Here is a 141,898-nt window from a genome sequence, read left to right on the forward strand (position 1 = left end):
GTTCGTTGTACTATGACGCTTTGTTGTGCGCTTATAAGCATGCATATTCTTGATCATATCGCTGATCGATGTATTGTTGTTGGTTGTGTAGCTGTGATGAAAGACGGTGCGTCGGTGCAGGAGGAGCCCAGCAGGCCGGAGCAGGTGACGGCGGTGGTGGCCAACGCAACGAATTTGGTGTGCCGGAAATGTAGTTGTTGCGAAGCCTGGGGCACGGACCCGGAGGTCTGCTATAAGAGTTGTTGCTACGAGAAGTCACGATTGGCCACCTGTGGATGTGCCAACTGTAGGGGTAAGTAACCCTGCTGGGAGAAAATATTGCTTAAGTATATATATATGAACTTCTTCTCTTCTGGCGGATGAAAGGAAGGCTACAAAAGAGTGGCGCTTGTAGTACAAATCAGGAGAAAATACCAAGGTTATATGCCTACACATATACTTAGCATACAGCGTGCATAGCATGAAACCACGTTATCTTCGACGATACATTCACAAGGTATTTTCCCTTCATTTGGCCCGGTCGTCACTTAAACATCGCCGGGCGGGCAGCCCTTGTTGGAACCCTACAAACTGAAACTTAGATCACCAAGAAAACATCCATCCAAAGCATGATCACAACAGTGCAACGGAGAACAAAGGACTGCATGATCACAAGTCTTCTTTGAAACTGATGCACAACAGAGAAACCTGAAAGTGGCAATACCAGGATCAGAAATAGTATCTTTGGGATGCATGTATGCAGCAAGTACAGAAGAGAAAGAACACAACATGACGTACCCTTTTAATCTCTCTGGATTTATGGCAGGGTAACAAAGTGATGCTAGTTCACTAGTCAGCAGCAGCGGACACTTCATGGCCATCAATCCATAATAAGATGCTGCCACGATCTGCAATCCCCTCATTCCTACAAGACCGTGCAAGCAGAGGGCAATTGTTAATGCTCACGACCTGCACTGAGCTAGGCAAGCCTCTATTTGGCAGGGACTGAACAGAACCACAGTCTGAAATCTCTAGCCTTATTAACGAACAAAGACCAATCATCTCCGGGAGGTAAGTAATCTGCTCACAAGCAACAATCTCCATGTCTTCCAATGCTTGCAAGCGTTCTATGCCCCATGGCAGTTCACGAAGTTGGGGGCAATACCTTACAGAGAAGTGAGTCAGATTGCATGGTGGCCAATCCTCAGGTATGTACTGCAGTTGCTCGCAGTGACTGATCTCAAGGCGTTGCAAAGATGTATGGAACAGTCCAAGCCCTGAGGGTAGGCGTACTGTCGGCAATTTGCAAAGGGTGATGGATATAGGAGAAAAAAGGGAAGGCCATGATCTCAAAATCCACTCACCACTTGCATTTACACTCAAGTACTTTAGAGATGGGAAGCTCCAAAGGCCTTGGAAACTTGGTGACCCTTCCACGGTTAGCTTTGCCAGTGAAGGGAGATAGTGAGTGACTTGTTCCAGCTTGCAGCAATTCTCGATAACAAGCTCAAGAAGACTAGGGAAAGCACATTTCTCTTCCCCATCCCAGATCTCTAATATCTCCATCCTCTCCAAATGTAGCTTCTTCAGAGATTGGAAACTAGCCATACTTCTACAACAAAATCTGCTGCAAGCTATGGAAACCAAGCTTTGCCAACCTTTCAGATGGAGGTTTTCTAAAAGAGGCAACATGCCAAGGGAAGGGAGAACACTGCAACTCTTAAAATCATAGAGGCACACGGTGAGGAGATTTGTGTACTCTGCAGAACCAAGCCAGCTAGGGCATGCCATGCTGGTGTAACCAGAAATGGTAAGCTCCTTAATCTTGGTGGGTGGCTTTAGGTTCTCTAGAATTTCATCAGCTTTTTTGTTATTGTTTCCCCATGACAGCTCCAGCTTTTGAAGGAACTGCTTGGAAGCCAAATTCGCCAGGGCAGCATCTTGCGCACCTTCAACATGGTGCAGATTTGAAATGAGAAGTTTCCCACGGAGATTATTCAAATTGGCCAACTCCCCTATACCACCTTTGTGAGTGTAGACCCCAAGAGAGGTCTTGCTTATGACAAATCTTGAGAGTGTTTGAAGATCAGACAACAACCCTATATCCTTGGGCATAGATCTCAAGCTGCAGAAATTGCGCCAGGGATCACGAGTCATTGCCAGATCAATATGCCTTAGCTTGCGAAGATTCTTTAATTCATGTGGCAACTCTTCCAGATCATAACAGTTTCTGAGGCCCAATGTTTGAAGATTGTAGAGTTCACAAATTAACCGGGGTAAGCATTTGATCTTGGTGCCTTGAAGCTGGAGGCACCGAAGATGTTTCAATTTTCCAATCGATTTAGGCAGATTAGTCACACCAAAATTACTAAAATCCAAAGTGCGTAGCCTTGTAAATCTCTTACCAATGTCATCAGGGATTTTTAGTTCCAAATCCTCAGAGCCACCCAAAACTATAAATGTGTGCAAGAACTCACCACAGGAAATCACATCAAACATGTCTTGACTGGCAACCTTATTGAACACTACTGTTAAATGCCTGACTTTTGCTGGAAGGTTGTAAGGTTCTCCCATCATATAACATTTACAGTCCGCACCCGAGACTTGTGAAGCAAGATTGTGCATCATTTCAGAAAAGCTGTAACTGTGTTCTTCTCCAGAGCAGCCAACGTGTGCTCTCTGAAAAAAGGATTGGTTAACTAAAGATCTGAAGTAAGATCGTCCAGTGTCCTCAATTGTTTCCCTGGAGTCACGATTCTTATCAGGTATAATGAAGTCTTGAGCCATCCAATGCTGGATAAGCCATTCCTTCTCAAACTGGAACTTTCGTGGAATAATAGAACTGTACGCAAAACAAGGCTTGAGATGGGAGTCCAACTGTGCATAACTCAATCGGTGGGCTTTATTGAAATGACTGGTGCTAGAATCCCATTCCTTCCGCAAAATGTCTACCCACTTGCTTCTGTCATTCTCCTGGTGCTGGAAAATGCTATATCCTAAACTTGCTGCTATGAAAGGTACACCCTTGCACTTCTGTAAAACTTCATCCTTCAATCTGCAAAACAAACATTGTCATAACTCATGACATCTGAAGCATAATGTTGCACACGATTTAGAAAATGATTGAGGTTGAAAGAAAAAAAATATTGATCATTCCATTCTTTTTTATTTGTCATTTTACCTTGTTAAAAGTCCATATTACTCCCCTCAAGTATCGTCAAAGTCCGGATAACCGCCTCAACTATTTCTTAGTCCAATTTACCCCTTAATAAGATTTATCTATTTTGGGAGAAACTTGGTTTTGATGCAAGATGGGTAAGGGCCATGATCAGCCTTACGGTAAGGCTGATCATGGGTGTGTTTCTTCAGTTAAGTATTCGGACAGATTTAACTCCATGGAGACTGAATCCTTTACTCCTACCAGAGGTATTCGACAAGGGGACCCACTATTCCCTTACCTCTTTTTGATGGTTGCGGAAGGTTTATCCCGCCTGATACAGAAGGCTGAGCAGAGAGGAGAATTAGATGGGATAAAAGTTTGTTGAGGAGCTCGACAGTATCCCATTTATTATTTGTAGATGACTCACTAATTCTTATGAAAGCTGATAAACAAAATGCAGACTGCCTAAGGAGCATACTTGATAGGTACTGCCAAAATTCTGGGCAATTATTAAGTGATAATAAATCAAGCATATTTTTTTTTCTGAGAATACAACACTGGATGTGAAAGCTGAGGTGAGCTCAGTTCTGAATATTACAAATGAATCTTTAAATGATAAGTATTTGGGTTTGCCAGCGTTGCTTGGGGTGGACAGGAGTGATTGCTTCCGGCATCTCATTGACAGGATAAGCCTGAGAGTAAATGGCTGGAAGGAGAAAATATTGAGCTCAGGAGGTAAGGAGGACCTAATCAAATCTATTGCTCGGGCCGTGCCAACATATGCGATGATGGTGTTTAGAATCCCGAAGAAAATATGTAAAGGGATGAAAGACATAATGTTGCAGTATTGGTGGGGTGATGATGATGGAAAGAGAAGGATCCACTGGCAGGCTTGGTGGAAATTGTGTTTACCAAAGGCCAAAGGGGGGGGGGGGAGTATGGGGTTTAGAGATTTTCAGAGTTTCAACCTAGCATTGCTTGCAAAACAGGTGTGGAGGCTACTCAGCGAGCCGGACTCGCTATGTGCAAGAATGTTGAGGGTGAAGTATTATCCTGACGGGAAACTTCTCCAAGCGAAAAGGAGCTCATACACGTGGCAAAGCGTGCTGGCAGGGCTCGAATGCTTCAAACAAGGTTATATTTGGCGTGCTGGCAATGGATCACAAATTAATATTTGGAACATGAAGGTTCTCACACCCAGAGGCAATATTCTGGTGTCCACGGTCGACGAGATAATTAGCCCACTTGATGGACATTGGGATTTACAGATAATCTGCTCGTTATTTTGGCCGACAGACGTTCACCGTATCCTCCAAATCCCTATCCGCAATGGTCGCGAGGATGTGGTAGCTTGGCTCCATAATTGGAATGGGTTATTTACAGTTAAATCGGCCTATCACTGCCAATGGAACCAGAGGTACTGTGCTAGAAATAATGCCGATGCTGCAGGTGGTACAAGCTCAAGTTCAGTATGGAAAGGGCTATGGAAACTGTCAGGACCGAGCAAGATCAAAACATTTGCTTGGCGAGTGCTTGATGCATGTATACCGTGCTTGGTGATTTTGGCCAATAAGCATATATCAAAATATCAAATACTGGAACCTGTCCTATACTCCTATGTGCCAATCGGGTGCAGAGGATATAGAGTTTGTTGGTCAGGTCCTATACTCCAAGGTCTCCAGTAGGGTGTAGAGTTTGTTGGTCAGGTCCTGCAGTGATCTTTTTGTGTAATAGCTGGTGGTGTTTTTTTTCCCAACTCCACTCTAGTCCAAGGTGGTTTTGGGGGTTTATGTAATTGGACTACCTCTTCTTCTTAATACAAAGATACACGGCTCTCCTGCGTGTTCGAAAAAAAAATTGTACTAAGAGATTTGCACTTTTACTTTATTAAAAATGATCATTTTTTGTTGACATTATGGTTTTCTAAAAGGTTACATATAGAAGTGTTTTCCAATAAAGAGAAAAGTCCATTTGACCCCCTGAACTTGTCAAGAGTTTTTTTTTAAAAAAAATCCTCCAACTCCAAACCGGATATTATACACCCTCATCTCCTCAAAACTGTTACTAACCTTGGAGGATTGAGAAGATGGGATGTCAATCAGTAGAGAAGGCCATGTATTATATAGAGCCATTTAGGAATATCAAGAGTCTCTTAGGAATATAGAGAGACTCATAGGAATATAAAGAGCCTTAATAAAAACTAGGCAAATGACTCTCACATGTGGTCCCCACCTATCATCACCTACCTCTCCTCTCTTCCTCTCCACCATGGCAAGGGCAACGAGCCCTGCCGCCGTGTGCAGGCGAGAGCCACAAGCTCCCCCGCCACGCTCGGGGCCACCGAGCTCCACCGCGGCCTCGCGGGCGACAGGCCGCGAGCTCCGTCGCCGCCGCACATGCGGGAGCCATGCTGGCTGGAAAGAACGAGTAGGGGGCAAAGAACAAGAAGGCTGAGGTGAACTCGTAGATGCCCGTGATGGTGGCGACTTGTGCCGGCGTGGCTTGAGGCGTCCTGAATCGCGCGGCGCGAACAGACGGAACACGAGGTGAGGTGCTCGGCTCGGCCATGGCGGAGAGGGAGAGGAAGAGATGAGAGGTAGGTGATGATAGGTGAGAACCACATATAAGTGAGAGGGGGGAAGCCATGTCAGCAAAAACCGCCCTCAGAAGTGCAGGGGGTGGTTTGCTTGGTTTTGAGGAGATGAGGGTGTATAATATCCGGTTTTGGAGTTAGAGGGGTATTTTTAAACTCGGTGAAAAGTTCACGGGGTCAAATGAACTTTTCTTTTCAATAAAAGGCTGCCTTTTTGAAAAACATAAACAAAGGTTCACCAGCTTACACTATTTCACTAAAAGGTGTCTAGTCCAAGTGCCCTAGGTTTTCAACCTTGAAGTGTTAATATTTTAAAGGAGTTCAATCTGAGTACTGTAACTTTAAAGGTGATGTGGTCTAACATGGAGTCTAAGTTAGGAGTCAAGTTCAGAGTAAAAGACGAATTGACCTTCGATGGCCTCTCCTCAATAGGATTGGCGAATTCATGTTAAAGAGCAGTAATATTTTTTTGGATGGAAAAAAGATCAGTAATGGAGCAAAACCTTCAAATAACTCGGTAATGTTTCACTTCTACTGTTGCAACAATCAGCCAACACTTTGGTAAAGTTGCCCGAAATTTTGCACTTCTACTTTTTATCTTCAAAAACACATTTCTGTTTTTCTGCTCAAATCAACAAGTTAAGTTGTAGAAAGGATTCAAAAAGTACCTTCTGTCTAGGTTATCTCCATAATTATGCACATGACTTCCTGTGCCCTGGGCACACTGGCAGAATAATAACCAGCAGTCCTTTTCTTGCAGATGTTGCAACACATATGGAGCATTACCTAGAACTCGAGCAACTTGTCTACTCCTAGTTGTCACAATTATCTTGCCTCCCCCAACGCCACTGATATATAATGAACGTTTGAGCTTATCCCAGTCCTCCCAGTTCTCACTCCAGTAATCATCCAGAACAAGGAGATACCTTCTTCCTCGTAGCAGCTTTTCCAGGCGCATTTGGAGGGTATTCAGGCTGTAAGAATGAGATGGAAAGCCTTGTATGGATTCTACGATAGATGAAGTGATCCTTTCTATATTGAACTCATGTGACACATGAACCCACAGCTTCAGTTCAAAGTGCATAGATACACGCTCATCGTTGAGGACTAGCTGAGCCACAGTTGTCTTCCCAACATAAGCGTCCCCCACTATTGGCAAGACTTCATCATTGGGCTTCAGATTAGGCTGGAGAAGAATACCAACAATCTTTTCCTGATCATTATCTCTACCACAAACCACAGTTGGAGGAAGCAAGGTGGTTGGATCGAGCCCACCACCTTCATAGTGCTGGCTTCCATGGCCATGGGCATCTGCTTGAAAGGCCAAATGCATTTCTTTTATTTCTTTGATACAATCAATTGTCCTAGCAAAATCCTTAATCTTCTTTTCCATATCATGCCTAAACTTCATACGTAAAGGATTCAAATCAGAATATGGACGGCTATTACGCAAATTGGCAAAATGGATCACCTGGCGGCGTTGAACTTCATAGAAGTACTCATCCAATACCTCCATCCCATGGTAGCTAGCATCTTTCAGGCTGGCAAACAATAATTTCTGTGACTCGGAAAGCCATGTCTTCTTCTCAGCTCCTTTAAGAATAGCCTGAATCATGTCCACATTAGAAATCAAACTTTTCCTCTCTTCATCAAGATGACATTCAGATTGCAGCTCCTTCTTCAAAAATTCTGCGATGGACTGAAAAAGGACTTGCAGAAAGGCTGAGAGTACAGCATCACCCATTGAGAGGATTGAGTTCCTGAGGTAGTTCACGAGCAAGTGAAGAATGCCCACTGGTCAAGAGAAGAAGGCCTCTCATGCATAGGCGCCTTATAAATATGATAGCGTTGAAGAAAATGATAAGCCGATTAATAACCAGTAGGAGACTTGGAACTTGTCAAAGTCAACTGCAATTAACAGTCTAACAACTGGCATCGACATCTATACGACTGGTCCAGCTTTTGAATGGGATGGTGGAGATCGATGCTTATTGCACTTTTTAGAAGGAAATGATATTAGTAGTTACTCCCTCCGTCCATAAGTCTCCATCGTATTAGCCTTCGGTGTAATGATCAGTCTGCAGTGCTGAAAGAACCTCATCCGGTCATTCATCTTAGACAAAGCTTCAAAAGCATACAATTCAGATCAGTCTCTAAGTCATTTTATTATAGCTGGCATACTTATGCAGTTAGGCTAAGCAATTAACATTAGTCAGGGACACAGGGAGCTACATGCCTACATCTTATAGTGGTCAGTCTCATCAAAGAACATCAACTGCGACAGTGTTTCAAAGGCATCACCTAGGGCGCCTTTTTTATTTTTGCATTTTTCAAAAAAAAAATTTACAGAAATATATTTTTGGATTTAGGTTTTACAAATCTATACCCCTACCGCCCGGCAGGGGGGCGGCAGGGGGCCTACCGCCCGGCAGGTGGGCGGTAGGGACCTATATGTAAATAAAAATAAATTTTTTTTGCGCAGAGGTCCTTGGAGGGAGCCTGCCGCCCTCCTGCCGGGCGGCAGGCCCCCTGCCGCCAACTGGTGGGGCGGCAGGGGGCCTGCCGCCCGGCAGGGGGGCGGCAGGCTCCCTCCTCAAATATAAAACTCCAACCCTTCCCTCTGCGATCTTATTTTCTGCCCACGAGATCCAGAGAGGGGAGAAGGAGAGTGGAGGGGTGAGGGAGGTAAAAAAACCGGCGAAGCCCTGCAGGATTTTTGATCCGAACCGCAGGTAACCAATATTTCTCAACTATTATGGACTTGTTTCTAAAATAATCATGAATTAGAATAGATTTAGATTTTGGATAGTGAAATATAGAATAGTAAACTTAGTATGACAGTACCTTACTGTTATTGCAGCATAAGGCAATGTCTGCCTCCAATTCTGTTGGATTTTCATGGATCGAAGAAAAATCCAGTATATTTCTTGAGATCATGACACGTCTTGTAATCAGTAAGATGTTGGATCCATTAGCGGATAGTACGATAGAGATGGTGTTGTCCAAATTAGTTGAGTTTAAATATTTGACATTGTTTCGAGGTATTACAATGCAAGATTTAAAGGAATACCTGCTAGAACATAGGAAGATATACATGAGGGTATGTGAACTAGCGAATCATCAACATGTTATTGGATTCTTACAAACTACTTGTAAGATATGGATGCGGCCAGAGGTGTATGAGATGCACATTAAGGTAACTCTTATTCAGTTCTAATCACGTCCGTTATTTGTAATCCATATTTACGAAATAGTAAAATTATTGTGTAATTATATGCTAGGATTACCCCGAGGACACGGAGTTGATTAACAAATCGATACCAAATTTCAAAAAATTGGTATGTATCTTCGGTGGAGTTATGCCGCAAACTAGACGAAGGAGGTGGAAAAGATCTTCGGGTCATAGTTCTCGGCCTCCGCAAGAACACGTGATCGGAGGTTCGTCAAGTCGTGCTGCACCACCTCGAGCACCTAGTTGTGTAAACTGGGATGACGATATGGATGACTTTATGCCCCCCAAATCGTGGCCTCGAACACCTGATGTTCCTCCCCCTGTACATGAAAGTAGAACCATAAAAGAGAGAAAGGGAAAGTCAAGAGGTTCGTCAAGTCAAACTGCACCACCTCCAGCACCAAGTTCTGTTAACTGGGATCACGACTTAGATGATTTCATGCCCCCCAAACCATGACCTCCAAGAGATGATGTTCCTCCCCCTGTGCGTGACTACCTAGATGATTTCATGAAATAATGTGTAACATATATTGTTCATCGGTCTAGATTGTGAAGCAAACTGTACTGAAATAATTTGGATTCTTCAGTATCATGGATGTGTACTCATTTAGCTATCTTCTATGTGTCACATTATGTGTCCAAGCATTTGGGGCTAGCCAATTTGATACAATGAACGATATATAAATATAACGTTAAACAAGATACCACATAAGATATTACATTAAAGGTTACGTTCATTACAACCAAATTCTATAGAAATACGCACTGCCAACTAGTTAAACAAGACATTTAGACATAGTACATACACAATATACTTAATTTCGTACACACAAATAAATGCACAACTAGATGCGGCGAATTCTTGTAGGTGGAGCCGATCCATCCGTCGGATTCCCGGAAGGTCCAGCCTCGGCAGCAGCATTGGGTACTGATAGCTCTGGGCACTTCTTGTAAGTGTGACCGTCCGCTCCACACAAGTTGCAATGTTTTTTCTTCTTTCCAGCCTCGGCCTCGTCCATTCCGTTCCGGATACGACGTGTCTGCCTTCGGCCTATGCCCCGCTTCGTAGCTGCATCAGGGATGAGAATTGGATGCAGATTTTTTTGAGTGAATGGGCCTAGACTACCAATGTCGTATATCTCATGACACCAAGTCTGTGCTGCGGCTTCTTTTGTGAAATATTGAGAAACATATGACGCAGCATCTAACCCAGATACAGAACAAGCCGCGATGACATGGGAGCATGGTAAGTGATGCACCTTTGGCTTCTGACATCGGCAGAACACCCTCCCGTCAATGGTTATCAAAACTTCTTGAATTACCCTTTGTCTGCGGACACCCTGTCCGGTCCTGTCCCTGCATGATACCTCAAATCTTTGCTCCTTTGTGCCCATCGATATGACTGAGTGAAATCGAGCCTTTTCAACTTTTTTCTCCATGTACTCATTGACCCTTCTGCAAAAATGCACTCCTAGATCATTAAGTAAGGGAGCGGCTGATGTGTATCGCTCCCGAAAATACCTTATGCATCCATACATGATGAACTCAACAATGCCAACAAGAGGAAATCCACGAACACGACGCATTACCATATTGTAACATTCAGCATGGTTGGTCGTCTCGCTCCCATAACATCTCCCATCTGTGTCATACATAAGTGACCACTTCTCTTTAGGTGCACCATCAATCCACTGTGAAAATGGCTTAGCATGTCCAACTAATGAATCTGTAGAACGTCTCCTGCTGGATGATGAGGCCTGGCTCTTAAGCAATTCAGCACTCATGTCATCAATTATAACCCACAAAGCATCAAACTTCCTCTGTTGATTCTGAGTGCACAATCGCTTGAACAAATTCATCAGATCCTTATTCTTGAACCGCTCATAAAAGTTAGCAGCCATATGCCTCACACACCACCTATTGACAACATCTGGCCATATAGGAGGTGAAAATTGACTACCTTCTTGGAGCTGTCTTATAGCTGCAAGTAGACCTGCATGCCTATCACTGATAAGGCAAACATTAGGCCTTCCAGCAACAACGTGAATCTTCAGACGTTCAAGAAACCAGTACCAGCTTTCTGTGTTCTCATTCTCAACAAAGGCAAAGGCGATGGGAACTATCTGCTTGTTGCAATCAATTCCGATTGCCGTCAGTATTGTTCCCTTATATTTCCCTGTCAGGAAAGTGCCGTCAATACACAGAACAGGAAGGCAGTAAATGAATGCCCTCACACATGCTCCAATGCAGAAGAAAGCTCGCAGCAGAATGCTTGGCCCCCCTGACAAGCACGGTAAACTGTATGTATCAAAAGCACTTCCAGGATTTCTTTGCACAATTGCTTCAAGCATACGAGGTAGGTTGTCATATGATGCTTCATAAGTGCCAAACCTCATCTCAAATACTTTTTGTTTAGCCCGCCTAGCCTTTGCATAGCTGATCACATACTGGAAATTCTGTTCGATGTCCCTAATTATCAATGCAGGCTCATAATCCATTTTGTCAAGAATCACCCCATACATCTTCTTAGCCACGAAAGTTGATGTGATATTACGATGATGTCCCACTACACCTGTCATTCTACAAGTATGTGGTGTAACAATTGAACATTCCCAGTGTGTCTTGAACTTTCCCTTATATGCATGCACTCGCCATGTACAGTCTCTATCTGCACACCTCACCTCGTATTCTTTGCTGCTAGACTTCAGTACTCTGAATTCCTTCCTCAGAGATACAGCCCAGAGCTTCACAGCATCCTTCACATCCTCAATGGTACGATACTTTGTCCCTTGTATGACCTCATTCACTCTGTATTCAAACTCCGGACATCTAATATCTTGTACCACTGGATTACCAAAACCCTCTTTACGCCATTCACCTAGCACTGGGAAGCGCTCATCGTCCTCATCGTCCGATGAGTCCCCACATTGCTCTATTATTTGTGCATCTTGGTCTTCTTTCTCCATATCCTCCACAATTCCAGGTATCCGCTCGCCTTCATCTGCTAAACCTTGTGGTTCTGGTTCTGGTTCTGGAGCTTGCACGTTCTCTTCTTCTTTATCCTCTTCCATCTCTTCATTGCAGTCAGATGTTGTGTGTGTTGACCCTTCACCTAAATCACCGGTCTTCTGGTGATTCTGAATTACCATTGCGAGAGGCCACCCACTTTCAAGAGCTGCGTGCATGTAATGTTGCCATTCTTCCGTACTATTTATATGCGTCAACTCTCAGAAATCCCCATTAGCTTCCCAGGAAGTCAAGGTATGAACCGTAAGCAAATGGGTCTTTGAATTCACATTGAACATCTTGTGAAGACATTTCTGTATGGACTCAAAACTCCTCTCTAGGGGTTTGTCTAGACTGCACTGTCTTCTTTCCAATGCTGATAGATTTACTCCATAGGAATCATGAGTAATTCTATAGAATTCACCGTAATGAACTTGAAATGCCACTTTGCTCGACATATCTGGAAGTGCAAAGACTTCATTTTAATTAATCTAATATCTACAAATATACTATGCCTTCAATTATAACCACTAATCCGAACCCTAAGTGCTTACAACAATAAAAAATACTAATCATAAAATTAAATATAAAAAAATCTGGAATGACAAAGTTGAGAAATATTGGTTACCTGCGGTTCGGATCAAAAATCCTGCAGGGCTTCGCCGGTTTTTTTACCTCCCTCACCCCTCCTCTCCCCTCTCTGGATCTCGTGGGCAGAAAATAAGGTCGCAGAGGGAAGGGTTGGAGTTTTATATTTGAGGAGGGAGCCTGCCGCCCCCCTGCCGGGCGGCAGGCCCCCTGCCGCCCCACCAGTTGGCGGCAGGGGGCCTGCCGCCCGGCAGGCGGGCGGCAGGCTCCCTCCAAGGACCTCTGCGCAAAAAAAAATTATTTTTATTTATATATAGGTCCCTACCGCCCACCTGCCGAGCGGTAGGCCCCCTGCCGCCCCCCTGTCGGGCGGTAGGGGTATAAATTTGTAAAACCTGAATCCAAAAAAATATTTCTGTAAATTTTTTTTTTGAAAAATGCAAAAAAAAAAAAGGCGCTCACCTAGGTGGAGACGCTCGTTCATGGGCCGGTGGGCTCTCCAGCATTGGGGTCGCCTGCTTTCGGTCGCGGACATGGACTTCCTTTGGGCCAGCAATCGTCTGGCTTGGCTGCCCGGCCCGTACTTTTGAATTCAAACGTGTGCAGCCCGGTCGACCGCGCCACGCTTCCCGCCTCGGAGGCGGACCCTGTGGTTCAGGCACCTCCCAGCTCTCCGGTGCCTGATCGGGTCGCTCGGGTCCCCACTGATTCGATCGTGCTCGAGACGGTACGCTTCTCGGATTCCGAACCACCTGTGTCGCCTTTGCAATCCTCTCCTGTTGATCAACAAAATGTTTCCACCGCTCGTGGTTCTTTGGGCACTGTACCACTTCATTTGCTGTCAGACACGGATGACTCGCTCCGTGCCATGGTCGCTGACTTTGCAACTTCTGTGTGCAGTACCCCTCCGCAACCCCTCCTGGTCGTTTCACCACCAAGACGACAGTCGCAGCCGGTGCCTCCAGAGCACACCTTTCGCCGGAGCGAACGGCTTGCCCAGAAGTCCAGGAGCCGGGCCACAAAACCTGTGGTGCAAGCGCAAAATGTCTTGATGAAGAAACTGGGCATCACCTCCGAGCAGCAAGCCCCGGATGCTACATCCTTCCAGCAGTATACAGCTACTTTCTCCTCCAACCTTACTGATTCACATTGTAAGGCGTTAGACGAGCTTCTACCCTCCGGTTTGGGCTCGTTTCAGGTGTTGGACTTTGCGTCTTAGGCATTGCTCCTGCCGGTCGTTGATCTTGGTCGCATAATTGGGCTCCATGTTAAGTGAAAATTGTCTAGTTTGGAATGTACGTGGCCTTAATGCGAGGGCACGCAGAAATGTGGTTCGTGAACTTGTCGCGCAGGAGAATTTATCTCTGTTGTCACTGCAAGAAACAAAACTTTCTGACTGCACCCCACAGTTGCTTTTGGAGATGTGCGGCCCGGCCTTTGATTTCTTTCACAAACCGGCGACCAACACGTCTGGGGCATTCTTGTCGCTTGGAAAACAGATACTTGGTCGATTTCTAACCTGTTAATCCACGCCAATAGTATCACGGTCAAAGTGACTATTAAGAAATAATGAGCAATGGTGGCTCACGAGTGTTTATGGTCCACAACAAGATCAGGACAAGGTTCGTTTTCTTGACGAACTTCGGCAAGTACGTGCTTCCTTCCCTGGTACTTGGGTCATTTGTGGAGATTTTAACTTGATTTATCAGGCGGAAGACAAAAATAATGGTCGTTTAAACTGACGCATGATGAATGCCTTTCGTAGTTTTATCAACGGTACTGAGATCCAGGAACTACACTTGCGTGGTCGCAAATTTACGTGGTCGAACGAGCGGGACAGACCCACTCTGGCAAGGCTAGACCGGGTGTGGTCTCTGAGGATTGGCTTCTCGCCTTTCGTTACCATGATCTGTCCACTCTCTCGTCTGAATGTTCTGATCATGCGCCACTCTTGCTCAAAACAGATGGTTCCTTGCCACACTTTAAGCGTTTTCGTTTTGAGAACTTCTGGCCTCAGTGTTCGGGTTATGCCCAGGTTGTCGAAGAGGCATGGTTGGGCGCGGGGTTGGACAGTCAGGTAGATGCCCTGAGGAGTCTCGACTCCAAGTTTTGTCTGACAGCTCAGGCTCTAAAGCGCTGGAGCACTACTCACATTGGCTCCATCCGGTTACAGCTCGCCATTGCAAAGGAGATTGTTTACAGACTTGACTTGGCACAAGAACTTCGTCCATTGACTGCTTGCGAACTAGCTCTGCGTCGGAAAGCCAAGCTGTGCTCCCTGGGCCTTGCATCTTTCCAGAGAACTATTCTACGGCAACGATCTCGTATCTCTTTTCTGGCTGAGGGGGACGCAAATACCAAGTTTTTCCATCTATAGGCTTGCCATAGGAGCCGGAAAAATGTTATCAACAAACTCAAGGTGGATGACAACTTTCTCTTGCAAGATGAACAAATGGCTGCTGAAGTGTTCCATCACTTCTCTGATGTCATTGGCACTCCGGGAGCACAACAATGCCATTTGAACCTCATGGAGCTTGGCCTTCCCTCCATCCTCTCCGCCTCGCTGGATACTTGTTTTACTGAAGAGGAGGTGTGGCAAGCTATCCAAGACATGCCGATTGACAAGGCGCCGGGTCCCGACAGTTTCACTGGACTCTTCTACAGAACTGCTTGGCCGATCATCAAGTCTGATATCTTGCAGGCTTTTCATGCTTTGTGGTCGTTAGATGGTCGCAATTTACATCTACTGAATCAGGCCTACATGGTTCTTCTCAAGAATAAATCTGATGCAGAGGTTATTGGGGATTACCGGCCAATTAGTCTTATTCACAGCTTTGCGAAATTGTTCACCAAGGTCTTAGCGAGGAGATTGGCACCCCACATGCAGAAATTGGTCAAGATGAACCAGAGCGTGTTCATACAAACAAGATTGATCCACGAAAACTACAAGGCTGTTAACTGCACTGGGAAGTTCTTGCATCGACAAAAGGTACCTTGTGCCCTTCTGAAACTGGATATTGCCAAAGCTTTTGACACGGTGAACTGGCAATTCCTCCTGTGTGTGCTTGCACAGCTTGGATTTTCTCGGTGTTGGATAAATTGGATTTCCATGATTCTTTCATCTGCGAGTACCAAAGTGATCTTGAATGGAGCTCCGGGAAGGAGGATCTGCCATGCCCGTGGCCTACGCCAGGGAAACCCATTGTCACCGTTGCTTTTCGCACTGGTCATGGAAACCTTGAATCACTTATTCAGATTGGCCGATCTCAGAGGCTATCTGCAACCGTTGCACGGTCAGATCAGAGAAAGGGTCTTGATCTATGCTGACGATGTGGTTCTTTTCACTCTGCCCACTCAACGTGATCTGGTGTTCATCAAACTAATTCTTGAGCTCTTTGCTAATGCCACCGGGCTCAGAACGAACCTGGAAAAATGCAGAATCTCTCCCATACAGTGCGACCTACAATCCACGATCACACTCCTGACTCACTTCCCGGCCAAGATTGACCCCTTCCCTATCTCTTACCTAGGTATACCTCTGGGAATTAAGAAGCTGAAGAAGAATGACATGCAGCCCCTGATTGATAAGGTCGCTAAATGGTTATCTTCATGGAAGGCCAATTTCCTCAACAAAGCCGGCCGTACAGTGCTAATCAAGGCCACTCTATCAGCAATTCCCACACATACTACTTTGGCAGTGAGAATCTCCCCTTGGGCAATCCAATGCATTGACAAAATTCGCAAAGGTTTTCTATGGTCGGGGGCAGCCTCTACAAAAAATGGCCACTGCTTACTGGCCTGGCCGCGAGTGTGTCGACCACCTGACCTGGGTGGTCTGGGTATCTTGGACTTGGAACGCTTTGGCTATGCTTTGCGTTTGCGATGGCTTTGGCTTCGTAAGACCGATCCCTCCAGGCCTTGGTTGCATTTGAATGACGAGCGTGAGCCAATGGTCAAAGCAATGTTCCAGGCCTCGGTGTATCTGGAAATAGGAGATGGTGCCACAACTTTGTTTTGGTCTGATCGATGGTTGCAGGGGGCCTCGCTCCAGGAACTGGCACCGTGTCTCTGCAAGGCCGTCTCTTCACGGGTTCGGGCACAACGCACCGTGGCACATGCCCTCTCCAATAGGCAATGGATCAAGGATATATCAAGAGCTCTGAAGTGCATCTAGGCCCATAGATGTTAATGGTAAGTTTCGGTGATTAATGACAACCATATGCGACTAACGTGTGTTTTGAAGGAAAAATTAATGATTGATTTAGTCCCATATGAAATGTGAAAAGAGACCCCTCAATTCGTTACAATCACGCGTGCCAATGACTCAATTTCAAAGATTAAGGACATTTCTAATCTCAAGTGTCACAAGGAGATGAAGGACACTTGATTTAAGATAGGGTTTATAGTTTTTAGTTCTTGACCGTACTATTAAGAGGGGTTCATGAGTTAGTAGCTTGATCAAACTTGAGTTGGCCTTAGAAAATCTTGCACACTCGCTCAAAAACAGCTCAAGATAAGTTAATAGAAGTTAACACAACACTTGGAAGAAGAAACAATCAAAGTTACATTGAAATCCAAGTCAATTCAGCTGAAAACCAGGAAAAACAGCAGCACCGATTGAACCGGTGCCCTAGCGTCGGAGCATCCGATGCTTGGCGGAAGGACCGATGCCCTGTCGGTCTATCTTCTCTGGATGAAGGCTGAAATCAAGTATAGCACCGGTTGAACCGATGGTCAGAAAAGTAAGCACCGGTGCAATGAAAGTTCTTTGTTCCAGAGAGCATGTTTTGGTGGACTTCAACTTCTCTTCAGCACCGGTTGAACCGACGCTTCGGAATCAAAGCACCGGTGCATTGAGCGTCCTATGTTCCAGAGAGCTTGTTTGAATTGATCAGTGAACCTCTTCAGCACCGGTTGAACCGATGCCCCTACGGAGCATGCACCGGTGCATTGAAGCAAGCCTGGACACTGTGTCAGAACTCCAATGGCTACAATTGGGACACAGAGAGACCGGTTGAACCGACGCCTCAAAACAGACACCCATCGGTTCTTCCGGTGCTCACGGTTTTTCTGCAGTGGACTTCCAACGGCTATGTAACTCCTTCCACTCTATATAAGGGCACCCCATGGCTCATTTCAGTTGCCTTTGACACCCTGAATACTTGAGGCCACCTTTGAGAAGAAGAGAAAGTGCTTTGAACATACAAGAGAAGATCTCGCATTTTGTTTGTGCTTCAACCTTGAAGAATCCATCCTTTGCAAGTGTAGCAAGTGTGCTTGAGCTAGGGCCAACTGAGTGTAGGTCAAGTGAAGGCTTAGGAGCTTGTTACTCTTGGTGTTTGACGGCACCTAGCCGGTCTTGGTGATCGGGAGGTTCTTGGTGAGGTCTTGGTGTTTGTGGGAGCCCCAAGATAAGAAGATTGTATACGGTGTGAAGCTCGCCGTTCCGGAGATGGAGAAAGAGCATTCTTAGTGATCACTTGCTTCTTGGTGGAGCAAGGGAGCTATACCCTTGTGTGGGTGCTCCAACGTGGATTAGGGGGGAGCGTCAACTCCTCGATACCACGGGAAAAAAATCCGGTTGTCTCGTGTCCTTTACTTTTACTTCAAGCATTTAATTCCGTTTGTTGCTTTTCTTGCTTGTAGTTTGACTAGGACAACTTGCTTGGTAGCGTGAGCTCTTACTTAGGATTTGATCTTGCTAGTGTGCATCCATCTAGGCAATATGATCATGATAGTGTGTTTACCGACCTAAGGACCCTTTGCTAGCATGCTCTAGTAACTAGGTTTCGAATTTATAGATTGGGCAATACTAGTTTAAGTTAAGGACTTGTTAGAAATTCGAAAAAGTCCCAATTCAACCCCTCCTTCTTGGGCCACGATCCTTTCAATTGGTATCAAAGCAAGGGCTCTCTTTGTAGGCTTAAAATCCTAGAGAATGGCCGGGGGAAGTGGTGGTCCACCCAAGCTCGATGGGAGAAACTATGCTTATTGGAAAGCTCGCATGGCGGGTTACCTTGAGGCTATAAATCCCATAGCTTGGGCGGTCACGGAAAAACCTATTGTTGGTCCATGGAATGAGGATCAAGTCAAATATGGTGCTAGAGCTAAGAATGCTTTATTTGATGCTCTTAGTGAGGAGATCTTTGCTCGTGTTCATAGCAAGAAGACCTCTCATGAAATTTGAGAAGCACTTGAAGCTATCTATGTTGGTTCTAAAAAGCTTCGTGAAGAAAAATATCAAGTGCTTAAGGAAAAACTTAATGAATTCAAAATGCTTCCAAATGAGTTGGTTGAACAAATGTTTGCTCGATTAAATGTGCTTATTGAGGACATTAACGCTCTTGAAATTTCTCCTTTGTCTAACAGTGACATCATACGGAAGATCCTACATTGTCTACACAAGCCCAAGTACAACATCGTCACCTCATTGCTCTATGAGAAGGATCTTGAAACACTTGAAGTGAGTGATGTTGTTGGGAAGATTCGATCTCATGAGATGTTCCTCTTGGGAGAAGTTGATCCACCGCAAGACAAGAGAGATCTTGCACTCAAAGCTAAGAGTGATCACAAGTCCAAGAAAAAAAACAAGTGCAAAGTTCCATCACCAAGCTCAAGCGAAGATGAAGCTAACGAAGATTCAAGTGATGAAGATGGTGATGTTGAGCTAGCACTTCTCATTAGAAAGACCTCCAAGATGATGTCAAGGTTGAACAAGAGAGGGTACAACTATGACCCCAAGAAAAACAAGTTTCGTACCCGGAAGAGCAAAGACAATGTCAAGAAATTTTGTTACAATTGTGGCAAATATGGTCATCTCTCATAATGGCTAGGGAATTTGAGATGTCCATGATCGGTGAGCTCAACTTCTTCCTTGGGTTTCAAATCAAGCAATTAAAGGAAGGGACTTTCATCCATCAAGAAAAGTATACAAAGGATATTCACAAGAAATTCAAGATGGATGATTGCAAGCTGATCAAGACTCCAATGCCAACTAATGGACATCTTGACTTGGATGAGGGAGGTAAATCGGTTGACCAAACTCTCTATCGTTCTATGATTGGGTCACTTCTTTACCTAACCGCATCTAGGCCCGATATCATGTTTAGCGTATGCATGTGTGCCCGTTTTCAAGCTAATCCTAAGGAATCACACATTAGTGCCGTTAAGAGGATCATTAGATATCTCAAGCATACGCCTAGCATAGGCTTGTGGTACCCCAAAGGCGCTAGTTTTACACTTTTGGGATACTCGGATTCGGACTTTGCCGGATGCCGTGTGGATCGCAAGAGTACATCCGGTGGGTGCCACTTGCTAGGGCGTTCCTTAGTCTCTTGGTCGTCAAAGAAACAAAATTCCGTGGCCTTGTCAACCGCGGAGGCGGAATATATTGCCGCCGGGGCTTGTTGTGCTCAAATCCTCTACATGAAGCAAAGCCTCTTGGACTATGGTGTAGTATTAGATAGGATCCCGCTCCTTTGTGATAACGAGAGTGCCGTTAAAATTGCTAATAACCCGGTTCAACACTCTCGCACCAAGCACATAGATATTCGCCATCACTTTCTAAGAGATCATGTGGCAAGGAGTGATATACTACTTTGTGGTGTTCGTTCCGAAGATCAATTGGCGGATATCTTCACCAAACCTCTAGACGAGAGTACTTTTGTTAGGCTAAGAAGTGAGCTTAACATTCTAGATGCTTCTAACGTCATATAATTGCCCTGTCATATAGATGCATTTCATATGTACATGTGCTAGGGGCTTGTCTAACCTTGTCAAGATAGTGATGAACATGGGTCTTGCATGAGCCGGTGGTCTTGGTTTCGCTCATGGCATGAAGAATGGTTCATCATGAAGAAGCTTGATGAGGGTTCAAACTTGACAAGATAGATTTAAATGTTGCAATGCATGTGCTTGTCATATAGAATGCATCCATGTTTAATTTCTCGCTTTGCATTGGCATTGCATCACGTTAGTAGCATCACAAGGGAGCAAATCACACTTCGAGAAAGATATTCATGCTAAATATGATATATCATCTCCACAAGAGTGATAAGATCAATTTTGTGCTTTCATGCCTATTGAGTCACGTCCTATCGAACTTAAAGTTTCAATCTCTAAGTTCATAGGCAAAGTGGCTCATACATTTGGTTTTTATGTTTAAACCTCGCTTGGATCTTAATTTGCTTATGTCTATGTAAAAGCTTGCGAGCACTTAGTATGAGTGCTTGAGGGGTGAGATTGTCTCTCGAAAATGGTCCAAATTGAGTGTTTAAGGCCTTGGTTTTGAAAATTTGGATCAGAAGTAGAGTCTGTAGTTCAGCAGAAATTTTTTCCTTAACCACCGGTTAAACCGACGCCTGGTTTTTCTCTACATCGGTTCAACCGGTGCTTAAAGTCTTCGTGGCTCGGTTTCTGCATTACCTCTGGAACAATCTCCTACTTTTACACCGATGGCCACCGGTGCTTCCGATGCATGGCGGATGAACCGGCGCTTCAGCATCGGTTCAACCGGTGCTACTGTGTGGAGTAAAAGGCCCTTGCGTTGCCTCTGGACCTTACTCCTGCCGATGCACCGACGCCCGTCGGATGTTCCGGTGACTTAGTGGCGGATCTTCCGGTGCCCCTGTTGACCACGTTTCAATTTCGTTCAGATCCGGTCAACGTTGCTTCGATGGTTACACCGACGCTATTTCTCAGAACCATCGGACCTTCCGGTGCTTCGGGTTGGCGGGCCCGCTCGTTCTGTTTTCTCTTAACTCTTCCGCGGGCCCCACGCGTCAGTTTCACACAACAGTTTTCGTCTTCCTCGCGAACCGTCGCCCCCGCACCGCCGCTGCTCCTCGCCCGTACGCCGCCGCTCAGCCGCCGCTCGCGCACAACTCCACCGCGTACTCCGCCGTTGCCCTGCTCTGCCACCGCCCGCGCGCTGCAACGCCGCGCCTGCGCCGCGCCCGCGCCGTGCTGGTGTCACCTGTGCGCCGCTGACCACGCGCCGCCGCCATCCAAGTCCAGCGTCGCCGCCTGCAGAGCCAGCACGCCTTCTCCGCGCGCCGTGCACCTCCATCCTCCTCTGAATCTCCTCACGCGCAGGGAACCGAGCTCACCGTGCCCCTCCCACCTTGTGCTCATCTGCACTCAAGGTGTTCGACAGTTTGCCTCTAAGACAACTTGTGTCGTTTTTGTCGGTTTTTCCTCATTTGATCTATCAGGGTATGATCTTAACCTCCTCGACATGTGTCGTGTCTCTGTTTCACTTCAGTTACACACATGCTCACATATATCACTTACCTTGCACAAATTACACTCTTGCTCAAACACTTCAAGATCTCTATTAGTGTGTTCTTTCAGAGGATATCCACTAGAATTCATGTTTTAGGCTCATATCCTACCATACTACTTCTATGACAGATGGCAGGAGACAAGAAGGGCAAGGGAAAGATGGTTGTGCAGAAGAAGAAGAAGCGCACCCTTGAGGACCGTGAGCGAGAGCAAGCTGAGGCAGTTGCAGATGCAGCCGATAGGCAGGGATCGCTTAGGATCAGGGATCCTCAGGTTCAGAGGGAGCCACAGCAGCAGTTACGTCGCTCAGGACGTACTCAGACGGCTCAGGCCACACCTAAGTCCCGCTCACGTCCACGGACTCGAGGTGGTGGCACACAGAGGGGAGCAGGTCATGCACCGCAGCAGCACACCGTCAGTCAGACTCAGTCAGGAGGTCATGACAGTGGTGAGGAGCTGCCCGAGGTTGAGTTGTTCGATCTCAGGGGTATTCCAGGACCTAGGGTCAAGAGACTGCGTTATGTGACCCCGGAGCAGTGGTTTCCCGAGCAGAGGGATGTTGGAGTTGATCGCCGCTTTTACACTCTGCTTCAGGAGTCTTTTTACCATACCTACTGCCAGTTGGAAATCAAGATCAGTGAGCACAAGATGCTCCACTGGGTAGCTATGCGTGTAGCAGCAGGTGGGACTCCAGTGCTTCCTCTCTTTGAGAGATATGTTGGATTGCCTGCTCTACTCAGTGAGAGGTCCAGGTACATTCGAGAGTGGGTTCGAGTTTTCTACGCCACTCTGTTTATTGAGGAGGACCGGCAGTTTATAGACTTCATGTTCCAGGAGAGGCACTATCGTTTGACCCGAGCACGACTGGCTACCTTTCTTGGAGTTCAGATTGCCGAGGAGCCACACTTCATACACTATCAGGTTTATGGCAGCACGGTACCTCCTCGACGTCCTCATGAGTCTCACGTTCCATCTGACGAGGAGATTAGTGTTCTCTTTCAGCAGCCCTTCCTGCCTGGCACACCGAGGACTCCGGACAGGCTGACTCCCATGGCGCACTCTATCCACCTAGCTCTTAGGAAGAGTATGTTGTTCCGGATTGGATACAACAAGGGGATTACAGCTCTGCAGCAGTGGCTCTTATTGTATATCATGACAGGACGAGACTTTGACCTCGTTGACTTCTTTGTCTGCGAGCTTGAGGACGTGATTCTAGATGGAATGACAGTTCACCGTCGTCATCCGTTTGCTCATTGGATCTGTTGGATTCTGGCTCAGCTAAGTCAGAATGAGCATATGGATGAGCTGGAGCACTCGAGGACGCACTTCAGTTTTTACTCACCTGCTACTCCTCGAGACGGTCGTCGTGGCTCGAGAGGACAGCGTCGAGCTCAGCAGGTTCTTGATGAGCGTGTCTTGGCTGAGGGCAGAATTGCAGACGATCCGACAGCAGCCGAGGACGCTTCACTAGCAGCAGCAGAGGCCCAGCTCCCACACTACCTGATCACAGACTCGGAGGACTCGGAGGATGACGAGGATTTCATTCCTACTGTTACCATCCCTCGAGGTGCTCATGATGATGAGGCAGGATCCTCTGGTGCAGCACGAGCCCCTGCTCCTCCAGTCACCACTGCTCAGGTCACTCAGCCCGATGCACTTGCTGCCATTCTTACTCGGCTCTCAGATCAGCAGGACAGATTTGCTGCAGCTCAGCTGAGCATGTAGGCCGAGCAGGCTCGTCAGCAGGAGGCCCAGACACTTGTACTTGAGGGCATTCGGCAGCAGCAGGAGGCCATGAGGCTACAGCTACAGCAGCAGTCCCAGATCCAGCAGCAGATGTTCACATTCTTCTCGGGATGCTTCGGTCAGCTATATCGTCACACTGGACTGCCTGAGCCTCAGCTCCCTACACCCCAGCAGCTCCAGTTCGACCCTACTGCTCCCGCTCCTCCTGTTGGCGGATTTGTGCAGACACCCTTGTCATCTTTCCCGATGTCACCACTTCTTCAGACCGGGTTGTTTGCCAGTCCTGTCCCTACTGCTGCTCCAGCCCCTGCTCCACAGCCTAGTGTTTGGACTGCTGAGCAGCGTGCAGAGTTTCATAGACAGCAGCAGATCCTACACCAGCTCCAGCACCCCTCGGCTCAGTCACTCACGTTTGACTCTCCTTCTCAGCCTGAGGTGCTCCGTCCATTCGTCGTACGCGTCACTCAGCCAGACCTGACTCCCGTCACGTCTGCTCATCCGACGGACTCCACGGTCGTCGCCGCGCCAGCTTCTACCGCTACACCAGCTACTTCTGCTGCTCCGACGACTCCGGTCGAGCAGAAGTCCTCTTCGGTCGACGACGACTGGACGGACGACGACGTCGACGACTCCGCCGCTCAGTTCTCCACCGGACCCAGCCGGAAGACCCCGCCTTCTCCAGCTCAGGATTAGATCGCCTTCCTTTTTGGTGCTTTGTTGCCAAAGGGGGAGATAGATAGGGGGAGCCTGGTGGTTTGTGGCGTGTTTGGATCTTCATGGATTTTGTGTATGGACATGTTTTTTGGATATTGTGTATGCTCTGTGTTGACATGTCCCTACATGTGCTTTATTTCAAGTAATGCATGCTTGTTTATCGCTTTCAATTTCATATCTTGTGTGTCTCTACTTTGTGTTGTCATCAATCACCAAAAAGGGGGAGATTGAAGTGCATCTAGGCCCATAGATGTTAATGGTAAGTTTCGGTGATTAATGACAACCATATGCGACTAACGTGTGTTTTGAAGGAAAAATTAATGATTGATTTAGTCCCATATGAAATGTGAAAAGAGACCCCTCAATTCGTTACAATCACGCGTGCCAAGGACTCAATTTCAAAGATTAAGGACCTTTCTAGTCTCAAGTGTCACAAGGAGATGAAGGACACTTGATTTAAGATAGGGTTTATAGTTTTTAGTTCTTGACCGTACTATTAAGAGGGGTTCATGAGTTAGTAGCTTGATCAAACTTGAGTTGGCCTTAGAAAATCTTGCACACTCGCTCAAAAACAGCTCAAGATAAGTTAATAGAAGTTAACACAACACTTGGAAGAAGAAACAATCAAAGTTACATTGAAATCCAAGTCAATTCAGCTGAAAACCAGGAAAAACAGCAGCACCGGTTGAACCGGTGCCCTAGCGTCGGAGCATCCGATGCTTGGCGGAAGGACCGATGCCCTGTCGGTCTATCTTCTTTGGATGAAGGCTGAAATCAAGTATAGCACCGGTTGAACCGATGGTCAGAAAAGTAAGCACCGGTGCAATGAAAGTTCTTTGTTCCAGAGAGCATGTTTTGGTGGACTTCAACTTCTCTTCAGCACCGGTTGAACCGACGCTTCGGAATCAAAGCACCGGTGCATTGAGCGTCCTATGTTCCAGAGAGCTTGTTTGAATTGATCAGTGAACCTCTTCAGCACCGGTTGAACCGATGTCCCTACGGAGCATGCACCGGTGCATTGAAGCAAGCCTGGACACTGTGTCAGAACTCCAACGGCTACAATTGGGACACAGAGAGACCGGTTGAACCGACGCCTCAAAACAGACACCCATCGGTTCTTCCGGTGCTCACGGTTTTTCTGCAGTGGACTTCCAACGGCTATGTAACTCCTTCCACTCTATATAAGGGCACCCCATGGCTCATTTCAGTTGCCTTTGACACCCTGAATACTTGAGGCCACCTTTGAGAAGAAGAGAAAGTGCTTTGAGCATACAAGAGAAGATCTCGCATTTTGTTTGTGCTTCAACCTTGAAGAATCCATCCTTTGCAAGTGTAGCAAGTGTGCTTGAGTTAGGGCCAACTGAGGGTAGGTCAAGTGAAGGCTTAGAAGCTTGTTACTCTTGGTGTTTGACGGCACCTAGCCGGTCTTGGTGATCGGGAGGTTCTTGGTGAGCTCTTGGTGTTTGTGGGAGCCCCAAGATAAGAAGATTGTATATGGTGTGAAGCTCGCCGTTCCGGAGATGGAGAAAGAGCATTCTTAGTGATCACTTGCTTCTTGGTGGAGCAAGGGAGCTATACCCTTGTGTGGGTGCTCCAACGTGGATTAGGGGGGAGCGTCAACTCCTCGATACCACGGGAAAAAATCCGGTTGTCTCGTGTCCTTTACTTTTACTTCAAGCATTTAATTCCGTTTGTTGCTTTTCTTGCTTGTAGTTTGACTAGGACAACTTGCTTGGTAGCGTGAGCTCTTACTTAGGATTTGATCTTGCTAGTGTGCATCCATCTAGGCAATATGATCATGATAGTGTGTTTACCGACCTAAGGACCCTTTGCTAGTATGCTCTAGTAACTAGGTTTCGAATTTATAGATTGGGCAATACTAGTTTAAGTTAAGGACTTGTTAGAAATTCGAAAAAGTCCCAATTCAACCCCCCTTCTTGGGCCACGATCCTTTCAAGCTCTTACTGTACAGGTCCTTTTTGAATACCTGCAAACCTGGGACCGAATGCAGCTCATCCATCTGAATGCCAACCCGGATAGAGTTTGCTGGAAGTGGACTGCCGATCAGCGCTTCACCACGGCTTCGGCCTATCAGTCCTTTTTCGTTGGCCAGCACCCGATCAAAGGCGCAAGATTTCTGTGCAAAACTAGCGCCCCTCCCAAATGTAAGTTCTTCATTTGGCTTGCTTTCCATGATCGCTGTTGGACGGTGCAGCGTCGCAAGAAGCGTAATCTGCAGGCAGATGATCCTTGTGCTTTTTGTGACCAAGAGTCTGAAACGATCGACCACCTCCTGGTGTCTTGTGTCTTTGCAAGACAAATCTGGTCGTTTCTCCTGCATAGGCTTGGCTGGGACATTGCCGTGCCCTCTACAGTGGACCAACCTTTGGCAGATTGGTGGTTCTCAGCGCACAAACGCATTGCCAAGGCCGACAGGAAGTGTTTTGACTCTATGGTAGTTTTAACATTTGGGAGCTACTAGCACTGATATGGAAAGAACGCAACAGAAGGACCTTTGATCACCAAGCGCACTCTACTACAGAGCTACTAGCACTGATATCTGATGAGGTGGTTTGTTGGTGTCACGCTGGTTATCAGCACTTGTACCCAGTTGCAGCTGCGTTTGGTAGGACACCGGGTCGCGAAATGGTCTCTATGTAATTGTTATCCTTTAGCTATACTCGTGGTTGATTCCCCTTATTCTGTAATCGGCCACTGTAATTAAACTTTTCTACCCTCTTAATGAAAAACGTGCTCAGGCACATTCGCGAAAAAAAGGTGAAACCTAAGCATCTGGGCGGGCACAGTTCGCCTTGGGGAACAGTTCTCCTTGTTGCCTAGGTGCCGCCTAGGCGATAAGGCATACTCAGGTTGCCTAGGTGCAACGTTTTGCGGTGGAGTACGCAGGTTGCCTTGTGTGGGTTGCCTTGTTGCCTTTGAAACACTGAACTGCGCCTCCTATTCCTACATAATTTTGATAACCTGAAAAAGGACCAGAGCAATAGCTGATATTAGCAGTCCCTAAAATCTCATCAATTCAGAGGCCTGGAAGCTGTACTTCGATGTTAAAAAGTACAAGTAGCCTGAACCAACCTGCTGTTAGAACCTGCTTTGGGTAAGAATACTAATCCACAGTTAAAATGGGAAGAACCAAAACTAACAAAAGAATATAGTTTAACTATACAAGTACCATCATTATTAAAACTGTATTTCCACTTTCAAGGTCGCATATTACAAAACTAGCGCTCAGTAACAAAACTAAATTATGGCAAGTGTTCTGTTTAATTTCCACTTGTCTGAAGTTGTCTGAATCAAGGACAAAGCATCGCAACAAGTGGAGCAAGTTGACTGCACCAAGGACAAAGCATCGCAACAAGTGGAGCAAGTTGACTGCACCAAGGACAAATCATCACTTTCAGTTTCAGTAGCAGATTATTATGATTCTGTCACTGCCTGAATATTATAAACTTGTAAAGCTCGTCCTAGACTCCTAGTCCCACATCAGATCTAGCTATTGCCTGCGCTATTACTAGTTGCATCTTGCTTCTGCATCATAACATCTTGCTAAGCGTTGGCACCAAATATGAAAAAAAAGGGTGCAAATCTGGGAGGACCTAAAAAACAATGACAAATTCGGAAGAAAACGAGAGCATAAAAGGGACAAAAGATAAAGCATAAGAAATGGACATAAAAAGTAGAAAACGAAAAGCAGAATTGGGTGAAACTTTTTAAATTGCAATAATACTGTAATCGAGACTTTAACTTATCAGCCAGATATTTGAGGATCAGAATTACTAACCTGAGCATGTTTGGTTCGTGGCACGCTCTGCAGTTCAAGCAGGCGTTTGGTTGGTGGCCACAACTTGCCAAGGCTTCGCTGTCCATTTTGCTGGCCGCGGTATTGCCGCCATCCCGTCCATGGGGTCCATGGAGGCGGTCCATGGAGGCAGTCGTTGGCAGGAATGCGAAAAGCACCGCCCGTTGCGGGGATACGGCCGTGGGGTGGCGGAAGAGTGGTGGAGTGGGAGGCTGAGTGGCTGACTTCCATGATGACAACTTGACAAGGCGGCCGCCATCGGCGGCGGCGAGAGAGGGATTTTCATCACCTGTCTGGTATGTTGGGCTACCCATCCCAAGCCCAACTCTTAAGCGCTTTTTTCTTTTTTATATTTTTAAAAAATAAAAATTTCAAAAATATATGTTTGTTTTGAAATATTTCAAAAATATCCCCCGGTCGCCCCCATAGGGCGACAGGTCTTAAGTGTAATTTTTTTCTTCAAATTCGCAATGAGGTCCCTGGAAAAAAAAAAGACATGTCGCCCCCCAACGGGCGACAGAGGGGGCCTATCGCCCCCCTCGGGCGACCGCTGGCCCAGCCCACGGGCGCGGCAGGGGGGCCTGTCGCCCCCCCCCCCCTCGGGCGACCGGGGTATCGCCCCCTATATAAGCTCCAACCCTCACATTCCCTCCTCATTTGAGCCCGAAAATTCCACCAAAAATCCAGAAAAAAAGAGAGGAGTGAGGAGAAGGAAAGCGGCGAAGCCCTGCCGGATTCAGCACTTGTGATCTGCAGGTTAGTACATTTAGTTTATATATTGTTATATTTAAGTATGAGTAATTTAAGTAGGGGTGAGTAATTTAATTTAATTAGTGCTATATTAAAACCATTTAAGTAGGAGTTTAATGATACTTTAGTTTGTAGTTACGTAGTAGTAAATTAGTTTAGAAAATTAGTTCTACGCATTTATTATTACAATTGCAGTACTATTAGAGACGTGTTTATAAATTAATTATGATTTAGAATAGAATTTGGCATATGCAGTATAGAATTTGAGTGTCATCACGTAGTTATGAATACTTATACGTTGTAGTTGAATTTCATACTTAGTTTTTACGGATTATTGAATAAGGTAGTGAAGTAAAGAGTATAACTCGATAAGTATTATGTGATATACAGATACGTCGAGCAAGATGCAATTTCAAGTATTTTATGGTGAATACAATGTTATGTATGGGCCAAATGGAGTAGATCTTTCTGCCTTTAAGCGCACATCTAGCAGCATAGATAAACCTCTGGAAAGGAGTTTTGGTTCCATATGTAAGTGGCTGCAGCGTGGGTTCCATATTGATCCGTTGACACATGTGATCACTGTCTAGTCTCTTGTTAATTGGGAGGTAGAAAGTGAATTATGGGAATTGATGATAATACACAGCACTGATGACTGGCAGAAGTACATGCAAGCAGCTCTAGAGTGTGGGTGGCCTCTGGCCATTCTTGTTCAAATCCGGGAGAAGACACAAAATGAAATCTAATATTGTGCAGATCAAGGAACTCCGAGTATTCAAAGAGAGACCAATTATATTGAGCAAGATGAGTCAGAAGAGACAGGGAACCAAAACATGGGACCACAGGGCCTTGCTGATGAGGGAGAGATGATACATAGCATTGTGGACGAGATGGAGGCAGAAGACCAAACCGCAATAGAGATGGAAGAATATGAGGGCTCATCTGATGACGAGCAGTACTCATTGCCAAAAGAGTGGAAGGAGCATGGTTTTGGCAGTCATGTCGCAGAAGATGTACGAAATCAGGAGTGGGAGTACAGAGGGAATGAGGTAGTGCAAGGTGCAACATATCCAAATATTGAAGCCGTAAAAGATGTTGTGAGACTATGGGCAATATCATTGAAACGAGAATTCAGAGTCGTAAAGTCTGGCAGTAAAGAATATGAGGTGAAGTGTGTGAATGATGGATGTCCATGGCGAGTACATGCATTCAAGGGAAAATGGAAGTCCAACTGGAAATGTTCCATTGTCACAGAGCACACTTGTTTGCTGTCAGAAGTTCTTCCCTCGCATCGCAATATATCATGCGACTTTATTGCAAAGAAAATGTATGGGTTTATTATGGACAACCTTAATTATGAGCCAAAAATGATTGTTCGACACATTTAGCAGACTTACCAGTACACCATCAGTTATTTGAAGGCATGGAGGGCTAAACAAAGGGTGTTGGAGATGCGGTTCGGCACATACGAGGCTTCATATGATAACCTACCTCGTATGTTATCCCAGGTTGCTGCTAGAAATCCTGGAAGCTTTTATGACACATACCTCGTACCAGCCGTGACTAGGGGATAAAGAATTATGCAATGAGCCTTCTTTTGCATAGGTGCTTGTGTTAGAGCATTTCAGTTTTGTCTTCCGGTGATCTGCATTGATGTCACATTTTTGACTGGAAGGTATAAATGTCAGATACTCACCGCAATCGGTGTAGATTGCAACAATCAAATAGTTCCGCTCGGATTTGCATTTGTTGAGAATGAGAACATAGACAGTTGGTATTGGTTCCTTGAACGAGTGAAGATTCATATTGTTGCTGCACGTCCAGATGTGTGCCTTATTAGTGATAGGCATGTAGGTATCCTGCAATCAATACTGAAATTGCAACGTGGAACTGCGACAACGCCTCCATTGTGGCCCGATGTCCAAAACAGGTGGTGCATTAGGCATATGGGTGCAAACTTCTATGAGCATTTCAAGAACAAGGATCTTAAGAACCTGTTTAAGAGGTTGTGCACCCAAAATCAACAGAGAAAATTCAATGCATTATGGCAGATGCTTGATCAGTTGACTGCAGAGCTAGTGAAGGTAAGGGCATCAGGAGCAGGCACGAGTTAGGCTGCAGAGGCTAGGGATTCAATTGAGAAGCCATTTTCACACTGGATTCGAGGTGCACCTAAGGAGAAATGGTCATTCTTTTATGATACCAACGGAATACGATATGGTATTCAGACATCGAACCATACAGAGTGTTTCAATATGGTTATGCGTTCTTGTCGTGCCTTTCCTCTTGTGGGAATTGTTGAGTTCATCATGTATGGGTGCATGAAGTATTTCAGAGAGCGTTACACGGCTGCAAGCATAAACATCAGCAACACCTAAATTCAGTTTTGCAAAAGAGTGACACAATATATGTAAGAGAAGATTGAAAAGGCCAAACTGCACCGCGTCATATCGACAGGTACAATGGAGCATAGATTTGAGGTTCTATGCAAGGATAGAACTGGTCGTGGTATCCGTAGAGATAGGGTGGTACAAGAGAGTTTGATTACAGTTGATGGCCAACCCTTCTGCTCCTGCATGAAGCCTAAGTTATTGCATTTGCCATGCTCCCATCTCATTGCGGCATGTGCAGAATCTGTGTTGCAGCCAGGAGTATTTGTTTCACCGTACTTCAGCAAGGAAGCAGCTGTATCCACCTGGGGACATGAGGTATACGGGATTTGAATTGTGGGGCCTTTCACTCAGGATAATGAGAATAAGATGTTTATTCCTGATCCAGCCACTAAGAAAGGCAAAGGCCGCCGTCAGACACGTCGTATTCGGAATGGTATGGACGAGTCGGAAGCAAGCAAGGCACAAAAGCGTTGCAGCCAATGTGGAGCATTGGGTCACAACTACAAGAAGTGTCCTCAGAATGCACTTCACGATGCTGCTGACGTCGGTCCTTCCGAAAATCCCAGAGATGGAGCATCGGCGAGAATTGCTCGTGGAAGGCATTCGGTGTCATGATCCACAATTTTATTTCATTATTTGTAATTTGTAGTAATGAAATATTGCAGGTATGTAATGAACTATTATTGTACCTATGTGCCCAGTTTGTATGAAATATATATTTACCTATGTGTTCTCATATATTTTTGAATGCAGGTATGGAGATGGACTCCTTGCTAGACCCAGTGATCGACTCGAGCCACAGGTCTTACTTTGCAGCTGTTGAGCACCGAGCCCTAGAGGTGCTACGTCCTCGTCCACCCTGGGAGGCGATCTCTATACACCACGATTGGTGTGACCGGTATGTAATGAAATATTATTGTTTATCACTTATGTATTCGTCGGTATTCCTTTGTTTCGACAATTTTGTTTATTTTCAGATTACGTGAGGCCGGTCTACTGACTCTGAGCCGTCTTGTCGAGGTTGGGCCTATTCAGCTCGACCGATCCCTCCTGACGGCGCTCGTTGACAGATGGAGGCCGGAGACACACACGTTCCACCTCCCGTGTGGGGAGATGACTCCTACGCTGCAGGACGTGGCCTACCTCCTCGGCCTCCCTATCGTCGGGGAGGCTGTAGGTCCGCGTGTGGTGGCGGCCTGGTGGAAGGATGAGCTGGAGGCCCGTTTTGCCCTGGTTGACCGCGTGGAAGAAGCAGGTCCGATCAACCCGCACCCGCGAGCAGCAGGTCCTTCGAAGACCTGGTTCCTACAGTTTACAGTACGTATTCATTCCATATATAAATTTAATTGTTACAATTCACATGTTCCATTGACAGTTGAAACCATTAATCTTAATTGTTTATGCAGCCTGCCCTATTGGCTGCGGATGCAGACGAGTACAGTGTGACCAGATCGCTGGAGGCGTACCTACTTTGGTTGTTTGGTTACATCTTGTTCAACAACACTCATGGCAACTCGGTCGATAGGATTCTCCTTCCGTATGCACGGGAGATTGCGGATGGGGACGAGGACGTACCGCCCTACAGCTGGGGTGAGGCGGTACTTGCAGCCACTTACCGTGGACTCTGCGACGGCTGCATGAAGACACATGCGAACGCTATCTTGGCAGGGTGCCCACTACTGCTACAGCTTTGGTCGTACGAGAGGCTAGCCATTGGTCGGCCCATGGTCAGCCACGAGCCTTACCACGGGGGCATGTACGGCGAAGAGAAGGACGAGAGGCCCACTATGGGAACTATCTGGATCTGGCGTCAGGTACGTTCTTATACATCTAATTTTGTTATTCATTGTTACATGATGCATTAGCACACTTTTAATGTTACTTATTTCGAATGCAGAGGTCCTGGGCGCATGCGCAGGTTAGACGCGCATATCTTGAGTTTGTTTCAGAGCTCGACATGCTGACGTCCGAGAACGTTGTCTGGGAGCCTTACAGCCCAGAGGCTGTGGCTACCCGTGCACCAGCAGGCCTATCTTCGCACTGCTCCGCGAATGCGAGCCTGTGGCTTACTTCCGCCGTCCTGGTTTATGACATCGCGGTTGAGGCATATTGCCCCTGGAGAGTCAGGAGACAGTTTGGGCAGCGCCAAGAGTTTCCGGTGCCCACCGCGTTGGAGCGTGTCAGTCGCGCAGGACCACAGGTAATTATGAATGAACTTGGCTCATACATTCGTGTCGAATCTAACGATTCTTCGTGGTCCACTTTGTAGGTTGTCTAGGAGTGGTTTGCCGTGCTCTGATGATTGGCTCACCAAGATCCAGCCGTGGGTGGACCAATGGGAACAGGCAGACGAGCACTTGGTCCATCCAACAGGACCACACACAGACAGCTCCTTTAGGGCTTACCTCACCTGGTACTTACCCCGGACTCGGGCTCGTCTGATTTTTGTTGACACTCACCCGCAGCCACACCAGGCGAGGCCTCAGGATGGCTATGCCCGGCACCACGTGGAGTCACTAGCTGGCGCGGTGAGTCTCTTGATCATATTTGCATATATATATATAATCATATTCATAAGATAATTTATGTGTTTGTAACTGTACCTTTACTGAATTGATGCAGCTTCGCCTTTGCAATATGATGGAGACGGACTGCTCGACTTACTTGACGAGGGTACGTGTCGGATCCCCAATGACCCAGTTTGAGCAGACAGAGGCATGGTCGAGGCAGCGTGATCAATTGCGTCAGGTAGTGCACAACTTCGGAAGCCGTGTGCAGTACGAAGACAGCCACGGGTCGTCTCAGGCCTCGTCGTCGTTCCCGTGTCCGTCGACCGTGCACGGGCCGACGTCGCAGTTCTTCCCAAGTGCAGGTAACGTATATATCTCTTTAAAATTACATCAAGTGTTCCTACATATTTACTAATATCACATATAGGATACGATCCAGCTACTGCGTTCGGCCATACTGGAATGTTTAGAGGGACAGCACCAGTTGGCGGACCGTATCCAGGGATGGTACCGGTGCCACAGATACCGGCCTACACAGGTTAGTTTATGTTTTGTATTTCGGTTTCTACATGTCATGACAAAATATACGAGCGTACGCTAACATCCACATTTTTTGCGTAGGATTCTACCCCCATGCGGGCGCCGGACCTTCTTCTTCCTCCTTTCGACCAGATAACGAGACCTTCACCTTAGACGACTTCGACAGCTTGAGTCCAGAAGAGCCTGCCGCGCAAGGTGACCCCGATGTCTTGGGGTACTCACAGCTAGGAGGAGCACCACTTGGGATCCCTCAGTAGCAGACACCGCAGCCCCTTGCGCGTCCTGAGCGACAGGTGAGGTCTTCGGATGTTCTCACCTACTCCGAGGGCCATGTCCGTGCCCAGCAGAGGACTAAGAGGGTCCGACGCCCTAGGTGTGGTTAGATATATCTGATGTTTGTATCTCTGATGTTTATTTGTAATGAGATAGCTGTGGACCGCTTATTTGTATTCGATGTTTATGATTGTCCTAGTTTACTTGTCATTTGTTTCTATTCATACTATTGATGTGAACTTATTATGTTTGTGAGTTCCATAATGCTCGTGAAATAAGGGAAGTTCTTGCGATTTTTCCCGTGATTTAATGAAGGACAAGTTAGATGCGGTAGGAGTTAGCGGCCGAGATCCTGTCGACGATGATGACGACTACACGCTCGAATAGCTCAAAATAGGAACCATAGTGTATCTATCTGCGAGTACGAGATCACAGGTTGCCACTGCTCAGCATGGCGATCACGGGTTTCCCAAATGTGGCATTCTTTGCCCAGACATACGTGACCCAATAGCAGTGCCCTTCCACTATTTCAAAAAGTACGCAATTCGGCAGAGCTTCGCCGTTTTTCTTCTTCTCACCCCTCTCTTTTTTCCTGAATTTTTAGGCTCAAATGACAAAGGGAATGTCGGCATATGGCAGGCTCAAATGACAAAGAAAATGACGGCATATACAGGCCCCTGTCGCCCCAGGGGTGGGCGACAGGCCCCTGTCGCCCGTTGGGGGCGACAAGGCTTTTTTTTCCTAGGGACCTCATTGCGAATTTGAAGAAAAAAAAATACACTTAAGTCCTGTCGCCCTATGGGGCGACCGGGGGTATTTTTGAAAATATTTCAAAACAGACATATATTTTTGAAATTTTTATTTTTTAAAAATAAAAAAAAAGAAAAAAGCGCAACTCTTAATGGATCGCCAATACTATCGAATCGGCTCAAATAGGCCCAATAGCCCACACTTGGGTTTTAAGGCTGACGTCACGAACCCGCTCAGGCCTCTCCTCCATGGATCGGTTCAAATCAGCGGTGCCGGCCGAGCTCCGGCGGGCCATCGGCGAGGGTACGGCTGCCGACCTCCCCGCCACCACCTCTAGCCTGCTCGCCTTCTTCGACAGCCTCCCACTCTTCCACCAGGTGACCACCACCCACCCGCACCCTTGGTTTCTCGATGCCCCTCTATCCCAGGAGGCACGAGCGTGGCTGCTAGGCCGCTGGTCTGATTTGGTTATTTTCCGCTGCGCAAGGTTATGCGAGAGCTGACCGACCCGGAGCTTGCTCTGTGTCACAAGGACAAGGGGAGGGCAGTCGAATTGAAGGGCAACGGCAATGCGTGCTTTTCAAGGAGGGAATTTCGGGAGGCTCTCGGGTTCTATTCGCAGGTTTCCGTCTCTCTTTTTTTTTGAAACTTGGGGATTCGCTTTTTACTTTTGTTGTGGAAATCGCGCAACTGCTGTAGAAATTTACTGATAGCTTGTAATTTCTTACCGTGCCAAGAAAGCATATCAACTTGACAGCTAAAAGAATTACAGAGAAACAGTAGATGTGTGATAGGTTGGACCTTGAGCTAATCTAAGTGCAGCATTTCAGTGTTTTGCTACAATCTTATGAATGTACTCCCTCCATTCTTAAATATACGATGTTCAGGACAAGTTCATTGAACTAATTAATTTGTCCTAAACGTCATCTATTTATGAATGGAGGGAGTAACACTTAATTCAAAATGTAGATGCCTCTGTAGTTATGATGAGCAGATTCACCCATCGTAAATCCGTAACACCAAATTTAAGCAGTTAGTTTTCCAGCATCCTATAATTCGCTTTCATAGGACTATAAGAGAAAATAACTTGTCAGTCATGGCTAATTCGTTATAAATACACTTGTCATTATGATTAGGTTCCAGTAACTGACTTCTTGCAAGCCAAGTTCAGAAGTTATTGTATTTTCACCATCGAAGTTCTTGGGCAGTTAGAATGTCAAAATACTGGAATATTTAGTTATTTACACAAAACTGATCCCCTCCCATCCAGTTGTAACGATGAATTGATTATTTTTATGTGGCTGATTGATGGATATTCTATCAGGATAATAACATATTATTTACATCATACAGGCATTGCGTCATGTCCCGGTTTATTCAGATGGCACGGATGCGGACTTGGTATCAGCAATATATGCCAATCGTGCTTCGACCATGCACGTTAGTCTTTTTATTGCCTGTTTGCTAAATATGGACAGTGGACGATGTGTTCTAAGTATTGGGTTTGATAAATATTCGAGTCTATTTGGTTGAAATAGGATTTATACTTGTGGGAGGTGCAGCACAATTCTATATTCCACAAAGCTTTAGAGAGGCGATCAAGATCTGCGAAAAATAATGGATAGCTTGGAATGGACCTACTAAATGTGTTTTCTGCTATTATTTTGATGTCTATTACTGAAACTAATACAGTTCTGTTGGCTTAAGAGTTTATGTATTCTAACCATTCTTTTCAACTATATGCAGAAATTAGGTCTATTTAAAGAGTCTTTAAGGGATTGTGACAGGGCCATTGCTGTTTCATCTAATTATTCTAAGGCACGCCATTTCTGTTTCCCATAATTATACTAAGGTTCTTTGTTTTGGAGATTTCAAGCAAAAACATGGAGGCTACTCTTTTGATTTCACATGTTTCTACATTTCAGGCATGGTACAGGAAGGGAATGGTAAAGGCATCGCTTAAGAATTATTCATCTGCCATACATGATTTGGAGGTTGCGTTGAGTATGGAAGTGACTTCTGTAGGGAAGAGTAACATTGAACAAGAGCTAAAGTTTATGTTACAAAAACAAGAAAATGTCAATGAAGTTGGGACATCAGACTGTGATAGCAAGGATGCAGATTTGCCATTTGCAGGTTATAATTTTTTATGTGCATACTCCTTTCTTTTGTGGAATGCATACTAAGTGGGATATATTGTTTGGCTAACTGACAGAGCAACCTCAGAAGGTTATTATAGAGAGTGTCTCAACGCCCAACAAAGGTAGAGGAATGGCTTCTACCAATGATATCCCACCAGCTTCATTGATACATGTTGAGGATCCTCTGGCTGCGGTATAATTAAAACTCATCCTTTTTTTTATATCAAATGATATTTCTCCATCTTCCTATAGGCTATAGCCATATATGTATTGTTGAAGCCACAACAAATTGCATATAAATCCAATGTCCCTATATATGTGGTCAATGTGCATGCTAGATTGCTTTCTGAGGCCTTATCACATGTCTATGAACCCGTTCTTTCTGGTGCAAATGAATGAATAATTTGATGGATAAGTCTGTGTACTTGGTCTTTGTGGGTGTACTTGGTATTTGTGGGGCTGCACAAGAGGAGATGCTCTTGCTGCAGCACGTTGTGCTTTGCTGCCCCTAGAGGACAGTAAGGACAGCATCTTGACTACCTTTCAGTTGGCATCTAGGACAGACAGCAGTTAGGACTAGCAGTTAGCATCTTGGACTAGTGTCCTTAGCATCTAGCTTGGCTGCCCTGCAGCCCCTTGTATAAATGTATCCCCAGCCCTCCCTTGGGAAGGCATGGCATTGTGAGTGTGAATGAAGAAAAACCAGAAAACTTTCCCAGCTCGAGTGTCATCCTCTCAGCTCAATGAGAGTTAGAATTGAGCTTCTAACAACTGGTATCAGAGCCGTACTTTCCTGTAGGTTGGATATCTCTTGCTCCTCCCCTTCCCAAGAGCTTGTAGCAGCCCAGCCACCACCACCAGCAGCTAACGCAGCAGCAGCAGCTGCTGCTGCACCACCGGCTGCTTCCCCTTTCCCTTCCTCTTCTCCACGCAGAAGCCCCTTGGAGGCGCGCCATGTCCGACGCACCGTCTCAGCGCTCGGTCGCCTCGAGCGCACGGCGTCAGCGAGACGCCGAGCTCGCCGCGGCAGAGGAACGCAGGCGAGCGACGGCTCAAGACGCTGCAGCAGCGGCGAGGGCGGCTAGGCTGGCTGCAGCGGAGCTGGCAGCGGCCAGGGCGGAGGTGGAAGCAGAGGAGGCGGAAGATGCAGCGCATGCGGCGGAGGTTGAAGTTGAGACCTTGCGCGGCAGCCTCAGCGGCTCCATCGCCGGCGACACCACCGCCGACATGGACCTTGAGGAGTTGGCGAGGGAGAGGGCGCGGGAGCGGACCGCGCGGTGGGCAGCAGCCCACCCCCACGGCTCCGGCCTGGACGCCGGCGCGCCCGGCGGCGGCAAACTGGTGGCCCGCGCGCCCCGCGGCGGTGACCTGGTGGCTCACGCGCCCGGCGACGGCGGCGGCGGCCCGCAGGCTGACGGCGGCGCGCAGGGCGGCGGCGGCGCACAGGCTGGCGGCCGCGCCCCTGGCGGTGGCGCGCAGGCCGGCGGCGGCGGCCCAGGAGGCAGCGCGCAGGGCGGCGGCGGCGGCCCAGGAGGCGGCGCGCAGGGCGGTGGCGGCGCTCCTGGCTGGGGCGCGCGCGGCGGCGCCCTCGGCTACCACGACTTCCAGGCGGTGGTCAAGGACGTCGGTCCCGGCGGTGGGTGGCCCACCCTCACCAAGACCAACTACGTCGAGTGGGCCGCGGTCATGGAGGTGAAGCTCCAGGTGCGGCATATGTGGGAGGCAGTCCGGTACGGCGACGTCGACTACGATGAGGATCGACGGGCGCTGGATGCTCTCATCGCAGCAGCCCCGCCCGAGATGCAGTTCATGCTTTCCAAGAAGCGAACTGCCAAGGAGACCTGGGACTCCATCGCTGCGGCACGCATCGGCAGCGATCGAGCCCGCAAGACCACTCTGCAGGCACTTCGCAAGGAGTGGGAGAACCTGGCCTTCAAGCCAGGTGAGGATGTTGATGACTTCGCTCTCCGTCTCAACACTCTGCTGCAGAAGATGGTGCAGTTCGGCGACGACACCTACGACGAGGAGAGAGCTGTCGAGAAGCTCTTCCGCTGCGTCCCCGAGAGGTACAGGCAGACCGCTCGCTCGATCGAGTCTCTGCTGGACCTCTCCACCATGACGATCGAGGAAGCGATAGGTCGCCTCAAGGTCGTCGACAGCGACGAGCCACAGCCTCCCTCGGGAGGCATCTCCATCGGTGGGAAGCTCCACCTCACTCAGGAGCAGTGGGAGGCCCGGCGCGGTGACAGGAGGAGGGGGGAGCCCTCTTCCTCGACTGGTGGCCGCAAGCCGGGGCACGAGGGCGCGCCAAGGGTGGCGCCCGCGGAGACGACGCCTGCCACAACTGTGGCAGGTCCGGCCACTGGGCCAGGGACTGCCCGCAGCGGAGGCGTGGGGGCCAAGCCCACGTCGCGGAGGCCCAGCCGGATGACGAGCCGGCTCTGTTCCTCCTCCACGGGGACATGGAGCCGCATCTGGCGGCACCGCCTGCCACTGCTCTACTCCACCTCGACGAGCCGCGTGCCCGAGTCCTCCTCGGCAACGGTTCCGACGACGACAGGGTCGACGGCTGGTACCTCGACTCCGGCGCCACGTACCACATGACCGGGCGGCGGGAGTTCTTCTCCGACCTGGACGTCGACGTAGGTGGCTCCGTCAGGTTCGGGGACTCCTCCGCCGTGGAGATCAAGGGCGTGGGCTCCGTGATCTTCACCGCCAAGTCCGGAGAGCACCGGATGCTCACCGGAGTCTACTACATCCCGGCGTTGCGGAACTCCATCATCAGCCTTGGGCAGCTCGATGAGAGCGGCTGCCGCGTGGTGATTGACAGCGGGGTCCTCCGCATCTGGGACCACTGTCGCCAGCTTCTCGCCAGGGTGGTTCGAGGGAATAACCGCCTCTACATCCTCCACGTCGGGGTGGCCCAGCCTCTTTGTCTTGCAGCTCGCAGGGACGACGAGGCGTGGCAGTGGCACGAGCGCTTTGGGCACCTTCACTTTGAGGCCTTGAAGCGGCTCAGCGCCAAGGAGATGGTGCGAGGCCTCCCGAGCCTCGACCACGTGGAGCAGCTCTGCGACGTCTGCGTACTGACGAAGCTGACGAAGCAGAGGCGACACTCCTTCCCCCAGCAGGCGAGCTTCCGAGCCAGGGAGCGGCTCGAGCTTGTACACGGGGACTTGTGTGGCCCGGTGACACCGGTCACACCAGGAGGACGGCGCTACTTCCTGCTGCTCGTCGACGACCTCTCCCGCTTCATGTGGGTGATGATCCTCGGCAGCAAGGGAGAGGCTGCGGACGCCATCAGGCGTACTCAGGCTGCTGCGGAGGCGGAGAGCGTCCGCAAGTTGCGCGTGCTGCGCACCAACAACGGCGGCGAGTTCACGGCGGCCGAGTTCGCGGCGTACTGCGCAGATGAGGGCATCCAGCGCCACTACTCCGCATCGTACAGCCCGCAGCAGAACGGCGTCGTCGAGCGGCGCAACCAGACAGTTGTGGGGATGGCTCGGGCCCTCCTCAAGCAGAGGGGGGTGCCGGCCTTGTACTGGGGAGAGGCGGTGGTGACGGCCGTCTACATCCTCAACCGCTCGCCCACCAAGGCGCTCGACGGCATGACGCCGTATGAGGCTTGGCACGGGCGCAAGCCGGCGGTCTCCCATCTGAGGGTCTTCGGCTGCCTCGCGTTCGCCAAAGAGCTTGGCCACATCGCGCTCGACGACAGGAGCACTCCGGGAGTGTTCACCGGCTACGCGGAGGGTTCGAAGGCCTACCGCATTCTCGACCCGGAGACACAGCGTGTGCGCACGGCGCGCGACGTTGTGTTCGACGAAGGGCGAGGATGGGCGTGGGACAAGGCGGTGGACGACGGCTCGGCTCCGACGTACGACGACTTCACCGTCGAGTACGTCCACTTCGAGGGAGCTGGGGGAGTAGGCAGCTCTTCTTCGCCGAGCGTGCCTACCCCGGTCCCCGAGCCTCCACCGACTCCGGCGCCCGCCACACCGACGGCACCACGCCCTTCAGCTACGACTCCAGCTGTGCCGAGCTCCTCGGCTGCACCACCACAGCCGGCGAAGCCGCGCACTCCAGTACCGATAGCCACTCCTCCGGGCACGTCTACTTCGACACCTGCTCGTGCTGAGCACAGTCCGGTGGAGTTCGCTACTCCGCTCTCTCACGACGAGGAGCGCGTCGACGCGTACCACGACGGCGAGCCGTTGCGGTACCATACGATGGAGGGCCTTCTCGGTGATCAGCCGGTGCCGGGACTGGTGCCTCACGACCTGGAGGCGCAGTTGCACCTCGCGTGCGACGACGGCGAGCCTCGGTCTTTCGCAGAGGCCGAGGGACACGCGGCATGGCGTGCCGCGATGCGGTCGGAGATGGACGCGGTTGAGAAGAACCGCACTTGGGAGCTTGGTGACCTCCCTCGTGGTCACCGCGCGATCACCCTTAAGTGGGTGTTCAAGTTGAAGAGGGATGAAGCCGGCACCGTCGTCAAGCACAAGGCTCGTCTGGTGGCACGAGGTTTCGTGCAGCAGGAGGGGGTTGACTTCGACGATGCCTTCGCTCCCGTGGCACGAATGGAGTCCGTGCGACTTCTCCTTGCGCTGGCTGCCCAGGAGGGCTGGCGCGTCCATCACATGGACGTCAAGTCGGCGTTTCTCAACGGCGACTTGAGGGAGGAGGTCTACGTGCACCAGCCGCCGGGGTTTGCAATCCCCGGCAAGGACGGCAAGGTGTTACGCCTGCGCAAGGCCCTCTTGGCTTGCGGCAGGCCCCGAGGGCGTGGAACGCCAAGCTGGACTCCACGCTCAAGGGGATGGGCTTCGAGCAAAGCCCGCACGAGGCGGCCATCTACCGGCGGGGCAATGGAGCAAATGCCCTGCTGGTAGGTGTCTACGTCGACGACTTGGTGATCATCGGCACCAAGGATGCGGAGGTGGCGGCATTCAAGGAAGAGATGAAGGCCACCTTCCAGATGAGCGACCTGGGGCCTCTCTCCTACCTGGTGATCGAGGTGCACCAGGACGACTCCGGGATCACGCTTCGACAGACCGCCTATGCCAAGCGCGTCGTTGAGCTAGCTGGGCTCACCGACTGCAACCCAGCTCTCACTCCGATGGAGGAGAGGCTGAAGCTGAGCCGTGACCAGGGTTTTATTTCCCAACCGGAAACCGGTTACCGCCGCCCTCCGGTACCGGTTTACCGGACCGGTTAGGCCGGTAACCGGTGGAAACCGGTTGAATTCAAATCCAAATTCAAATAAATTCAAATTTTCCCGTGCAACCGGTTCCGACCGGTTTACCGGCCGGTTTGACCGGTTTACCGGTCGGTTTGACCGGTTTGAAATTCAAACGCTCCCGTGCAACCGGTTTACCGGCCGGTTTTACCGGTTTACCGACCGGTTTGACCGGTTTACCGGCCGGTTTGACCAGTTTGATCGGTGGGCCTTCATGGGTCGGCCCATTTTTCTTTTTTTCTTTTTTGATTTAACTTTAAATTCCCACAAACTATACTAAATGAATGAATTTTTGAGAAAATTTGACACCATTAGATTCATCACACCTTGAAGTATTTTTAGGAATTTTTTGGGAATTTTTCATTTTTTGAATTCAAATTTAAAATTTGAATTTTGGCCGGTTGGGTACCGGCCGGAACCGGAACCGGACCGGACCGGTTTGACCGGTAACCGGTCAAACCGGACCGGTTCCCACCGGTTAGGTTAACCTTGGCCGTGACAGCACGACGGAGGAGGTGGACGCCACCCAGTACCGGCGCCTTGTGGGGAGCCTTCGCTACCTCGCCCACACACGGCCGGACTTGGCGTTCTCCATCGGCTACGTTAGTCGGTTCATGGCGGGCTGGAAAAAAAGCTCGTTAAGCTGGCTCGTTTCAAAATTGCTCCGATTACGTTCGTTCTTTTTTTAAAATAAAGATTAGTTGATTTGGAACAAAAGTCAATTTTGGCAGGCTCGGCTCGGCTCGGCTCGTTATGCTCGATTTGAAGTTGCATATCAAACAACGCGGGAGACTATAATAAATACGAATATATTGATTTCGAAGAAAGCTCGAAAAAAGTCGAGGCTCGGCTCGATTCCACCCCTAGTTCATGCAGCGACCGACGACGGAGCACCAGCAGGCCGTGAAGAGGATCATCCGCTATGTTGCGGGGACTCTCGACCACGTTCTCCACTACCCGAGGTGCCCCGGAGCGGCACACTTCGTCGGGTACAGGGACAGCGACCACGCCGGCGACATCGACACCAGCAAGAGCACGAGCGGGATCCTCTTCTTCCTCGGCAAGTGCCTCGTTAGCTGGCAGTCGGTCAAGCAGCAGGTGGTGGCCTTGTCCAGCTGCGAGGCCGAGTACATAGCGGCCTCCACCGCGTCGACTCAGGCGCTCTGGCTCGCTCGACTGCTTAGTGATCTACTCGGCAGAGACACTGGAGCAGTGGAGCTCAGGGTGGACAGCAAGTCCGCTCTGGCCTTGGCGAAGAACCCCGTTTTCCACAAACGGAGCAAGCACATCCGGGTGAGGTATCACTTCATCCGAGGCTGCTTGGAGGAAGGAAGCATCAAGGCGAGCTACATCAACACCAAGAATCAGCTTGCGGGCCTGCTCACCAAGCCCTTTGGGAGGATCAAGTTCCTTGAGCTCTGCTCCAGGACCGGGATGGTTCAATCTTCCCACAAGACGACGCACAAGACTTAGGGGGAGAATGATGGATAAGTCTGTGTACTTGGTCTTTGTGGGTGTACTTGGTCTTTGTGGGGCTGCACAAGAGGAGATGCTCTTGCTGCAGCACGTTGTGCTTTGCTGCCTCTAGAGGACAGCAAGGACAGCATCTTGACTACCTTTCAGTTGGCATCTAGGACAGACAACAGTTAGGACTAGCAGTTAGCATCTTGGACTAGTGTCCTTAGCATCTAGCTTGGCAGCCCTGCAGCCCCTTGTATAAATGTATCCCCAGCCCCCCCTTGGGAAGGCATGGCATTGTGAGTGTGAATGAAGAAAAATCAGAAAACTTCCCCAGCTCGAGTGTCATCCTCTCAGCTCAATGAGAGTTAGAATTGAGCTTCTAACATAATTATTGCTTCTGATTTCAGTTTCCTCATAAGTATGAACTGAAGGTTTGTATGCTTCTTACTTGCAACAGTTGAATGCAGATTATCATGAAATCTTCCCGTGAAACACACTGCCACTTTTGCTTTAATGAAGCTCCAGCAGATGTTGTATTCTGTCCTTTGTGTACAATACCAATTTAATGTTCGAAAAGGTGCCAGGAGCAAGCTTTAGGAGATATTTCTTGTAATCAAGATACTTACCTTGAGTATGATGGTCATGCAATGAGTCTTGCAAAACTGAGCGTAACTTCTAGTTGCAAGTCTCCAAGCTCTATACTGTTTGCTGAACATAGGCATGAATGTGGAGGTGCCCACTGGGCAGCTATTTTACCAGCTGATATAGTTTTAGCTGGACGAATGATGGCACAAGACATAGAAAAAAGGATGCTGTATGGAAAGAATGTTGCTATTTCTGGCCCAAATTTGGTAAATAACTAATTTCTACATGAGCTTGCCATTCTCTTGCGCTGTTAGCATTCAATTATTATTGATAGAATGTATAGCTGTGTGCGTATACTTGAGGCCCATATTGGGCGTGTAGCCCATATTGGGCGGCCCATGTTGGGCGTGTACACCTTCTTGTATTGCAAGCCACATTGGCTATATAATGAGAGGTCACCCCCCCGGATAGGGTGTGCGGTGTTTCCCTATTCCCTCTACCTTTCTACATGGTATCAAGAGAAGGCAACGATCGGCCTTCCGCTTCCGCTCCCTCCCTGCGCTAGGGTTTCCCCCTTGCGCCCCACCTCTCTGCCCTAGGGCGCCATCTCCTGGCGCCGCCCCTCCTCCCCTTGCTGCGTCCCTGATCTAGGGCGCAGGTCTCTCCCCTCCCAGCGCCCCCTCCTCTAGGGCGCAGAAATCCTCGCGCCGCGATCCCCTCGCGCCGCGCCCACCTCCAGGCCGCCGCCCTTGGATCAATCTGATCCAGGCCGCCGCCATGAGCTCCTCCTCTGCCGCCGGGACGGATGGTTCCTCGCCTGTGCTCCCTGCCGCACCAACACAGGCCGTCATCGTCCACCCCTACACCACCGTCAACGTCAAGGCTCACGTTCCCGTGACCCTGGACATGAAGAGCGCCAACTACTCCAAGTGGGCTTCGTTCTTCACGGCGTTGTGCGGCAAGTTCAGCCTCCGCCGCCACATCGACGGCACTGCTGCGCAGCCCAACGACCCAGATTGGGACGTGGCGGAGTGCTGCGTGCGCAGCTGGATCTTCGGGACCGTCGACGACTCCGTCCTCGACCTCGCCGTCACCGACGAGAACCAGACCGCGAACCAACTCTGGGTCGCGATCAAGGCCCTGTTCCGCACCAACACGGCCTCCCGCGCCGTCTTCCTGCTCGAGGAATTCCACACCCTCAAGCAGGGGGATTCCACCATCGACGAGTACTGCCAGCGCCTCAAGTCGAAGGCTGCCGCTCTTCGACAAGTCGGCAACCCCATCTCCGACTCCCAGCTCGTCCTCAGCCTCCTGCGCGGCCTCAACCCTCGCTTCGACTCCACCGCCGACGACATCGCCAACGCCACGGATCTTCCGTCCTTCACGCGTGCCCACGAGCTGCTCTCCCTCAAAGAGCTGCGCCTCGCCAACGACGCGAAGACCACGGCGGCCACTGCCCTCGTCGCCTCCACCACCTCCTGCTGTACCAGTCTCTGCTGCCGCTCCTCCTTCGCGGGCCTCGCTACGGGCGGTAGCATCAAGGGCGGGGACAGCGGAGGCAGCGGCGCGCCCAAGCAGAAGGGCGGCAAGGGCGGTGGCAAGGGTCGCCGATCCGGTGGCCAAGGAGGCAAGGGCAATGGCGGCCCGCAGACCGGCGCCCAGGGCGCCCCGCAGGGAGGCCAGTACCGCCCGATGGGACCCTGGTTCTGCTTCAACCCGTACGCCCCCCAGGATCCCTCGGGTCAGCAGGCCGGCGGCTTCTGGCAAGGCGGCCAGGGCGGGTGGACCGGCGGCCACGGTGGGTGGCAGGGCGGACAGGGCGGGCGCACTCCCGGCCTTCTTGGCGCCAATCCCCAGGCGCACACTGCGTTCGCCCCGGCACAAGTCTCCACTCCGCAGATGTGGGATCAGGCCGGTCTCATTGCCGCCCTGAACCAGATGGCGCTCCAGAACTCCAACTCCTGGGTCATGGACTCTGGCGCTACCTCCCACATGCATTCGTCGGATGGTATACTTTTCTCCCGCCACCCCCCCTCTCATCCCTTCATCACTGTGGGCAATGGTCAGACCATCCCGGTTTCCAGTCATGGCAGCTCATACCTATCCACCCACGCGTCAAATTTTTCTCTTCATAATGTTCTTGTTGTCCCTTCCCTAGTGCGCAACCTTCTTTCAGTTCGCCAGTTCACCAAAGACAACAATTGCACTATTGAATTTGACGCCTTTGGTTTTTCTGTTAAGGATATCCCGACCAGTCGCGTGATTCTTCGCTGCAATAGCTCCGACGGCCTGTACACCGTCCCCGCCAGCCCTGCAGCTCCACACGCCAGCCTCGCCATCTCCACCAGCCTCTGGCATCAGCGTCTTGGTCATCCTGGGGTCGCCACCATAGAGTTGCTTAGAAATAATGCTTCCATCCAGTGTAATAAATCTAGGCAAACTCTTTGTCATTCATGTCAACTTGGCAAGCATGTGCGTCTGCCATTCAGTACCTCTAATTCTGTCAGTACTACGCCCTTTGAATTAGTTCACTGTGATGTCTGGACCTCTCCTGTAGCGAGTATTTCGGGTGCTCAGTATTACCTCGTTGTTCTTGATGATTTCACACATTTTTGCTGGACTTTCCCTCTTGTTCACAAGTCCGAGGTTGCTGGTCATCTAACCAACTTCTGCAGCTTTGCCCAGACCCAGTTCGGCCTTCCCGTTAGAGCTGTTCAGGCTGATAACGGCACTGAGTTTGTCAATAATGCTCTCGCCGCCTTCTTTGCATCCCGAGGCATTCATTTACGGCTCTCGTGTCCTTACACCTCCCAGCAGAATGGTAAAGCCGAGCGTGCTCTTCGGACCATCAACAATAGCATTCGCACCCTGCTTATCCATGCCGGCATGCCGCCCAAGTATTGGGCCGAGGCCCTCGCTACGGCAACCTACCTCCTAAACCGGTGCCCCTCCTCTGCTGTTCAGAACAGAGTTCCCTATGAGCTGCTATACCGCCAGCCACCCGACTACACCCATCTTCGCGTTTTCGGCTGCCTGTGCTATCCCAACATGACTGCCACTGCCAAACACAAGCTGGCTCCACGTTCTACAGCTTGTGTCTTCCTTGGTTATCCCTCTTCTCACAAGGGGTACCGATGTCTCGACCTCACCACTCGGCGGATCATCATCTCTCGCCATGTTGTGTTCGACGAGACCCGTTTTCCATTCAGTGCTGACTCATCCAGTGCGCCCCCGAGCTCTCTGGATTTTCTTCTTTCAGGTCACGCCGCGCCGGTGCTTCGCACTGCAGCAGCGGCCCCTACTGCGGTCGCTCCGTCGCTTGTCGACGTTGAGCAGCCGCGCCCCCGTGCTCACCTGGACCTCTTCGAGGACCCTGCTGTCCTCCAGGTTGGGCCGGTTGTCGGCCTGGCACCGGCTGCAGCCCCGGCCGGCCCTCCCCCAGCTCCGGCCGCCCTCCCTCCACTCCGGGTGTACACTCGGCGTCGAACTCCGAGGGCTCCTGCGGCTCCACCAGCACCTGCGCCACCTGCTGCTGGTCCAGCAGCTGCGTCACCGGCACCTGTGCCTGCTGCTGCAGGTCCAGCAGCTGCACCTCCTGTGGCGGCACCTCCACCGCCACCTCCACCACCGCCTCCACCGCCGACCTTGGTCACCCGGCCTGTGACGCGGTCTCAGACAGGCTCTCTGCGGCCTGTTGAGCGCTACGGCTTCACCCCGTCTTCGGGACCTACGGCTCAGATGGCTTTCGTCGCTACTGCCGCCTCCCCGATCCCGGGGAACTACAGGACTGCTCTGGCGGATCCGCAGTGGCGGGCTGCCATGGCTGAGGAGTTCCAGGCACTCGTCGACAATGACACTTGGCGGCTCGTTCCCAAGCCCCCTGGTGCCAATGTTGTGACGGGCAAGTGGATTTATAAACATAAATACCACTCCGACGACACTCTTGCCCGTCACAAGGCTCGCTGGGTCGTTCGCGGCTTCACCCAGCGGCACGGCGTCGACTACGGCGAGACGTTCAGCCCTGTCGTTAAGCCTGCCACGATTCGGGTCGTTCTCAGCATCGCCACTTCACGACACTGGCCGATCCACCAGTTTGATGTGAAGAATGCCTTCCTCCACGGACGCCTGGAGGAGATCGTCTACAGTCAGCAGCCTCCTGGCTTCGTCGACCCTGCCCATCCTGACCATGTTTGCCTGCTGCAACGCTCTCTCTATGGTCTGAAGCAGGCTCCGAGGGCGTGGTACCAGCGCTTCGCTACCTACCTTCGCCAGCTGGGTTTCGTCGCCTCGGCCACCGACACCTCCCTCTTTGTACTTAAGGAGGGAGGTGCCACCGCCTACCTGCTGGTGTACGTCGACGACATCATCCTCACGGCTTCTTCGTCGGACCTGCTCCGGCGGATCACAGCTCGTCTTCACTCCGAGTTCGCCATGACGGACCTTGGAGAGCTGCATCACTTCCTCGGGATCTCCGTCACGCGCTCCTCCGACGGGCTGTTTCTCAGCCAGCGCCAGTACGCGCTAGATCTACTCCAGCGGGCAGGCATGGCCGAGTGTCACTCTACATCGACACCTGTTGACACTCGCGCCAAGCTCTCGGCTACAGAGGGTCCTCCTGTCGCCGACCCCTCTGAGTACCGGAGCCTCGCCGGCGCTCTCCAGTACCTGACCCTGACGCGTCCGGATCTCGCATATGCAGTACAGCAAGTCTGTCTGTTCATGCATGACCCCCGGGAGCCTCACCTTGCGCTGATCAAGCGCATTCTTCGTTATGTGAAGGGCTCCCTGTCAGCCGGCCTCCACATCGGCAATGGGCCGGTTGACAAGCTGGTCGCCTACTCCGACGCCGACTGGGCAGGCTGCCCCGACTCCCGCCGCTCTACATCAGGCTTCTGCGTCTTCCTTGGAGACAGCTTGGTGTCCTGGTCGTCCAAACGACAAACCACGGTGTCCCGGTCCAGTGCGGAGGCCGAGTACCGGGCTGTTGCTCATGTGGTCGCCGAGTGTTGCTGGCTGCGCCAACTCCTTCAGGAACTTCATGTTCCGCTGAAGGTGGCTACCGTGGTCTACTGCGATAATGTCAGCGCTGTCTACATGACTGCCAACCCGGTCCACCACCGCCGGACCAAGCACATTGAGATCGACATCCACTTCGTCCGCGAGAAGGTGGCTCTCGGCGAAGTTCGTGTTCTTCATGTGCCGTCACAATATCAGTTCGCTGATATCATGACGAAGGGGCTTCCTGTGCAGCTGTTTCAGGATTTTCGGTCTAGCCTTTGCATCCGGAATCCTGATGCTTCGACTGAGGGCGGGTGATAGAATGTATAGCTGTGTGCGTATACTTGAGGCCCATATTGGGCGTGTAGCCCATATTGGGTGGCCCATGTTGGGCGTGTACACCTTCTTGTATTGCAAGCCACATTGGCTATATAATGAGAGGTCACCCCCCCGGATAGGGTGTGCGGTGTTTCCCTATTCCCTCTACCTTTCTACAATTATAGCATAGGTAATGTCATATCACAAAATAATGAGCTAAGTTGACTAATGCAGGATCTTGTTCACCATTATGATCATCATTCGCCTGCTAACAAGTTGGAGTCTCAGATATATGCAATTGCCCTATTATTATGCCTCCAAAACCATTATAGGTCAGATCTTTCATGGACCGAAGATTCTTTATCACAGGTATATATGAAATATATCTTTGAGACTCCCATACTAATATATCTGGTTAAAGAGTATGGTCTGAATCCGAACTTGATGACAGTTTCAGTTCCATAATTTTTTAATTATTGTATAATTAGTTAAATACTAAATTGGGTCAAACATCTTGATCCATACTTTCTCGGTGGACATTTGTTAAGTATATCAAGGCCCATGGTCCATGAGGATCTCTCTCTCTCTCATCATCATCAGTCCTAATAAACTTATATCCTCACAAATCATTCTAAGGTAAGATGGAATGAAAGCAAGGTTTAGGATAGGGTTAGTGTTTGGGGATTAATTTCCTTGTATTCCTCCAAACCCTAGAGGGTGGGTAATATAGTATGGATTACCGGCGCAGCGGAGTTCAAGATTGGAGAACAAAGAAAGCACACAGGGACAACCCCCCCTCCCGCAGCCACAACTAGCCACCTGCTACGTTGAGGTTGCAGCGAAACTCCGAGAAAGTCGAGGAGGGGAGACTCTTGGTGAAGATGTCGGCAAACTGGGAGATGGTTGGGACATGGAGTACCCGAACATCGCCGATAGCGACCCAGTCGCTAACGAAGTGCAAGTCGATCTCCACATGCTTCGTCCGTTGATGCTGAACGGGGTTGGTGGAGAGGTACACGACGCTGACAGTAGACGAGCGTGCTCTTGGAGAGCGGGCTGGAGAGCCTACCGGAGTCACGCCGTTAGCGACAGCACGGTACTCCGCCTCGGCACTGGAGCGGGAGACAACTGGTTGCCGCTTGGACGACCAGGAGACAAGATTGCTGCCCAGGAAGACGGCATAGCCGGAAGTGGAGCGGCGAGTGTCCGGACAGCCAGCCCAGTCAGCGTCGGTGTAGACAACCAGCTCAGCAGAGGGGGAGCGGTGAAGAACCAGGCCGAGGTCAACAGTGCCACGGACATAGCGGAGGAGACGCTTCAGCGCAGCAAGATGTGAGTCTCAGGCAGGGGCGGATCTACAGGGGGGCTGAGGGGGCTCCAGCCCCCCTACTCCCCAAAACACCATGGAAAATAGAGGTAAGAAGGAGGGAGAAGAAGAGGAAAGAAAGGAGGGAGGAAGAAGAAAGGGGGGGCTGGAGGAAGAAGAAGGGAGATGAGCCCCCCCAAAAGACAAATCTTGGATCCGCCACTGGTCTCAGGGATCATGCATATGAAGACAGATCTGCTGAACGGCATATGTGAGATCCGGCCTGGTGAAAGTGAGGTACTGCAAGGCTTCAGCAAGACTCCGGTAGGCAGTAGGATCAGCCACGAGATCACTCAGAGCAGCAGACAGCTTCGCTTAAGTGTCGACAGGAGTGGAGCATGGTTTGCAATCAGTCATCCCAGCCCGCTCCAGAATATCAAGTGCATATTGCCGCTGGTGAAGGAGAAGGCCAGACGGGCGAGGCTCAACAGTAACACCCAAGAAGTGATGAAGCTGACCAAGATCCTTCATAGCAAACTCCTGCTGCAGAGAGGAGATGATGCGCTGAAGCAGCTGCTGATTGGAGGCTGTGAGCACAATGTTATCGACATAGAGCAGCAAGTAGGCTGTCGCATCCCCACGGCGGTAGATGAGCAGAGAAGTGTCAGACTTAGCCTCGGTGAACCCCAATGTCAGCAAGACGTGGCGAACCGAGAATACCAAGCCCGAGGAGCCTGCTTCAGACCATAGAGAGACTTGTTGAGCCGACAGACCATGTCCGGACGACTGGAGTCCACAAATCCCGTTGGCTGAGAACAGTAGACTGTCTCTGATAGAGTGCCATGAAGAAATGCATTTTTCACATCCAGTTGGTGCACAGGCCAAGAGCGAGAGAGAGCGAGCGAGAGGACCGTGCGCACTGTAGCAGACTTCACCACTGGACTGAAGGTCTCATCATAGTCCACACCAGGCCGCTGGGTGAAACCCCGGAGAACCCAGCGAGCCTTGTAGCGATCCAGTGTGCCATCAGCCCGACGCTTATGCGTACAGACTCCAGATCCACTTGCCAGTGACGACACTGCAACCAGACGGACGCGGCACGAGGTCCCACGTCTGGTTGGCAAGGAGAGCGGCGTACTCCTCTTCCATTGCGCGACGCCAGTGAGGATCCGCCAAGGCGTCGCGGACAGAGGAGGGTACTGGAGAGATCCGCGGCTCTCCCTCGGTGGCGGAGAGAGTCGCGGACTGAGAAGCCATCCGCCGAGTCACCATGGGATGAATATGACTAGGGTCCCGATGGATGACGGGCGGGTGGTACACCTCCGGCTCGACACAAGAGCGAGACGGTGGAGGTAGAGGTGGCGGCGGCGACGGCACCGGTGGAGGTGGCGGTGGCGACGCTGGAGCCTCTGGAGCCGGATGCGGCGCCGGTGCCGGCACCAAACGACGTCGGTATACCTGCACCGGCTGAGCGTAGCGCGCAAGTGCAGGAGGAGGCACCGGGGCCGCGCGTGGCACAGCAGGAGACACCGGGGCTGCGCGTGGCGCGACAGGAGACACCAGGGCCGCGCGTGGCGCGACAGAAGGCACCGGAGCCGCGTGTGGCGCGACAGAAGGTATCGGGGCCTCGCGAGGTGCAGCCGGTATCACTGGAGGCGGTGCCGGTGTACCGGGAAGAACTGTAGGGAAAGGACAGACAGACAAAGGTGGCTGAACCACCGGGTCAGACGAAAACAGGGACTCCAACTCGGGGTCAGGTGAAGGTGAAGTGGTGGGGTAGGGGAAATCCGACTCATCAAACACAACGTGTCGGGAGATAAGGATCCGGCGAGAGGAGAGGTCAAAGCATCGGTATCCCTTGTGGTCAGGGGAGTAACCAAAAAACACACAACGAGTCGAGCGGGGTGCCAACTTGTGAGGAGCAGTGGCGGAGATGTTAGGATAACATGCACACCCGAAGACACGAATGTGGTCGTAGCTGGGAGGGGTACTGAAAAGAGCGTGGTGAGGAGTGGGAGCAGGAGAAGCTGTGGATGGAAGGCGGTTGAGCAAGTAGGTGGCGGTGTGGAGACTCTCAGCCCAGAAGCGAGGAGGCAGAGAGGCCTGGATCAGAAGGATGCGCATGATGTCGTTCGTCTTGCGAATCATTCTCTCAGCCTTGCCGTTCTAAGGAGAGGTATACGGAAAAAAACATGCGCAGCTGAACACCCCGAGAGAGGAAGAAAGAACGGGAGGTGGAGTTGTCGAACTCACGCCCGTTGTCACACTGGACGGCCTTAATGGTGAAGCCGAACTAAGTGGACGCCCAGGCAAAGAAGTGGAGGAGGGTGGGAAAGGTCTCAGATTTGGTGCGCAAAGGAAAAGTCCAAGAGTAATGAGAGAAATCATTAACCACCACCAGATAGTATTTATAACCAGAAATGCTGGGTACAGGAGAAGTCCACATGTCACAATGAATAAGATCAAAAGCATGTGTCGCATGTGAAGAAGAAGAAGAAAAATGAAGTCTAACATGACGACCAAGCTGGCACGCATGACAAAGATGCTCAGCAGGAGCCCTAGTACAAGAAACATCAGTATTACGACTAAGCCGAGCCAAAACATCGCGGCCGGGGTGACTAAGCCGGCGGTGCCAGGTGGTGGAAGACGGCGTCATGGCAACGACAGCAAATGAAGAGGAAGTCGAAGGCGAAGCAGCGGAAGCAGGAAGACGAAGGGTGTAAAGGGGCCCCGAGCTGTCACATCGGAGTAGCGGACGCCGGGAAGTCGAATCCTTCACAGTAAGACCAGATGAGTCAAATTCAATGGAACAAGAATTGTCAGCAGTAAACTGGCGAATGGAAAGAAGATTATGAATCATCTGAGCAGCAACAAGAACATTAGGAAAGCGGAAAGAACCAGGAGCAGAACCCACGGCGGTGACAGGAAGACAGGACCCGTCGCTAACCATGATGGAAGAACAAGATGGATGTGGGGGTCGGACAGAAGAGAGGATACCGGCATCTGGGGTGGTGTGGAAGGAGGCACCCGAGTCGGCAATCCACTCGGTGCTGAAGGACTGCGCCAGCGCGGCCTGGTCCCATCCCCCAGGCCAGGTGGGTGGCTGGCTGGGCTGAGCGGGTGGAGTCCAGGGTGACGCGAACAGGGGAACAGCACCGGTGAACATGGCCGCCGGCTGCTGTGGGCGAGAGCCCCCCCTCCCTGACTCTGGAACGGCCACCTCTGTTCTCAAGGCGTCGCCTAGACGTCGCCTAGGCGTCCAAGCGCCGTCCACCGATTTGCACCTTGCTCGCCTAGGCGCTCGCCTTACTCGCCTAGGCGTCCAGCCGCCCCACCTTGCTAGGCGTCCGCCTTACCGCCTTGAGAACAGAGACGGCCACATCGAGATGCGCCCTGACCATGAGTTGCTGAAGGATGGCCAGGGCGTACCTCCAGAGGCAGGGGCAGGAGCGGGAGATGGGTCCCTACCAGAGCCACCACCGGTACCAGCAGCACCAGAAGCAGGGCCACCAGTACCACCACCACCACGTCCCCCCGTCGACGACGTCCAGCACGGCCCCCCCGACCCGGGCTGCCCGGTGGGAGGAGCACCAAGGAGGTAGGTGGCTGGCGAGGCGGAGGAGGCCGGTGGAGCAGCCACGAGCACGGTGGAGGAGGACGAGGAGGAGCCGGTCGCGGGACCCCTGGTGATCTCCTCGAGAACAAGGTCGTCCCGGACCTGCAGGAAGGAGGAGAAGGGCCTCTGGCGGGTGATCCATGTCCGCAGGTGGTCGTAGGTGGAGCTGAGACTGAAAGGATCTTGATCACACGATGTCGTAGCCTAGAGGGGGTTGAATATGCTTTTTTCAAAATTTAGCACTTAATCCCTGCTGGGACTGCCTGGACCGGTCAGACCGGTCCACCAGACCGGTCAGACCGATCTGATCAGACCGGCAGACCAGCAGCAGGGAAAAATCCCCTCTCGAGCTTGAACCTAAATGAAACTTGGAGTGTAGCTTTTGTAGAGTATTTCTATCAATATAATTAGCTTCCTACACACAAGTAGAACACAACCAAGTAGATCGAGCGGAAGCACAATTCAAACTCAAGACTATAAATGTAAGGTAAGTAAAACAAACCGAAATGAAGATGATGCAAAGGAGACACGGTGATTTGTTTTACCGAAGTTTGGATTCACCCCGTGCACCCACGTGTGAATCCTACTCTCCGTTGAGGAAGCTTATGGTGACCCCAAGGTCAAGCTATCTTCTCTCTTCACTATATGACCATGCGCCCTCGTTGCACACGATCGCCGTTGCAACAAACTTGCCGCTGCTCACCACAACCTTGGGAGCTAGCCGACGACGCCTAGCCTTCTAGGAGCCGATGCTCCAAGAGTAACAAATGCTTCAATCGAGTTGGCCGACGCAACCTCAAGTATTCAAAAGCTAGGGCTCAATCTCTTTTTGCTCAAATGACTCTCAAGGATTGGATTCACTCAACCCAACTCAAGAATTCAACTTGAATCAAGTAACTCTCACAAAGAGATGTTGGGGAGGACTCTCCAAGTGCTCACAAGGCTCTCAAATGTGTTATGAGTGGAATGGCATCAGCACCCACGAATGGGTGAAGTCATGGGGTATAAATACCCCTCTCACCAAAACTAGCCGTTGTCCCTGTCAGTGTTAGACCGGTCAGACCGGTCACTCAGACCGGTCACTAGACCGGTCACTTTTGAAACTAGCCGTTGGAAGCTCTGCCTGCTCAGACCGGTCAGACGGTCCCCTGGACCGGTCAGACCAGTCCCTCTCTGGCTTTTGCAATTTTAGCTCTCTCTTAGGCTAATCTCTAGGGACTAGTTTGAGCACGTTTGGTATTGTCTAAACCCACTGATGTTGCATCCCTCTTGATAGTACGGCATACCTATACTCAAGTGCATAAATAAAATATACAATTACTACGATTACTTGAGCTTCTTCATAATATCATCATGCCGACCTTTCTTCGATCAATTTCGTGAGGGCATCAACATCTTCAATTTGCATAGGAATGAAATCCATCTTGATTCACAAGTCACTTTCTTCACTTGAATAATGACACTCTTCAACATAGAGCTCTACATGACTCTAGGATCTCCGGCCTTTGACCCGTATCGATTTCTTTGCTCCCCCCAAGCCGTCGCTTGCGTAGTCTCTTGAAACACGCCTCTCGGTCCTCTACCTTTATTCTAGCCGTCCATCTTGAACTCATGTTGATTTATGTCATGCATGAAATCTTCTTTATCAATTTGAATTCTTAATTCAATCTCATATACAAGCTTTTCAATTTGAGACGTTATCTTCAATTTGCTTGCTTCTTTTGTGAACAACCATTTATATAAGTGACAAGTTCTTTCATATTTGATACTATGCATAAACATATCACATCTCATTCACAAAACCTTTACTTATCATTTTGAATCCCATCATAAGTCTAACAAGCCTTTACAAATATTAGAGCCTTTATATCAACCATGAATATTTTACTCTATTTTTCCTTTTCTTGTTTTGCTTGTCACATATATATTATGCCAATGGGATAATTACACTTGCTTGCAACACATGAACCATCTCATTTAGTATCAATTTCTCAATTAAATTTCTACTCATAATCTCATGTAAACAAGTTAGTCCTTTAATCGTGTTGTCAATCAATACTCCAAAATCCACTAGGAGCCTAGATGCTTTCAGAGACCCCGCAGGACATTGAGCACCAAGACCCGGTCGGGCACCGGGCACCCGAGGTCGTGAAGAGCATCGGCCATGCCCTTCATCCTCCTGCAGAACTCACCAACGGAGAGATCCCCCTGCTCGAAGGTGCGGAAGGTGGCGTCGAGCTGGAGAGCGCGAAACTCGGCGTTGTCGAGGAACTGCCCCTCGAGCGCCAGCTAGGCCTGTCGTGCGGTGCCGCCGTGAGTCCTGACGATGTCCTGTAGATCTAGGGAGATGATCCCAAAGATCTAGGACAGGGCGACGCTGTCAAGGTGCAGCCACACCACGTCCCGCGCCTCGACCGGTGTGTCGAGGACGACGTGGTCGTCAAGGGCGTAGCGGCGGAGGGCGAGGAGGACCTGGTCCCGCCAGCGCCCGTAGGAGGACGTAGGGTCGAGGAGGACGAAGACCAGGGCCTTGATATTCTGGACGCCGGCGGCCTGGAGGTGAAGCTGGGCGACCATGGTCGGTCGGGTCGAGCCGGGGTCGAGATCCCGAGGGCGGAGCCTGGTGGGAAGAAGAGGCGGTGTGCTCAGCGAAGGGGACGACGAGCTGCTGGCCGGAGGAGAGGAGAACGTAGTGCTCCGCCTCGGCGACCCGGCGAGCAAGGGCGTCGGCCGTGGAGCGCTCGCGCTCCTAGGCGATGGCAGCCGCGCGGACCCGCTCCTGAGCCGCCGCAGCCTCGGACTTGGCGGTGAGGAGGGCCGCGGCAAGAGCGGCATCAGCCGGAGCAGCTCCGGTGACGAGGGGCGGCGTCCCGCGGAAGGCGGCGGCGGCGAACGGCGCGTCCATGGGTGCATACCCAGCCCGCGCCAGGGAGGAGGGGCGAAGGCCGCACCACTCGCGTCCGCGCCCACGGCTGCGGCGGCGGCCCCGCCCACCGCGCCCGCACCCACGCCCATGGCTGTGGCGGCGGCGGCAGCGGCGGCGGTGCCCGCCAGGCCCGCGCCCAGGGCGGGCGGATCCGGCGCTTCCAGGGCCGGTGGGGCGGGTAGGGGAGAGGCACCACGGCGGCGAGGGCGGCGGCGGCTTGAGGGAGGGAGGGATAGGGAAGAGGTGCATCCTTCCACACCACCTCAGATGCCGGTATCCTCTCTTCTGTCCGACCCCCATCCCTCTTGTCCTTCTTCCATCATGGTTGGCGACGGATCCTGTCTTCCTGTCACCGCCATGGGTTCTGCTCCTGGTTCTTTCCGTCTTCCTAATGTTCTTGTTGCTCCTCAGATGATTCATAATCTTCTTTCCATTCGCCAGTTTACTGCTGACAATTCTTATTCCATCGAATTTGACTCCTCTGGTCTTACTGTGAAGGATTCGGCTTCCCGGCGTCCGCTCCTCCGATGTGACAGCTCGGGGCCCCTTTACACCCTTCGTCTTCCTGCTTCCGCTGCTTCGCCTTCGACTTCCTCTTCGTCTGCTGCCTTTGCCATGACGTCATCTTCCACCACCTGGCACTGCCAGCTTGGTTACCCCGGCCGCGATGTTTTGGCTCGGCTTAGTCGTAGTACTGATGTTTCTTGTACTAGGGCTCCTGCTGAGCACCTTTGTCTTGCGTGCCAGCTTGGTCGTCATGTTATACCATTTTTGGGGATTAATTTCCTTGTATTCCTCCAAACCCTAGAGGGTGGGTAATATAGTAGCCTTTACATGGACCTCTAGATGGGCCTAAACCATACACACCAACAGTTAGGACTAATCAAACCCACCCACTATTCAAAATTTGCGCTCTGTTTTACTCTTGTCTATCTCTGATCTGCCGTTCACCTTGAATCGTGCTGTCCGTCATGGCTTTGCTGCTTGTCAGCTGCAGAATTGACATATCCAATCTCCTTGGGGGATTACCAGTTTCAGATTCTTCTGTAACCTTATGCACATCTCACCAATAACAGTATTAGTTGAACTTCTTTCTGTGCAGGACTCTTTAGCACGTTTTTTATTTTTCTGATACATGGAAAACTAATTGTTTTTCTTAACATGCAAGAATTTGTGTCATTCTATTTAGAAGAACAAAAGTAGGTACAGAATGATAGATCTTTTAACTTGCAGCTTATGTGAACACATCAACCCAAACAAAATAAAGAAAGCAGACCAATGAGGATAGTACCGAACTTTTTCCCTGAATTATACAGAAATTATGGAGTATCGCATTCACATTTTGTTATTGGGAACGAAGAAACTTATTTGTTGATTACCATTTCAGCTGGTTCTTTTAATATTTCAAATTAAAGTCAATTCAATTGCTATTGTTCATATGAAATCAATGGATGGAGGCCCAGAACTCACAGCAAATAGAGGTGTTTCTGCAGCTGAAGGTGCAAACATGTGTAGTGTGGAGCAGGTCTGTCTTTTCAATACTTGCTTTATGTGATTTTTTTGTGAGAGCAATAGGTCATCCTGTTATTAAAGTCTGCACTAGTTGCATATGTTTCTCTCAAGCTGATAGAAGTATAGATGGCAATTGTCAACCGAGCAGCTGAAAATTGGGGGAAAAAAACAAAATAAAAATGGAAACAATGGTAGCATTCGAGGTTATTTCAAAATTATTATATCAACTATCAAGTAACTACAAATCATATTATATGAGGCTAGGTTATTAGCATAAAAGGCACCTCACTCTAAATTGTTGTCTTTTGATTTTGATGTGATCTTGTGCCTGCTTATTTTAACCTTTGTCTTATGTTTTGTTTGCATGCTGTTAGGTCAGGGTTGCTCAAGCTATTTATGCATCTGGTAGCCTGTTCAATCACTCTTGTCGGCCCAATGTACATGCATATTTTCTTTCACGCACTCTCGTTCTAAGATCTACAGAATTTATAAAATCCGGGAGCCCAGTTGAACTGTCATATGGCCCACAGGTTTCACTGAACTCTGCAGTTCTATCCATCTCTCTGGATCAGAGATGTAATGTCTTACGCTTTGAAATTTTTCTGCTTCTCATTATAGGCTGGTGAGATGCATCTTCCAGACAGGCAGAAGTCACTTCAGGAGAATTTTTTTTTTCTCGAACACGCAGGAGAGCTGCGTATCATTGTATTGATAGAAGAAGAAAAATGAGTCATACATAGACCCAAACACACCCAACACACCCCCTTAGCCCTTCGCTACTAATCACCTGCTAAAGAAAGACACTAAAACCGACCCAAACATCTAGACCTCACCCTGGATATCAAGCAAGGTAAGGCCCCTAGCTCCTGCCAAGCTCCACAAGTGCGCTTCCTCAGAGGCCAAAGAAATGGCAGCAGCGACACTTGGGCTGGACCCATTAAAAACACAATTGTTTCGGTGTCTCCAAAGGCACCAGGCACCAAGGATGACTAGAGAGTTCAGACCCTTCCTTAGATCCCCCACGACTGAAGCTTCCGCCTTTTCCCACCAATCATCAAAGTTAATGTCCTGGGGCTGAGGGGCAAGCGAGATGAGGCCAAACCGCTGAAAGAGGGAGAACCAGAATTGTCTCGAGAACACACACCCGACAAGCAAATGTTGGATATTTTCTTCCTCTTGATCGCAGAGCAAACATTTGGCTGGATGAGGGAGGCCTCGTCGAGCTAGTCTGTCGGCTGTCCAACAGCGATTATGAGCAACCAGCCACATGAAAAATCGACATTTAGGAGGAGCATGAGACTTCCAGATTCTCTCTGCAGGTTTGAAGTAAACAGCACCCTGAAATAGGACCTCATATGCTGATTTTGCAGAATATTCTCCTGAGTTGGATAACCTCCAAATGTGTTTATCAGGAGTCCCAACTTGCAGTTCAACCATACTGAGGAGGTCCCAAACCTCGAGGAATTCCACTAATCCTTCCACCGAAATTGCACCCTGGATATCTTCTAACCATTTTTCATTGGTCAGAGCCTCACGCACCGTCCGCTTGTTAGCCCTTCTTTTGGAAACTAAATCAAACAACCGGGGTGCAATATCAGAATCAACTTACTACAGGTCCAAAGAGAATTTTGTCCATGTTTCCGTAGGAGGATCTTATATCTGCAAACTATCATTGCCTGTACGGTTATTTTCATACAGATATGGTTTTAAAAGTCTTTCCAATTATTTAATTGTTATGGATGAAATCATGCTGTGTCTTTTTTTAGGATGTGTCAAAGGTTAGTAAGGACATGGAGAAGGTCGCTAGAGCTCTTTTTGGAAATAGTGGTGTCAGCCTGAACATAGATCCTGGATGCTGCATGAATTGTAGATCCCATATTGATGTGTCATCTGCTGCTGCTACATCACACACGGAAGTGTCAAAGATCAATAGGTATGTTCTTCATAATTTCTTGTGAAACTAGCAAATTTGATTGCATCTGTAAATGTTGGGCCTTCATCCATACCAGAAATTGTAATAGCAATTGCACTTCACAGGTTGAAGGAGATTACATTGCTAGACAAAACTCTCATCCCAGAGGCACTACAATCTCTAAAACAAGTCAAGAAGCTGAGACATCCATGTAGCAAGGCTCTTGCCCAGGTTAGGCTGCATAGTTACTCCCCTTTGTTCAAATTTCATATCCAAGTTCGCCTTGTGCTTGCTTTACACATAAGTTGTGTGTTTATCAACATATGGAAATGTATAGGCTGAAGACACAATTGCAGAGGCCTTCGTAAAGGTAGGAGACAAAGAACAAGCACAAAAGCATTGCGAGGCATCAATTCAGGTAGCCCTTTTTCCTTATCCCAACTGTTACTCAAGATATTTAGGTGTCAAGGGCCTGCTGATCAGCATCTTTATGCAAAGGAGATGTGTATGTGCAAGTGCATTATATTCTGAAAAGTGTTGTTATGCTGCAGATCCTCGAGAAGCTGTACCACCCGAAACACATTGCCATTGCACACGAGCTAATCAAGCTTGTTTCAATTCTGCTGTCCCTGGGAGATGGGGCAAGTGCAGCAGCCACATTCGCACGAGCGGAGGCAATATTCTCTCTGTATTATGGGTCTCATATGGAGAAAATTTTAGCATACCTGGGTACCCTGAAGAGAGCTGTCCATTGCGAGTCCACCTGAGCATGCTGCCAATCTACAGTCAGAAATGGTCCCCACGGTTCTGCGGAATCACATACTCCAATGTAACACTTACCAAGCAATGGTATTCTAGGGGAAAAAACAAAAATACTACCATATACACCAAAGCACTATACGATAATAGTGCTTGATGCAGTTCTGTTTGATTCTGGATAGATGAAACGAGAAAACACAAATTAGCTCAAGCCAGTTCCTGGCTTCTGGATTTTCAAGAATGAGTTTCCGAGATTTTAGGAGTGCTCATCTTAATCAAGAGTTTCTGAATTTTATGGAATTCTGGTGCGAACTACACTTGAGGCCGCCCCCCCTGTAGTGTGGTGAGTGGATAGGTGCTTTTAGCAGTTAACGAGGGTGTACCACAAGCGAGCAGGACTGCTGGAGTGCATACCATTTTTGCCGTAACGAAGACATCGAGGAGCACAGAAGTACGTAGCTCGGATGGTAAACAGTGATAGGCGCAGAGATCAGATGACAAAATAACGACCAGCACCATAACAAAGTTTATTTGCAGGGGCCCTAAGGAAAACTATTTACAGATTGGAGGTACGTTTCTTTATCCAGCAAACTTAATGAGCTTAGACTTGTGAGATCTTATCACCCATCCAAACGGATGCAAAATCTATGTCAGTTATTCCTCTAGTTCCTTAAAAGGCTGATGCGTCAAGCGTCTAACTTCGTCAGTTGTGTGCGTCTAGCTTACTCTCAGCCTCGTCCACGATCTCAAGTTCGCCCAACAAAGCAGCCAGTTTCCTTGTATCCTCGTCTTGCTTGCTCTGCGGGGCCTTCTCGCGGTATCCCGAAGCATTCATGTTCTGTGACAGGGCATCGTGTTGCCTGCAATTGTAATGGAAAAGCACGCGACGTTACCACTGAATACAACCGTGGAAGCTAGTTCGATGCAGTGATGGTTGAACAGCAGAGATATTGCGACTGCTCTTACCTTTGTATCTCATCCCTCTTTCTCCTTAGCTTCTCACGCTCCGCTTTAGTGTCCAGGGCTCCCCGGAGCTGGAGGTACACGGAGAGATCCTTGTTGACGATATGTGTGGCGCAATCAAGAGGAGTTGGGTCATCTTCGGCCAGGATCTGGTAGAACACCCTTTGGATAAGCACTTTGTCTTACCGGTGCCTTTGACTTCGACAGATTATTAATATAAATACAGGGAGTAAACAAATGGATGATGTATCGAACCTTAAGAGATGATACAGAAGCAAGTGTTGTAATATAGGAATGGTAGGAGCGTATGGTGGCAGTAGCCTCCTAGCCTCGGCAAAGCACAAAAGCAGGACGTCTGTTCAGGTGCAAACAGAAAATACGGAATTAGATTCAAATGAATCAGAAGAATCAAATTAAATGGCACATCATCTATCACGCAATGCTAACACAGATAGCACATGGCATGGACTTGTACAAACCTTTCATACGTATCTGTTGATGGCCGAAGTGATCGTAGCTTGTTCACAGTATCTAACACAATCTCCATTTCATATTCGATTTGATCATTTGTCCATTCCTGCCAACCAAAACAAAAGGTTTCCGTTGAGATCTATTGCAGGAGGCAGAGTTGCTCAATCTCCCAAATTGAGGCAGATGCCACATCATATTCTTCATTTGTATTTCATTAAACAGGTTCTGACTATTGTCTCACAAATAAATTAATAAATCAAATTAGAATTCAGAACATCAAATTCCTGGAACATCAAGCTCGTCCTTAAAAGTAGTAACTTACCTGTACAACTTTGGGGTATTCTGATATCATAATGGAATCTTTCGTACAGGCTTGTTTAGGTTGAGGAAGACGCTGCCAAAGCTCCTCAGTTATGTAAGGCATGAATGGATGGAGCAGGCGCAAACCCATGTCCAAGCATACCCATAGTGTATCTCTAGAGGCACCTCTTGCAGATTCAAAATCTTGAGATTCATTGAAATAAGGTTTTATTGCTTCAATATATACATCGCAAAGCTGGTACTGCCACCATGAGTATATCGAGGATGTAGCCTCAGAGAATTTATACGCTTCTAGTGAAAACTTAGTCTTGCCAACAGCCTTGTTAAGTACTGAGAGTATCCATTTGCATACAGGTGGCAAAGAACACACTGCAATAGTTGCTGGTGGGACATACTGATCTCCAAGCTTGTTCATGGCAAAACGAATGGCATTCCACAGCTTATTGCACCACTGTCGATACCCATGCACTCTTTTTATATCCAGGTTTATCTTGTCAGACTGCAATACAATACAAGAGAACTTTTACTACAAGAAGTTGGCAAGGACAATATAAACAAGAAAAAAAATCAGCGTTAGTAACCTGAGAAGTGTAGGAAATCAGGGCAAAGCGAAGGGCATCGGTACCACACTCTGGAATGCCATTAGGGAAATCCTTCCTCTGCCCTTCTTTTGCTTTCTCTATCTCTTTTGGATCCAGATTGCCATCTTCCAACTTTTTCTGAAGATTTTCCAGTGATATGCCATTTATCACATCAACGGGATCAATGACATTTCCCAGTGACTTGGCCATTTTACGGCCATGTGCATCACGGATAATTGGATGCAAGTAAACCTGATAAACAGATAATATATTCAACATTAATCAGGGTTTCATCTTGTAATTTTGAAGGCGTCATTCCTACTATGTGTGCCAATTGGAGTTTCTAACTTGGACCCAAAAGTCAGGTTAATGTCTATAGGTGATCATAGTGAACTACACTACATGTCTATATATATGCAAGTAAAAGATGTGACAAATATGTGAAGCAAGTAAATCAGCAATGCAGAGAAATAAATGGTAGAGAACAGTTTAAAATGACCAAGAGTTTCAGGGGTCTCTAACAGGCCAAACCGATGGAAGCTAAATAGTTCAAGCACCACGCATGGGTTTGGCCTCAAAAAGGAAATTATACATTTCTATTTAATTTCCAATAAACATTAGCAAGCTGTTACAGTGTTAATGTGGCAGAAACATTAGCAGGACAGCTATTGACAAGAGAAGAACTTGGCACAGCTGCAATTTTCAATTACCTTTTGAAATGGCACATCACCACCGAGTTGCATTCCCATCATCACCATCCGTGCTACCCAAAAGAAGAGGATATCCGATCCAGTTTCAAGGACAGAACTAGGGTAGAATGTACTAAGATCGGGTTTATCATCTGGCCAACCGAGTACGCTTAATGGAAAGAGGCCAGATGAAAACCATGTATCTAGTACATCAGGATCTTGATATAACTGATATTTCTTCCCTGGATACCTCTGCTTTGCCTCCAGGATTGCATCATTTTCATCCCTTGCGATAATCCAGTGGTCACTGTAAGAACCCATGTCTTTCTCTTCATCATCTTCTAATGTCACATACCAAGCAGGTATGCGGTGTCCCCACCAAAGTTGTCTTGAAATACACCAATCACGTATGTTTTCAAGCCATCTGCAACACGGACAAAAGTCGTGTGGGGCATTGATCATTTGTCTACTAATTCAAGGAGAATGAACACGATATACTTGAAAAGTATGCACGCCAGAAGTAAGAAAATATATATTACCTATACCAGTCTTGCTCATATTGTGGAGGAATGATCTCAATTTTTTTGGACTTTACAGCATCAAGAGCTCCCTTTGCCATAGAGTTACAACTAACAAACCATTGTGGCTTCATCATTGGCTCCACGACATCTTTAGACCTTGAACACAGACTCAAGCTCATCACGTTACTTTTTGTGCCGCGGTAGAGACCCTTGATTGACAAGTGCAAACTGATTATAATTTTGCAATTACAATTACATTAATAATAACAAAATACAGGAAAGCAGCAAGATGTATAGGCAACAAGTTTCAACTACAAATAAGAAAATGATTAGTAATCTACACACAAATGCAACGTATAGTATTGCGAAAAACTACCCAGATTATGACAATGCAGCACAAGAACAAAGCTGAGGCAGGAAAAGGCTCTGATGGAATTACACTAGTAGATATAATGTCACTCCGAGGAAAGGAAAATTTTAATGTCATTCTTTTCCCATTTCAGCTATAAAAGGAAAGCGAATTGAAGAAATGAAGACAGGAATGCTAACATGTAACAACAAAGTACACATACAATTACTTTTTGTAATAATTGCTAAGCTTCAGGTTCAAGGAAATCAAATTATGTGGAGAATTACTCTACTATAGAAAAATTTTCAAGTTGATTCGATTCAATTGTGAATTCTGAGTAACCAAACGATGGTTAAGATATCTTAATAAAAATGAATGCAAGGCAGCTACAAGATTGAGGAAGGATTAACTGGAATGAAATAGCAGCAAAAATAAATAATATAGCAACACCTTATTTTTCAAAGCATCAATAACAGCAGTTCGAGCAGAAAAACGTGGCATCCCTTCAAATTGCGAGCCTCCCATTTCACTTATTTTCCCATCATCTGTGAAAATATTAATGAACTCAAGGTTATGCCGTTCCCCAACCTTGAAGTCATTGGGATCATGAGCTGGTGTAATCTGCAAGATAGCAATAAAATCCAAATCCAAAGTAGATATAAGAGTGGATACTTATAGCAATATGTAAATAGCCCCAATAGGAAAAATCGCAACCAACATATTCAAAACGGCATTTTTGGGTGAGCCAACTAACCTTGACAGCACCAGTACCAAAATTAGGATCCACTAACTCAGCGTCACAAATTATTTTTAGCTTCCGTCCATTGAAAGGGTGTAGGGCATATTTTCCATGTAAGTGCTTATATCTTCCATCCTGCGGATGAACAGCTATGGCAGTATCACCAAGCATTGTTTCTATCCGTGTTGTTGCGACAATAATTTCACCTAAACCTTCCTCTAGAGGATAGGCGAAAGATATCAAAACACCAAATTGCACTGGAGACTTATAACCAGGAACCTCTAATGAAGTCTCCCCTGCAAGATCCTCATGGTCAACCTGAAAGGCAGTGATGGAAACACAACTATATCATACTGAAACATAATATTGGATGCTAATCAATAATGCCAGGAGCCAAACTGTCCACTGTATTGTTAATGTGGAAGCCTTGTCTACCTCAATATCAGAAATTGCTGTTCGAAGTGTGCAATCCCAGTTCACAAGACGATGAGCTCTGCAAAAGAGTAACCCATCAAGAAGATATATCAAGCAAATATGGGAGAACTCCAAATATAACAAATAATAAAGAGAGAGAAAATACACGCACAATGTTGATGTAGAATCAAAATACCACAAAGCAACAGAACTTTCAACGAGAACACTAACCTATAAATCAAACCATCCTTATACAGCCTAACAAAAGCCTCAGTCACAGCTTTTGATCTCAGCTCATCCATTGTAAAACACTGTACATAGATTGAAAAACTTGAGGTTTAAAATAAAACAAAATAGTATACATAGATGTTGATATTTCCAAGCTAAACCAAACGAGAAAAACAAAAAGGAATACCTCGCGTGACCAATCAAGTGAGGCTCCAAGTATGCGAAGTTGTTTCAGAATGGCACCACCATGCTGCTCTTTCCATTTGAGGACCTATGAAACAAATGATTCAACAAAGGGAACAAAGAAATGTGATAGTGAACCAGAAAACAAATGATTCAACAAAGGGAACAAAGAAATGTGAGAATGAACCAGCAATTTATAATATGGAATGACACCATGTTCCGTTTTTGCAAATATGTGTGAATTGTGACATATAAACATGTGAGTCCAGAGCCATTTTTTAGGCTTCTGTTTTTTTAAAAAAAAATTGCAGTATGGCCATCAGTGTTCACTGACATGATTTATAGAACAAATATTTGGGCACTAAATCCTACATAGGTATTGAAACAATGTTTATCAATGTGGCAATATACTACTTGGACATATTACTACTGAAATTGAATTGGTCAGTGTAAGAAATAAAGCACCTACCTCACATAAAAATTTCTCACGTCCTACATTATGCCTCGATAGATTCTTCTCACGCATCAGTTTTTTCTCAACTACCACCTGATGGTGCAAAAAAAAATAGCTGATATACTTGCTATCATATAAAATACTGATAAAGAGATATTCATGCCACTCCCATACTACAACGAACAGCAAAATCTACCATAACCGATATTTTGATAACACAGAAAGCCGCATGCAGAGGAACATATTGGGATCCCATATTTGTTTATGCACTGAACTTATCAGCCTAGTAAACAGAAAAATACCTGGGTTGCTATGCCAGCATGGTCCATTCCAGGAACCCATAAAGCATTGTAGCCTGACATCCTCCGCCAGCGAATTATAGCATCCTGAATCAAAATACAGGGAATCAATGACAGAAATCATAACAGACAATGGAGAGTGAAAAGGACATGTAATAAATAGTCACTACCTCAATAGCTGCTGTGATCGCATGGCCTATGTGAAGCACCCCAGTCACATTAGGGGGTGGCTGGACCTGAAAGTAAGTAGGTAAAGTAAGAATAGATGCATCAAATTTCTCTTATTTGTATATTCTCAAAAATGCTGTGTGAGATCAGATAACTGAACAGCAGCACACATTAAGTTAGAGCGAATGTTTGTTCTAAATATAACCCTTTAGAAAATGAGGGCACTTACTATTACAAATGGTGGCTTTGAGCTTGCTGCGTCTGCTTCAAAATACCGAGATGATTCCCACCAAGCATACCAGCTTCATGAAAAAAAAACAGAGAGAAAGGAATAGAAAAAATTATCCACATATTTCTTATCTTGAGTTACAAAAAAACTTCTGATGATAAGAGTCAATGGAGAAACAAATAAAAGCAGCATACGATTTCTCAACAGCAGCGGGGCTATATTGTTTTGCCATTTGAGATGCCAGCAGTTTTTTCTGTCCAGCAGGAGTCTCTGGATCAATGAAATCCTCAGGGCTCTCATCCATAGCACCTTTCTTTCTCAGCTTCTTATCACTCTTCTTAGCTCCGCCTCCATCAGATACTGCTTGTGCCTACAGACAATCCACATCAACACGGCAAAGATACAAAACAAAATTCATCACATGAAGTTGAGCATTAGATAAAAAACAAAATTCATCACATGAAGTTGAGCATTAAGCCGTTGCATCCACCTGGAGCCTGGCTGCTTCCTTCTGTTTTGCTTTGATCTTCTTCTCCTCCTTCTCTCTCGCCTGTCAGAGAACACGTCTGACAGCATTGATTAAAACTGGGCATACACGTCCACACAACTCGACCAAATTTCCAGTTACATCGTGTAAGCACAGATAGTCCGATTGGACTGTTAATACCTTTTGATCCTTCTTCAATTTCCTCTCCAACTCCTTCGCATTCAGGGGCTGCAGACACACGCCAAAACCACCAAAATGGATCAGATCGATAAAAATCTAAACAAAAGATACATTCACTGTGCGTGTCAGCATGTGCAAAAACCAACCAGTGCAGTATGCTTTCACAGAAGCAAGCTGAATCCTAAAAGGGGAAAAAACACAATACTAGAACATCGCGCCTACCTAATGACCAAAACGGCACTAGCCACTAGGCTGCCGTCGCCCAGAACCTATGCAAAGTCCCGCCAAGAAATCCCCCCTGAAAGCGCCGCCCAAGCATCCGCATCGAATTCGCGCGCCGAATCGTATCAAACACTTCAATCTGCGATAGTTCCTCAACTCCCAATCGTGTAGGCGCAGTCACAAACAGAGTACGCGCAGAGAATGGCATTGCACAACCACAAGCGGAAACCCCCCACGAGGTGCGAGTCCGCGGGGCGCTCACCTTCTCCATGGTGCGGATCGGGGGGCGGCCCCCGGGCTCGCCGGCGGTTGTCCGGATGGCGCGAAAAGGCGGCGCGCGGCGGGCCGGGTGGGGCTTCTCCTCGGGGTTTAGGAGGGTGATCGGAGTCGGACACGCGGCAGAGTGGCGGCGCGTGCCGTGTGATCGGCGGCGGAGATTTATACGAGGAGCATTCGTGAGGGGCAAGGGACCGGCCGTAGGAGTTCGGCTCCAAATCCCATGGTGGAACTGGAATCCGGGTAGCGTTTGACTGATAACCCGAGCCTTCGCGCGCGAGGGTTTGGTTAATCCGAGAGTGATTTGTCTCCAGGACATGGCCATTGGCCAACCATGTATAGACTGGTACCCTGCTAGTATTGGAAGGAGCAGTAAATTTGGAGTCGCTGGTTATTAGGAGGTTTTTTTAAAAAAAAAGGTCATGGTGAACCTGCGAGGGTTTCGACCTAAATCCTTGGGACTAGTTTAAATTTGAACGGAATTTAGGAATGACGAGAGCAATCGTCCCATAGTATCATTTGAACGTCTTCTAAACCAGGATTGAAACCAAATTGACAACATTTGCATCATCTAATTTTATTTTTACACTAGGCATAAGGTGAACACGAACTTTGCTTTACATCCCGGATTCGCGAAATTGAGGGAGTGAGGAAAAGCAACACAGTTATTAATTTTACCTCTGATCCAGCGAAACTTGGGAACCAAGTTGATTGATAGCAAACTTGACAGCCAAGTTTGCTTGAAAAGGATACCTTTTCCGTCTCTATTTAGGGGTTGTTTAGTTCCCAAAATTTTTTGAACACATGCATGAAATATTAAATGTACTTAAACAACAAAACTAATTACACAGTTTGGATGTACACGATGAGACGAATTTTTAAGCTTAATTAGTGTGTGATTAGACATAAGTACTACAATAACCCGCATGTGCTAATGATGCGGTCAAATGCCTCAAAAGATTCGTCTTTTGGTTTCTAAGCGAGTTCTGAAATTAGTTTTTTAATTAGTGCCCGAAAAAACCCTCCCGACATCTGGTCAAATAATCGATGTGACCTTTAAACCAAAAATTTTCACTAACTAAACACCCCCTTACCAACATCGGTGCAGCGAAGTGCGTAAGCAATCCTTACATTTTTTACTTTTAACATCGGTGCAGCAGTCTCAACTTCGCTTCATGCAACATTTGACAACGAAATATTCATGCAACTTGCAAAGTCTCAACTTCTCGAGGTCGCATACTTACTATGCTGATGTGTCTGATAATGATAAGCCAGCCCATATGTGAACATCGTTTTTATTGGGAAAAAGTCCATTTTACAACCTTCAAATATTGCGCTTTCAATCTCGATGTACAAAACCAAGAATCTTACAACCTCCAAGTATCAAAACTGTTTGTTTTTTCACCCTTCTCCAGTTTCCAGGGCGGTTTGCGCTGATGTCAGAGCGGTTTTTTCTTTTTTTTCTATCTCTCCAAATTTCATAGCAAGGGAAAAATAGTTAAATGGGTCTAAAAATTATGAATTTTTTTTAGAGAGGTAGAGTAGGTGATAGGGAACCTATTTGAACTATTTTTTTAGTTGGAACTCAAAATTTTTTGAAATATAAATATTTGAATATGGGTAAAATTTAAATTTCATTGAATTTTTAGGGCATTAAAACATGCTCCAAAATTTACTAAATTCGAAACCTAAGGTTCATTTTGAACGTAATTTATCATGTTAATTTCATTTCACTCAAGTTCCATGGAATTTTTTTCAAAATCTGTTAAAATAATCAAGTTTGGCGTAAATTTGGCCTTTAAGAACAAACTTACAATACTGCTATGGAACATCAGTCAAATAAAATTAACATGGTAAACTAAATTTAAAATGAACCTTAGGTTTAAAATTTGATAAATTTTGGAGCACTTTTTGATGCCCTAAAAATTCAATAAATTTTAAATTTTACCCATATTCAAATATTTACATTTCAAATTTTTTTGAGTTCCAACTAAAAACAATAGTTAAAATAGTTTCCCTATCACCTACTCTACCTCTCTAAAAAATTTCATAATTTTTAGACCCATTTAACTATTTTTCCCTTGCTATTAAATTTGGAGAGAGAGAAAAAAGGAAAAACCGCTCTAATGTCAGCGCAAACTGCCTTGGAAACCGGGGAAGGGTGAAAAATAAACGGTTTTGATACTTGGAGTTTGCAAGATTCCTGATTTTGTACATCGGGGTTGAAAATCGAACGAGGGCAATAGAAAAATTGTAAAATGGACTTTTTCCTTTTTATTGGTGCCACTGGGCCAAGCTAAAGTTGCATCGGCCTCGACACGAGGTTCACCGACACACCCGGCCCGGCCCAATTGTGCTTCTACGACTAATTTTCTTTTGCTTTCTTTTCACAGAGTTTGTACTAGAGTTGGCGAAATTTCCAAGCCACAAAGTGAGTGCGTGGTTTGGAACCAAAGATTCCCAAAAAGGAATTTCGCATAATTTGCCACTTACGAATGGAGTACTTTCATCCTTTCATGTGCCAAACATCTCTCAACCGCATATGAACAGCTCTTCCTGGATGGTGTTGCCGAACAGTCTTCAGTTTTCTTTCCTACTTCCACCGCACCATCGGAGTCACATCATGCGCTCAGGATGGAGTCGGATATAGAAGAATCGGATCAGGCGTAGCGCCACCGTCCACACCGTCACGACCGCGTCACGCCGACGCCGACGCCGTCGACCGTGACGGCCCAGCGTCCTTTCGTGCGTCCGGCGGCGTGGTCGGTTGGCGTCGCGTTGTCGCGGGCACACACATTCAGACCTCAGAACGAGAGGCCCTCCCCAGCGGTTGCCCAGAAAGAATGTATTCCCTTCCTTCCTCAAAAAGAAGGAGCGGTAAAAATTATCAAAAATCCCGATGTTAAAATGAATTAGGATTGACACTTTGACAGTTACGTACCTCTTCTTGAAGTCGGCGACGGCGAGGTGGAATTATTAGTCACTTGTCAACACAAAAGTGATGCAAGTCTGAATCATCACGCATCAACCAGACGTATAATATATATAGTTCCCTTCAAAAAGAAGAAGAAAAGTTGAATATATAGAAGCATAGTTGGCGAAATAAACAACCACACCCAGTGTCAACCAAAACAGTCCCCCTGGGCAATTCGGTCACTCAGCACCAAGAACAGACAGGCAAGCACACTTGCGCCTTTATATAAAGGAACCCACCAGCAGCATCAGCTTTGGTTTCATCTCCTTGTATATACCCATTGCAAGGCATTCTCAAGCATAGCCTCTGCCTTTCCCTTCCTCTCCTCCACTCTGTCTTCCAGAGCTTTGAGATGGCTCAGGTATGCAGACCACTCACTCCTGATTTTGTTCTTCAGTTCTTTCGATTGCTCATACCTCTGTATTGCTTGATCGGTTCGCAGCAGAAGGTGGTGCTGAGGGTTCCAACCATGACTGATGACAAGATCAAGCAGAAGGCCATTGAAGCTGTTGCGGACATTTACGGTCATATTTTGTACCCTCTGATCAATGTTTTCTGGATAATGGATTGTTTTGCCATTGAGACTTGGAATATATGTTTCTGAACAAAGAAAGAGACTAGATATGGTATTTGCACAAACTAGCATATTGTTTACCCATCGTTGAATCTTTAAGACACATACTTTGAATGATTAGCATCAGTTTAAGTTGGATTGAGAGGATAAATCACGTAAGGTGGAGTTCATTTATCACACACGCTAACACAAAGGTGAGGACCAGTGGACCACTCAATACACAATGTGGTCGAAAGGGCTCTTCTTTATGCATGGAAGCTGTCATATGTGCCCCTTGCGGGTGAACAGCCATACATGACGTTGGTATATGTTTTACAAAAGAAATGGATTTTGAAACTCCAGTATATAAACATTTGAAAAAGCATGTAGATTGAAGAAAATTTGGCATAGTGTCTATTCGATTCTAATTGGCATGGGATATTCTTCACATTAGCTGTATGCCAATAATAATTTCGAAAGAAATGTTTTCTGAATCAGGTTTTCATCACGACATGACACAAGTACAGCACATCAATTGGAAAATAAAATACTTGTAGGAAGGGGTGATCAAGAAATACAAAAGAACAATAGTTATTGTTTCAGCAACAAAAACTGATGATACATACCTCGTTTTGTGCACAGGTATTGACTCCATAGCAGCAGATCTGAAGGAGAACAAGATGACCATCATAGGCGAAATGGATGCTGTTGCAATTGCAAAGAAGTTAAAGAAGATTGGGAAGATTGACATTGTGTCCATTGGACCTGCAAAGGAAGAAAAGAAGGAAGAAAAGAAAGAGGAGAAAAAAGAAGAAAAGAAAGAAGAGAAGAAAGAGGAGAAGAAAGAGGAGAAGAAAGAAGAGAAGAAATGATAAAATATAAAGCATAATATCATTGTGTGACCTCTCTCTTATCTGCAGTTGCAATAGCTTTGAGCCTTTGACTTTGTACTGATGTTTCTATGTGAAGTTACCATGTAAAATTTATACAACAGAGTACAAATTAGTTAAAAATAAAAGCACGATTTGTGCATCTCTTTAGCAATACATGCTCCCTACCTCAATAACTTGTGTTCATAAATGACTAGAAGCTCAACCTAATAATATTTATCAGGGAGCTCAAAAACACAGAAAGGATGGCAATAATGGACAATCCTGGCAGATCTGTATGGCTGTATCTAAAAATGAATCATATGAATACTCTCTTGACATCAGAAGTAATGGAGGACTGGTCAAACTGAATCTTGAAAACTACTTGAATAATATTTAGTACTTAAAGTGCCATGTTGAACCGATCCCTATCCCTTAAAGAAAATGGAAACTTTTCAACAGGTATGAATATTGATAAAGCCAGAAAAGGTAAGATTTTTAACATCAATAGTGAATAGATATTGCCATTATCTTAAAGAGCACCAGAAAGTGGCAATAGTGCATAAACATCCACCTCTTAGTGCTCAAAGATAATTCACATTTCATTCTCAGATCTTATCTGATTTCTGACATGTAATCACTAATCCTATGCTAGGGTTGGCAGAAATGACTTTCTGTGCCGAGCCAGGCTGCGGAAAGACACAAGCTACTGTGGCGATGTTTCTTGTCTATTGGATAAAAGATCATGCAACTAGATTTGTATGCTTTCTTGAGCACATCAGGTTGAGGGAACAATATAAGTCTTTTCCATTCTATCGAATCAGAGGAGCAGTAAAATTTTAAAGGTGGATCAATTAATACCCTAATGTTCATCATGTTGTCCATTAAAAAAAACAATTGCCTGATAATTTATTTAGGGTGCGTTCTTGACACAGTGTAGCGACAATAAGCAATCAGGTATCATCTGGCTTGGGAGGCTAGGACCTAGGATTAGCAATAAAACTACTGTTATGTGTACACCAGTGCAACAAAAAGAAGATTGGATGTCCTATCTAGGACTGGTGAATCAAGATTTATTCATTACTCATGACTAGTGTCCACTACCCTATATCATTTAGATGTTACAAAAAATAGTAATAGCATACAACACTACACTTCTGTACTTCATCAACAGATAAATAATCCCATGGGCTACATCAAGTATATAAATTATAGTGTAACTAGTTTCAAGAGTCCTCCCTCTTAATCCATCTTTCCAAAATGGAAACAGATGAAAGTAATGAACTACTCTGCATCTAATTATGGAGCATCTCATCTTAGCATCTTTTGTATCCCCCAAACCTTGACAGCAGATGAAGATAATGACCCTTATCTGTCATGTACTTGATGACATTGTTAGCTTGAGAGTCCTTCCCAGCATTACGTAGTCTACTCACTAGACTACTGTACACTGAGAAATTTGGTGTGCATCCATGCAACTCCATGTCTTTCAGCATAGAGAATGCTTTATCAAACTCCCCTACTGTGCAAAGCCCCCCTATCATGGAATTGTATGTGTACACATTCGGAAGCTGCCCTCTTACCAGCATATCATCAAAAAACCTCTGGGCTTCCTCAAATTCCCCAGCTGCCACATAGCTTGTGATCATAACGGTATAGCAGACAACATCTGGTTCACAACCTTTCTTGACCATCTCATCAAAGAAGTACCTGCAAGCTTCTAGGTTGCCAGCACGGCCAAGACCATCAATCAAATTTGTGAAATGAAGCACATTTGGTACACACCCAACATCACTCATGTAGTTCAGCAAATTGAGAGCTGCGAGGGGTTTGTCTCCCTTACCAAGCACATGGAGCAACAGATTGTATGTATGGAGGTCTGGCGTAAACCCATTTCTCCCCATCTCATCAAGTAAACGATGGAATTGATCCAACTTACCAAGCATATACTTTGCACGCATCACTATGTTGTATGTCAAGATGTCAGGCGAGTGCCCCTCAAGGATCATTTTCTCATGAACCCACTCAATCAGAGAGTACTGCTCTATCGTCAGAAGCATGTGCAGTATCGCATTGAATGCATTCCTGAATGGGCGGTACCTGAAAGTACTCAACTTGATGAACCTCTCCACCAGCCTCCGCCTCAGCCCAACATTCCCAGATGCGCATATCAGGAGGTGGAATGTCCGGGCAGAGACAGGCAGTCCCTTTTCCGCCATCTCCTCCAACAGCCGCCACATCGCCTTCACCTCCCCACACTCAGCAAAAACCTTCATGACCAGGTTGTACATGCTTGTGTCGTGTTGATACCCGTCCTGCTGCCCTGCCCACACGAAGAACTTGTACGCAAGCTTCGGGTACCTTTCACGGTTCACACTGTCCACGGACACAACAAACCTGAACAGCACCTCCCTTATCAGCACGTTGGACACCTTCGGGCGCATTTCATCGAGCGCCTGGCGGGCGCTGAACCCTGGGCCGTCCTGCAGCAGGATCCTAAAGATCCTGTCAGCTACCAGCCTCACATCCTCGAACAACCGTCTCCTCGGACTGTGCCCAGGGGAAATTTTTTCGCCATCATCGTCGTCACTCTCCGGCGGGCCTCCTGGTGGCGGCAGCCGGAGGAGCATTTCCCGCGGTAAGCGGCCCGCATCCAGACCTATCACCTCCTCTCCTCCCTCACGGACGCCGTCACTATTGATCTGTACATTGCCCGAGGGACTCTCGCCGCTGTTTCTAGAACTGTCACTGCAGAGATGCCGCGACGGGAAGAACCGGGCGCACAGCGCCCGGGCTGCTCGGAGCGGAGGTAGGTGAGCGCCCGGGATCATAGGGAGAGCGCGCCGGAGCGCATGGCGAGTGAGCGGCTCCGCAGGAAGATAGTGCCGAGCTTTTTATTCGAAGTGTGGCGATGGCCGATGGAGATGCCAATGGCGGGGGTGGTGCGGCGGCGCCCAAACGGGGAAGGACCGAAGGAGAGAGAGAGGTGCTTGCTGCCGTCGTGCGCTCGATCCCCACGAAATGGAAACTCGCGCCTGGGCCGAATTTTCCTTGCTTTGCTTATTGGGCCTTTCTGGATACGTACATTCTGGTTTCCTCGCCTTTGAAACACCCGATAAAATTTAAGGGCTTTCTGGTTCCCGCGCCAAAAGTCTCCGAGTTTTTCCTCTCTTTTTTTGATTTTAGAATAACTTTTTATTTTTGTAGTTTATAACTTATTCATACAAATCTCTATGTATCCTCATATAATAAATTTTCAGAGTAATTTGTGCAAGAACGTAATGCACAACTTTTTCTTGGGATAACTTTTAAGTACAACTCCTACAAGAAATTGTAGAATTTTGAGAGATGTTTCCATGTTTGAAAACTTTTCAAGATAGCTTATACACACATAGATATTTATTATTTTCAGCATAATATTTTATGAGACTATTATCAAGCGTAATTGTAACATAACTTTTACGCATATAATCTATAGAAATATTCTTTAAAAATATGATTTACTAGCTGCATGCCCGTGCGTTGCTACGGGAAGCGAAAAGATTTATAGCGCAAGACACATAATACTTGATTACAAAAATCATAAAATAAAAACTAAACATGAGTCAAAAAATATACGCAATCCATCATTGCTTTGCGCTATGCGTCATGGTTTATCAGATCAAGCATTACTACAATAGGGCCAACTGAGAACTATATACATATATTACGGTATTACCATATCAAATAGATGCATAAATACTTCTATATCAGTAGGGATAATCTGGAATTGTTTCCAAACAAAGTTATGAGTTTCGTACAAATTAAACTCAACACTCCAGAACTTGAATTTATATTCATGTAGATCAAGGTTGGAGCAAATGAATACGGCAAATCAGTCAACTGACTGGGTTACAGGCAATATTAGCATATCTAGCTGTACAATGTTAGGGCCATATGAGAACTCTATATCAGATATCACCCTATCATACTGATGCAGAAATACACCTATATCAGAAAAATGAATGTGATAAACAGCGTTCACATCTTCCAAACCTGATGCGCTCTGTCTACCGCTACTATTCATCCATGGGTTCTTCTCCTGAATCCTCTGAAGGTGAATCCGATGACAATGATCCTAGGATTCCCTCTAAACTGAGTGTCAATCCGCTCTGAAGAGGTAATGCAGGATTATGATTTAATTAGAACAGGCACATCCATAGTGATTTACTCATACAGTTGAAGTTAGATTAAATTCGCTTTCATGGTAAAATAATAACAAGGGGGTGCTAGCAATACCTCTGGCTGGAATCTCAACATGTCAGCACGAGCCATTGCCTCTGCTTGAGATATTCTCTGCCTGAATATCTGATCCATCTCGTCAGCCTGATGTGAGCCAAAGAAACCATGTCAGTTTGTTAGATAAAGCATACACAACAAATGTGCACATGTTGTTTATTTTACATGTACCTTCTCAAAAACAAGCTAGGGATTGCGGATCATGTCGCCAGGTGTTGGCTCAAGCTTTTTTGTAGAAAGGCTGACGAGGCCTCTTTCACGATCAAGGCTCACTATCATCACCTGTAACAGAACTCACTGAACTTAGCTCTATGAAGTAGGGGTATAAAATAATTCCCATGGACCACGACAGCTATACCTTGAGGGTGTCTTCTGGTTGCAGAACTATTGAGATATCTGCAACATGGTCATCACTAATCTGACTGACATGGAGAAGACCACTGATTCCGCTCTGTGAAGGCACCATAAGGTTTTAGGCTCTCAACAGTTCCCAAGACAACTGAACCACCAAGCTGAGCTTGACTGTCAACCATTGCCTTGCGGTTGCTGAGGACAAGCCTGTCCTGTTCCTCATCAACCTCTGCAAACTTGAGAGGCAGTTCTTTGCCAAGCAGCTCTTCAGCAGTTGTTTTCTAATAAAGATCAAACAAAACTTTATCAAGGAACTGTAAAGTTTTAGTCATAGCAAGGTACCAGACTTCGAACTACAATAGTTGTATGCCCGTGCGTTGCTACGGGAGCGAAAAAATCAAGCGCTTGACGATATAAATCTGTCAACAAATAACAACATTCATCGTATATAACGTTGTCACTCCAAAAGGTATGGTGAAATAAATCAAAGCAATTGGATCACCATTGTCACCAAAAGACAATTAAATATTCAAACAATTGTACACTACATTCTATTTTATATTTTTATCTGTGATGCGGCTAAGATAATCTTTAACATTCGCAGGTAGTAGTTTCCGATAAGCATTTAAATCTGACGCCAACATATCGATGACCATGTTATCTAGTCGTCCGACTAATCGCGATTAGTCGCGATTAGTCGGGCTTATCGGTCCGGGGACCTCGATAAGGGACTCCGAGTAGGTGTGGGCGACTAATTTCTAGTCGTCCGACTAGTCGTCGATTAGTCGCGATTAGTCGGACCGATTAGGTTGAAAAACGATCAGGCTTGGAGTTATTTTGTGGGCTGTTTGATTTATGGGCCTGGGCCGGTTGTGGGCTAGTTCGGTGGCCCATTAGGTTTACGGTATAAATGAGAGACAGAGCACCCCCCAGCCGTCCGCCCGCTCCAGAGTCCAGACCGACGCCGTTCGCTCGCCGAATCGGCGCCCCTCCCAAAATCGCGCCCCCCTGGGACCGCCACCGCCTTCTGCACGTCCGCCCTCCGCCGGCGCAGCTGCGGCCTGCAGCTCCCAGCCGTCCACCCGCTCAGCCCCCTAATCTTGATCCTACCTTTTGCTCAGGACGAGTAAAAATCTAAGCGTGGGGGTGTGTTGACGGCCATTATATGCCCATTTTGGCCACCAACCATTGCAAATAATGACGGAACTTGAAGTAGTTTGCATATAAAATTTATTTAAACTAATGAGTTCCATGAGTTTTGTGTCCCAACCTGTTTTGCAAGGAATACATGTAATATGGTGCATAAATACCATTATTGGTGAATGAGCAGTTGAGGCCATACAAATGAAGGTTCATTCAAACATCTCGGTACGAATGACACTTGGACATGGTTCAAAGGTTACTCAAATCACATATTTGACTGCACCATGTTGAATAGCGAGACGATTGAAATGGACACTTGGATAACTCAATTTGGACTCCGGATGGAAAAGTTATGCCTCCGGGAAGATCATCGACGCGGCCATGTCAGTCCGGTCGGCCTGACTTAGGCCGGCCGGCCTGGCACCTCCCCAAAACACTTTCCACTCAGTATTGTGGCCTTGGGGACTCACCAATGGACCCCTAAACACTTGGGAGACATGTCCAAAGCTAAGTTAAGACCAAAAGGCCTCATATGTACCTCCGATGGGCTCCTGGAGTTGCTACTCGAGGTTGGCCTAATCATCCACGGTTGGACCTGCACCTGCATGCAAAGAAACCATGGTTTTAAATAGCAGGCTATAGCCCCGCTATCGCTCCGCTATAGCCTTTTCAGAGAGTCCCCGCTACGCTATTTGTATTTATGCCGCTATGGCAGCTATGAACGCTAAATTGTGCTATAGCTGCGCTAAACGGCGTAGTTTTAGCGCAGTTATAGCCTTATACTTAGCTTAGTGCTACTGTTTTGGTCTTTTGCACAACTCAATATTTGATTGTATGAATTTTGTTGTATTGTCAACTTAAGTAATATTCCCGTAGCCCTAGAAACATATTTATGTTTATGAAATTCGCTAATTACTATATTTTTGTGCATCTATTACTTGTATTTTTCATGCTTTAGTAGTAAACCACTATTTGTCATAGCCCGCTATAGCCTCCGCTATAGCCTCTTAGCCTTGGAAAAAAATACGCCGCTATTTACCATAGCCCGCTATTTAAAACATTGAAAGAAACAAAAAAAAATCAATGCCAACCATTGGATGGAAGTTAGCACAAGTGGAGGGATGGATGAGCTTATCACATGGATCAAAAGTCCCACCTTCTGCAAGAAGAAATGTCCAACCGCCTACAAATCGCCTTGGAAGAGCAACGCCACACCGTCCATCACACAGTGGCAGTTGATCTGATGCCTGGGGAGAAACTCTCACCCCCCCGGCCTCAATTGTCGACTGATCGGACCAAATTCGTTTGGCGGTTACTCCAACCGACATTGCAAGAAGCAATACTGGGCGCACGATGAAAAGTCAGTGGATCAGAAGGTCGGCCGGCCTGAGGGAGGCCGGCCGACCTAGCAACTTCACGCCACGTGCCCCTCCTTCGATGGAGATTTAGCTTAACTTCCAGGCCTGCATCCAATCCACGCACTCCTCCAAGAACCGACCTACCCCTCCTTCATTTCAAGGCATGGAGAATTGGAGCAAGGTCCAAGGCGAAGCATAGCTACCCACATATCTTTAGAAAATAGGATGAGAGGTGAGGTGAGAGTCGAGAGAGGAGCCGGAGTGTCGGCCCCTTTCCAAATTTGTACCTCCGAGGAATGAAGCTTCGGTTCGAGTAATTTTCTCTTCTTTTGTTAGTTATATTGCTTTCTCTCCTTTACTTTAATAGTACTTGAATACTTGATCTTTCTAGTTGTCGGATCCCTTGATGGCATAAGTAGCAAGTTCTACTTATTTGCGTGTTCTCTTTACCTTAGTGCGAGGTAGGAGTAAGTAACTAGATAGTTTTGGCATGGTGCCTAGGCTTGGTTAGTTACCTTGGGTTGTGTTCCACCCCACGGAACCGCAGTGGTAGGCGGCAGATGGCGACAGCCTTGTCCGTCCTTCATAGTCCACCATGTTCAGGTGTTTTCATAGCAGTAGTAGTCAACTAATGTTGGACTCCCTTCTCATCCCTGTCTGAGTCAATCTCTGAGGCCGCCGAAGCAACTAGGGTATAAAGTCCAGTATTCTTGATAGGAGTAGTCCGCAAGATGAAGTTAGAACACATCTACCTATCTTATCTGGACCTCTTCACTCCCATCATATCCCCTAGACAAACAAGAGTCACTACTAATAAACTTCTCATTCCTCGTGGATTCGATGCCCTGGAATACTCCAAGGTGAAAGCTACATCAGTATCTGTATGATTGTGGATTTATTCTGTTAGGCTAAGGACCCCCAACAAGGGTTCAGTAGTGTGATGGTTCACATTGGCCCAGGGGAGCCTGATCCAAGGGATGACATGGTGTATGATAAAAATGCGCTTCCGCTTGACAAAGATGTCCATCCTATCAATGACTGTGACTAGGTATGTGGATGGGCACCTTGTTGTGATTGTCCCTAGTAGAGTAGATGGTGATAGCAAAATGATCACACCACACCTCAACACAAGAAGAGGAGGTAGAGGAGAAAATATGGCTAAGAATAAGATGTCTGTTGATGGAAGCTTTGTTCCCTATGCTGCCATTTAGTAGCATGAGGCATAGTCCTGATGATATAAATATGTTATGGTATCTATAAATATGTTATGGTATCTACAAATAAGTTCTCATACCAAGTCCATCTTATAGTCCCAATTGGTATATTTCCACCTTTTAATTTTGGTTAAGATGGATAACTAGTTTTTCTGTTTGGCTTGTTTGGGTACCCTTTGGCTCAACTCAACCCAATCAAGAATGAGTTGTTCCATATTCAAGTCATAAAGACTCCTATACCTACTACTAGAAGAAAATAAGGCCACTAATACAGGGTAGAATATGCATTCAGTACCGGTATGCAATCGATACTGCAAAACCGAGACTTAAAGTCTTGGACTTCATCACCGGGTAAATGACCCGATACTAAAAGGATCCTTTAGTACCAGGTGGTGTTTCCACCCAGTACTAAAGCAATACGAGCAAAAATAATAATAATACTTCAAAACCCGATGAAGGCCCCCACAAGCGATGTCGCATGTCACAAGTCACGTGAATTTTTGACGCAAATTACACGTGTGTGTGTGAGGATTTGAACTCATGACCTCTTGCCTCGTGTGGTACCTTCTTACCATCACACCTACAAAGCACTTGTTATGGGAAGAGAAATGCTTTCCTTTTGAAGTAACCCGTGGAGGACCCTTTAGTGTTGGGTGGTAACAACAACCGGTACTAAAGGCTATACACTAGTACCGGGTGGTGTTACCAACAAGTACTAATGTGGACGGAGGCATTGGTGCCAGGTGGTAACATCAATTAGTACTAATGTGAATTTTTTTGTACCGGTACTAAAGGTATGGACCTTTCCATCCACCCTAAAAATACCGGTAGGAAGAAGACCCAGTACTAAGGCTAGAATTAGTACCTTGTCATTTTCAGAGGTGGACCGATAGCATGTTTTTATAGTAGTGGTTCCTACTGATTTCCTAAACAAAAAGTAAAGAATTCTGTATGGTTTGTCGATTGTCTTGTTGTTAATCGACCATTGTCATGGAATAAGTAATGTTTCAATAAAAATAATATTAAGGTGTGAGTGAGCATAGTTTGGTAATACTTATTTCGTCAATATTATCTTTCATGCAAATCAAAGCTCAAAATCAATCTAAGTAACAAAGAAACTGGCACAAAAACAATAGAGGCAGAAAGATCAAGATTTTGGTTTCATAACATACAAATGATAAATTCATGTAAGAAATCTAAAAATGGTTAGAAAAAAAAGAATGGAATCAATTAATTTAGGAAGATCCCATATTCATATGCATAGAATCCGCAAGGAGCAAGGGACGCAGATTCAGCCCCATGCACTGCACGACCTTTTCTACAAGGTCAACAACAACTGAGCTTCACTTAAAGTTATCCTCCTTGCTCCAAAAACTAAAAATATATTCACAACTATAGCGTTCTTTACCATGCTGTAAATTGATTGTAAATTCATTGGAGGTCTGATCTACTTCTCAATCTCTTGTTTATTTCCATGGGAGAATAGGGGAAACTTGATCAAACCTCAAAGAAAACTGAAGACAGGAGTTCCATAAATTCTGTCTAGATAGCCATTTATGAGGAGATGGCACAAATGCAGGAAATATGCTAAGGCTTAGATACAGGAACAAAGATCGGAGAAGCCCATCGTCTTCTGTTGATCGATCGCCTCCTTATGCCAGGACACCAATCGTGATTTTTTTTTCATCATCTATACATTTCTTCTAGCACTCTTTCTTTCCTCTTCTTTGTATGGGACTAGGCTGGATTGAGAAGCAACAAGTTTATGGGCCGACTAGCTCGTCCCATCGCTCATCTGCCCAAGCCATACGTGCTTGTCGTTGGATTACCGATTGGATGGATGATGCTGCGCTTTGACGTACATCATGGTTATGTTATGCCCAAATAGAGGGCATGTAGTCATACATTTCCTTCCCGAGCCGCCGCTGCCAAATCTCTCTGCTCCACTACCTTTGAGCCCATCTCCTTTCCCATACTACTCCTGCGCTCTTCCTCGCCAATAGCAACGCCGCCAGAAGGAGGGGACCACGGGGGAGCCAAGACAGCGACGAGAAACTTGAGAAGGGGCAAATGGCGGCGGCATTGCTGCGGCAGCCACCGTGAACAATTCTGGCATGGGCGCGTAGAGGATATGCTGTGGCACTAGGGGCTTGCGGTGATGTCATTGTCGTCATTGGCGGTGGACCCAATGGATACATGATGGCTGTAAAGGCCGTGCAGTTGGGGTTCAAGACCACCTGTGTTGAGATGCCCAGCATGCTTGGGGGATCCTGCAACGGTCTTGGCTGCATTCCATCTACGGTATGCATTCTTACTTTTCTTTCTATTGATACCACTGATCCCCTCGGGTGATTGGTTGGAAAATGAATTAGTTTTCGAGTCGATTCCTCCAAATACACATGGATTGGGGAAGATGCACCTTTTCATTTTACAATTTTAGATTTCCACTTGGATGCATATGTGGTTTCAGGGGTGTGCCATGTGAGCACCGCCAGATCCTAATCTTTACGGAAACTCACAGCAAGGACATCTGAGACTATTGTTTAGGGTTAGATAGATTCGCAGCGGAACTATGAACTAATGGCGTTAGCCAGGGGCTGCATGTCTTGTAGGTTTCACTATTGGACTTAGTTTCATATAATGTCTACTGACTGAAGATTATTCAATAGATGGATTGTTGATTCCCAATTCATTTTATGCTTGATGAGTGATGAAAGAATGTGCATGACGTAATGGTTATGCGTAACGTGTTTCCAATGCTAATTTCTCAGGCAAACACTATTGTGCCCAATTTTGAGTTTCTGAATGTGCATGCCCTATTTTGAGTTTGTAGAGGACTTGTTGATTCTAAGTGTGGCAAAAACTATTGTGCCCAATTTGGAATTTTTGTGGTAAATGTTTTTGGACTATTTTGATACTTATTGTATCTATGTTTTTCTCATTGCACAAGCATACCTTTTTCCCCTCTTTGCATCAGAAACACACAAAATTAAAACTATTGGAACACCATTGTGTATGCTTGATGTGGATGGATTCTTTTAAGCAGCCCCACAGCTAATTCTATTGCACCTCCTCCATTTATTTTCCTCTTTCATCATTTATTGCAAATTTACTAACTAACACTCCTAAGCAATATATGTGTGACCTCTTTTTGAATTGTAGGCAATGCTTCACAATGGCATTAAATTTAATGATCCTCAAGAAACAAGGTCAAATATGTTCAACTTGAAGAATGTATGTGGAGCCACTCATGCCACTAATGGAGAGGACAACGACAACTTAGTTCATTTTCTGATGGGAATTCCCAATATCTTATCTACATCTGAAGTGTGTGTGGAGTTTCATTCTGGTGGTATCACCATCATCACTAGCAAAAATATAATTGATGCCCCTAGATTTTCTGCAAGGTATGTACCATGATGTTAGATTGATGTGAAAAGGGTATTGTCATCTATTGGCGCTCTTTCATTGGGGGAAATTCCAACAAAAGCAATCATAGTTGGATATGGGCATTCTATCATTGAAATGTCATTAATATGGAACCACTTGGGTTCAAAAGTAATCGTTGTTGATTCGGTGATACATGTTGCCCCAAATATGGATTGTGAATTTAGGAAGATGTTCGTGGCTATACTTGCTAAGAAAGGAATAAGCTTCATGTTGAAGAAAAAATGGTTGAAATTGATAGAACAACTACCAGTGTGAGACTGTTAGTTTAACTTGTTGCTAGCAGATGTAACTATGTAAGGTAGCATCAGGGTTCACCAAACCGGTGGGAACCGGTCCGGTTTGACCGGTTACCGGTCAAACCGGCCCGGCCCGGTTCCGGTTTGGGCAGGTACCAAACCGGCCCAAATTCAAAATTCAAATTTGAATTCAAAAAATGAAAAATTCCCAAAAAATTCCTAAAAATACTTCAAGGTGCGACGAATCTAATGGTGTCAAATTTTCTCAAAAATTCATTCATTTAGTATAGTTTGTGGGGATTTGAAGTTAAACAAAAAAAATATGCATATAAAAGTATACAAATACAATGTAAAAGTAGTACAAAAGAGGGTTGGAGGGTTCATTTAGGCTAAAATATGTTATACAAATATTTATTTAGTATACTTGTGGGCATTTGAATTTAAACCAAAAAAGAAAAAAATTTGAATTTGGCCAGTTACCAGTCAAAACGACCGGTTACCAGTCAATCCAACCGGTAAACCGGCCAAATCGGCCGGTATACCGGTCCGAACCGGTTGAACGGCGAAATTTGAATTCAAATTTTAATTCCACCGGTTCCGACCGGTAACCGGCCAAACCGGACCGGTCGGAAATTAAAACCCTGGGTAGCATTAGAAGCTAATCTTCTTGTTAAATCCTGTGATGAGTCAGACATTGGTTGTCTTGGACTGGATAATATGGGTATCAAGAAAGATCTGACCAGAAATACTCCAGTTGATGATCGATTCATGACAACTTTTTTGGGCGTCTATGCCATTGGCAACTGTGTTAATATGCCCCTAATCCCTCATAAAGCCGAAGAGGATGGGATTTCCAGTGCCAATATAATTGTTGGGAGGCCATCGTCTGTTGACTATGGTTGCATGCCATCGGTTATCTATGCCGTGCCTGAGGTAGTATAAATTGGGGGCACCGAGGAAATGCTCAAGGCCACTAGTGTACAATATACAGTGTCGAAGTTTTAGCTGCTACAAAGTGCCATATTTGAGCAGGCTCATCCAAGAACATTGAAATACATTGTGAAAAAAATCTAACCAAGCTGTTGTGACCAAGCCGAGCCCCAGTAGAACGACGTGGTTGTGCAGCCAATCGAGTCAATGCGTTTGGTTGAGTTGGCTATAGCTCAGCTACCGTTGCAGCGGCAACTAGCCGACAAATAGTTGAGCAACATTAACTGAAATGTGTGTTCCCCAAATTTAAGAAAACATACTTATTGTGCAGCCGAATGGGTGGGCTGCTGCCACTGCAAAAATATGAGGCGAACATGTTGTGGATATCTTCATCCCTTAAAATCAGCGAACACTTTGTGGATAGCTTCATCCCTTAAATCATTGAACCATTCACTTCTACGCTGATTTTACCCACCACAACACTGTATGTTCGGTACTGTAACACAAGCCATCCTTTTATGATTTCGTCTAACTGCAACTAGTGTTTGGCAAGCGCTCATGCGCATGATAATTGAACAGGAGATGAAAGATACAATAATAGTAGTTCTAAGGAGTAATAGTTCCTTGCAAGCAAAGGATTAATATTAATATGTTACACACATCGATTACCATGTCTAAGAACGCAGAGATTCTATTGTTTATTAAATTGAAACTTTGTTCGAATGAAAATAAAGTAAAGGTACGATGGGAATTACAATGATGACGATAAGAGTTGGTGTCGATGGATTAAGTGGGGTGGCTATAAGTGCATTTTTGAGTTTTCGCTCTTTGTTATAAATTGTTTCATTCATTGCTACCATGGATACTTGGTCTATCTGTGTACCCTACCACATGAAACAAAAAAAAATGCATGTAAATAGTTGTGGTTGAAGAATTCAGAACAGTGTAGATGTATATAACTATGCCTTTCGCAGAGGCCTTTTCTGCTTGATGCAGGGTGAGCAGAGTAGTTTTGGTGTTCTGTAGCGGTTCTACTTTATGAAAATATGACTAGTACCTTTACGTGAACACTGCAGTTCTATAAATACTTTTTCGCGATGGAGCAGTGTGCGGCTAGTGGATTTTTTTTTTTTTGTGATGGAGATTTTTTCACCACCAGGTTATCTCTATCTCTGTACTCTTTCTTTTCTCCTAAAATTTCCCTAAGCGGGACGTCTCATTGGTGCGACAAATCTTTGGTTCAGCCAGCGCTAAACCTCGCCCCTCAGATCAAGCGATGAGACGATCGGAGGCACACGCGCCGTAGGATCCAATCAAACTCGAAACCCTCCCATCGTGCGCGCCTGGCTCCCATCACGCGCGGCGCGTCCGTGATCAACGCCATCGCGCCCCAACGCCTCCCATCCCGCCGCACATCCCGCTCCGCAACGCCATCGCGCACCAACGCCGGATCACCCACGCCGTCACTTCCCATCCGAACATCGCCGCGCGCAGCTCCGCATCGCGCTCCGGATCACGCGCGCCGTCGTCCGCAACGCCGCCGGCTAACCGGTTCGCCCTGCCGCCGGTGCCGGTTCGCCCTGCCGCCAGCGCAGCTCCGGTGCGCGACGAATCGGTCCGCGCCGAGACGGTTCGCCTTGCCGCCGCCGCCGCGTCGGAGCGCACGGTGCCGATCAGCGCCGGACCGGTGCGCGCCGGTCCGCATCGCCGCCGCAGCACCGGTTCGCGCCGTCCCGCTCCGCGTCGCGCTCCGCATCACCCACGCCGCCGCCGGATCACCCACACCGCCGCACCGGTCCGGTCCGCATAGCCCGCCGGCGCCCCGGTTCGCCTTGCCGCCGCCGTCGCCACCGCCACCGCCGCCGCCGAACCGGTCCGCTCAGTCCCGATCCGCGCCGATCCGGTCCGCATCGCGGCCGCCGCCAAGGTCCGCGCCGTCCCCTGCATCGACCGCGGCTCCTTCCCCGGCGTGGGTGAGGGCCGCCGCCAAGGTCCGCGCCGTTCCCTGCATCAACCTGTCGTCGTGGCGTACGGACGTCGTTGCGGACACGGCGGGGTCAAGATTTCAGGCCTGATCGTTCATCGTTGCTTTCATCATTCATCGTTGCTTTCATCTGATCAAAGCTTTGGGGCAGTAGCAGATCGGTTCAGTTTAAGATCGGGATCGTAATCCATGCCTGTGTGAATGAGTTTGATTGCTTAACGTTAGTGTTCCTAACTTCCGGTGGATCATGCTGACATCGGAGCACAACCAATTTATGCAGTTCCATGCTTGGTGAGTCGTAGAGCTCCGGCTAGCAAGTTGAAGTTGCAGAGGATCTATTTTTGTTACTTGCCTCAAGGGCGCCTTTTCCTGGTTGTCTCTGAATTAATCATTTTATCAGTTTGATGAAATTAACTGAAATTATTTGGTTGTCTCTAAATTATATTATGCTATTTGACTAATGCATCAGTTGTTGCCGAGACCGAGCTGTTTACTTTGTGCTATATGACATGACATCCTGAGAGAGAGAGAGAGAGAGAGAGAGAGAGAGAGAGAGAGAGAGAGAGAGAGAGAGAGAGAGAGAGAGAGGCTGGGATGTAAAATAGAAGTTATCGTATATTGATTTTTATACTCAGAGGGATATAAAAAAAATGTGATCAGGCAGTTGGAGGTGCTTGTAGGGATTTATCATGAGGTGAGCTGCTGGTGTTCTTGATCAATCACTGGTTGCATTGCTAGATTTGATTTAATTCAGGAACTATATTTTTGAATCAAGCATTCCGAATTGTTAGTATTGGGATTGGATTCATTGAATGATATTTGTAATGCCCTCAAAATTGCGTGACACCAGCTTCCCTCATCAAACAGATCTCTCCTCCAAGGTACATAGGACACCTCTGCTTCTATCAGTTCGTTGGGGCATCAATTTGGAGAGAAAATACAGTGTCGTTTCTCATATTGTTCTGAAAGTCATCAGGAGAGATCCCCAACCCATGTGTTGAACAAGAGAGATCATATTATTGAAGTCAGTAGGGAGCAAATGCTTCACTGATCTGTTGAACAAGAGAGTACCAGAACTAGAACGATTATCCAAGAAAAAAAATTTCATAGTGCAAGGGATGAACAATACTAGAACAGTGTGGTGCTAGGCTTCTCAGAAGTGCATGTGTGTATAAGTCAGTAAGGATGCTAAGAAGACCCTTCTCCATGAGCTGACCTGTCTTCTCATTCTCCTCCATGCCTGCAAATCTGTTAGAAGAAAAAATGGTTGTTTTCATATGACTTCTTGTTTTGGTTATAAAAAGCAGATTACTCCTGAGTGAATATGTTTCTCTGGCTTATAAAATCTCCTTTATGGTTACTAATGGTTTTCCATTCTGTAATCTGTTTAGATGAATATCACTTGTCCATTGTTTGAGCAAGGGATGGATGCTATCAGGAGGCATAATACAGGTTTGTGAAGCCCGTGAGAAATTGTTGTTCGCGCACTTCAGCCAAACGCATATTAGTTTCAATTCAGACCCCTCCTCCATTCAATGCATTGGCAATGCTTGACCTATAGATTAATATACTTGATGCAATTGGAATTGGAATTCTGAAAAATAAGGTTGATTCTCTGTCACTATTATTTGTTTTGGTACAAATGCCACCTCAGTAGGTTTTCCTCGAATGTACAGATTATGTCAATGGGGTTATAATTGAATACTGGAATAAGAGCTTCATTCCCTGCCATACTCTGAAATGCTGCTTCTAATTTCAGTTTTCCATATATGCACACAAAGTTTTTATTTGATTTATTTTTTTCCTGTATGCTGATATATATAGTAGGTTTGCTTCTGTCAGAGCCCAAGAGAGGAACTGCTATGTATTATCTGATGATTGTGATGAGCGGGGCCTATTCCAACAACTGAAAAATCAGTATTTAAGTTATCTGAAATCTTGCCAAATTAGCAGTTTATACCGATGCTATGGCCTAACCAGAACTTGGATTTTTCTACATTATTTTCAGTACTATTTTTTTTCTTTTCCAAATACTAGATAGAATTTACACTTGTTTCTTATCCATAACACTGGGTGAACTGTAATCTTCCACATTCGGTGCATGAAGGCATGTAAGATTCATAACAAATGTTGTCCAAATGTTTTTTTATTCTGAATTTTGAGCCATCTTCACAAACTGCTACTTCTAACAGAAGGCATGCGCATTGCTTTATTCCGGGAAGATATTGCAGAATGGGGAAAGAGTTGAAACTTCTATGCATTTGGATTGGAAAAAACATGCATGGTTCAGATACTGTAGGTTCCAAGAAACTGCTGAAATAATGCATTTCTAAAAGGAAATTCCTCAAGCTTGTGATTGTTGCATTGTCAAAGGGTGGGACCTGAACAAGATGAATGATGATAGAAACATAAACATGGTGTTTGCCCCAAACATGAAACATGTAACTTCATTCGCTATTATGTAGTATTGAAGGGAGTCTGCAACAAGATGTTCCTTTGGTTATTTGTGTGCTCAGTTTATTGTTGCTTCACAATTAGCAAAAAAATATGATCAAAATTACACATTAATATAATTGAGATGCATGACTTCATGTGTACTGCCGACTAGATTAGCCAACCTAAGACTTGTTACTATGCATAGAACCGGCTAACTTTGATGGCCTAATGACTGATATATGATAATATATATTGGATCAATATACTTTGCCAATCTTTCCAAATATTCTGAAACTCCACTCCTATATAGTTGAGAAGGTTGTGGTTCATGATACAAAAAGTCTATCTAATAAGAGACCTCATTTCATCTGTATGACTGTATGCTTGTGACATTCCTGCTTTTGCTTGATTTCTTGTCTAAACATGGTTCTTTCCTGATCAAGATTGTTTCTGGCATATAACAGCCCAAAGTCAGTGATGAACCTAGCAGTTGGCACAAGCAGCTTGCACTGTCAACCTGGCAGCTAATGGAAGGACAACCGGTTCACCATACTCCTTGGTACAGGGAGAGATCTATGTTGTGTGATTGTGTCCATGCTAACCCCCAGTTAGCCTTTTCCTGTTTTCATTACAACCATGAACCACAAGAACGAAGAATTAACATCCTTCTGATTTCCTGGTTATTCGACAAGTATTGATTGCAACTGTTCTGTGTTGGTACAGCTTGACAAATCTTGGTCTACGGATGGCAATATGCTAAGCCAATGCTTAGCCAATATGCTTGAGTATACTTTAGTGCAGCGAACCGATCAGTTGCTTCAACATGAGATTGGGTAATGCTTGGTGCTTGCAGAATATAATGGCGACCTTAAGGCAATAGGATTTTTTGTATTATTTTATCCGTAGCAACGTACGGACATACACCTAGTGAATGAGTAAATTCGTTACCTTTTATTTTGGAAACAACGAGGCAGATTTTTTATGACGACCTGGCCAGCGCCAGAACCCTCGGGGCTCTCTATATAGAAAAAAAAATGCTCCTTCCAATCCTCGTACTCGATCAGGTTTTCATCAGTTGTTGCACCCCTATGGCACCACTACCTGACCAGTCGCGTGTTGCGGCCAAAATCAGATTTTTGTCAATCGCTGCACCCCATAGCCGCACTGCCTGACCTATCCGGTGTCGCAGCCACAATAGCAGCCTGACAGCCTGAATTTCTCCAAGGATAGAGAAAAAAGAGGTAATATTGCCATTTTCTATTATTGTGTTTTCATCTTTTCACTAATCCCCAATTATGCGATCCTCTTAACGCCAGGATTATATTGCTAGTTGTGGTAAATTACTCCCTCTATTTATATTTACACATCGTATTAGATTTGTCTTAAGTCAAATTTAACATTATTTGACTAAATCTATATATATTATACTATAAAGATCGAAAACTTTTGAAAACATTTATTACTCATATCAGATCCACCGTACCCCTCACGCTGGACTCGTCTGTCAGTATCCAGAGAGGTAGGAGGGGATGCAGACCCATAGAAACAGTGTGTTATAGGATGTTTTTGCAAAAAAAAAAATCAAACTCGACGACTCGCATACCTGCCCCCGTACCCGTTCGTGCTCAGCCGGTCTCCGCCTTCTCCTTTCCCTCTCCTCCATGCCACGGCCACCACTGCCACGGCCTCGCCACGCTGCACACCATGGCCGCCACAGCTCGATCTGCTAATGATTCGAGAACCACACCATACCCGCACCAGATTATTTCCTATTCTGCTCAACAATCAAACCCCATTGCACCAAACTGTGTGCATAGAAAACTAAACCAAACCATTGTGTTGGTTTATTTAAACCACAACCAAACCGAAACATATATATTAGTTGGTTCCATCTAGAGAAATTGATGTGACTACCCATTATCAGTTACTTGCTTCTACTTCTAGGAACATATCTGGTGGAAACCACAATTTTCATGAAAATTTCGTGCAAACCATGACAAAAAAATCGTCTAAATTCACCAAAAAAATCATACATATAGATGATATGATGATACACAATCTTGTAGAATATATTGTTTAAACTCGACTTTTTTTGTGAGATATAAAAATAACAATTTTCAAGCCAGAAAGTTATCATGATTTGTTAAAAAATTGATATTTTTATATCTCATAAACGAAGTTGAGTTTGGACAAGATATTTTATAAGGTTGTGTATCATCATATCATCTATCTATGTGATTTTTTGATGAATTTAGATGATTTTTTTACTGTGATTTACATGAGTTTTCACGAAGGTTGTGGTTTCCACCAAATATGTTTGCCTACTTCTATGGCATAGAGACGCTAACTGCAGTAGCTTTGCAGCTTGTTTTACTCAACTCAAATGTTTCTTGCATCTAGGAGTCAAGCAACAGACCAACGCTTACCCATAACAGGAAAGGCTAACAAGATAATCTAGCTTGTGATCAACACAAACGAAACTCGAGGGGAATAAGTACATGTACAGCTTACAGCGGAGCAGGACTTGCGGTCTATGTGAGTCGTGACTGCCTACGTGGCCTTCAGCTCACTAATGCCCAGACTAAACCGGTCCAAACCAGATTTTCTGGCAAGCTAAACCCAACCAAACTATTTCTAAAATTAACCCATTGCCCACCAAGCTAATACTCCTTCCGTTCCAAAATATAAGTCATTACAAGAATTTTGGAGAGTCAAAATTTTTCAAGTTTTACCAAATTTATATAACAAGATAATAACATTTATGATACCAATTAAGTATCATTAGATTTTTTGTTAGCTATATTTTCATAGTATATCTATTTGATATCATAATTTTTTGTATTTTTCTCTATAATTTTGGTCAAATTTTGAAATGGTTTGACTCTTCAAGATTCTTAGAATGACTTATAATTTGAAACGGAGGAAGTAACATACTGAGCAAAGTCCAAATCATTAAAACTAGTTTCACCCCAGACCATTAGCAGGTTGAGCCATAACCTCCTCCCCTCCCTCCCGCTCGTCCGGAGGCACCATGCCCCAGATCTCCACTAGCCGGCGTGCTACCTGGTATGCAACCCGACCACCGCGCGGTGGCCGTCCGTTCCAGCCTCCGGCTCCCCCGCATCCGCCGTGCTTCCCCTCTGCAGCTTAGAGGCCACCAATTGATCTCCTACAGGCCGTCCCTCTCCGGGGCGAGACTGTGCTAACTACTAATACTGCGTTCGGCAGGCTGGAGCTGGAATGTTGTTTATCTGAGGAGTTTGGAGATCAATACCGCGAGCCAGAGCAGTAGACTTGAGGAATGAGCAGTACTCACTCCTGGCTGTGATGAGTGAATTGTCAACCGTGCGGTGTGATCGTGCGCTTGGTCTTTAGATTGCAGGTACACAGGCGTCGAGTGTCGACGGAGAGCTGCCGTGGAGGAGCTCAGGCCGGGTGGCAGCTGTGGCGTCCACTCCTGGATCGAGGGCGCAAGCGGCGACGGAAGGCGGGTTTCTTGGTTTATGCCACAAAACCAAGCAGGTGGACGGCGGTTGAAGACGCCAAGTCGTGGAGGCACGGGCGTCGGTCTCGGAACTTACGGAGGCGACGGGCGTTGACGGCGTCTAGGACCTCGCTGCGGGCGAGGAGGTGACGGGCGTCGGGCGGCGTCTAGGGCCGTCAGAAGGCCGAGGCGGGAACGGCGTCTAGGGCCACGGCGTGCAGGCGGGAATCTTCCCGCGCGAGGAGTTTTGGCGGTTTTCTCAAAACCGGCCATCTACCCGGGTTTCACGGACCTTCCAAAACCATGGACCAGATCTTCATCAAGATGGCGGCATCGTGGAGAAGACTTCGTTCCGAAGAAAGAACCTCAGCCGTCAAATGAGATTGTGTATAGGGGGATGCTGCAGACCAACCGATCTGACCGGTCCCTGGCACCGGTCTAACCAACCGGTCTGACCGATCCATGGAACCGGTCTGACCGGTCTCGACGGGTATAAATACCCCTACCAGCCCGTGGCTGGTTGAGTCTCTTGAGTCTTTTCGAATCCTTTTTGTTTTTCCTTTCCCCTTCCCCTGCTCCAGGTTAGGGGCTTAGGGCCAAGGACTCCAACGCAAAACAAGGGTTAGAGTTTAGCTAATCTCCCAAATTAGTGGGTAGGATGATGGGCGGATGGCTCTAGCCTTTGTATAGGTGAATTCCTATGAGATTAATGAATGAAATTCATTTGAGATTCACCTTTGTGTGCTGAGTTCTCGTCCTCTCCCTCCTCTCTTGCATTTTGGATTCGAATTCTCCTCTTTTGGTGTGTTTTGTGTTTGGAGGAGACAACCCTTTGAATTCGTGGTTTGTTGAACTCTTTGTGACGATTCCGATGCATCTAGCCTAGTGCCAAACCCCCTGGAATCGTGAGTTCTCACGAATTGGAGTTTTTGTGTTCTTGAGAAAACCCCAATCTACTTTGATCTTCCCCCGAATTCTCAAGATTCTTTAATCTTTTGGGAGAGATCTCTTGGGGATATGTTCACGGTACAGGTGTGAAGGTATCCTCTAAGTTTCGTTGGATTTAGACTGTGTTTGCTCGAGATTTGCCATTTGAAGCTTTGGTTGCGGGCTGTCTGGGAGCGACCGGTCTGACCGGTCTGGGTAACCGGTCTGACCGGTCTGGAGATTCATTTTCCAGCCCAATCGGTCTGACCGGTCTGTGCTAGCAGTCAGACCGGTCTAACTCAGTAGTGCTGCTGTTTGGGGAGTTTTTCCCATTTTGCTTCCGCGAAGTTTCCTAGGGTGTGCTGCTGTGAGATAGCTAGTCCATAGCTATTCTCTCATACATTAGGTTGAGGGCTTGCGATGATTTTCGGGATATAGGCCGACAGATCGATTTCGAAAGAAATTTTGATCGGCTCCCATTCACCCCCCCTCTGGTCGCCGGTTTCGGTCCCTCAATTGGTATCAGAGCTTGGTTGAGGTTTTCAGTACCTTAACCGGTTCGAAAACCACTTGGCAACCATGGCGAGTCTTGGTAAGATCCCCGTGTTTGTCGGCGAGGACTATGCTTATTGGAAGGTGCGTATGCGAGCCTTCTTGCAAAGCATGGGAGCCGAGGTATGGGAGATCACCAAGAACCAGGCTTACGAGGTGCTTGCTGTTCGGACCACACCCCTTCAGGTGTCCGAGCACGAGGCTAACGCCAAGGCTGTCAATGCCTTGTTCGCTGGCGTTTCTCGTGCGGAGTTCTCACGCGTCCAGGGGTTTCAGGAAGCCCACAAAGTTTGGACATGCCTTGAGAACTACCACGAGGGCACACCTCAGGTGAAGGTCAGACTGTTCGAGACTCACTGGCGTGAATACGAGAACTTCACACAGGGGCCGGGTGACAGCATTGGCAACATGTTCAGTCGATTTCAATCGATTGTGAACAAAGTCAATGCGAACAGATCTGCTGATGCCCTTGAGTACACAGAGCACGAGAATGCCCTCAAGTTGCTCTACGCACTTGACCGCTCTGTGTGGGATCTCAAGGTGAACACGATCATTGAGTCTGCTGGCTATGAGACTCTGACCGTGAACGAGCTTTTCAGCAAGCTCAAGGCCATGGAGGTGGATAACCAGACACGAGCCAAGCTCAATGGTGCCCCTCCTTCCAAGAGCATCGCTCTTGTGACTGGCCCAGGTGGATCGAGCTCTAACGCTAACTCTGTTCTTGGCTTTTCTCTTGCCTCTTTGCCTTCTGTTACAGATGAGCAGCTGGAGACGCTGGGCGACGACGACTTGTGCCTCCTCATCAGCAAGTTCCAGCGCGTCTACCACAACAGGCAGAGAAAGAAGAACCCCGGGTGCTACAACTGCGGCGATCTGAACTACTTCATCGCCGATTGCCCCAAGAAGTCCGGCGGTGGCCAGAACAACCACTTCGACTACTACCGCCACCGCGACCGCGACGAGGGAGGCTCCAACAAGGAGCGTCGGCGCCACAAGCACCACAGTCATGACCGGGGAGGACGCTTCGACAAGGAGTCGCTCAAGAAGTGCTTCCAGTACAAGGCCAAGAAGCGGGAGAATGCCTTTCTGGCGCAGCTCAGCGACCTCGACAAGAGCTCCGACACCGACCGCTCTTCTTCACCGACCTCCAACGACGACGACAAGAAGAAGAAGAAGCGGGACAAAGAAGCCACCGGCTTCATCGGCCTTTGCTTGGCGGCCGGTCGGTGCAAGGGCTTCTGCACCATGGCGGGTGAGCCGATGGTGCTCGTGCGTCTTCGAGTGGACATACTACACCGACGCACGCCGACTCTTCTCCTGGATCCGAGAGTGATTCAGAGGTAAACTCCACGATCGACCTGCTAGATACAGAGGTTAGGGAGTTGTACGCCGCTCTCGACAACTAAAAAAGGCTGCTTAAGGAAGCAGCTAGAGAGCGTAGAAAGCTTAGGGCTGAGCTGGCTTGTGCTAGGGAGAAATCTAGTGAGGATGAGTGCGCTGGCTGCATATCTCACATGAACGATCTTGTTGCTCTCCGTGCCAAGCATGATGAGAACGCCGCGAACTTAGATGTTGCTAAGACTTCGCTTTCTGGCGTGTCTCATGAGCTCGCTAAGGCCAAGCATGAACTAGAACTGGTTAAGGACGCTCGAATTATTAGCGATGTGCTTGAATGTGATGAGTGTCCTATCTTTAAGTCCGATCTAGCTTCGTTGCAGTCTAAGTTTGCTACTGTTGTGTGCGAGCTAGAGGAGATGAAGTCTAGGCCAGTTTTGCTTGGTGCTTGTAAGCTTTGTCCCACGCTTAGGTCGGAGCTAGATGAGAAGAACGCCTTGATTAAGTCTTTGGGGAAGACTAAGGTCATGGAGTCTAGCCCACCTATTGACTGCTCTGTTTGCCCTCGTTTGATCTCTGATTTGGATAATCTTGCGGTAAAGAAAGCCAACTTGGAGAATGAGAATACCTATCTTAGAGCGATTCTTAGTTGGGTTTCTGCTAGTGAGCCGCAGTTGGGCATGATGATTAAGCAGTTCAAGCATGGTGATGGTTTTGGGGTCGGTTACACCTACACGAAATCAGACTTTGACAGGTTGTATGGTAAGATCGGTAAGGCTGCTGGAGCTTCTAGTGCTCTAAACACTGCCAGTACGAGCACGCAGCCTTCGCTTGTTGACCCCGTGGATGGTGTGCTGAAAGAACCACAAAAGGCACCTCCACAGAAGCAGGTTTGGGTTCCAAAGCCCAATGAGCTGAGGAATCCCCTCGATACGCTCCCTGCTGCCGCAGCCCAGGTTGCCCAGAAGAAGGGGGCTGCTCCTCCCCGTCTGCAGGCTAGGCCTCCACCTCCCAAGCGTGAGGTGAGGTACCACTGCGAGTACTGTGACAGGGAAGGTCACTTGGAGGAGTTTTGTTTCGGAAGGAAGCGGGCTGTGAGGCGTGAGCAGGAGAGAAGGAACGCGGACATGTACTCTGCTCGGGTGCATGGTCCTCCTCGGCGTGGTGGTAGGCAAGATGCTAGGGCGCGCCGTGTAGGTGGAGGTCAGGGAGACGATGGCGCTTACCGTGCTCCAGCGGGTGGTCGCTTTGCTGGTCGTGCTCCTGGTCATTTTCAGTACGGCTATGGACCACGGGACCGAGGCTTTGGAGGAGGTTTCGAGGCGCCACGCTTTCCTCACGGTGGTGTTCGTCAGTCACGCGGTAGACGGGACGAGGGATACGCTTTGCCTAGTTTTGCTAACCCTTCTGTAGAGCAAATTGCTCGACACTGGTTTGCTTCTCACTTTGCTAACCCCAGTGTTGAGACATTTGCTCACCCTTTGTCTCACTACTGATGTGTAGGTCGGAGGCTTGGAGAACAGGTGGATCATGGACTCCGGTTGTTCGCGCCACATGACCGGAAATGACAAATGGTTCTCCAGCCTCACCCCGATGCGCTCAAAGGAGTACATTGTGTTCGGGGATAATGGAAGTGGAAAGATACGTGGACTTGGCGCTGTTCGAGTTTCTGATCGCTTTACCCTGAGAGAGGTTGCTTTGGTTTCGAACCTTGGGTTCAATTTGCTCTCTGTTTCGCAACTTCTTGATGAGGGGTTTGAGGTTCGCTTCAAGGAGGGTTGTTCGCGTGTTTTGGATTCCAGAGGAGATTTGGTTTGCCGGATTACACCTCGCGATCGGATTTTCTTGGTTGACTTTTCTGGAACTCCTCTTGGCCCTTCTCGTTGCTTGTTGGCTGGTCCTTCTTCTGATTTGTGTAAGTGGAATAGGAGACTTGGACATTTGAGCTTCGATTTGTTGTCGAGACTTAGCTCACTTGGCCTGATCCGCGGATTGCCCAAATTGAAGTTTGAAAAGGACCTTGTTTGCCATCCGTGTCGCCACGAGAAGATGATTGCTACTTCACATCCACCTGTTAATCAGGTGATGACCGCTCACCCTGGAGAGTTGCTACACATGGACACAGTTGGTCTTTCTAGGGTGATGTCTGTTGGTGGGAAGTGGTACGTTCTTATGATCGTGGACGACTTTTCTCGCTATTCTTGGGTCTTTTTCATGAGAATCAAGAATGAGGCTTTCGAGTTTGTTCGAGACTTGATCTTGAGGTTGAAAAACGAGCTACCCCAGGCCATGAGAGCGATTCGTAGTGATAATGGCACAGAATTCAAAAACGCTCATTTTGACGCCTTTTGCAGTGATCAAGGGCTTGAGCACCAGTATTTTTCTCCCTACACTCCACAGCAGAATGGAGTTGTAGAACGAAAGAATCGGACACTGGTTGAGATGGCGAGGACGATGCTCGATGAGCATAGGACTCCTCGCAAATACTGGGCTGAGGCGGTTAACACCGCTTGTTACGTGTCCAACCGCATTTTCTTGCGTGCTTTCATGCACAGGACTTCTTATGAGTTGCGATTTGGACGCCAGCCCCGTGTTGACCATCTCAGAGTTTTCGGTTGCCGGTGTTTTGTGCTGAAAGATGAAAATCTTGATAAGTTTGAGTCTCGCTCGTCTGACGGCATTTTTCTCATTTATGCTTCTCACTCTAGAGCATACCGTGTGCTGATTATTGATACTAACATCGTCAGAGAGACTTGTGAAGTCACTTTCAATGAGATTGCATCGTGCAATTCTTCTGTCTTTGAAGTTGCAGGAGATGATGAGCTCGGCACCTCCATCTTTGAAGATGAGGAGGAAGAAGCTGCGGAGGGTGAGGCTGAGGCTACCACACGTGCTGTGGACCCAGTTCCCTCCGCCACGAGCTCGGACGATGATGACGGCCCCGATCCGACTACGTCTACTTCACGGGGGCTGATCGAGCAGGTGACTCAGGCTTCACCAACTGCACCTGAGGAGACACCAGACTTGGTTGAGGAGGAGGCGACTTCGTCGCGGGAAGCACCTCGACATATTCAGCGTCGTCATCCACCTCAACAGATGCTAGGTGATCTCAACGAGCGAGTCACCAGGTCCAAGGTAACAAATATCACTGACTTTGCTCATTCAGCGTTTGTTGCCTCTTTTGAGCCCAAAGATATTGGACACGCTCTTTCTGATTCTAATTGGGTCAATGTCATGCATGAGGAACTAGAAAATTTTGAAAGAAACTAAGTTTGGGTTTTAGTAGAGCCTCCAACTGCTTGTAATCCCATCGGAATGAAGTGGGTTTTCAAAAACAAGCAGGATGAGGGATGGGTTGGTTGTTCGAAACAAGGCTCGTCTTGTTGCCCAGGGGTTTTGCCAAAAAGAGGGTATTGATTTTGAGGAGACTTTTGCCCCTGTTGCTCGTTTGGAAGCTATTCGAATCTTTCTTGCATTTGCTGCTTCCAAGGGTTTTAAAGTTTTCCAAATGGATGTGAAATCTGCCTTCTTAAATGGTTTTATCGAAGAAGAGGTTTATGTGAAACAACCCCCTGGTTTCGAAAATCTCAAGTTTCCAAACCGTGTTTATAAACTTCAAAAAACTCTTTACGATTTGAAACAGGCACCTAGAGCTTGGTATGATAGATTGAAAACCTTTTTGCTGGCTCAGGGTTATAAAATGGGATGTGTGGATAAAACTTTGTTCCTCATGCGATCTGGCACTGATTTTTTATTAGTTCAGATATAAGTGGATGATATTATCTTTGGTGGCTCTTCTCACGCTCTTGTCTCCAAGTTTTCTGAGTAGATGTCCAGTGAGTTCGAGATGAGTATGATAGGTGAGCTGCAGTTCTTCATCGAGCTGCAGATCAAGCAAACTTTCCAGGGCACATTCGTCCATCAAACCAAGTACACCAGGGACTTACTGCGGAAGTTTGACATGAGCGACTTGTCTCCTCAGCCGACTCCGATCAGCACATCGACAGCGCTTGATGAGGACTTGGACGGTGAGGCGGTGGACCGGGAGTACAGGAGCATGATCGGCTCCCTCCTGTACCTGACGGCGATACGACCGGACATTCAGTTCGGCGTCGGTCTCTGTGCGCGGTACCAGGCTTCTCCGCGCACCTCCCACAGGCAGGTGGTGAAACGCATCTTCAGGTATCTGAAATTCACCCCTGAATTTGGTCTTTGGTACTCTGCGGATTCTTCTATGGTTTTGGTGGGCTTTTCTGATGCCGATTTCGGTGGGTGCCGGTTGGATCGCAAGTCGACATCCGGCACTTGTCAATTTCTCGGTACATCTTTGGTGTCTTGGTCCTCTCGCAAGCAGGCTAGCGTAGCGCTTTCTTCCACAGAAGCTGAGTATGTTGCCGTTGCTAGCTGCTGCTCCCAGATACTTTGGATGAAACAAACCTTGCAGGATTATGGTTTGAGTTTCGGTAGGGTTCCCATTTTTGTAGACAACATGTCAGCCATTAGCATTGCAAAGAACCCTGTCCTACACTCCAGAACCAAGCACATAGATATCAGATTCCATTTCCTGCGAGATAATCATGAGAGAGGACACATAGACCTGATCCATGTCCCTTCAGAGAGGCAAACCACAGATATCCTCACCAAACCGCTAGAGCAGGACACCTTTGCTCGCTTGCGAGGGGAGCTTGGGGTTTGTTACCCCTTTTGATCGCTGACTTTTCTTTGGTTAGTTTTGTAGGTTTTATTTGCTTCTCTTTGGTTTCTAGGTTTGGTAGTTGCATTGTGCATTTGCATTGTACATGTTTGTATTTTTGCATTGCCTCACTTGCACTAGCATTCTTGTATACATTGCTATGATCTTCTAGTGCCTGCTAGTGTGAGTTGATAAATTTGATCATGTATAGCTTGCTCCACTGTGTATATGACATCATCTGAGTTAAGCTATTTTGATTTGAAAATCTGAAAACATGATCACCCTGTCTTGGCTACTAGCATGTTAGGGCGTGTTGATATGCTTTGCTATCCTATTCATGCTAGTGTAGCTTTACGTTTAGCAATTCATACTTGAAATGATCTAAATTTGATGAAATTGTTTGAACTGTTATTGAAATGGATTGAAAAGATCCAGGTGGGATTGATTGTCGCACTGATCGAGTTTTCGGGACGGCTCACTTTGCACTTGTGAGAACCCGGGCAAGGCGGTGTATGACTGAAACGAGTGACTTAAGCTTCTGATTGTCTTTGGCATAGGCTTGGCCTCGTTGCTAAGTAAAGCATGACAAACTTTCAACCCCTGGCATTAAGAATTGCTTGATATAATTTGATTGAAAAATGAATGTTTGCAACATGCTTTGGCTGTTTTGGCTCACCTGTATGAGTATGATTAGCACTGCTTTCCTTTCCCTACTTGTTAGTGCTAGATCATGGGTGATGCTTTTATTTCCCCTAAACTGAACTTGCCTAGCTCTAGACTGATTTGATATACCCTGTTGAGCTAGATGCAGGTCTTGTTTATGGAAGCACGCGTTTATGGATGCACACGTGCTTGTGACTAGATGTTGCTCATATCTTTGTATCCCTAAATGCTTTCACTTACACCTCCTGCATTGCATTCAATGCATAGCATCTGTTCAGGGGGAGCTTGATGTGTGCATGTGCCAACAAGGGGGAGAAGGTTTTGGAGAGAGAAGTGATCGAACAAAGGGGTGTTTGATTTTTGAACTTGTTGTGCACAGGGCTTTGAGAGTGCATCATTTTGTGAGCTTGCACTTGTGAGAGGGTAAAGCTTTTCTTGGGGAGTGTCTGCTTTGTTTCTGGCTACTAGTTTTTCTCGTTTTCCCTCCACTTTCAGCATGACTGCGTCGAGCTTTACCTCTATCTTTGAGGAGTCATGTTTTGGCTTTTGATCGATTGCGTCAAGCCGTTGCCCTTGTCTTAGGGGATCGATCTGTGCTTGAGTAAGTGCCTGGTCTTGCCTTTCTGAGCTTTGTGTCACTTGCTTGAGTTCTTCACTTTCTTGCTTCTCTTTTTATCACTTCTCTGGTTTTAGGTGGTGTGTTGACAATGCACTCATCAAGGGGGAGATTGAGGAATGAGCAGTACTCACTCCTGGCTGTGATGAGTGAATTGTCAATTGTGCGGTGTGATCGTGCGCTTGGTCTTTGGATTGCAGGTACACGGGCGTCGAGTGTCGACGGAGAGCTGCCGTGGAGGAGCTCAGGCCGGGTGGCAGCTGTGGCATCCACTCCTGGATCGAGGGCGCAAGCGGCGACGGAAGGCGGGTTTCTTGGTTTATGCCACAAAACCAAGCAGGCGGACGGCGGTTGAAGACGCCAAGTCGTGGAGGCACGGGTGTCGGTCTCGGGACTGACGAAGGCGACGGGTGTCGACGGCGTCTAGGGCCTCGCTGCGGGCGAGGAGGTGACGGGCGTCGGGCGGCGTCTAGGGCCGTCAGAAAGCCGAGGCGGGAACGGCGTCTAAGGCCACGGCGTGGAGGCGAGAATCTTCCAGCGTGAGGAGTTTTGGCGGTTTTCTCAAAACCGGCCATCTACCCGGGTTTTACGGCTCTTCCAAAACCGTGGACCAGATCTTCATCAAGATGGCGGCATCGTGGAGAAGAATTCGTTCCGAAGAAAGAACCTCAGCCGTCAGATGAGATCGTGTACAGGGGGATGCTGCAGACCAACCGGTCTGACCGGTCCCTGGCACCGGTCTGACCGGTCTCGGCGGGTATAAATACCCCCACCAGCCCGTGGCTGGTTGAGTCTCTTGAGTCTTTTTGAATCCTTTTCGTTTTTCCTTTCCCCTTTCCCTGCTCCAGGTTAGGGCCAAGGACTCCAACACAAAACGAGGGTTAGGGTTTAGCTAATCTCTCAAATTAGTGGGTAGGATGATGGGCGGATGGCTCTAGCCTTTGTATAGGTGAATTCCTCCGAGATTAATGAATGAAATTCGTTTGAGTTTCACCTTTGTGTGCCGAGTTCTCGTCCTCTCCCTCCTCTCTTGCGTTTTGGGTTCGAATTCTCCTCTTTTGGTGCGTTTTGTGTTTGGAGGAGACAACCCTTTGAATTCGTGGTTTGTTGAACTCTTTGTAATGATTCCGATGCATCTAGCCTAGTGCCAAACTCCCTGGAATCGTGAGTTCTCACGAATTGGAGTTTTTGTGTTCTTGAGAAAACCCCAATCCACTTTGATCTTCCCCCGAATTCTCAAGATTCTTTAATCTTTTGGGAGAGATCTCTTAGGGATATGTTCACGGGACATGTGTGAAGGTATCCTCTAAGTTTCGTTGGATTTAGACTGTGTTTGCTCGAGATTTGCCATTTGAAGCTTTGGTTGCGGGCTGTCTGGGAGCGACCGGTCTGACCGGTCTGGGTAACCGGTCTGACTGGTCTGGAGATTCATTTTCCAGCCCAACCGGTCTGACCGGTCTGTGCTAGCGGTCAGACCGGTCTGACTCAGCAGTGCTGCTGTTTGGGGAGTTTTTCCCGTTTTGCTTCCGCGAAGTTTCCTAGGGTGTGCTGCTGTGAGATAGCTAGTCCATAGCTATTCTCTCATACCTTAGGTTGAGGGCTTGCGGTGATTTTTGGGATATAGGCCGACGGATCGATTTTCGAAAGAAATTTTGATCGGCTCCCATTCACCCCCCTCTGGTCGCCGGTTTCGGTCCCTCAAGACTCATACTACGAGCAGGAGTTATCTGAAAGTTTTGAGGACGACAGGTCAAACCTTTTCTCTTTTGGTCCTATTTATCTTAGTTTTCAAACACGATCCATAGATTGCTTAAATCACCCTTTTCTCTTTTGGTCCTATTTATCTTAGTTTTCAAACACGATCCATAGATTGCTTAAATCACGTGCACATCGCACGTCACACGTGCGTCTATGCTAGTTTATAGAAAAACAATAATATTTACAATACCAAATTTATTTAAATGAATCCACTATATAGTAATACTGATATTGCATATGTTGAAGTTATTGCTATATTTTCTATAGATTTGTTTAAAATTTGTAGTCCATCATGATGCATATATTGATGTGCATATGTTGAATACTATAGTTGCTATATTTTCTAGAGAATTGATCAAAGTTAATCATATTAGACTTAAGACAAACCTATATTTGATTTAAGACAAACCTAATACGTAAATAAGAATAAATGGAGGGAGTACAGTTTAGGGATTAAGGAATGTATGCATCCTCTTTGCGAAAAAATTTCAATGCTGATGTCTACATGAAGTACGAAATAGAGTAGCGCGAGAATTGTACCTAGCAAGTTAACGAGACATTGCTTAGGAGACACATAGTACCTAGAAGTAGAACACAAGTAGCAGAGCAAAGGAACTGAACAACTTTGAACAGACATTCGAAAAGATTACAGGCACGCGTATGCATACTTACACGAGACCAATCACATAAACACAGTCAAGACCAAAGCCCAAAAATACACTCACAAGTAAAGACCCCACACCGGTGCACGGCGCACCAAACCAGTGCACTTTATTCAGGGGCGGAGCCACGTTATGGGCTGTGTGCGCGGCCGCACCCAGCAAAATATTACAATCCTTTATTACCTTCAAATTTTTATCATGTTTGCTTGAATATTATATGTATGCTATAAAGTGTCGCACCCCCCTCTGCTGCTCTCTAGCTCCGCCCCTGCACTTATTCCAGACGTCAGACGAGACTCCACGGAACTAGTCACCATCACACATTCACACACGGATCGACACATTCACAAAATCACACAGAGCATCCGCCCTCTCACGACGCACTTCACATTGTGTTCGTGTTCAGCCTCGCGCCGCCGATCTCCTCGCCGTGGATCACCGGCGCTTCCGCCGCGTAGCCTTCCTTCACCTCCTCCCCTGCATCGCAGAGCTCGTCTCTCGTCAGCTCGTGATCCAATGCAACGGCCCAGAGTGTTTCCTCCCTCTCTTCTTTTTGTTTCTCCGTATAATATCATGGAGCAGAGTAGGATTCAGTAGTTAGTACCTGTGGCTGTGCTCGGCTGCACGGTCTCGGAGACGCGGTTCCCGCCGGTGAGCGACGTGACGGCCTCGCGCGCCTTGGTCATCACCTGCCCGGGCGCCGGCACGCGCTGCGCCACCGTGCCGCCGACGTCCTCCTTGCGCCGCTGCACGGCGCCGGAGATCGCCTCGCTGAGCGCGCGGTCCTCGTCGCCCGGCCGCAGCTTCTCGGCGATGTACCCCGTCACGGTCGCCCCCTTGTCCTGCCCGCCGGCGCCGCCGGCCGTGGCCGCCGCGGCGCTCGTGTCCTGCTGCTGCGCCCCGACCCCGGGCGTCGCCTGCTGGACCTTGCCCACCACGGCGGTGCCGACGCTCGCGACCTTCTCGTACACGGTGCTCGCCAGCTGCTTGCCGTACTCCGTGGTGCCGGCGGCCGCGGACTTGATCTTGTCCGTGTAGCCCGGGCCCGACGCGCTGTCACTGGTCGCGTCCGTGGCCGCGGGGGCGGGAGCGTCTTTCCACTCCTCGGCCTCAGCGCCGGTGTCCGACACCGGCATTGCCTCGCTGCGTGCGTCCTCCGGCTTCCCCGCGCCCACCTGCGGACGGAGGTTGGGCGCGACGACCGTGCCGACGCCGGCAACCTTCTCGTACACGGTGGACGCCAGCTGCTTGCCGTACTCGGTGGTGCCCGCGGCCGCCGACTTAATCTTGTCCGTGTAGCCCGGGCCCGACGAGCCGTTCGTTGCGTCCGTGGCTGCGGGATGGTCTTTCCGCTCCTCCGCGCCGGCGTCCGACGCCGGCGCCGCCTCAGTGTGTTCGCCGCTGCGCTTCCCCGCGCCGACGGCCGTGCCGGCGCCGGCGACCTTCTCGTACACCGTGCTCGCCAGCTTCTTGCCGTACTCCGTGGTGCCCGCGGCCGCGTTCTTGAGCTTGTCCGTGTAGCTCGCGCCGCCCATCTTGTCCGCGGCCGTGTCCTTCCACTCCTCCACTTTGGCGTCCTTCTTCCCCGCGCCCACGTGCGCCGGGTCGTCGGACAAGTTCATGGTCTCGAACTGCTGCACGACGGGCGTCGTGCCGATGTCCTCGCCCTCTGCAAATCATCAGCACATCGACGAGAAAGAGAAGTGTAACGGGTGAGTGAATGAACATGAGCAGAGTGGCAAGGACATGATCGCGTCGTGTCCGGTTCGCCGTACCTCTCGCCGCGGGCGTCGTGGAGCGCGGCGCGGCCGGATCCTCGACGACGGGGCCGCCGAGGTCGCCGAGCCGCACCCCGGGTGCGCCGTCGCCCTCCACCTCCTGCCCGGCGGGTTTCCTCGCCGGGTCGTACTTCGCGACGAGGTCCTGCACGGCCGGTGCCCGCGCCGACTCGTACACTGCAACGTGTCGCGCCGCGCGCGCACCATGTGAGTGCCAAGCCTCGGGCATGCGTAGCCAGATCAACCTCTCGCGTGACCGTGAAACAGGTAGCACTTACTCGGCGCGCCGTCGACCTCGGGGTCGGACTCCTCGACGTCCTCCAAGTACCCGCCCTTCTCCAGCGCGGCCTCCCTCTCCGCCGCGTCCTCCTCCCCTTCCTCGCTGCTGCTGGTACTTCCGGTTCCGGCGGCGGCGTCCCCCGCGCCGGGCTCGTCGCCGCCGTGCCCGTGCCCGGCGAGGGTGTTCTTGATCTTCTTCATCTTCTCCTTGACCTTCTTCAGCACCGGCTTGTGCTGCTTCTCCTCGCGGTGCAGCTGCCCCTGGCCCCCGTCCTCCCCTGCACGCGCGGCATCACCGAGCAAGGTAAGAGACAGTACGCGCCAAGTCGCGACGCGGAACGCGTGGTGGCAGGCAGAGCCAGAGCAGCGGCGGTCGGCTCTGTCGCCGGCGGGGTACTCACCGGCGTTGCGGAGGCCGACGTCCTCGGGGACGTGCTTGCGCGTGACCATGGCCGGCGCGTCCATACCGCTCGCCGTCGACGCCGCGACCTCGCTGCTACCGGCTGATCGGACTGGGATCGCGGTCGAGAAGATGACAAAGCTGGATCGTGATCCTGAATCTCTGGTTGCTGCTTAGCGAGCTGAGTGGCAGAGTTGGTATGATGGCGGCGAGAGGGTCGACGGGGATATAATAGGAGCGAGCCGGGGGCAGGCGAGCGCCACCTCGACGCACACGTGGTTATGGTGGGGAGGCTGGTGGACGCGTGGCGGGCTCAGGTGCTGCCGTGCCGCGCTTCGGTTGGAGAGGGAGAAGCAACTGGAAGGTCCACCTATGGGAGAAGACCCCCCCGGTCCCGGCCGACGAGGAATGATCAGGGTTCAGGCACGTTCGCAAAAAAAAATGATCAGGGTTCAGGCCTGATCAGATGGCGGGGTTTGACGCGGCGGGTGCGCCAACCCCGTCGAATCGCGGCGCCCGTTTGGTCGGCGTACCGTGTAACTGTCACCGTCTTCCGGCCTAAGGCCCATAGGCCGTAGGCTTCCTGAGATGGATGTGATGATGTGTAGTGAGAGGCCCGGGAATGATGATATGCGGTCAATAGGCCCACGGGCCATTTCAGTAGACATAGCTAACGCGCGCGCGCAGCAGCCAGTTGGTTGCGGATTTGCTTGTGGTGGGGACGCGGTTGGTATGCTAGCCTGCTAGGCCTGGGCCGTCAGCGGCCTTTGTGGCTCGGCTTCGAGGCCCACGTTGATAGCGCACAAAAATTCGCTCCATCCATCGGTGCTTATCCTCAACCATATAGCAATTTTTAATGAAAACAATTAGTGCATTTTTATTTTATATCTTTTTATCTTTTAATGAAACTAATGTATGATTCAGATGTTAATTTTTATGTTAAAGTGGTTACTTGAGTTCGCTATGTATCAAATCATGAGAGTTAATGTGTCGGCTTGTGTATGATCATGGGTGGCAACTTTTACTTATCATGTGTGGGTGTCAAAAAAATTTATTAGATGCAGCTTTTTCATACTTTTAATTTCTAGCAGCAGTGACTTGTGGCATCATAGAAACTATGCAGTATATTATAATTTCTTACCAGCAACCCATGAATAAATTATGTAGCAACTTATGCTTTTCTCCAACAACTATATTGAAAATTCGCTCAATTTATAGTCACTTAGAATTTTAGAAACCAATTTATTTTTGGATCATCAAGTAGCAACTTGTTGAGCACATACCTGTCGTTTCTTTTATATTTGCATTGTCATGTAGCAACTTGTGCATAGTATAGCACAAAAACATATGTAGAGTATTTCAGTTCTAAAATATCATCCGCTAGCAACGGGTATACTCAGCTATCAAGTGCATTTTTTATATTTTATATTTTTTCAGCATGTCATGGAAAAGCAAAATCGAAATGATGAAGATTTCAAATGTAGGAGACAACATTTCCAATTTGTACCAACAATCTATGTGGTAACTTTGTTGTCTTTTTTTTACCAGCAACTTGTATAGAACCCATGTTGCAACTTATAGTTAGCAACTAACGTGCACCAAACTATGTGGCAACTTATGGTTCTTTTCTCCCCCCACCAGCAAAAACTATTTCATGGTCAACTTACTTTCTTTGCACTTTTTTTCTTTTTCAGGGTGTTAGGAAAAAGGGCTAGCAAAACCGACTCACCATGGTCAACCTGGTTTAAAGAAAAAAAAAGGAGTAGTGCTTATTTTAGATTTTCAAAGGCAGGAGAGTGAGCTCACATGATATGTTTGCAACAATCACTTTATAAGATGCTACATGATTTCTATGTAACCTGATTTTGCATATATTGTAAAACTTTTTATTCAATTCAAGTTACCTCATAGGTTTTACATAAATTGTGGTATTAAATTCACATATGTTGCTACTCAAATCCATATATAATTTGGTATATTGTAACAACATTTAGGTTGGTCAACAATCTATATAAGTTGATACAAGAATTCTATATAAATTGTACAATTTACCACATTTGACACCATAAGTTGTTATGCCCATTAATATCTTCAAAACAAAATATAATTTGCTACATGATCTATATAATTTACTACTATACATATAATATAATTTGATAGTTTTATATATTGTTACTTGGTGTACAAACAAGTTGATACACATGTTCTACAAAAGTTGACAGTACTATTATGTAAGCTAACTTATGGGCAAGTTAACTGTCTTTGCATAAGTTGATACACATAAATTGGTATATCCTATATATACATAAGTTGGTACAAAATATCTATATAAGTTTTTATTGACACTATACAGAAGTTGCTAGTATAAATAAAATAGTCTTAAAATATATGCAAAGCGGATCTTATTTTGTAGGTCTTGTTATAAGGAACATAAAGTCGAAAATGGAATAAAAATCAGATCCTATATGCGAGAGATATTATCATTTGAAGAAACTACAAAAGCATGCATATACAAACACGGAGTGCTGTTACCCATCTACCTGATCCCACTTTGATTTGACTGCTTGTCTTGTATCGCATGGTGTCAAGTTAAATAAGGCGAAATAGCCAAATTCATCCCTGAACTATCGTGTCCGACTCAAATTCGTCCTTGAACTTTCAAAAGGTCCAATTTAGTCCCTGAACTATCTCCATTGGTCCGGTTTCGTCCCTGTGCTGAGCTGGCGTTGACACCGTCTACTGCCTTCTTAACTTTCCGTCCATTAGGTTTACAGCAAACGCTGAAATGTCCATTTTACCCCTGTTTTTTTTCTCAGTACATCGGCCCTCCCTCTCCCAGGCAGCCCTCTCGCTCCCTCGCAGTCTGGCCGCCGCTGTTTCCAGCGAGCGCGGCGCCTCACCTCGCCACCCCTCCGAGCCTGCTCGCTGCCCCCTCCTAGCCTGCTCGGCGTCCCCGGCAAGCCTGCTCGCCGGCCCTTGCAAGCTTGCTCGCTGCCTCCTCCAAGGCAGGTCGCGAGCCCTCCAAGGCTGCTCGCCGCCTCCGTCCAAACCGGCTCGCCGCCCCCTCCAAGGCAGGTCGATTCCCCCCCACAGTGGCCGCTCTCTGGACCTTGCACGGCGCCGCACAGGACGCCGCTCTAATCGTGGACGTTGGCTGTCGATTGAAGGTGAGTGAAAGTTCTGCTCGTGGGATCTAAATTTGATTTCTGTTTTTGGTGGAATTTGACCATGTAGGGCGGAATTAACATGGGAGATGATGAGGTATTGACTGTTCGATTTCATTTCAATGGGGATTTTGTTCTTGATGGGTCACAGATGCAATATTGCAATGGGGATTTGGGAGTATCACACATAGATAAGGACAAATTATCAATCCCAGAGCTGAATGGCCATTTGTTAGATCACACCACCTTTCAGAGATCTGTTAGGATGTACTGGTTACCAGTTGGTGCAAAGCTAAATAGTGGAATGAGGCTGCTTGTAGATGCTAAGTCCTGCATGGATTTGCTTGATGAGATAGGATCTGCAGGTGTTGTGGACATATACACTGAACGAAATGAGTTGGACATGAGTGCCAATGAAGACACAGAGACACAATATGGAGATGAGGACATCTTTGCCTTATTCAGAGATGAGAACATTATGGATTTGAATGAACAAGAAGGTAACCAAAGCGCTGCACTGGATGAGAACATTATGTATTTGGAGGCTCTCACCACTCGTGAGGATGATCAGAATGATGGAAAGGGTGACCAACATGCCAAAAATGAGAAAGAAGAATCAGGAAGCGAGTTTGATGCCACAGGATTTACAAGTGATGAAGATGATGAAGTAAGGGAGATAAGAAATAAATACAAAGAGTTTATGTCGACTGCGAGGAAGGGAGGAGACATTGCATTGGATGCTCCAATTTATTTGGATGTCCCTGGTGGTAGTGATGTAAACAATATTGGTGAAGCCAGTGAAGGTGGTGATGGCATTGCATACTTTGATTCAGATCATGATGCATCATATGATGAGGATAGTGATGGTGTTTCTAGGAGAAGGAACTACATGTTTCCAATTATAGAAGCAAGGTTCAAGCCTATCTTGACTATGTTGGAGGACATAAGGATCCTTGTGACCAGAAGAATCCAATAGAATCGGAGCAACAGTGAGAGGTGGTTAATGGAAATATGCCCCAACATTATCAGGAAGGCCTGTAAGATCAGGCATAGGACCCAGTACTGTCATGTCTTGTGGAACGGTGAAGCTGGTTTTGAAGTGAGAGATAAAAAATGGAGGTTCACAGTTGATCTCAACAACAAAACATGCTCATACAGATATTGGCAAGTTTCTGGGATTCCATGTGCACATGCTTGTGCTGCCCTGTTCAAGATGTCTGAAGAACCTAATAAATATGTGCACAACTGTTTCTCTCTTGAGGCATACAAGAGGACATATCAGCATGTCCTGCAACCAGTAGAGCATGAGTCGGCATGGCCTGTGTCTGCAAATCCTAAACCATTGCCTCCTAGAGTCAAAAAGATGCCAGGCCGGCCAAAGAAAAATAGAAGAAAAGATCCTTCAGAGCCAAAGAAATCAAGCACTAAATCATCAAGAGTTGGTACTAAAATCAGATGTGGCCGATGCAAAAGGGATGGCCACAACTCCAGGACATGCCCTAGGATGATGGTGTTTATCCTTTCGAGTTATTATCATGTCATTTGTTTGCTGCTTCCAGATGCACTAACTTTTGGTGCTTAACTGTAGGGAAGGTCAAGGTCAGTGCCACAACCAAATCCTTCACAACAGCATGCTACCAATGCAACGAGTCAAGCAATGGTACCTGCATCAGACGAGCAGCGTAAAGGAAAGCGTCCAGTACCACCCTCAATCCACACAAATTCATCTGCCAATTCATCATATATTCAGGTTAGCAAATTTCAAAGCAGTGATTATGGAAGACAAAATTTTAGTAAACTAATTCCTTTCCATATCTTCTTTTCTCAGTCTAGCAATAAGAAACAAAAGGTGTCTAAGTCAAACTCTAGAGCCATTGCTGAAGCATCTGCAAAGGCAGCTGCTGGTGGGACTGCATCTATTACAATCAAGACAAGTGCTGGCATGGTTGCTGGGACATATGCAAAGACAACCATCAATGTTTCAGGAGCAACCGGCACAGCCAAAATTCGATCCACTTCAACTGGTCATGGAAACAGCTTAGGAAAACGCAATGTCATCAGGGAAGAGCATCATGTAGTTTGAGTGCCAGTGCATGGCACATGTATCATTTGGTATGTTCTGTCACTTTTAAACTGGCATGTTCTGTCACTTTCGATGAACAAGTACTTTATTTATTTCAACAAGACATGGTTACAATTGTTGCAACATCATTTCATACTTGCATTTTACATTACAAAATGAGCCATAGGCCTCCAGCGATTACAATACAGCGGCGGCCAGACTGCGAGGGAGCGAGAGGGCTGCCTGGGAGAGGGAGGGCTGGTGTACTGAGAAAAAAACAGGGGTAAAATGGACATTTCAGCGTTTGCTGTAAACCTAATGGGACGGAAAGTTAAGGAGGCAGTAGACGGTGTCAACGCCAGCTCGGCACAGGACAAAACCGGACCAATGGAGATAGTTCAGGGACTAAATTGGACCTTTTGAAAATTCAAGGACGAATTTGAGCCGGACGCGATAGTTCAGGGATGAATTTGGCTATTTCGCCAAAGAACTCATGTACGAATGGAAGACAGATAAGGGTCGCGCACTCACCTATTGCGCGATAGGTCGCGCGTTAGTGCGGTCCAAAAACAAAAACAAAAAAACAAAGAAGAAGAAGAAGAAGAAGAAGAAGAAGAAGAAGAAGAAGAATGTGTATGGCCCTGGTATTTGGCCTTATTTTTTTGAATTTGGATCTATGGCATCAAAACAAAAATTCCTTAGGTATATGGTCTTTCGTCAATTTTGGGCATGTAACGGTGTTAAATGTGAGGTAAAAAGACTATTTTACCCCTGGCGAGAAAAATAAAGAAACATAATTTTGTTTTCTTTATTGTATATTTTAAGTACATAATATATATATTTTCGGTACATAATCACCTATATATTTCCAGTACATAATTTCATATATATATATATATATATATATATGTTAATTGGTCTCCCAAGTAGTAGCACGAAAACCAGACGAGCGATTGAAGTTTCCAAAAGCAAGAAGGATAGATGCCAAGATATAATAACAAATTGATAAAGTGCCGTCCCACACACTGCAACACCAACAACGCTATCTTCAGGTTCCATGTGCCTCCCCACGTTCCATGTGCCTCATACGAGAAAACGGTATATACTCAAATTTATGCTAATAAGGAACCTTTCAAAACCAAATCAGATAGTGGAGAAATTAGGTCTATCCTACTTTTTGGAAGGCCTACCAAATGCCCTAGAGACCAGTCATTTCAAAAGCTTTCTTCTCCATGCAATAATGAAGGGATAAATCAATGATGATATGATATATACACTACTATAGAAAGGCTAATTTGTTTTGGTTGGGAAACTCTTGTTGTCCCGGTTTTCCAACCGGGAACGTCAGGCCGGGACAAAAGGGGGGTCCTTTTGTCCCGGGTCTGGCAACCGGGACAAAAGGTGCTGCCAGCGCCACGTGGCTGGCGCACTCTTTTGTCCTGGTTGGTGTTGCCAACCGCGACAAAAGGTCTTTTTTTTCTGTTTTCTTTTTCTAAATTCTTTTTCTATTTCAATTATACTTTTGCATTTTAATTAAACTTATGTATTGGAATTCAGTGTGTATAATCTCCACTAATATATACACATATATATAGTTACTTATATAATATTTGTCCTAGATAGTTTTCATATATAAATTAATTCACTTATATATATATATATATGTATGTATGTATGTATACACATATCTATACATGTGAATTCCTTTACATATGAAAATGTCTAGGACCAATATTATATATATATATGCGTATATTATCATATATACACACACATATATATTTACATAGGTATATTCATTCTTAATTACATATATACGCGTATATTATCATATTTGCTGCGATTGTCAATATTAGATAGTCCATCATAGTAGAATTCGGCTTTTGGATCGAGGACTTGCTCAACAATAAATCCGGATAATTGTTCTTGAATCGCCATAATCTTTTCCTCCGGTATGAGTTTATCGCGCATCTCCTGGACGTATGGAAAAAGGGGATAATTAATTTCGACTAATTAAAATACGAGTTCAAATATTAACAAGTTTTTTACTTACTTCCTCCTCCCAATCTGTCCAGGCCCTTGGAGGACCTACCAGACCATGGATGTTCTCGTATACATAGTATGCGCATAAATTAGTGACTTGTTTCTGCCTCATACACTTTAAGAGAGAAGAGATTATCAGGTATTTTTACATAAATATATAATAAAACCAATGAATCGTGCAACGAATCATCCAAGTGCATACCGCAAAATCTGTCTTGATCTTCAATTCCTTGTCAAATTTGCCTGGATGATTTTTAGCGAATTGTTTCCAAATTCTGTGCATGATTAGAACAATTATAGTCAAGTAACAAAGTGTTTCAAATTATCGGTCATCGACGGAGTAGTGGTAGAATTACTTTTTCATCATGTTAAGAAGATTTTCTTCTGGATTTCTCCTCAATGAGTCCATAACCACGAGTAGGCTTTTCTCGGGAATTATGACAATTAGGGCCCGGTGTTCACTGCAAGATTATACGGAGGTAGTTCTTGGTAGTTAAGGTTTAAACAATTCGATTACAGAATAGAAAGAGTTAGACGGAAGGAATCACTCACGCAAAGTTGTAAGGAAACAATATCATTTGCTTGTTGTGATGAACGCTTATGTACTTGAACAAGTTTTGGTATAGCTCATCGGAAGTGTCGCGTAGAATCCTCCAATTACAAGTAATTGGGTCGATGAAGCCGAGGTGAGAGTATCCCTTTCTTCTGCAAGTTTGTATCTCCATTCTACATGATACCGAATAAATCAAGGGATCAGTATGTTGAGATCATGCAAAACAATACGTAAGGAGAGTAAAATACTTACAGAACCCACAAGACGACCATAGAGATGTCGAGGTCCTCCTGATGGAATAATTAAAAGATCTGCAATATCTATCATACATCTTGATTAATTAAAAAGAGTACTTAATCCATTACAGAACTTAACAAAGGAGTACTATACATGAAACTTAAAAATTCGGACAACAACACATAGATTTTCAACCGTCCTTGCGTTGGAACGCAAAATGCTCTAACGGATTTCTTGCTGGCGCAGAAGAAGATGGCGGAGCTGAAACCTCCGAGTTTGGTGGTGACGAACCATAACGCCGTAATAAATCCTCAAGATCAAACAGAGGTTCCTCGCCCCTTGCCATGCATTCTCTATATTCTTTTTCCAAATAACGGAGCCCAGCCCTATGAAAAGCACTAGGTTTTTTGGACCGACGACCTACTCGAGTTGTGCCCTTCTCTCCAGAAGGACAACGATCACCCCCACCGGCGCCACTCCCTCCAGCTGCTGAAGCCATTTTTTACTGAAAAATACCTTTATTTTCCACAAAATTATAAATTCTTACCATTACAATGCAAAAATTATTTACTATTACAATTACAATGATCAGGTTAATAACTCTTGCAAATAACAATGAAATCATATAAAAAAGACGAAATGTATCATTAATTGAAAGAAATCTCTAATTAATTGAAAGAAATCTCTATAACTTCTAATTACTTTGACACCCTTCAGTTCCAGGAGTACACTCTTTTCAATATCCAGAAACCCTCTAGAAGAAAAATAAACCTTTATTTCTGAAAATGTATATGTCAGTAACCTCAACCCTGCGGTGATGACACTGACTTTCGGGGGGACACGGTGCGGTACAAGGATGTCACCAATCGGCCAGTCGCAGCACCAAAATTTACGATTAATAGGCACAGCACTTGGCATAGGCAGCGTGCTCGTTGATATACTCTCAGTACAACAACGGCCATGCTGACTGCGTCAAATGCTGTCTTCTTATCAATCGGAAGTGGTGGTGATGCGACCAACCGATTCGCGACGTCCTTATAGCGCATCGTGTATCCCCGAAAGGTAGTGCCATCACCGTTGGATGGAGATTAACGACGTATACTTGTTTCGAAATAAAGATTTTTTTAGGTTCTAGATGGTTTCAATGTGAGCCTGAATAAATACATCACTAGAGTGTCAAAATAATCCATTCATAATACAAAAAATTCTAATATACTCATTTCATTAATTCATTAATGAATACAAAAATCAACTATCCACAATATGGTCATATATACAAATACATCACATGAAGTGTCTACACTCATTCTAAAAATTTCTACTATCCACATACTCATCTAAATCTAAAAGAAAATCACACCTACATATGCAATCTAGCTAAATGTCCAAGAAATGAGCTAGCTACACATTTTCTCTATTTCTAAAGCATGAAATGAAATTTACAAGCCAAGAAAGAAGAGAAAAATAAGCCCCAAACCTTTAGTGCCGATGGATGGACGGGGAATCAAAGATCTTCACAAATATGTTGAAGAAATGAGCAAGAACTCCTCTCTCCCGAGCCAAGAACAACAAGAAACAAGTGAGCTGAATGGCTCGGGCGGGGGGAGAGGGAAGGGGATAAGAGGGCCAAGGAGTTTTGTCCCGGTTGGAGACACCAACCGGGACAAAAAGGGGGGTCTTTTATCCCGGTTGGTGGCTCCAACCGGGACAAAAAGTTGCGCGGGCCTTTTGTCTCGGTTGGAGCCACCAACCGGGATAAAAGGCCACCCTTTTATCCCGATTGGTGCCTCCAACCAGGAGAAAAGGTCCCTGTCTCCCCCGCTGGCCCGGCTAGCCGTTGGACTCGAGACAAAAGCCACCTATTGTCCCGGGCCCAAAGGCTGCCGGGACAAATGGCTTGGAACAAAGGACTATTCTATAGTAGTGATACAAAACAAAGGTGGCTAGTGATAGATCATGTTGACCATGTCTTTTGAGTTTGCTGTGTTTCAGAGTCGGGGACCGTTGCACCCGTCTTTCAGCTGAGTCTGTATCAGTTCCTTGTCTTTGATGGCTGCGTCCATTGCTCTTCTTGTTAATGCTGGTGCAAACCACAACTTCGTGAAAACTCATGCAAACCACGGTAAAAAGGTCGTCTAAATTCACCAAAAAAATCACACATATAGATAATATAGATAATATGGTGATATACAATCTTGTAAAATATCTTGTCCAAACTCGACTTTGTTTGTGAGATATAAAAATAACAAATTTCAAATCAGATTTCGTTTGTGAGATATAAAAATAACAAATTTCAAATCATCTGGACAACTTTCTGGTTTGAAATTTGTTATTTTTATATCTCACAAACGAAGTCGAGTTTGGACAAGATATTTTACAAGATTGTGTATTATCATATCATCTACATGTGTGATTTTTTGGGTGAATTTAGATGACTTTTTTACCATGGTTTGTATGAGTTTTCACAAAGACGGTGGTTTGCACTAGATACGTTCCCGTTAATGTAATCCCCCCTCGTTTCTGGTAAGTTTCTTTGGTAGGTTCCTCTCTCCCATACTGGTTAGCATCTAGCTAACTTGTGTAAACTTTATTTTGGCTCTTAAATAATTGTTGGGGAGCATGCTCCACGGTTTTCCTTTTAAAAAAAGAGCTCTTTTATAATGATTGTAAAGTACCAATGGGCACTTTAAGGAAAAAGTGAATTTTTTTCTAGCCGTTGATATATGAAAAGCATTTATAAGAAATTAAATTAAATTAGTATTCGGTCCCATCTTTTATTACTTGGTCCCACATTTTGGAAGTACTTTATCCTAGGTACTTTCTATCTTCACCGTCGTAGAATTTTATCAGATGGACGGCTCCTATTTTTGAAGTGTAATTCACTAATATGTACAAATATTACATAAATCTAGCACCAGTATCCACTAAAGACTTGAGACCAAGGGAAGCCAACTTTTTACCAACTCTGAGCCTACAATGATGATAAGATGATGAGGATACCTGAGATTCTCTAAATGACAACCATTGTAAGTGCTTCTGTTTTATTTTATTTTATTATTATTAAATTTAGAGTGCCTTACTATAAATGAGTAGTGGCAAAAGCCACTAGCAGCCCCATGTACACAGGTAAGGCTAAGGCAAAGTGTAATAGCTACCTTGTTCCTATCAGGCTGGATCAAGTTCATCATCAAGGATGTAAGTAAACCAGCTGAAATTGGATTATTAATCCACAACCGGCAAGGGAACGAAGAGCAGCCAGACTGGTGCGCCTTCTCGGTGACCATCGCTGAAACTGGAATCCCACATCGAAGCAAGCAACAACGTTAGCATGGTGACAGTGAGGGAGGGGATGCGCAAGGGGCCATGGACAGAGCAGGAGGACATGCAACTGGTATGTACTGTCCGCCTTCTCGGTGACCGCCGCTGGGACTCCATTGCCCAGGTCTCAGGTTTGAGGGGTTGTGGAACTACTACCAATTAGGTAGCTACTCATTTTTTTTCTGAATCCTTCAAGCAGATTAAGCAGCAATCAATTAAACAGCAACACGTACCATCCTGTCTGAACAAACCTCTTCAGGCTTCACTTCACAGTAATTGCTTCACGCAATCACGCTCTCTCTGTGTATGCTCATGCTCATATGTACAGGCCTCAACCGGACAGGGTAGAGCTGCCGGCTCCGGTGGGTGAACTACCTCCACCCCAGCCGCAAGCATGGACGCTTGTCGCCGCAGGAGGAACGCCTTGTCATCGAGCTCCATGCTCGCTGGGGTAACAGGTTTGTTTCGATCGTCCCATAATCATTTTTCCAGACATAGTTTTGTTCCTCAGTCACTGAATTTAGGTGAAGCTGGAACTATATACTCACACTGCGATTTTTGGTGATGTGAAGTTGGTCTAGGATAGCCCGCAGGCTGCCGGGACGCACCGACAACGACATCAAGAACTACTGGAAGACGCGCAAGAGAATGAAAGCACAGGAGAGGGAGCTGAGCATGTCACCTTCGTCGTCATCCTTCTCACTGATGTACCAATCCAGCTGCCTCCTTGACACTGCTCCTGTCGATGGGATGAGCTGTGGCGACACTCGCGATGTCAACGTCAGTAGCTGCATCACAGGTAGTGCCCTTGAGTGCACCGACGGATTCCCCATGGTTCAGATTTGGAGGGAGATGGAGACACCACTGCAGGCACCTGTTTCCATGCCACAGGGCATTCATCAAGCAGACGAGAAAACATGCAGCAGCAGTGTCCCCTTCAGCCCTCCGGCAACAACTGCTTCCATGTGGGATGACCAATGCCCTGAGGTGTTCTGGAACATGGATCCTGAAGAAATAAGGATGTTGACTCCACAATTTGATTGTCGTGACTGGTGAACTCAGAATGAACAAGTTTACATATATTGTGCGCGAAATAGTGTGTGCCTACCCGCAAAAAAAAAAAATAGTGTGTGCCTGCGGGAGCCTACGGCACTGGGTACGTCCTTTTTTGGTGTGTGCCAGACTGTCAGTTTGTGCCATATATTGTGCAAGATGTACTTGACATGAATCTGTGGTTATTCTCATGATGAAGTAACACTGTAACAGCATTATATGGTTCGCAAATACTATTCAATTATTCAAAAAAATAATAAAAAAACAACAGAAGTTTAATTCAGTCTTACAGTCCTACTGCAGGAGAAACAAACGAGACGCTAATCAAGCTATAAGTAGCATATCCTGGAAAGAAAGGGACGTGGTGTCTCCTCTGAATGAGAGTAGAGGGCAACGCACACTGTTTTGATCTCATGAGCCGTGTACATATACAAGCCGGTGCCCACTCGAGATGCCAACGATCACCGTGAAAACCGGATCGTGGCGATTGCCAAGGGCTGAGCCATAACAAAGACTAGCCGGTACAATACAATGGGTTTAGCCACTTTGACACCCCCCACAGTTCGTGCGTCGTCGTCGAGGCACAAACTGGACCTGAATTCTTCGAACAATGCCCTAGACAAGCCCTTGGTCATGATGTCGGCGATCTGCTGGCGCGTCGGAACGTGATGAACGCGGATATCCCCGATGGCAACCTTCTCCCGGACAAAGTGCACATCAAGCTCGATATGCTTTGTGCGCCCATGATGAATGGGGTTGTCCGTCAGGTAGACGGCAGACACATTGTCGCAGTACAAGAGAGTCGCCTTGTCGACCTTGACGTGGAGTTCGTCGAGAAGATGTCGAAGCCAGCAGCACTCGGCTGCTGCGTTTGCCACGCCACGGTACTCGGCCTCCGCACTTGAACGCGAGACAGTGGCCTGCCGCTTGGAAGACCATGACACCAGAGAGTCACCGAGGAAGACAAAGAAGCCCGATGTCGAGCGATGCGTGTCTGGGCATCCTGCCCAGTCGGCGTCCGAGTAGGCAACTAGCGTCGGGGAAGATGAACGTCGAAGCTGGAGACCTTGTCCAACGGTGCCGCGAACGTACTGAAGGATGCGTTTCACCAAAGTCCAGTGCACATCTCTTGGATCATGCATATGGAGACATGCTTGCTGCACGGCGTAGGTGATGTCTGGCCGCGTGAGAGTGAGATACTGGAGTGCCACGACGTTGCTGCGGTAGAACGTCGGATCAGTCACTGGCTGGCCTGTGCTGGAGGAGAGCTTGCCCTTGACATCAATTGGCGTGGAAGCCGGTGTGCAGTTCGCCATGCCGGCCCGATCGAGGACGTCCTCAGCATATTGGACCTGGGACAGGAAGAAGCCAGTCGCCGTGCGCCGCACTTGAATGCCGAGAAAGAAGTGGACGGGTCCAAGATCTTTCATGGCAAACTCAAGACGGAGTTGATCAATAATTTGGTGAAGTAGCTCCGTCGAAGAGGCAGCAAGGACAATGTCGTCGACGTACAGCAGTAGATGAGCTTCGGCATCGCCACAATGAAGAACGAAGAGGGAGCTGTCGGACTTGGCGGGGATGAAGCCGAGCTGCTACAGATGAGTGGCGAATCGCTGAAACCAAGCGCGAGGCGCTTGTTTCAGGCCGTAGAGCGACTTCCGTAGAAGGCAGACGGCGTCCAGTTGCGCGGCGTCGACGAAGCCCGCAGGTTGGTGGCAGAACACCCGTTCCGTCAGGTGCCCGTGGAGGAACGCGTTCTTGACGTCGAGTTGGTGGACCGGCTAGTCTCGTGCCGCGGCGAGATGCAGCACGGTCCGAATGGTGGCAGGCTTGACCACCAGGGAGAAGGTCTGGTCGAAGTCCAAGCCAGGGCGCTGGGAGAAGCCACGCACAACCTAGCGTGCTTTCATGCGTTCCAACCTGCCATCAGCATGAAACTTGTTTTTGAAGATCCATTTCCCAGTGATGACGGGAGCGCCAGGGGGTCGCGGTACAAGCTCCCAAGTGCCGTTGTCCTGGAGCGCCTTGAAATCCTCTTGCATCGCCGCGAACCATTCTAGATCACGGAGCGCGGCACGAACCGAGCATGGGACAGTGTCGACTTCCGCAATGTTGGTGTAGCGCGGGTTCGGCTTGACCACGCCGGCCTTGCGTCGCGTAACCATGGGGTGTCCCACGGCCTCGGGTACTGGTGGAGGCATGTCGGGGACGAGCGCCGGAGCAGTTGACAAAGCCAATGGAAGGGAAGGCGTGACCCGGCCTGTCGAGGAGGGAGCTGACGGCGCAGGTGAGCCGGGATCTGGTGCCGGGGGAGGAGCAACCGTGGACGGTGCTGGTGCTGGGGGAAGTTGCACCGGAGCCGCTGGACATCGTCGAGGAGGCGGTATCGGCACCTGCTCAATCTGAGGAGGCGGCAATGTCATGTGTTCCGGAGTAGACGATCGGCCCTGGCAAAAGCGAAACACATGCTCGTCGAAGATGATGTGCCGTGAGGTTAGAACGCGCCGTGTCTTTGGATCATAGCATCGGTATCCTTTGGTGTTGTTAGGATAGCCCAAGAACACACAAGGGACACATCGGGGTGCAAGTTTGTGCGGTGCAGTTGCGGTAGTGTTAGGGAAGCATTGGCATCCAAACACTCGGAGATGCGAGTAGTCGGGTTCGGAGCCAAAGAGTAGGAAGAAGGGAGTGGCATTGCTACGGGGAGTGCAGGGACGGCGGTTGACGAGGTGTGTTGCCATGTGGAGAGCGTCCGGCCAGAACGAGAGCAGCACCCTGGCATGGATGAGCATGGTGCGTGTGCTGTCGTTGAGGGTGTGCAGGATCCGTTCGGCACGTCCGTTTTGCTGGGAAGTGTAGGGGCAGGTGAGGCGCAAGACAATGCCGTGTGCAGCGAGGAAGGAGCGAAAGGCAGCATTGTCAAATTCATGTCCATTATCAGTCTGGAACGCCATGATCGGCCGGCCAAACTGCGTCTGCACAAAAGCATGGAAAGAAACGAGCATGGCGAGGACGTCGGATTTGCGTCGCAGCGGGAACGTTCAAACATAGTGAGAGTAGTCATCAAGCACAACAAGATAATATTGAAAACCAGAGTTACTGATAAGAGGCGATGTCCAAATGTCGTAGTGCATGAGACAGAAAGGAAAAGGAGAAACCAGAATCATTGAAAGGAAGCCTAACATGTTTGCCAATGCGACAAGAGATGCAAGAATGTTTATTGGAAGGCGTACACTGAAAAACTAAATGCGGCATGATGCGAGTAAGAGTAAGATGGCTTGGATGACCCAAGCGAGTGTGCCAGAGGTCGACGGTGACATGAAGACCGATGGCAGACGGCGAGGTGGTGGAGCGTAGGGGGTAGAGGTCGCCGGTGCTCTCACTGCGGAGGAGAACCGCCTTGCTGTGAAGATCCTTTATGGAGAAACCAAGGGGATCAAATTGAACAGAGACAGAATTATCAGTGGTTAGACGTCGGACATAAACAATATTATGGATGAGGGAGGGGGAGACCAGAACATCACGCAGAGAAAGAGTGGAAGAAGGGGAGGTCGTGGGGATGGAGCCGTGTCCGGTGCACTGCACGGGCAAGGAGGCTCCATTGCCAACGATGATACGCGAAGAGGATGGTGAAAGGGAAGAAAGCATACCGGAATTGCCTGCCATGTGCGACGAAGCGACGGTGTCAAATACCCAGTCGGTGGCGCTTGGCGGGGATGGCTGGAGCGAGAGGCCGGTGAGATCCTGTTAGAGCGCAGGTGGCAGTGCGCCAGCCGGTGCATGTTGGGCAGTCATGGACTGCTGTGGTGCAGTAGCTGGGCGAGCACCGAGAACACCGGCGCCAGGAGGTGTGGACGGGAGCTGCGCAAGAGGCCAGGCTTGCACGACGCCGGTCCACGGGTTGACCCAGGACGCCATGGGTGCGCTGCGGGGAGCACTGGAGGTAGCGCCCGGTGCCTGGCCAGTAGAGGAGGAGCCAGTACGAGACTACTGCTTCTTGCGCTTGCGTGGCCGATCGGTGCCGCCACTTGTGAGGTTGGAGGTTGGAGGTGCTGGGGAAGAACCGGCGGCGGCGGAAGGAGAAGTGGAAGACGACCCAGCGGATCAGGACGCGGCGAGGAGTGCGGTGGACGTCGCCCGTTGTGCGCAATTTGTGGCCCAGATCTCTTCTTGAAGGAGGAAGGAGCGCGCCTGAGAGAACGTCATGGGCGGCCAAGACGCGCGAGATCGTCGGGATGCAGTTGGCGAACTTGTCGTTGATGCCACTCAGGAGGTTGATGACGAGGTCCTGGTCGGTGAGGGGCGAGCCGATGACGCGCAGCTTGTCGGCGATGTCCTTGAGGCGGCCACAGTGCTCGGACACCGTCAGGTCGCCCTAGCAGAGGGCGTGGAGCCGCTGGCAGAGCTAGACGGTGCACTGCACGATGTTGCCAAGGAACTGCGATCTGATGGTCATCCAGGCGGTGTAGGCGTCGTCGTTTGGCTGGACGACGGCCGAGAGGAGGTCGGAGGAGAGCATGGTGTAGAGCCAAGAAACGATGCAGGAGTCCACCAGTGTCCATTCGGTGTCGGCGATCATGGCGTGAGAGTCCACCGAACCGTCGACGTGATCCTCGACACCGAACTTGTGGAAGACGATATTGAAAAAGGTGTGCCAGATGGTGAAGTTATAGTCGCCGATGCCGAGAGTGACCGGGACATGAGACTTGATGTTGATGAGTTGTGCTGTCGATGCCGAGATGGCCACGGGAGGTGCGGCAAAAGGATTGCCGCCATTGTCCGAGGACCCAGAGCTCGACGCCATGGCGGAGAGGAGAAGCAGCAGAGAAGAAGCGGAAGCGGTGTAGGATCTGATGGCGAATGGTACCATGAATGAGAGTAGAGGGCAACACACACAGTATTGATTGCATGCGCCATGTACATATACAAGCCGGTGCCCACTCGAGATGCCAACGATCACCGTGAAAACCGGATCGTGGCGATCACCAAGGGCTGAGCCATAACAGAGACTAGCCGGTACAATACAATGGGTTTAGCCACTTTGACATCCTCACCTGTTCGTGGCTGTCATCATCGGCGGCGCCTTGCATCGCATCGCCGACGGCGCCCGGGACGAGTGAAAGAAGCAGTAGATCCTGGATCGGCCCAAGTAAGGAGATTTGGGTGATAACATTAGGCCCAAGGCCCCTTGTAATTGAGGCTCATGACCCATTTTATTGAAGCAACCTCTGTTATCTGAAGCTCTCTGCTTTGATGAGAAGACAACAGAGGGCATCTATCTACATCTCTTCTTCTCTATCTATAGTATAAGAATCCTAAACAATTGAAATTAGCATGTACCAAAATTAGCCTACCCATCTCCCTCACAAACCACATCTTTAAAGCCCACATGTAAGACGAAAAGTTTGACAGCGCTCTAGGCAGACGGATTTCGTCATCCCGCGCCAAATGATCCCACCCAATCATCTAATTTTTTTTTCACCGGCGCCGGATCTACCCGCCCGATGAACCCAATCCTGAGCGATCCGGCTTGTCTGCCGTGCTGAAGCAAAGTCAGCAAAAGGTACAGTAAATCGTGTCTGTGTGAACAGTAGCCTACCGTTAGTTACTGTAGTGGAGGTACTGTGCCGATCTCACTGTTCACAGATTTACTGTACCATGCTCTCTGTATCACTGGATCTCATCCATCCATCCGCAAATGAACGGCCGGGAATGAATCAAAAGTTACCGCTACAGTAATTCACTGACTTGCCTTCAGCAAGTCAGTGAATCCCGATTGAATCCTGAGGCCCTCCGCACTGGGTACGAGGAGAGATCTGCCAAAGCGTCCTGCAGTTTGCATTTGGTGGAAAATCTACTGCACCGGGTATTCTAAAGCGGGGCGCTAAAGTAGCGAATGCCTTTCCATCCGGGGAATCAAGTGGCCTTCCAGGAACCCGCTACCGTGCGAACGTGGCACGGGGCCCGCCTCGGTTGTTTCCGCTGCGCGCCGCCGCTGCTGCCGGGAAGCAGAGGGAGGGGGGCAGGAGGAGGGGCGGAGGGCCATGGGAGGGGGAGGAGGAGGGGGCGGATGGCCATGATGCGCCGGCCTGCCGCTGCCCCAGGCGCCTACCCGCGCGTGGCCGTGCCGCACCGCTTGCCAGCTGCCGTCCGCCCACGCGAGGACCCGCGCCGCCTGCCCCGTGCAGCCACGAGACCCGCCGCCGGCCTCGAGCTTACCACGTGGTGGCTCCCCTCCGCCATGTCGCCGCCCCCCGCCACTGCCGTGCACCCCGCAGCGCTTGGCCGCCGCGCAGGCCGCCGCGTGCACGCTCACCGCGGCCGGCGACTAGGGGCCGAGACGGGGAGGGAGGAGGCCGCGAGGTCCACCGCGCCCGCGAGATCCACAGCGCTCGCCTCCGCCACTTCCTCGCTCGCGGCAGCCCAGCTCCGCCTCGCGCTGCTCCCTTACCGCGGGCACGAGGACGCCGGCACGTGCAGGCTCAAGGAGCTTGGAGGGAGGGAGGACGCGGGCACGAGGGATGACGCTCTGAGGGAGGGAGGACGCCACCGCGGCCTACCTCGCCGCTGAGCGCGCGCTGCCGCGGCCCGCCTCGTCACCGCGCGTGTGCCACCGCGGCGCGCCTCGGCGCCATGAGGGCCGCCGACGTGAGCGCGGTGGGGTGGAGTTGCAGCGCCCCGTGTAGGCCGTTGGAATCCGGCCGATGCTGCGCCGTCCTCGAGCCTGTCCCACTCTCTGAGGGCGTGGGGAGGGCGGAGCCGAGCGCAGGCAAGGGCGGCGCGGAGCTTGGGGCGGGACCGGTGCAGGGGGAGCAGGGAGCCGGAGCTCGAGCGGGGGCTCCGCCTGCCGCGCCGTGGAGCTCCACCTCACCGCGCACCGCCATGGGGCGCCGCAAGATCCGGCCGGCGGGTGGAGCAGGAGGGGGAGGAGGGGCGCCGCCGTGAGGTTCCGGCTCCGGCGAGGTTTCACCGTGGAGGACAGCGGACGACGGAGGAGCAAGGGCGGCATGGGTGGGAGATGGCGGATTAGGCAGGGGAGGGGCGGCGCGGGTGGGAGCGGCGATGATGGAGGGAGTCGCCTCGAGGGAGGGACAAGACGATGCTGTCGAGGTGGGGAGAGAGAATGGGAGGGGGTAAAAAATAGAGATAAAAAAATTTGACATGTGGGGTCCGCAGCTGGTAGTCGGTATATGTAACATTTCGAAAATTTACCAATTAAATCGCACGCTAAAAATAATTTTTCAAAATTCTTTTCGTCATTCAGCTCAATCCTTCCAAAAATCTTTCCCTGACCCGACACCCGATTTCGACCGCTGTCCCATCTCTCTTTTTCTCCTCGCTCCACGTGCGTTGTCCGACTGGACATCGCGGCGCGCGTGGCTGACCAGGCCGCAGTAGCCGCCGCGAATTCCGCTGGTGTGCGCTCGCTTTCTCTCCCTTTCTCTCTCTCTTCTTCTCTTTTTCTTTTTCTCTTTTTCCCATTTTCCCTCTTTTTCTTTTTCTTTTTCCCCTTCTCCTCCTTCCTTCCTTCCCTCTCTCTCCTTCCTTCCTCTCCCATGCTGCATGCCCCGAGCACCGCTCGGCTCACCGTCGCCCTTGCCCCACGCACCGCCGCGCGCACCCCCGCTCCCGTGCACGCGCGCATGTGCGCGCCCCTGCACGCCAAGCTCCTCGCCGCCTCGACGCACGCCCTGGCCGCGCATGCGCGCGTGCATCGCGTGCCCGCGCCGCTCACTGCGCTGCCCGCCGCTGACGGCCGCCCTGCTCTCCTGCCCACGCGCCGTGCGCGCAGCACGCGTTCCACGCGCCCCCGAGCTTCGCCGGACCGCCACCGCCCTCCTGTGCCACCTCGTCGCTCGCGCCGCCGTAGAGCACAGGGCCGCCGCCTCGCCGCTCGCGCCGCTCGGCGACAAGCATAGCGTCCGCCCGCCCACGTGTCACAGTGCTTGGCGCGCCGCTCACCGCTGCCCGAGTCGTCTTGTCACCCCTGTGCCACCACGAATCAAGCTGCCGCGGCGCCAATCACCATTAATGGTGCACGTGGAGCTCGCCGGCCGACCGCACCATGGCCACCGCCCCACGGCTCTCCCCGCCGCCTTATTTCGCCTATAAAAGGGGCCCTCGCGTCGCCTTTCACCTCCACGACCTCCACCGCCGCTCCAAGCCTCCCCCCGAGCTCCCAACGCCTCCGCCCACCATTGCCGCCGCCCCAGGACGCCGGCCACCATGGAGCTCCCCTCCCCGCTGCACCCCAGCCCAAACCAAGGTAGGCAATAGAGCCCCCGAGGTTCCCTTCCCCTTTTCCCCCAGGTCCGGGCCACCGACGAGCTTTACAGTGCCGCTCCCATGCTCTCCGCCGCCCGCTGCCCGCCGGACGCCGTGGCCAGGCCACCCCGGACCGCCTCTGGCCGAGCAGCGGCCGGGGATCGGCCCCACGGAACTCCCTGCTCCTTTTCCCCCTCCTCCCATCCGCTATCGTGGCCCAGGGTTGCCGGCCAAGCGCCGCCGATGCCCGCCCCCTCCATTCCTCTGTTTCCCGTGGAGGGAGGAGGAAGAAGATGGCATCCTTGCCAAAAACCCCCCCCTCCCCTTCCCTCTATTTACTAAAGAACCCCCACCCTTGTAACCCTTTTTCCCAAAAAGGCCCTTCCTGTTTTCCTTTTTGCAAACAAACCCTTCCACCACATATACTTAATTTTAAATAAACCCCTACACCTTTTTAGCATGTCCAAGATATTTCCATAAATTACGATCAGGCCCTTCCACTCTTAGAAATAATTACAAATAGGTCACTAACTCCTTATTTAACCCCTAAACCTTTATATAACCTATCATTTTATGTGCCAAACAACCTCCGATCGATCCAAAACTTTACCACGCCATTTATACCATAGTTTTGGCCATGACATTAGGAAATCTCCCAAAAATATTACTTCTATGTCGATACCTTATTTGTTTCCGTATCGAGCTCAACGATAAAGCTTTTATTTCTTTTTCTTGATTGTGTGCTTGTTTGTATATGTCGTAGATCACGGTGTGAACGAAGGAGAGCCCGTCGACGAGCAGTACTGCGAGCAAACAAACGAGGACCAGTTCTGCGACCCCGAGCCCGAAGGACAACACTTCGATCAAGAAACCCCGGAAGGATTTGAGGACGGCAAGTTCAATCCCGCCCTTTGATGCATGTTTTGTCCTAATTTTTATAAACACAACCTATTGGCCTGTTTTATAAAATTGCATATGTTTTGCCTGTTGAAAATATGGTTGGATAGCCACCCCTTGATTTATTATAACCATTCCTTGACCACCTAGATTAATGTCTGAATGTGTTTTGTTTGGACGTTAATCGCTGCTAGAACGCTTAGGACCTTATACACAATACAACTTGTTTTATAAAGAAAAGGTGTGCGTGTGTGGGAAGGGAGAAAAGTGGAATTTCGAAAGATGAATTTAGACGGGATGGATGGCATTTCTGTGTGATTTGCCGATGGGTGTGCTCGTGCCTGTGTGGCAGATAAAGGAATGGAGATATCCATCTTGTCACAATTAAGGACCGAATTGGTGTGTCATCTCACCTAACTCCACTATCGTGCAAACCACTCAACCGTTGAATGGGCAACGGCTTAGCATAAACCCCACTAGTTAGTCTGATAGCCATCAGGAGAGCTGAGAGCAACGGGTGATCAAGGAAAAGGGATTAGCTCTATGTGACTTATGCCCCGGTTAAAACTTCTGTGATAGGTCAATGACCCCTTGGTGGATCCCGTGATGGCTAGTCAGGTCTAGCTAAGGTGGGTAATGGCTTTGTTGGGATCTACACCGACACTACGGTGTTCGAGCTGTGGTACCCCGTTTGTGGGTAAAGTTGCACACCTCTGCAGAGTTAAAATCTATTCGAATAGCCGTGCGCATGATACTGGCCGAGTTACGGTGTGGTAACGCAACTAGTGTTTATTCTGGGAAGGGATGAGTTGGCGTGAGTTGTTTTGGGAAAAGTGTCCGGCAGTTGTGCCGTGTGCTACGGCGGATGAGGAGTCCAGTAGCAGCTTAAAACTTAGATCCTGTGTGGGTCAACACTACGTGTTACTCGGTGCAAGAAAACTTGCTTTGAAAATCCTTTCTTTCAAATGAACCCCTACATAAAATATTGCTTTCCGCAAATTAAACCCTAGCTTTATCCTTAATTTACCCTGTGAATTATATTCTGTTTATACCCACTCCGTGGGTGTGGTTGGACTTGCTGAGTACGTTTGTACTCACCCCATTCTTAATTTTTTTTTCAGAGGAAGATCCAGACTACGTTCCCGATGACGTCGAGTAGGGTACCATTCTGCACCCAGCCTTGCCTGTGGATAGGGTCACCCGCAGGAAGTTCCGTATGGCGCAAGACTCTGATGACCCCCTCTTCGTAGTTAATGTAGTTGTGTGGGTTTTAGTTGTAATCCTCGCGATAGTGGCGCTTCACTGCCCATTACCGCGTAGAGTTGTACGGTGATAAACCATCTGATGTAATAAATGTGTCATCAGCCTCCTGGGACTGATGTTGGTATCACATTTAAGTCTTCTCTTATGAGGGGACGCTTCAGTATAGAGGAGAGAAATAGAGGATGGATGGGTGCCGAGGAACTGAAGATAGAGGATAGAATTTTGATGACTAATACAGAATATTCATTTTTGAGGATGAATTTAGAGTACGACGAGTGCGGATAGCCTGACCCGCCCAGACTAATCGCGCCTGCGGCCCGTCAATCACGCCGCCTGCCCCTGGCCCCGACGTCGCCTCCCCCCAACACCCCCTCTCCCTCGCGACACCCCCTTCCCCCAATGCCCTCCACCCCAATTCGTGGCCATCCCCGCCGAGCCCCTCCGCCCGAGACCCGACCCCGGCCGCCTGCGCCTAGCCCTGCGCGCTGCCCGCCTCCCCCACCCCACTGCCACGATCGAGCGCCCCTCCTCCCGGACGGCTTGCCTCCCCATGGAACTCGCTGCGCCCGTCCCTGCCCTGGTGTCACACCCCAAAATTTCAATTTTGGAATGTGAATATCTTTCTGACAAACTTATCCATTTTCTATACTTCGTGAGAATTACCTAAATTTTTGTTGGTTTTTATTCTCAATTTTCTAAGAGAAAAATCCAATTTCCAGAATCTTTTAGGAACCTCTCAACGAACTCCAAGTATTTTATTTGGGTTGATCATGTCCAAATTAATTTCTGAGTTTTGTCTCGGAGTCTTGGATGCTTGAGGAAATTCTTATAGGCTGTAAAACATATTCCAGATATTTTTTTTGGATTTGTTTATCAACTGAATTCCTTGCTCCCAAATAAAAAAAGGGACCTCAATCCTCCTTGGATAGCACCGCAAGGCCTGTTTCGAGTCCACCTTGGCCCGATTGCATCATGTCCTGTCAGGCGTGTGCTCCTGTGCCGTCGTCTCCTCGGGGAAACCTATACATACATCTTCCCAAAGATTTCCCCCCCTCACCTTATAGTGTTTGAGATTCGTACAAAATAGTCATAGCCGTTGGATCCACCCTAACCTTACCTTCCTCCCTCACATTTCTCTCCCCACCAACCCCCTCGGCCGCCAGCCGCCCAACCCGCGCCCACGCCGCCTACTCCCGCTCGCCTGCGCTGCCTGCTCCCGCTCGCCTGCGTCGCTGCTGGCTGCTTCACGCCGCCACCACGTGCTTGCTGCGCGCCGACGCCAGCTGCGCCGCTGCCGCGTGCGCGCGTTGCCACCGCGCTCCCGGCCGCCCGCCCACCCGCCCCGCGCCCACGCCGCTTGCTCTTGCTCGCGTGCGCCGCCGCCACGCGCGCTGTGCCGCCGCTGCGTGCGCGCCTCGCCATCGCGCCGCCGGGCGCCAGCGCCGAAGAAGACGAGGATTCAATATTTTTTCAATATTGATTCAACATTTTTGAAATACTGACTCAACATTTGAAAAATGTTGGGTCAACATTTTCTAAATGTTGGTTCAACATTTTCAAAATGTTGATTCAATATTTTCTAATAAACAATCTTTAGTTGATTTTATAGATGAGTTGTTTAACCATCTTCCATAAAATACATAGGAGCCCCCGCCTCCTCCCCTTAATCAGAGCCCCACGTCTTCTGCCGCTAGCCTTGCGCAATCCCTGCACCTGCCCTACGAGCACACGCCCCTGCTGCGCCGTCGCTTGCCCCTTCGCATCGCCGCTCGCCTCGTCCAGGACGTCAAGCCCTTGGCGCACCTAGCCCCTTGGTCTACTGCACCCGAGCACCCTGCTCGCCGGTGCCCTCCTGCTCACGTTGCATGTGCCTGCGCGTCGCCACCCCTGAGCCCTCCTCGTCGAACCTGAAGATCGCCGCCGCCGGATGTCGCGGTTGCCCGATTCGTCGTGTCCACCGCGCGATTGACAAGATGGACAGCACCACGGCGGTCCCCTCGACAAAGATGACTCCGTTTCACCGGCGCCGGTTGCCGTCATCCGCCCGAGCGCCGCCGTCCGCGGAGCAGCCCCCAGCAGACCGCCGCCGGCCGGTTTCTGGTTACCCATGTTCCCCATCGCCGCAGGTGAGCACACCCTCGTGACCACTGCTCCGACTCGTGCTTTTTCTTGATAGCATCTAGGTGAGAACCTCTGCAAACCTTGTTTAGCTTAGTTTTAGCTCTGTTTTAATTCGTTCTCGTTGTGTTAGCTTTCTTTGTGTTGTTGTACCATAGTTGTTGTTTTAAAATTAAATTTATAATTAATTTGATTAATATCTATTTCAACTAGCTTTTCAAAATTAAAAGCTAATTAGAGTTGTACATCAGTTTTCATAATTTATGCTAATATTATTAACTACCAACTTAAATGTGTCTTTTATATAATTTATTTAGTTCAAACCACGAACATAAAGTTTTACGCTAGTTGCTCTCACATGCCTTTTATTTGCTAGTTAAATAGTTAACCGGTTTAATTTACATTGAAACTTGATAAATAAAACTTGACTAAGTTTACTCGTCTTTACAAATATAAATCAATATGATTTAGTTAATATGGATATTTCTTTCAGATGTTCTTGACATGTGTTTTATTAATTAAAATATATCAAGCTTATAGTTTTCTCTTCTATCATAACATAAATCTTTCAATAGCTGTGTCTTTTCAACCGCAGCTCCGTTTTCAATGTCTTGTGCTATCACGATCGTAGTTTTGAGCCCTCTCCTTTAGCGTGTTCTTGTAATGCTTTTCTTCTGTTTAGTGCTCTTTTCTTAGTTGTGTTTGTTTGCTTGTTTCTTGTATGTTTGTACCCGATGCTTGTCATGAGTAGAAAGGAGCGCAATTCGAGAGCTGTGAAGATGAAGATCGAGATGCAAGAGCAATAGTTGAAGACTCTGAGTAGTTATTATATAGATTCAAAACAAGTATATTCTTTGATCATGCTTTTATCCTAATAACTTTATTATATGCTTGCATACATTAAATTGATGGATATCTATTATCCTTATTGTTTATCCATGTCCTTGAATAGCCAGGTTAGTTTTATAAAATCTTTTGGGTAGATTTGCTTAGTTGCTGAACAATGGTTATGGGTGGTTTACAATAATGATACATGAGACATGATTCTATACTTTATAATTTTTGGAACAATATGATGAACTTGTGAAGTTAATTAAAATCAACCATGTAGCGACCACTTGGGAAAACAGCGCAACCACAAGGACTACATGGCTCTGGTCTTGGCTGATTAATTAGATGTCTCTAACTTGTTAGTAGCTTACCGAAAGTCACAAGAGGGGGACTAGGTTTAAGAGTGGTACGCTGCCTGCCAAGGGTGCACTCATTTGTTTGGTTTTTCTCACGTTTTGAGGGAGGTACACTTGCCTAGTGGCTGAAACTTTAGCGGGATATTACTTGTTCGGGAGTCTTTATAAAGGCCTCGTAGTGAATCCCTGCCACTCACCAAAGGAAGTATTTAAGGGCTTTACAAACCCGAGCATCAAGGGAGACATGACTTGTGGGTAAAGTGTGCAACCTCTGCAGAGTGAAAACTGGTATATCAGCCGTGCTCACGGTCAAGAGTGGCTCGGTCCCTCACATGTCTACTTAATGGAAATCATTGCTTTAAATCAGATACCGAACGTTCCAAGTAATTTGTTTACTCAGCTGTTTACTTCTTTTTCATAAATGTGAGATGGTTTCATACATACTAGTAAATAGTTTATTAATGCTCAACTGTTATTAAAATGCTTACCGTTTATTCAGCCAGCCTTATTCATTGATTAAGTCTTGCATGTCATTTATTTTCCAATACACTTGCTGAGTACGATATGTGTTCACCCTTGCTATAACCACACTGCTCAGAGAAGAAAGCTGCTTGAAGTCTGCTAAAGATGTTGCTGAGTTCTAGGCGCATGCAACCCGGTCGATTGCCTGTGATGTGTGGAGCCGTCGTTTCCAGTTGAAACTGTGTATCTCTAATAGATCTTTTAATCATTGTAAATCTTTTTTACGTGATATTGTTGCTCATTTTGCCATTATGATATTACTATATGTTTGAAATTTGATCCTGACATACATATAGTTATGCATTCGATTTTATTTAAAAAAACGGGTGTGACACCCGGCGGGCACGGACGCCCGTCCCTACCCCGGTGGGCACCCGCGCGGGCGGCCCGGCGCGTGGCAGCGACGGTGGTGGGGCCGCCGCTGTTCAGCTGCGGTGCGGGGCAGCGGGGCTGGCTGGTGGCAGCGGAGGAGGCCGCCGCGTCCATGGCGGCAGCGGGAAGAGGCGCAGCTCGGGCCGGCCGCACCTCTCCCTTCCCAGTCCCCCGCCGCCAGCGGAGTGGTGCAAGGGCTCGGCGTCCACGTACCTTACCGCTAGCGAGATCTCCGGCCTCGACGCGCTCGCCGGCCCCTCCGTCGCCTTCGCCGTCAAGGCCACCGCAGGCAAGCTCCCTCCCGTTGAAGGCGGCGCGACACCTTGCGGGGCGGGCGCAGAGGCCAAGCCGCTCCACCACGCGCATGCGCTGGTCGGCCCGCACTGCGTGGCACCGTCACCGGTGCGCTCCTGCTCTTAGTCAGCTCGCCAGGCACGTGGGCAGGGCGTACGCGCTCCACCTCGCCGGTCACGACTTGTCAGCAAACCCATTCAGAGAGGCGGCAATGGCGGAAGAGCAGAGGAGCAGCGGAGTGCGGGTGTGTGTCACCGGAAGCGTCGGGTTCATCAGCTCCTGGCTCTCCTCGGAGAGGCTAAGCCACGCTCCGGAACACAGGTGCGCGAGCTCACCGCTTCCATGGCGGCTCATCACTTCAATCCAAGTAAAGGAGTGGATCGGCTCTTGTTCGTGCTTGCCTGGTTCGAATATCCCAATTAAGTTTAGGGTTAGGGATAGGGATGAGGACAAGCAAGCTTGAGCCCCCATGCCAAAACTGGTTCATCGCAAGGTGGGTTTACCCCTTTGTCTCGGCTAACCCTCGGAAATCATGGAGGGATCAGAGTCCAAGTGCACCTCTCCGGCCTTCAATCCAAATAGTCATACGGAGTTTAGTCTCACGCCCTCCTGATCGACGAAGAGGTTATTCAATCCATCCCCCAAACTGTAGTTCCACTGTCCATACTCCATACCAATTGACGGATGATAACCATGCTAGCCCACTTCTCGTGCTCGATTAATATTTTTTTCTTGAGTTTCAGCATACTGATTTTAAGTTATTTTTTCTTTTACTGGTTTGCAGGTGCAACTATGCAAGTGCGTGCATTTGGCTGCAACATGAAGTGGCTGAAAGACAGCTGGTTGAAGGGAAGATCTACGCCTTGTCGGATTTCACAGTACGCCCAAGAGAGCATTAGTACATGGCCTGTAGAAATGACTTGATGATTTACATGGATGGGAGGACAGTGATAGACGAGATAGATAACAAGACTGGTTCTCCAATACCTCTCCATAGCTTTGAGTATGTTGATTTCGACGATGTTTCTTCGAGGAATGGCAACAAACGTTTTTTTTACATGTACATGGTTGTGGGAGCTCACAGTATAATTTGCAATTGAAGTGTTTCTGTTGGCAACTCGTCTGAAGTCTGAAGTCTGAAGAATCTGATCTGACCCTTTCACTTGCTTATTTGTAGATGCAATTGGCCAGATAGTATCCATTGAAGGCGTGGGGGAGGCTTGGAAGTGGAAAATTTGGAGCAACATACCTTTCCGTAACATATGTTCACGCGATTTAAGGTACCAGTGTTATTTCCAAATCGTCTTTTCTATTTTTTCATGGCAGTACTTACTTTATTCGTTACCATTGTCAGGGGAAGGGAATTGAATGTTGCAATCTTCGGAGACCTTGGTTGAAATTTCGATGCAGAGCAGGTTTTCAAGCAAGGTCGAAAAGCCCCAATTGTTCCTGTTTTTGCAGGGGTGCTCGTTTGACAATACAATGGTATGTTAAGCACTACTTGGATTATGTGTACTTTCCTATTTCCTTGTGTTGCAGATCTCATATCACTGTTATGCTAGGCAAAGGATTTACAGTTTGCTCAGCATCAGCTTCAAAGTACGACTTAGATTTGGATGTACCATAGGTGCATGAGTTCCGTGCAAGGTGCATTCTTATCAGTCCAGTGCTAACTGTTTTATGTGTCTGCAGTTTGACGGATCCACATAAATCCTGTAAATCCATCTGACTTAAAGTGGTAATATCTATTTTTGTGGAGAAAGTTGCAGACACCTGAATTTAGTGCCAGAACATTAAATAAAGTTTATTTCCTTGTACAGAGTAGCATGGGAAGGGGCTCCGACCACTACTAGAAAACAGGCCAAATGTCCTGGCCAAAGGTACCAGCTGCTGTTGCAACCGGTACTAATGCCACACATCAGTACCGGCTGCAAAAGCAGTTGGTACCTTTGGCCAGCGGCGATCAAAGATAAGGTGTTTGGTACCGGGTTAAAGCATCACCCAGTACCAAAACTTCAATATAGGAACCGGTTAGTGCCACCAACAGGTACCAAAAGCACAAGGAGGAATAGGTACCGGTTGGTGGAACCAACCGGTGCCTAAAGGGTGGACAATGGCACCGGATTTTGCCATGGCCCGGTGCCGCCACGTGCCCACAACAAAGGCACCGGTTAGTAACATCAACCAGTGCTTATGCCTTTTGTTTGTCACCGGTTGTTGAGCACCAACCGGTGTCTTTGAGCCACGCCTATAAATACCCCAACCCCTCCCCCCTCCAAGCTGCCGTGAACTCACTGTTCATGGCAGCTGAGTGAGGGGAGGGGAGGCGAATTTTTTTTTTAAAAAAAAAGTTAGTTATTTTTCTCCATAACTTAGCAATTGGTTTTTAGAATAGTTATCATTTAATTTATTTGATAAGTGAATAGTATCTATTTATTATAGTTATATGCATTATCAATTATATATTTGAATTCAAATTTATTATAGTATGAATGAACTATTTGTACACTACAATGATGTATATAAATATATTGTGGACCTAGATGAGTCGGCAATGGATGTACATGGCCGATCGGCGTTCAAAGGAGTTCATTGATGGCGTGCATGAATTAATAGAAGCGGCCGAGAAACACAAGTATGGCGGTTTCGTTCGTTGTCTATGCAAATTCTGTAAGAATGAGAAGGATTACTCATCATCAAGAACCATCCATAGTCACTTGTTCAATAGTGGTTTCATACCGAACTACTATGTTTGGACCAAGCATGGCGAAAGAGGAATTGTGCTGGATAATAATGTAGAAGAAGAGGACATGATTCCTGAATTTGCAGTCAATTATAATTCCTTTTTCAACGACACTGCAATAGGTGAGCCTGAAGAAGATACTGAAGGATACGTTGTAGAAGATGATCTTGGTCAGATGCTGCGCGAAGCTGAGGAAGGTTGCGAAACAGAAAATGAATCGAGAGATCTGAAGCGTATGTTGGAGGACTACAGAATATTTGTTGTACTCTGATTGCAAACAAGACCAAAAGAAGTTGGGTACCACATTGGAATTATTGCAATGGAAGGCATCAAATGGTTTGTCTGACAAGAGATTCGAGGAGTTGCTGAAACTTATAAAAAACTTACTCCCTAAGGGTAACACCTTGCCGGAGACAACATTCTACCAGCTAATGTTCGAGCAACAATCATAAAGCTATGCGCATTTCTCAACACAATTTCTCAGAAGGCAATCGATCCATCGAGTTTAAGCAGGCTACAAGAGGATGTTGTCCAAAGTTTAGTCTATCTTGAAATGATATTTCCTTCATCATTCTTCAATATTATGACGCATCTTCTAGTTCACCTGGTCAAAGAGATTGGTATTCTCGGTCCTGTTTTCCTTCATAATATGTTCCCTTTTGAACGATACTTTGCAGTACTAAAGAAATACGTTCGTAATCGGGCTCGTCCAGAAGGAAGCATTGCGAAGAGTTACGTCACAGTGGAGGTCATTGAATTTTGTGTTGACTATGTGGAAGAACTCTGCCCAATTGGGATTCCAGTATCACATCATGAGGGGCGGCTGATTGGAAAGGGCACACTTGGAAGAAAATCAGTAAATGTCACAGATCATGCCACGTTGAGCAAAGCACATCTCACAATTCTGCAACAATCAGCCTTGGTGGCTCCATACATGGAGGAGCACATGCAAATTGTGCGAAGTATATACCCTTTGAAGTCTGAGACATGGATTACAAAACATCATAACGATACATTCGCCACCTGGTTACAGAAGGAAGTCATGGCCAACGATCAAATTCATGAGCAGCTAGCTTGGCTGGCCAGGGGTCTGGCAAATTCAATCCTGATGTACCAAGAATATGAAATTAATAGTTACACATTTTATACAAGAGCCCAAGATAACAAGAGCACCAATCAAAATAGTGGTGTCCGTATAGATGCCACCGACTCTAGTGGCCAAACGAACTCATATTTTGGTTACATTGAAGAGATCTGGGAACTCGACTATGGGCCATTGAAGATACCTCTATTTCGTTGTCAATGGGTTAAACTCACAGGAAAAGGTGTCGATATCGACGAGTACGGAATGACAACGGTAGACCTCAAAGAGCTTGGCTATCGAGACGAACCATTCGTCCTAGCTAAAGATGTCACTCAATTTTTCTATGTGCAGGACATGTCTAGCAAAACGAGAAAGGACAAGTCTAGGAATAAATCAAGTTTTGTAGGTGCCGGAGATGAGGCAAAGCGTCATATTGTTCTGGCAGGAAAAAGAAAAATTGTGGGAGTCGACGATGTCACAGATGAAGAAGAATACAATAAGGTTGAAGATATGACTCCGTTCGCAATGGAGGTTGACACAAATATTCTTTTAGCCGAAGAGGAGGCTCCGTACGCACGTCATGATCATAATGAAGGGATGATTGTAAAGCGAACCATCGTTAATATTCCTTTAGTTGAATGATTATGTCTTGTAATATTTTCTGTGAATATTATTAGATTTCTTATGCAATGAATTGATTTGTTGGACAATTAAATGATTTATTATGCAATTATTTGATTTATTATGCAATTAAAATGATTAGTTATGCACCTAAATGATTTATCATGTAGTATTTAGAATTATTTTGGATTTAAATAATTTATTATGCAATTATTTGATTTATTATGCAATTAAAATAATTAGTTATGCACCTAAATGATTTATTATGTAGTAATTAAAATTATTGTAGATTTAAATGATTTATTATTGTGCACCTAAAACCATAGTTAATATTTTCTTAGTTGAATGATTTACTAGGCAGTTAATAAATTTATTGAGCAAATAACAAATTTATTAGACAATTATTTTAACTATTAGATAATTATTTAAATTATTAGATAATTATCTGATTTTCTAGGCAATTATCAGATTTATTATGCAAATATCAGATTTATTACGAATTATGAGGCAATTAATAGATTTACAAGAGAAAAAGAAAGGGGAAAAGAAAAGATAACCTTTGGTACCGGTTGGTTTGAGTAAAAAAAAGTGGGGCATCGCGCGTGAGTCGAACCGTAGCCGCGAAGCCCAAATTTCCACGAGTTACCATTGAGATACTGACGAATTCCGTTCAAAGGGGGTCAAAGAAGAGTGAAAAGTGAACTTCAAAAGGCCTAAGGTACCGGTTTTGTTAATCCACCTGGTACTATAAGGGCTTTTCATTTCCCGCCCGTTGGGCCCTAAGGCACCGGGTGTGCGAAGAACCAGTACATAAGGCCTCGCCTAAGGCACCGGTTGGAGATACAACCAGTACCTAAGGCCTACATAGGTACCAGCTGAATTTTTGACCCGGTACCCTTGGCCAGGGGTATAAACCCGTTGCCTTCTTCCTCCCAATTCTCAACTGCTCCTCAATTCCTTCGGTCGACCGCCGCCGCCCTCCATCTCCGCGCGCGCACCGCCGACCTCCTTGACCCCTCCACCGGCTTCGCAGCTCGATCCCAAAGTTCCCCTTGGAGTCCAGAGGCCCGGAGGACCCCTGCATCGACCCGTCCACGAGCACCGCGCACGGGATTTTCCCCGGAACTCCGCGCCGGTGAGTTCTATGCGCCGCCGTGATTACTCACCGCTGGCGATCCCCCGGCCACGTTGACCCCTTGTACACATCCGCAGCAACACACCGCATCGATTCGAGGAGACCGGAGGCCCGGAGCAAGCCCTGCAGCGCCCCTTCCCCTAGCTCCGCACCATCCTCGCCGC

General features: G+C 47.7%; 7 protein-coding genes, 3 long non-coding RNA genes and 2 pseudogenes across 12 annotated transcripts; 5 read left to right on the plus strand and 7 right to left on the minus strand.

Annotated features, from left to right (window-relative positions):
• Window positions 1-318: 318 nt before the first annotated feature.
• LOC120688473 (putative disease resistance protein RGA3) lies at window positions 319-7,673 on the minus strand. The gene is made up of 3 exons (XM_039970809.1): window positions 6,401-7,673; window positions 778-3,034; window positions 319-687 (listed from the first exon to the last, which is right to left on the minus strand). Exons 1-2 carry the CDS (start codon window positions 7,474-7,476, stop codon window positions 829-831), a joined length of 3,282 nt encoding a protein of 1,093 aa, XP_039826743.1. The 5' UTR covers window positions 7,477-7,673; the 3' UTR covers window positions 319-687; window positions 778-828.
• Window positions 7,674-27,470: 19,797 nt separating this feature from the next.
• LOC120688474 lies at window positions 27,471-28,423 on the minus strand. The gene is made up of 2 exons (XR_005681110.1): window positions 28,100-28,423; window positions 27,471-27,690 (listed from the first exon to the last, which is right to left on the minus strand). It is a non-coding gene; the product is annotated as an uncharacterized LOC120688474 (long non-coding RNA).
• A 7,112-nt stretch (window positions 28,424-35,535) lies between these two features.
• LOC120688830 lies at window positions 35,536-62,406 on the plus strand (annotated as a pseudogene).
• A 195-nt stretch (window positions 62,407-62,601) lies between these two features.
• Window positions 62,602-70,149, minus strand: LOC120688475 (valine--tRNA ligase, mitochondrial 1-like). Its single transcript, XM_039970810.1, has 21 exons — window positions 69,867-70,149; window positions 69,383-69,430; window positions 69,206-69,265; window positions 68,910-69,085; window positions 68,716-68,788; window positions 68,489-68,554; window positions 68,322-68,405; window positions 68,035-68,112; window positions 67,570-67,653; window positions 67,386-67,465; window positions 67,176-67,233; window positions 66,756-67,058; window positions 66,452-66,622; window positions 65,671-65,861; window positions 65,153-65,555; window positions 64,443-64,694; window positions 63,863-64,360; window positions 63,549-63,646; window positions 63,325-63,424; window positions 63,073-63,218; window positions 62,602-62,966 (listed from the first exon to the last, which is right to left on the minus strand). Exons 1-19 carry the CDS (start codon window positions 69,873-69,875, stop codon window positions 63,394-63,396), a joined length of 2,763 nt encoding a protein of 920 aa, XP_039826744.1. The 5' UTR covers window positions 69,876-70,149; the 3' UTR covers window positions 62,602-62,966; window positions 63,073-63,218; window positions 63,325-63,393.
• Window positions 70,150-72,846: 2,697 nt separating this feature from the next.
• On the plus strand, window positions 72,847-74,453 carry LOC120690953 (heavy metal-associated isoprenylated plant protein 39-like). 2 transcript variants are annotated; one of them, XM_039973889.1, is made up of 3 exons: window positions 72,847-73,215; window positions 73,300-73,378; window positions 74,050-74,453. In XM_039973889.1, the coding sequence occupies exons 1-3, from the start codon at window positions 73,207-73,209 to the stop codon at window positions 74,277-74,279; spliced, it is 318 nt and encodes a 105-aa protein (XP_039829823.1). In that variant the 5' UTR covers window positions 72,847-73,206; the 3' UTR covers window positions 74,280-74,453. The 2 variants fall into 2 exon arrangements, with proteins under 2 accessions (XP_039829823.1, XP_039829822.1); XM_039973888.1 differs by having other exon boundaries at window positions 72,970-73,215; window positions 73,297-73,378; window positions 74,050-74,451.
• Window positions 74,454-75,315: 862 nt separating this feature from the next.
• Window positions 75,316-77,268, minus strand: LOC120690952 (pentatricopeptide repeat-containing protein At3g60050-like). The gene has a single exon (XM_039973887.1). It carries the CDS (start codon window positions 77,105-77,107, stop codon window positions 75,593-75,595), a length of 1,515 nt encoding a protein of 504 aa, XP_039829821.1. The 5' UTR covers window positions 77,108-77,268; the 3' UTR covers window positions 75,316-75,592.
• A 799-nt stretch (window positions 77,269-78,067) lies between these two features.
• LOC120687611 lies at window positions 78,068-79,918 on the minus strand. The gene is made up of 4 exons (XR_005680788.1): window positions 78,913-79,918; window positions 78,726-78,836; window positions 78,555-78,641; window positions 78,068-78,427 (listed from the first exon to the last, which is right to left on the minus strand). It is a non-coding gene; the product is annotated as an uncharacterized LOC120687611 (long non-coding RNA).
• A 26,365-nt stretch (window positions 79,919-106,283) lies between these two features.
• Window positions 106,284-109,181, minus strand: LOC120687288 (low-temperature-induced 65 kDa protein-like). 2 transcript variants are annotated; one of them, XR_005680688.1, is made up of 6 exons: window positions 108,805-109,181; window positions 108,403-108,681; window positions 108,122-108,301; window positions 106,951-108,015; window positions 106,621-106,823; window positions 106,284-106,454 (listed from the first exon to the last, which is right to left on the minus strand). XR_005680688.1 is itself a non-coding variant. In XM_039969271.1 (5 exons), exons 1-5 carry the CDS (start codon window positions 108,866-108,868, stop codon window positions 106,732-106,734), a joined length of 1,680 nt encoding a protein of 559 aa, XP_039825205.1. In that variant the 5' UTR covers window positions 108,869-109,181; the 3' UTR covers window positions 106,284-106,731. The 2 variants fall into 2 exon arrangements, 1 of the variants encoding a protein (XP_039825205.1); XM_039969271.1 differs by having other exon boundaries at window positions 106,284-106,823.
• A 4,389-nt stretch (window positions 109,182-113,570) lies between these two features.
• LOC120692694 lies at window positions 113,571-114,122 on the plus strand. Its single transcript, XM_039976068.1, has 2 exons — window positions 113,571-113,717; window positions 113,796-114,122. Exons 1-2 carry the CDS (start codon window positions 113,625-113,627, stop codon window positions 114,048-114,050), a joined length of 348 nt encoding a protein of 115 aa, XP_039832002.1. The 5' UTR covers window positions 113,571-113,624; the 3' UTR covers window positions 114,051-114,122.
• A 5,835-nt stretch (window positions 114,123-119,957) lies between these two features.
• LOC120691815 lies at window positions 119,958-121,464 on the plus strand (annotated as a pseudogene).
• Window positions 121,465-121,694: 230 nt separating this feature from the next.
• Window positions 121,695-123,434, minus strand: LOC120688832 (uncharacterized mitochondrial protein AtMg00810-like). Its single transcript, XM_039971197.1, has 2 exons — window positions 123,228-123,434; window positions 121,695-122,822 (listed from the first exon to the last, which is right to left on the minus strand). Exons 1-2 carry the CDS (start codon window positions 123,432-123,434, stop codon window positions 121,695-121,697), a joined length of 1,335 nt encoding a protein of 444 aa, XP_039827131.1.
• Window positions 123,435-133,349: 9,915 nt separating this feature from the next.
• LOC120691761 lies at window positions 133,350-137,997 on the plus strand. Its single transcript, XR_005682375.1, has 6 exons — window positions 133,350-133,784; window positions 136,936-137,154; window positions 137,329-137,431; window positions 137,506-137,636; window positions 137,844-137,889; window positions 137,972-137,997. It is a non-coding gene; the product is annotated as an uncharacterized LOC120691761 (long non-coding RNA).
• Window positions 137,998-141,898: the final 3,901 nt, after the last annotated feature.

The sequence above is a fragment of the Panicum virgatum genome, chromosome 9N (assembly GCF_016808335.1).
Source record: "Panicum virgatum strain AP13 chromosome 9N, P.virgatum_v5, whole genome shotgun sequence".
Classification (NCBI taxonomy): Eukaryota; Viridiplantae; Streptophyta; class Magnoliopsida; order Poales; family Poaceae; genus Panicum; species Panicum virgatum.

Coding starts and splice junctions, on each gene's coding strand:
- LOC120690952 (XM_039973887.1), bottom strand. CDS start 77,107: ATGATCCCGGGCGCTCACCTACCTCCGCTCCGAGCAGCCCGGGCGCTG.
- LOC120690953 (XM_039973888.1), top strand. Junction 73,379..74,049: donor AGCTGTTGCGGACATTTACG/GTCATATTTTGT, acceptor TTTTGTGCACAG/GTATTGACTCCATAGCAGCA.
- LOC120688832 (XM_039971197.1), bottom strand. CDS start 123,434: ATGCCTCCACCAGTACCCGAGGCCGTGGGACACCCCATGGTTACGCGA. Junction 122,823..123,227: donor ACAACGGCACTTGGGAGCTT/GTACCGCGACCC, acceptor CATCTGTAGCAG/CTCGGCTTCATCCCCGCCAA.
- LOC120688475 (XM_039970810.1), bottom strand. Junction 69,266..69,382: donor AATTGAAGAAGGATCAAAAG/GTATTAACAGTC, acceptor GTTCTCTGACAG/GCGAGAGAGAAGGAGGAGAA. Junction 67,234..67,385: donor AAGGATGGTTTGATTTATAG/GTTAGTGTTCTC, acceptor ACTCTTTTGCAG/AGCTCATCGTCTTGTGAACT.
- LOC120692694 (XM_039976068.1), top strand. CDS start 113,625: ATGGTACCTGCATCAGACGAGCAGCGTAAAGGAAAGCGTCCAGTACCA. Junction 113,718..113,795: donor CCAATTCATCATATATTCAG/GTTAGCAAATTT, acceptor TTCTTTTCTCAG/TCTAGCAATAAGAAACAAAA.
- LOC120688473 (XM_039970809.1), bottom strand. CDS start 7,476: ATGGGTGATGCTGTACTCTCAGCCTTTCTGCAAGTCCTTTTTCAGTCC. Junction 3,035..6,400: donor GGAGATAACCTAGACAGAAG/GTACTTTTTGAA, acceptor TTTGTTTTGCAG/ATTGAAGGATGAAGTTTTAC.
- LOC120687288 (XM_039969271.1), bottom strand. CDS start 108,868: ATGGACGCGCCGGCCATGGTCACGCGCAAGCACGTCCCCGAGGACGTC. Junction 108,302..108,402: donor CGAGGTCGACGGCGCGCCGA/GTAAGTGCTACC, acceptor GACACGTTGCAG/TGTACGAGTCGGCGCGGGCA. Junction 108,016..108,121: donor CACGACGCCCGCGGCGAGAG/GTACGGCGAACC, acceptor GATGATTTGCAG/AGGGCGAGGACATCGGCACG.